Source organism: Hemicordylus capensis, chromosome 1 (assembly GCF_027244095.1).
Source record: "Hemicordylus capensis ecotype Gifberg chromosome 1, rHemCap1.1.pri, whole genome shotgun sequence".
NCBI classification, from domain to species: domain Eukaryota; kingdom Metazoa; phylum Chordata; class Lepidosauria; order Squamata; family Cordylidae; genus Hemicordylus; species Hemicordylus capensis.
In genome coordinates this window covers 86,850,504-86,994,682 of record NC_069657.1, presented here as the reverse complement: position 1 = coordinate 86,994,682, position 144,179 = coordinate 86,850,504, and the positions used below count along the sequence as shown (strand labels likewise).

At 42.9% G+C, this 144,179-nt stretch overlaps 2 protein-coding genes across 10 annotated transcripts; one reads left to right on the top strand and one right to left on the bottom strand.

Moving 5' to 3' along the window:
• The first annotated feature begins 24,045 nt into the window (after window positions 1-24,045).
• PRDM11 (PR/SET domain 11) lies at window positions 24,046-90,806 on the top strand. 8 transcript variants are annotated; one of them, XM_053257493.1, is made up of 9 exons: window positions 25,026-25,109; window positions 26,712-26,777; window positions 39,715-39,812; window positions 40,986-41,089; window positions 42,243-42,505; window positions 43,386-43,453; window positions 65,425-65,612; window positions 79,446-80,096; window positions 80,879-90,806. In XM_053257493.1, the coding sequence occupies exons 3-9, from the start codon at window positions 39,718-39,720 to the stop codon at window positions 83,038-83,040; spliced, it is 3,531 nt and encodes a 1,176-aa protein (XP_053113468.1). In that variant the 5' UTR covers window positions 25,026-25,109; window positions 26,712-26,777; window positions 39,715-39,717; the 3' UTR covers window positions 83,041-90,806. The 8 variants fall into 8 exon arrangements, with proteins under 8 accessions (XP_053113449.1, XP_053113481.1, XP_053113460.1 ...); XM_053257474.1 differs by lacking the exons at window positions 25,026-25,109; window positions 26,712-26,777 and adding an exon at window positions 24,046-24,523; XM_053257506.1 differs by lacking the exons at window positions 25,026-25,109; window positions 26,712-26,777 and adding an exon at window positions 24,590-24,719.
• Window positions 90,807-113,336: 22,530 nt separating this feature from the next.
• Window positions 113,337-143,897, bottom strand: SYT13 (synaptotagmin 13). 2 transcript variants are annotated; one of them, XM_053283938.1, is made up of 6 exons: window positions 143,416-143,897; window positions 135,544-135,766; window positions 130,933-131,067; window positions 130,186-130,499; window positions 116,392-116,521; window positions 113,337-114,406 (listed from the first exon to the last, which is right to left on the bottom strand). In XM_053283938.1, the coding sequence occupies exons 1-6, from the start codon at window positions 143,596-143,598 to the stop codon at window positions 114,102-114,104; spliced, it is 1,290 nt and encodes a 429-aa protein (XP_053139913.1). In that variant the 5' UTR covers window positions 143,599-143,897; the 3' UTR covers window positions 113,337-114,101. The 2 variants fall into 2 exon arrangements, with proteins under 2 accessions (XP_053139913.1, XP_053139914.1); XM_053283939.1 differs by lacking the exon at window positions 135,544-135,766.
• Between the last annotated feature and the right edge of the window lie 282 nt (window positions 143,898-144,179).

The following is a 144,179-nucleotide window of genomic DNA, read 5'->3' as shown; positions in this document are numbered from 1 at the left end:
ACACTTTTAAGTAAATATGATTCGAATCGAGGTATTAGGATGTTATTTTAAGAAATCACTTCTATATTTTCAGGGTTTTTTAATGCCCTAGCCCACCCTAAGTCACTGAGCTAGTATGGGATAAGGGATCCAGATGAATTAATTTGTAAACTGCCCAAACATTTTATACTACCTTAACCCACACAGACAGAGGTGCTCTTACCCCTGAACTTCAGAGCCTAAGTCCAGAGTCTCCACAGCCTCTGGGCCCCCCTAAATCCTCTTTAGTCTGCCCTGGGTGGTATGGTCACCCGGCGGAGCATGATGATGTTTAATTTGCAGGGGAGGGGGCCCTCCAAAGGCCTTTAGGTCCAAGCTTCAAAATTACCTATGTAGACCTCTGTGTGCAGAGCATTTGCGCGCTAGTATTTGATTGCTCCCCTCACCCCCTGCCACATCCCCCCTCATCTCAGAGATTTCTCTACTCTCACCTTAGCTGCATGCTTGCTCCTCCTCCTCCATCCCATTGCTTCCATCCCTCTCACCCCTCTTGGCCGCAGCTGCAGTGTTGCTGGTGCCTATTGGCCAAGCTGTAGCCCTCTATCCCCAGAGACCTCCCCACCCTCACTGAGCCCCACTCCTATTCCTCCCCACAGGAGCAGCAGCATCAGTAGTTGACTGGGCCATTCCTCACTGCCACCACCGCCATGTCCATTTGTTCCCCTCAGGCCACTGACAGACCTGAGCCCACCCCTTGCCTGCCTGCCTGCCTGCCTCCACCAATGGCCTTGGTAGCCCCAAACAGCAGCAGTGGTTGACTGGGCCCTTCCTTGCTGCCATTGCCTCCATGGCCACTCATTCCCCTCAGGCTGCTGACAGGCTTGAGCCCATCCCTCTCCCTTCCTTCTTTCTCTCTTCCCCTTCTCTTCTCTCTCTCTCTCTCCTCCACTCGCAATTCCTCTGTCTTTCTTTGCCTCCCTTCTCTCTCTCTCTCTCCCTCTCTTCCTGAGTTAACAGATCTTGTTCCCTCATCTAATTCACACAACAGCAGCCTCCTTCTCCTGAAGGGGCTCTTTCCTCCCTCACGACGCCTCTCTTCGCAGACCCCTGCCTATCTATCTATCTATCTATCTATCTATCTATCTATCTATCTATCTATCTATCTATTCCTCTCCTCTGCAATCAAGAACATCTTCCAACCAGTAACAGTTGCATTCCAACTGACCTTAACCATCACAGGCTCCTCCTCCCTATCTGCATATGGCATTCCCACTGCTCAATCACCATGGTGCTTCTGCTTGCAAACGCTCATGAGAGCTGCCACGCACGGGACTAGCCACGGGTGCACCTTAGGGAATTATATATATAGATGGGATGGTATAGAAATGTGATAGACAGATAGATGGATAGATAAAATGAAGAGAAGATGTGGATAGCTTGTAGTTGCTGGATGCTTGGCTATTTGATAAAGACAGGCAATATTCTTTATGTTTGACCGAAGGTGTTATCTGTGCAACTGCTGGTCTAAATTTGCCAGCCTGTGCACACTTATTTGGGAGCAAGTTGCATGGAACTCAATAAAGCTTCCTTCTGAGTTGACATGCATAGGGTTGTGCTGCATGAGTGGTTGGTAGCTACACCTCACAAGATGGGTTGCACTTCACAAGGACTGGGGAAATTTGTTTGGCAGTAGCCTGACTGAAGGGACAGCCATCTGTTGGGGATGCTCTAGCTCTGGATTTCCTGCCTCAAACAAGGGGTTGGACTAGATGGTCTACCATGATGACCCTTCCAACTCTATAAGTAATGTACTTATAGGGGATGGATATGTGGAGTAAGGCTTCATGATACTTTTGGCAATGGCATGAAATGAGGCACAGGGACCTGCAGGGGGAGGAGGAGAAACTGCAAGCAGAGCAGTGATTTCATTAGCAGTCCCCCTTGCGGATTCCAGATATTTCTCCTTCATGTGCCATGTTCCACAAGACTGAAGGTCTGGCCTTCAGGCACAGCTTGTGGGTCAAGGAAGCTTCATCAGCGAGTGGGAAGGTGTCTTGTTCTCATGCACATAGCACCGGCAATATTACTATAACTAGCTGGGCCGGGCACAGAGCATATGTGCCTCTAGTTCTCCCCCCCCCACTGTTTTCTTCGCCTGCCTGCTGCTACCCCCCCCCACACACACACACCGTTTTGTTTCCCACCTTGCCGGCAAGCCTGTCCACCCCACCAACGCTTTCCTCTCCCCCTGCCGGCAGCTCGCTCACAAACACTCGCGAAAGCTGACACACATGGGATTAACAACGGGTATGCCTTAGAGAAATACATATTCTATGACTTCCTCACTCTGTAGGGTAAGAATTGTACAAATTGCTCCTCTGTGTGGAATCAGGCATTCACAAAGAGCACCCAGCTCACATGTGACATTATATTAACAGATCATGCCTAGATTGACATGTTGTTATTACTGAGGTGCGCTGTTGTATTCAGAGTGTTGTCATTTGATTTGATTTTATTTGAACTGCTTTGAGTGCAATGTATTGTGGGAAAGTGCAATATATAAATAAATAGCCTATGACTATTAGTGTACTTTATTAAAATTAGCAGTAACTTAAGTAACTAAGCACATACGCAGGTATTCACAGATAAGGGAGTGCTACGGATTACTCAGTGCCTCATGACTGAACAATTTATAGGTGGGCTGCAGCAATGTAATTCACCAGGCACCCTGTACACTATTTTATTAGCTAGAAAAAGTCATCAGTATCATCATCATCATTATTAATAATAATCAAATTTGTACACCACCCCAAACTTTCATCTCTGGGCAGTTTACAATTACATACAACCAGTAAAAAACATATACAAAAACTTAAAAACAATTTAACAATTTAAAAATAAACCAGAGATTAAAACCCCAAAATATTAGGAAGCTGAGAAAGCCTGGGTGAAAAGATGGGTTTTCAGGTGTTTTTTTAAAAATTGCCAGAGATGGGGAGGATCGTATCTCAGCAGGGAGCGCATTCCACAATCCCAGGGCAGCGACCGAGAAGGCAGTAACTGGAGACGGACCTCCTCAGATGACCTCAATGGGCGGTGGGGCTTGTAATGAAGAAGACGCTCTTTTAAATACCCAGGGCCTACGCCGTTTAGGGCTTTGTAAGTTATAACCAACACTTTGTATTTTGTCCGGAAACCTATTGGCAGCCAGTGTAACTCCATCAGTAAAGGAATAACATGGTTTCTCCAAGATGACCCAGAGACCAACGTGCCGAGTTCTGAACCAACTGCAGTTTCCGGACTACGTACAAAGGCAGCCCCGTGTAGAGCGCTGCCTTTACAAAAGTCAAGTCTGGAGGTTACCAACAGATGTACCACTGTTTTGAGGTCGTCGATCTCAAGAAACGGGCGCAACTGGCGTACCAGCCGGAGCTGATAGAAAGCATCCCTGGCCACCTCCTCAACCTGAGAAACCAGAGAGGTGTGAATCCAGAAGTACTCCCAGACTGCGAACCTGTTCTTTTTGGGAAAGTGTGACTCCCATCTAGAACAGGCAGATCAAAATCGTCTCTAGAATTCTGACCCCACACAATAAGTACCTCTGTCTTATGTGGAAATAAAGAAATACTGTGCCAGATTCCAGTAGCGACAAATATTATAGAAGCATCTAATTAAACAGCGACAGAATCTATATTATTGCTATGGATAGCATTTCTCTTAACATAATTTTCTTTTTACTGAGTCTTTCTTGTTTTGTTAATGTGCTGCTTGTCTGGTTTAGATCTTTGTTCCAGAGGGAGCACACAACAAATGAAATTTTGACTTCTGATAATTTGTTTTGTTTGTGCTGAAGCAGAATCGCTAATGGCTGCAAGTGATGGCACTGAGTCATAGAGAGGGAATTGTTAGTGAAATTCAGCACACTGCATCAATTTAAAAATCTCTTTTTAATTTAGTTCTTCAATATGGCATGGCTAATTATTTGATGTTATTTTCATCATTAATTTATTGCTTGCTGAAGTTATTAAACCACGATTTTGGCTTATGTAATCACACAGGAATAGGGTCAAGAACCAGAGTATGATCAGAGACCACACTATTATTCCACAAACAAACAAATGTCAGAATCATTGGACTAGATAGGCCTTCTGCCTGATGCAGAAGGGCTCTCTTTATGTTCCTTTCTAAAAGCAGGCATCCGGGTGGTTGAGTGCAATCATAAAATGCAATCATTTCAATGCTCAGATGTTTCCAGTATGCCAGTATAGCAATCGGCCCTCCCTTACCCTAAAGAGTGAACCAGAAGTGAACCCTGTCCTGACTGACAGGCTAAGGAACATCCACTCAGCACTTGGTGGGCGGGACCTAGAGGGCCTTGCAGCAGGAAGAGAAGTGTGTTTTTGTTCTCAGGAGCTAGGAGGAGGATGAGAGAGGACAGGTGGAAGGCTTAGTGAGGAGGAGCAATGGAGCTTTTGCTGCCTCATGGTCAAAAGCTAGCCTGAAGAATTCTCTCATGGAAAGACATTTGCAGACCTTTGAGAGACAGGATTGCAGGAAGCTTGAATTCTCTCCTGGAATTCGGGGTGAGTTTCAAGGGGGAAGGAAGCCAGGGTTTTGGCTTCGGAAAGGCTTAGCCAGAGAATAGTTTGTAGTTAGAGAGTGCGTTAGATTGCTTTTCTTTTTGTGCTTTGCCAATCCTTACAATTGTTCTAAGTTTGTTTAACTGCAACATAAGAAATGCTGAACCTGTGCCCAAGTCCATCCAGTGCGCTGCAAACGTCTCTGAAGACTCTCAAAGGTGCTTTTTGTATTCTCTTACGTTTGTGTTCTTTGCAACTGGGGACCACCATTTTTGAAGTGTGCTGCCCCAATATCATCTGAGGATGCTTTTTGAAGTATTCTTGCAAGTACTGAGTGTTTCTGTTACCTGTAAATAAAAGCTGAGAAAGTCTCAGATGGAAGCAGTCTGTAGTATTTTGAATAAAGTTTCCCCCCCTCTTTTTGATCTTTGTATTTTACCTGCCTCTGAGTGGATTTTTAACTCAGGAAAAAGGTGCAAACACTGATTGCTCAGTGTTTGATTGCTCAGCAACACACTCCACCAAGTGTGCTCATCACATGTAGGCTACAAATGGAAGGGTTTTTGGACTTTTCCCCTAGAAAATAGAAGGAGGGTCTCCCTGGACATTCACCCAAATCCAGGAGGTGCAACCCTGTAATAATTAGGGTGTGGTGGCAGTGAATTAGCTACTGAGGAAGCAGTTTACGTTTTAAAAAGGAACAGCCTTTGTTGAGCAAACATGGAAGGAATGATTCAGCACTTTTCTCCCCCCCCCCCACATGCACTTGCTCTGAGACAAAGCCTGGGATTAAATCCGCCACAGCCAGATTCATGGAATCTAAGCCACACCCTGGTCAATCAGGACCTTTCCATGCTTCTGGAGTGCTTCAAGGAGGGAACTATCACCAAGCATTCATGTCACAGGCTTATGCTACGGACAGATTCTTTGTGTTCAGGACACTTGCCCCAGTCCTCTACATCAATGGTTTTAATTGTTTTTGAATTGTTTTTATATTGTTTTCAGCACTATGTTTTAATTGTGTGTTTTTATGTCTTTTAAAAGTTGTTGTACACCACCCAGAGCTTCTGGATGGGGCAGTTTATAAATGAAATAAATAAATAAATAAATAAATAACATCTATCTTTCAGGAAGAGACCTATTGGGACTTTTATTCTGGGTTAAATACTGAAGGCTTAAAAGCATCAACAAATCTACAAAATTTCTTACATGGAACATATACCCAGAAAGTATGCACACTGTACACACCCAAAGGAAAACTGAGTGGGAAGGTCCATGAAAAATATATCCAAAGGCCAATTTTAGTGCTAGCATAGCATAGTATTTATTTCAGTCTTTGACCAGCATAATTTTAGTGCTATGAAAGGCACAATTCTGCCTTTACCAGAATAAAAGTAGTTGGCAACTGACATATTCTGGTTGACAAGATTTATTAATTTTATCTATAAGATAACTTCCACCTTTCCAGCTCCACACTAGAGGTGCTCAAGAAGGCCTACAATCAGAAACCATAAAACAATAATAAAGTAAGACCAAACAATACACATAAAATGTGTAGCATTAAAAACTAGCATTTACCCAAACCAAGGAAATCCTACACATCAGTATAGATTAAATGCTCCATGGAAAGAAAGGTCTTCAAATGGCAAACAACACTGGCAAAGTGGAGGAGTACTACCCTGTTTCCCCGAAAGTTAGACCTAGCAGTAATTTCTGATGTACCGCTAATTGCCCTAGTGCATTTTTTGGGGCTAAAATTAATATAAGACACTGTCTTATTTTCGAGGAAACACGGTAAACCACCTGGGTAGTGGAGAGTCTTACATCTCGGTTGTTGCAACAGAAAAGACCCTCTCATGCATCCCCACTGACTGTATTTCAGAAGGTAAAGGGATCTGGAAACAGTCCATCAATACTTCTGAAGGTAAAGGTCCATGCAAGCTGATCTAAGAAAACAGACAAATTCAGATGGGGAGAAGCAGGCCTTTAGGCACTTGTGCATTTAAGCCAGAGGTTTGCAACCTTGGGTCCCTAGGCATTGTTGGATAATAACTCCCATCAGTCCTAGCGGCTGGGTAGGTGACTAGAACACAAGTGGAGGAGAACTCAGCTCAAATCTGACAGGACCCAGCATAGGACTCATTTGAAAGCTTATGCAGTTGCAGTGAGTGCAGAAATTTTTTTATTTTTATTTTTTGGTCTGCACACATTGCATCCACAGGTTCACGTTCAGCAGAGCTATCCTAGGTTGTGATGAGTTTAATTTCTGCTCCTTCTGCTTTAAATCAGTCCCTGGAAATGTTCTGCTGTGACGCTTTTACTGGGTTTTTTGCGGACAAAATCTCCTGTATTCAGGCCAACTTGGACTCCACTATTTCTGCAGGGTCGGTGAAGGAGGTGTCCAGGAATCCCTCTTGCAGTATTAGATTGGATCAGTTTTAATCTGTGACTCTTGAGGATGTAGACTAGCTGCTTGGGGTGGTGTGACCTACCACTTGTTCTCTGGATCCTTGCCCAACTTGGCTGCTTCTATCCAGCTGGGAGATTGTTGGAGGTGGCCTAGTTAATATCATAAATACATCACTTAGGGTGTTTAGGGAGCCTCCTTGTGGAAGCAAATGGTTAGTCTGCTTCTTAAGAAGCCTTCCCTTGACCCCTTAACAATGGATAGTTATAGGTCCATCTCCAATCTCCCTTGACTGGGCAAGGTGATTGAGAGGGTGGTGGCCGACCAGCTCCAGGCAGTTTTGGAGGAAACTGATTATCTAGATCCATTTCAAACTGGCTTTAGAGCTGGCTATGTGGTGAGACAGCCTTGGTTGGCCTGATGGATGACCTCTACCGGGGAATTGACAGAGGGAGTTTGACTCTTCTGGTTCTTCTGGGTCTTTTGGCAGTGTTCAATACCATCGACCATGGTATCCTTCTGGATCACCTGGGGGAGTTGGGGATAGGGGGCACTGCTTTGCAGTGGGTCTGCTCCTATCTCTGAGGTAGATTCCAGACAGTGAAGTTTGGTGAAAGCTGCTCCTCAGAACAGTAGTTGTTATAAGGAGTCCCTCAGGGCTCTGTTCTGTCACCAATGCTTTTTAATATCTACATGAAACCGCTGGGTGAGGTCATCAGGAATTTTGGTGCTGGGTGTTATCAGTATGCTGATGATACCCAAATCTACTTCTCCTTTTCATCATCATCATCATCAGGAAATAGCACTCATCCTCTAAATGCCTGCCTACAGGCAGTAATGGGCTCGATGACAGATAACAAACTGAAGTTGAATCCAAGCAAGACAGAGGTGCTCATTGTAGGGGCTCAGAATTTGAGGGATGAGTTAGAGCTCCCTGTGTTAGATGGGGTTACACTTCCCCAGAAGGAGCAGGTACACAGCTTGGGAGTACTCCTGGACCCAGGCCTCACCCTGGTATTTCAGGCGGAGGATATGGCCAGGAGTGCTTTCTATCAGCTTTGGCTGATTCAACAGTTGCGTCCATTCCTTGAAGATGATGATCTCAAAACAGTGGTGGTAACCTCCAGGTAACCTCAGGTGGTAACCTCCAAGTTTGACTATTGCAATGCGCTATGCATGGGGCTGCTTTTGTACATAGTTCAGAAACTTCAATTAGCTAAAATGGCGGCAGCCCGGAGAGACCATATTATGCCTGTTTTGAAACAGTTGCACTGGCTGCCGATTTCCCAAACAAAATACATAGTTCTGGTTATTACTTTTAAAACCCTGAACAGCTTAGGTCCGGGTTACCTTAGACAGTGCCTTCTTCTACATAATCCCCTCTGCACATTAAGGTCATCTGAGGAGGTCCGTCTCCAGTTACCACTGGTACGTCTAGTGGCGACTCAAAGACAGGCCTTCTCTGTAGCTGCTCCTGAACTGTAGGATGCACTCCCTGCGAAAATCCATAATTTGAATTCATTATTGGCCTTCAGGAGAGCCCTTAAGACCCATCTGTTTGGCCTGGCCTTCAAGAGCTTTTAAACTGTGTTTGCCTGGTTTTCCAGGGTTTTAAAACTGTTTTAAATGTTTTAATTGTTAATTGGTTTTATATTGCTTTTATGGTTTTTTATTTTAACTGTTAAATGATTTTAATTGTTTTTATTTTAATGTAAACTGCCTTGAGCCATTTTTGGAAGGGCAGTATAGAAATCAATCACTCAAATGAACAAACAAACAAACAAACAAACAAATAAAATACACCGTCTGTGACCTTTTGCCAGAACTGTACAGAAAAACCCTATTGTGCTTTGAACTCAATAGGTCCTGCTGCCAGATTATCAACCTTTCATTGCAACAGGCCACTGAAAATCTGGAGTGGATGAGAGAGAATGCTTTCATTCAGCCCAGAAACATAATCTAAAGAAGATAGGCTTGTTCATACAATCTTTTGCTTCCAGGCTTAATGTGGGTTACCAACATTAATGTGGTTGTGTGAACCCATGCTAAGGTGGGAATCTCAGCCATAAAGCGCCTTGGCGTGGGTTCACACAACCATTTCAGTGTCGGTAACCCACATTAAACCTAGATTCACATGTTTGTGTGGTCAAGCCTGATATTTGTGCTCTTGATCAATCTTGATCCAGCACTAGTGATTCAGCCTGCTCTGGATGGAGCAGAAGGATCAGGTGCACAGTCTAGGACCTAACTTGGTTCCTACAGGGACAGGTGGCAGTTATGCCCATGAGTGTGTTTGCTCACTTTCACTATGTGCCGGCTGCAACTGTTTCTGGAAAAGGCAGAGAGGTACAGCTGACAAGTGTGTAGGAAAAGTGTCCTACTCAGGTTTGGGAACAACCTGGATAGATTGTAAGCTTCCAGGTTTTGGATGTGTGGGAGCAAACAACTAGGTAGGAGGAGGAAGTGATTGTGTGGGAGACAGGAGCTGGGTAGGACAGTGTTGTCCTATCCAGCTTTCATACCTAGCATTCAAACAAGGAAGGAGGAAAAACTGTCCTACCCAGCTCCTGAGGCTGTTCTCACATGCAGCCTAATCCAGGTAGGGATGCCCAGCCTGTGTTAGGCTGAGCATGAGAATTGCCAGGATCAGCCCCAATCCCGGTGGAGCAGCACCGCCTAGCCCTGATTCTTAGCGCAGCCGTTAGCCAAGGTTAAGAGAGCGAGCGCTCCCTTAACTCAGGCTTTGGGCTTGTATGTGAGCCAGGCTACTACTAGCCCAGCTGCACATAGAGACGGGTGCCTAGAGTGCCAATCTCTTGGGGCAATCTCCCAGTGCATCACACGTCTTGTGTGGAGCATTGTGGGATTCATGGAGGCCAGGACAACAAGTCCCAGCCTCTGTTTACCAGCACTGCTAGGAGCAGTGTGGAGATTCAGCAGTGCTGGTCATGTGGTTGTGTGGCTTGTGAACCGCCAGGCTGTCAGTGGACATCTCGAGGGAGGGAGGTTGAACTCTGCCTCCCCCCCGCCCGCCTGCGAGGTCGTGTGAACAGACCCCCTGTCTCCCACACAGTCACTTCTCCCTCGGTGGTGTGACTACCCAGATTAAATGCTGTACTTGGAGCTGTCTCTGAGGAGTGTTTGGAAACTTCAGTGGGAACAGAACAGCTGCTGTCAGACTTGACCACTACTACTTATTAGAATAATGTAACTTCCTTGATGTATATCTGCATTGACTTCCAGTCAGTTCTGAGTCAATTCAAAGGGCTGGCTATTGCTTTCAAAGCCCTAAATGGCTTAGGAGTTATGATGGACACACTCTACCTTATGAGCCAGCCCACTTCCCTTTATGTGTCTCACAATGTTTATCTGAGATATGACTGGTGGGAACATGGGAGAAGGCCTTCTCTGCTGTCACACCATGCCCCAGAAAACGTGTTTGGACCCCCAAGAATGATATTTCATGCAGAATAACAATTTCCTTTTAATCCAGCAGGCTTTGACCAGACAAGTACATTTCCTTGACTTTGTAGTCTATGATTGTGTCTTATCTGCAGCTACAGTTCATTTTATTTGAGGTGTTTTCTTTTGTTGTTTGGCTTTATTTGTTATTATGGATATATTTTATTATTTATTCTTTTAATATTTTATTTTATATTTTATTAATTTTTAATTTTTATATTCCACTCTTCCTCCAAGGAGCCCAGAGCAGTGTACATAGTTAGGTTTCTCTTCACAACAACCCTGTGAAGTAGGTTAGGCTGAGAGAGAAGTGACTGGCCCAGAGTTACCCAGGAAGTATCAAGGCTGAATGGGGATTTGAACCCTGGTCTCCCTGGTCCTAGTCCAGCACTCTAACCACTATACCATGGATGTGAAATGCCCTAAGAATCCATACGCAGACAGAAGAGTGAGACAGAAATGATTTTAATTTAAAAGATGAACTGAAAAGACTTAACAAGATCAATAGGGTGCAATGCTTTATATAAATCTGCCATCAGATAATCTGAGATGTAAATACCAGCTCAGTGCCATGCCCAGGTTAATAGCTAGAAACTCTAGAGCATCTTCTTGAAAATGATACCAGATTATTGAGGGTGATGAAATGCAAAGCAAACTGTGACGAGCTCCAAGAGGGTATTGACAAATTGTGGGAACAGAGATTCAGTGTCATTAAGCACAAAGTGATATACATTGGAAAAACACACACACCACACATAAACCTCTGTAGCTATATATCAACAGCTAATTGCCCCTTTTGCTATATATCAATATGGTCTAATCTGGCTGAGACTATCCAGAAGAGAGTTGTGATTATGGCAAAAAGCTCACTGAAAATGTCACAACACAGTATGCTGCATCAGTGAAAAGGGCAAATTCAGTGCTGGGAATTACTAGAAATGGGTTTGAAAATAAACAGCAAATATCATAATACTGTTATATCAATCTGCAGTGCTATCACATTTCCAAATTTTGTATACTTCTCATTGCGCCTTCTTTTAAAAAAATAATATCAGAAAAGTGGGAAATGATATCAAAAAGGGCCACTAAGATTACAGTTGTATGCACACTTAAGTAAGTTCCACCTAATTTAGTGGAATTTAGTTCCAAGTAAACATCGTGGCAGTAACTTGCCCAGGGAGCAAGAGGTTGTTGGTTCGAATCCCCACTGGTATGTTTCCCAGATATGAGAAACACCCATATTGGGCAGCAGCAATACAGAAAGATGCTGAAAGGCATCATCTCACATTGCGCGGGTGATGGCAATGGTAAACCCCTCCTGTATTCTACCAAAGAAAACCACAGGGCTCTGTGGTCGCCAGGAGTCAACACTGACTTCACGGGCACAACTTTCAAACATGCATAGCTTTGGAGTGCTGCACAATGACTGACAAACTGGAGTAGCTAAAATATTCAGTTATTTTTGTCTTACTAAAGAGATGACAGCAGACAAGAACAATGTTTATGAAGTTATGAGGTGTGGGGACACAGTTTAGAGAGATAATTTACTCCCTCTTCCTTCATTCTAGAACCCAGGACTGTGCAATTAAGACTGTGATCATATGCACCTTACATGGTTTAAGTTTGCTCCATTCAACTCAGTTAAACTGAAAGCAGTTCTACACATTACACTGAATAAAGGGATCAGAAGTATACCTAGGTAATTTTGGAGCCTGGACCTAAAGGCCTTTGGAGGCCGCCCTGCTGCAAGTGAAGCATCATTTTTTTTACACATAGGTTCTTGAGGGCACAAACCACACCACCCAGGACAGACTAAAGAGGATTTAGTCCTCTTTAGAGGAGCCATCCTATTTATTTATTATTTCTCTGTGTAAACCTCCCTGAGCCATTTTTGGAAGGGTGGTATAGAAAATGAATTATTATTAATAATACTAATACTAATACTAATACTAATACTAATACTAATACTACTAATAATAGAAAAAGAAAAAGAATATTACCCCCAGTGAGGCACTACCTTGGCTTGGTTGTGGGGCTTGTGTGCTCTGAGGAAGGTGAGAGCTAGGCCAGAGGTCCAACCATACTGGACAGGTCTCACCAGAGGAGCCAGACAAAGAGTGCCTCTCCCAACAACAATATGGTGAGACGTAACTTTAATAAATTTATACCGGATCGGTCGTCACCCAGGTCAACAAGGACCACGCCAGGTGCTATAGTCCCAGGACATCTGGTGGCAAGTGGGCAACAGGACTCAGGATCTTCAGTTGAGCAGCCAGGGCTGAAGACAGCAAAGTTACTGGAAGAAACGTTGCTTAACCAAAAAAAATATAAGAAAAATGCCAACAAGGAAATAATGATGATCTGCTATTACAAGTCTAGTCCAACTAGAAGAGGTTATTTAAAAAGAATGTACCAAATTTGGAAAGAGAAGCATCCAGATACAGAAATAACAGAACAAAGGCTAGCAGACCAGAGAAGATTCATGATAAGAAATAAAGTATTCACAGGAGTTGAGCTGGAAGAACTGCAAAGAGCAACACAGGCTCATGATATGGAAGAAGAATTACCACCAACTGAAGAAGTTGCTCAGGCGCAGGTGGAGGAGGTGTTGGAAATCGAGGATGCCACTGTTACTGAACTGTTTCAAAATCAAAACCAGGCAACCTCCCCTTTGCCTTCACCTCAAAAACCCAAATGCCATTTAACAGAAAAGCAACAAGAACTAAAGCAAAAAATAACTAAGCACATGAACCAAACAACCACCAGAGTTCGACTTACAGCTCTAAAAACAGTTGCCAAAAAAACAACTTGCTCAGGCATTAAAAGATGTTAATGCTGCACTTGCAGAAATAACCACCAATAATTTGCAAGAAACAAACCAACTAATGTACAGTGCAGCAACAATAACAACACAAGAGCTCGGATATAAGATCAGTGGACCTGTAAAAAAAGAAAGCAGTACATCACCTAAATGGAAGATTAGATTAGAAAATAAAATCTCCAGGCTTAGATCAGATGCTAGTAAATTGAAAGATATGAAAGACAAGAAGCTGAAGAATGAAAACACCAAACAGTATCTGATCCAAAAATACCACCTAGATTCAAGGAAAATTAGAGAAGTCCTGGAAATAATAAAGCAGCAAATAACAGCAGTGTCAAAGAAGATTAGCAGGTATGAAGCCAGAATTACACAACACAGGCAGAATCTCCAATTCCAGTCGAATCAGAGACGTTTCTACCAAAGCACAGAAGGAGAAACTGCAAGAAACACAGGAACACCAAATAAAGAAGAAACAGTGCAATTCTGGGGAAATTATGGGACAATCCAATAGATTATAATAAAAAAGCAGGTTGGATGAAAGAGGTCAAAAAATGTAACCAACAAATGCAAGATCTAATAATAACACCAGAATTAATAAGTGAAAGAGCAAAGAAAATTAAAAATTGGACTGCACCAGGCGACGATGAACTGCATGGCTTTTGGCTTAAACACCTAGCAAGCCTTCATAAACAACTATCAAAACAGTTCAATCACATTTATCCCTGGCGATTCAAGCCAGAAGGTTATCAACGAAGAGCAACCTGGTCTTGGTTGTTCACATTCAGGTTGAATCTTTAATTTTTATCCTGGTAAATGTGTATATTCCCCCCCTACGCCATAAAGAAATAATAAATCAAACATGGGAGGACTTAGATCACTTGTTTGAGGATCTTCGTCGGCAGTTTCCAGGCGTTCCATTAATAGTTGCTGGAGATTTTAACGCCCGGATTGGTCAGGATGATAATAGCTTATATATTAAATTCCATCTCTACTCCCCTTTAATAGATCCCCCTGAAGGATTTATGAAGCGTTCCTTTAAGGATGGGGTGTCCTCCTATGCTGGTTTGAAAATGCTACAGACAATGTATGCACATAATTTCTATATTGTAAATGGTGCGATTAGGGGCGATTATCCAGTGGAGTATACTTTCTGGTCAGCTGCGGGGGCTTCAACTATTGATTATTTGTGGCTCAGTGTTGAACTTGTAAGTTTGATTGAAACCTTTATAGTCGCATCTAGACCAGTTAGTGATCATTTACCTCTTGAATTAACCCTGAGGCCCCAGTCAGAGATCCAAAGATACCCTTTCACTGAGTTTAACGACGAGTCCCTAGACGTACTCCCTGCCAGAGTGAGGTGGTCTCCAGAAGTGAGGGAACAGGTTACAGAATCTTTAAACTCTGATACTCTATTGAACCTGAAGGAACAAATTGTGAAGGGAACTGATGTAAAATGCGCTTTTCACCAGATAATCGGCCTTTTGCGCAATAATCTTTGCTATCCTCTTAAAGCCAATTTGGATACACACCTCTCCATACACAAACCTTGGTTTGATGAAGAGTGCCAAAATCTTAAAAAGAAGCTGCACCTAGAATATAATAAATATCGGTCAACTTCCAGTCAGCCCACAAGCACTCTTATTCATCTTAAGAGAGAATATAAAAGATTAATTAAGCGGAAAAAAGTTGAAGCTGACGCTGCGGACTGGGCACGATTGATTTCAGCTGCCCAATTAAAGAATCATTCTCTGTTCTGGCGTTTAATTACCAGATATCTGGGCAAGGACATTCCTAGAGTGGACTCCCAAATACCAGCACGGGTGTGGGAACAACACTTTTCTAAGCTATATGCAGCTTCTGGAAATTCTTATGAAATAACGGCTGATTTAGAGGGTGCTCCTCACTGGCCGCCTGTTTCAGAAGCCGAAATAGCCTCCCTGTTGAACCAGTCTAAGTCTGGTACAGCCCTGGGTCCAGATTATATCACCACAGAGTGTTTAAAGGAAAACAGTGATTGGTGGATACCGGTCCTGGCAGCCCTTTTTTCTCTTGTGAATCGAACAGCCCAAATCCCCGAAAATTGGGGACTTGCTATTGTTATCCCCATATATAAGAAGGGTCCCAAAGACCAACCAGCCAATTTTCGTCGAATTAGCCTTCTGAGTGCCATTGCAAAGCTGTATGCTAGGCACCTATTGGGTCACTTCATGGAATGGCTTGATGCCAATCAAATCCTGGCAGATGAGCAAAATGGGTTTAGGGCAGGTAGATCTACAACAGACTCGATAATTGTCCTTCAACATATGGCTGAAAAATATGCAGGGAAATCTCCAGGAGTACTTTTCTCTGCCTTTATTGATTTCAAACAAGCTTTCGATCAGATTTCCAGGAGCAAATTATGGGAGAGGCTCGCTCAAACAAATATCGACAGGAGACTTCTCCTGTTGATGGTTAAATTACATGAGAATACCTCCCTCAAAGTTAGGCTAAACAGGAAAGGTCAGGTGACCAATTCAATTTCAACTAGGTCTGGGGTTAGGCAAGGGTGTATTTTGGCCCCGGCATTATTTAATTTTTATATTAACCCCCTTGTGGAACGCATGAGGAAATTGGATTTTCATCCACCTAAATTAGCTCATAAACACATAAATGTCCTATTGTATGCTGATGACGCGGCGTTGATTTCTAGGACGAGAGTAGGACTTAAGCGAATTTTAAAGGAGTTGTCCAACTTTTGCAATGACCATGAACTGTCTTTGAACTATGATAAAACCAAAATCATGGTCTTTGCACCTAGACCTAGGATGTTTACATGGATGCTTGATGGGCATACTTTAGAGCAGACCACACAATTCAAATACCTTGGAGTTGTGTTACAGGCCAACAGAAGCACCTTTGCTCATAGGGATTATGTTGTTGCCAATGCCCAGAAAGCTGCTTCAGCAATTTGCTCATTGCATATAAAGAAACAAGCGCATTCGCTGCAAGTAGCTTTAGAGCTCTTTAAGGCCAAGGCTCTTGCCTTGCTCCTAGTGGGAGGCGCGCTAGGGAACAAAAATAATTATTCGAAGTTGGAGACAGTTCAATCTAAGTTTATTAGGTCTCTTCTTAGATTACCACGCTCATTTCCAAATGCTGCTATCAGGCTCGAAATTGGATGGCCACCTGTAGAGGCGAGACTCTGGAAGATGGTCTTTTCTTATTGGCTCAATTTGATTTTTACCCCTACGGGCATTGCTCCCTTAATACTAGAGGATGGTTTTATGTCCCGTTGGAAAAACAATATTAATGTAATGTTAGCGTCCTTGGGTTTTTCCCTGCCCCTAATTAGAGCCTTGGGCCATAGCAAGTCCAAAACTGCTATAACCCAACGTATTTGGGACATGATGAAGCAAGGGGATGTTGCCCAAATAGGTCCGGACCTATTCTTAGGAGACCAAATCAGCAATTATTTCCCTGCTGAATATTTACTTAGGATCTCTAACAGGGACCATCGTAGGGCTCTTTCAGCGGCCAGACTTAACGCCCTTCATACGGCAGTATTGGAAGGACGTTTTGGGAAGGTGCCCTACAATCAAAGATTATGTCCATGCCAGAATGGTGAAGTAGAGACCACAGAACACCTGATGCTGAGGTGTAGATTTTATATTGAATTAAGGGGAAAGCTTCTTTCCCCACTGTTAATTCATCTCAATTCTAATTGTTCCTCTGGTAGGGACAAGGTTCTTTTTTTGTTTGCTGCCAAGTCAGAGTATGTTTACAGGAGGGTAGCAAAATTCTTATTTATAGCAAGTAAGATCCGATTTAGAATGATGGAGGCACAAGATGCTGGGCTGTGCACTTTAGATTGACTGGCTTATTTGAATGGAATTGACTATATGTGCGGTATCGGGAGTCATTAATGTTTTATCCATTTTATGTTAAATGTATTTAATCTATTTTATGTATTTATTCTTGCTGTGTTTTTTTAATATGCTGGCCTTGGGCCGAAATAAACAAATAAACAGTAACAGTTCAATCACATTTTGCAAGGCGGTGATGTTGAACAATGGCTAACAACTGGGAAAACTCATCTCATAATGAAAGACCCAGCAAAAGGTGCAGTTCCAAGTAATTATAGACCGATAACCTGCCTGCCAACCATGCAACCGTGTTCAAATTATTAACTGGAATAATAACAGATGAAGTGATGCAACACTTATTAACTAACAAACAGCTTCCAGTTGAACAGAAAGGAAATTGCCCAAACACCAGAGGCACAAAAGACCAGCTGCTGATTGACAAAATGAGTTTAGAAAACTGCAAGAGACGAAAAACAAATCTAAGTGTTGCATGGATTGACTACAAGAAAGCCTTTGATTCATTGCCTCACACATGGATACTAAAATGTTTAGAAACAACTGGTGTCAGCAAAAACATTCAGATATTTATAAAAAAGGCAATGAGCATGTGGAGTACACAGTTAACAATCAATGGTGAGACACTTGGACAGGTTAGCATTAGAAGAGTCTTTTTCCAAGGGGACTCACTATCCCCTCTGTTGTTTGTAATCGCCATGACCCCACTTTCACAAATACGAAACAAAACAGGCCTCGGATACCAAACATCTAAAACATCAAGTAAAACCAACCATCTGCTGTACATGGACGATCTGAAGTTGTATGGGAAGTCCCAGTCAGAAATCGAATCACTGCTAAACACTGTCCGTATATTCAGTAGCGATATAGCAATGGAGTTTGGACTAGACAAGTGTGCTGCATTAATAATGAACAGAGGGAAAATAAGAAAAACAGAAGCAATAGAACTGCCGAATGGAAGCAAGATCAAGAACCTGAAAGAGAAAGAACATTACAAATACCTGGGCATTCTCCAGGCTGATAACATTGCACACACTGAAATTAAAAGAAAAATTGGAAGTGAATACATCAGGAGAGTTAGAAAAATCCTCAAGTCCAACTCAATGGCGGGAACACCATACAAGCCATAAACACCTGGGCTATACCTGTTATCAGATACACTGCAGGAATAATAGACTGGACCCAGGCAGAGCTAGAGATGCTAGATCGTAAGACCAGGAAAATAATGACCATCAATCATGCTCTACACCCACACAGTGATGTAGATAGGCTATACCTACCTCGCAGCTCAGGTGGAAGAGGAATGCTGCAAGTCCATCAAACAGTAGAGGAGGAGAAAAGAGGCCTTGAATATCAAGGACAGTGAAGAAGTTGCACTTCAAATGGTCAATAATGCAAAACTATTCAACACCAATGAAAGAAAGCAGGCCTACAAGAAAGAACAAGTCAAGAACCGAGCAGAAAAATGGAAAAAGAAGCCCCTGCATGGTCAATATTTACACAATATAAGTGGAAAATCGGACATCACCAAGACCTGGCAATGGCTTAAGAATGGTTGCTTGAAGAAAGAAACAGAGGGTTTAATACTGGCTGCACAAGAACAGGCACTAAGAACAAATGCAATAAGAGCAAAAGTCGAAAAATCCACAACAAACAGCAAGTGCCGCCTTTGTAAAGAAGCAGATGAAACCGTGGACCACCTAATCAGCTGTTGTAAAAAGATCACACAGACTGACTACAAACAAAGGCATGACAAGGTAGCAGGGATGATACACTGGAACATCTGAAAAAAATACAAGCTACCTGTAGCCAAAAATTGGTGGGACCATAAAACTGAAAAAATTGAAGAAAATGAAGATGTAAAAATATTATGGGACTTCCAACTACAAACAGACAAACATCTGCCACACAGTACACCAGATATAACTGTAGTCGAGAAGAAAGAAAAACAGAAAGTCAAAATAATTGACATAGCAATACCAGGGGATAGCAGAATAGAAGAAAAAGAAATAGAAAAAATCACCAAATACAAAGATCTACAAATTGAAATTGAAAGGCTGTGGCAGAAAAAGACCCAAATAATCCCAGTGGTAATTGGTGCCCTGGGTGCAGTTCCAAAAGACCTTGAAGAGCACCTCAACACCATAGGGACCACAGAAATCACCATCAGCCAATTACAAAAAGCAGCTTTACTGGGAACAGCCTATATTCTGTGATGATATCTATAATAACAGCAACAACATTGATAATAAAATTCAGCCATCCCAGGTCCTAGGGAAGGATTCGATGTCTGGATAAAACAAACCAGTCAATAGCGCCTGTCTGACTGTGTAAACAAGAAATAATTATTATTATTTTGGGGCCCCCAGCGAGTGTGGAAGCCCTGGACTTTGGCTTTGAAGTCCAGGGGTAAGAGTGCCTCTGAAAATGATAGACTGGAATGTTAGCATTCTGGACTGTACCATTTCAGGTTTCGTGGGAGGCCTGAAAAGTAAAATCATGGGAGTAATTTTTTTAAAAAAAGCTTCCCTGCATTAAAAAGAAACAAAAACCATGCCACCATGTGACTAAATATATAGCACACTAAATAATGCCACCATGTAAAATGAACCTTGTTGAGGGCAGCAGGGCGGAGTTTAGCATAGCTCTCACTCCAATATGCTAGTTTACTTTGTTCAGGGAAGTTTTTATATTGGGGGAGCACTGAAATTATCTCCCAACCTGCTGTCTAGGGTACAGCATGAAGTGGTATAGGCCATGATTCTATTGCCTCAGTCTCTGTACTGTGCAGAAGAGCTCTTCCTTTCAAGTAAATATTAATAGGATAAGGCTGCACAATATTTGGCAATAGATTAATTAAGGGAAATAGGAAATGATTATTATGAATATTTATATATTATATAATATATATTTATATTATTATGAATATTTATATTATATATCTCAACACGTCTTGCATAGTAAAAAGAATGACAAGATGGTTTCCTGACCCAAAGGGGCTCATAATCTAAAAAGTATATAAGTGAGACACCAGGAACAGTCAGCTTAATACTTCACACAATATGTATTTTTGAGGCTTGATCCCAACTAGTAGTTCTGATAATAGAAGACATTCTATTTTTGCAAGGGGGGAAAGGGGGAGATTAGTGTTGACCTCTCCCTACCTTTCCTATGCCCCACCAAGATCCGTAAGGAAAATTCAAAACCAGATTTGCAATGGGGGCAGGGGTAAGGGCAGCAGAGGAGGGAAGTTGGCAAAATCATCCTTACCCCTTGTGCAAATGGAACATCTTCCATTCACAGAATTACCCGTTGGAATCCAACCCAATATATGGAACTCACTCCCAAGACACGGTGACAACAGCCACTAATTTTTAGATAGCTTTAGAAGACACACCCATGGGCAGATCTCTCAAAAGCTGTTAGCCATACTCCCTAAAAGTCATACCACCTCAAACCTGGCGAGCACCAGATATGGAGAGGAGAGCTGGTTTTGTGGTAAAGATTAAGTGTGCCATCAAGTTGATTTTGACTCCTGGCGCCCACAGAGCCCTGTGGTTTTCTTGGGTAGAATACAGAAGGGGTTTACCATTGCCTCCTCCCACGCAGTATGAGCTGACGCCTTTCAGCATCTTCCTATATCACTGCTGCCTGGTATAGCACCAGGGGATTCAAACCAGCCACTTTCTGCTTGTTAGTCAAGCATTTCCCTGCTGCACCACTTAAGGAGACTGGTTTTGTCATAGCAAGCATGACTTGTCCGCTTAGAAAGGTCCGCCCTGGTTGCATTTGAATGGGAGACTACATGTGAGCCCTGTAAGCTATTCCCCTCAGGGGATGGAGCTGCTCTGGGAATCGCATCTAGGTTCCAAGTTCCCTCCCTGGCATCTCCAAGATAGGGCTGAGAGAGGCTCCCGCCTGCAACCTTGGAGAAGCTGCTGCCAGTCTGTGTAGATAATACTGAGCTAGACCAATGGTCTGACTCAGTATATGGCAGCTTCCTATGTTCTATGCTGGCTGTAAAATGGGGAATGGCCATTGCCACCAATGCCTTGTTTGTGAATTTCCAGAGGATCTGTTGTTGCAGACAGAGTGTTGAATCTCAATGGACCTTTCTTTAATCCAGCCAGGCAATGCTTTATGTTTTCAATCCACCTTTCCCCAGAAAAGTAAAATTTATTTTTGGGATATAAATATCCTGTGGCTGTGCCTTCTTCCACTAAATGTGTCATTGTTGGGTACATCCCTACTACTATGTAGCAGCAATGGACCCTTTTTGCTAATTATAATTCAGGAACCAGAAAGTATGGTCCCTTTTTTCCACAAGGCATTTCTTCTTGTAAATTCATTTCTTCTTGTAAACATAATTGTAAAGCATACAGAACAACAGGCCCTGCTGAGAGAGAACCAGCATGGCTTCTGCAAATGTAAATCTTGCCTCACAAAACTTTTTGAGTTCATTGAGAGTGTCAACAAGTGTGTGGATAAGGGTGATCCAGGTGACATAGTATACCTGGACTTCCAAAAAGCTTTTGACAAAGTTCCTCATCAAAGACTCTTGAGGAAACTTAGCAGTCATGGGATAAGGGGACAAATACATGTGTGGATTGCTAACTGGTTGAAAGACAGGAAACAGAGTAGGTATAAATGGAGAGTTTTCGCAATGGAGGGAAGTAAGAAGTGGGGTCCCCCAGGGATCTGTACTGGGACCAGTGCTTTTTAATTTATTCATAAATGATCTAGAAGTAGGGGTAAGCAGCAAGGTGGCCACATTTGCAGATGATACCAAACTCATTTGGGTAGTGAAATCCAAAAGGATCTCTCCAAACTGGGTGAGTGGACTACAAAGTGGAAAATGTGGTTCAGTGTTGGCAAGTGTAAAGTGATGCACTTTGGGATGAAAAACCTCAATTTCAAGTATACGTTGATGGGATCTGAGCTGTTGGTGACTGACCAGGAGAGGGATCTTGGGGTCATGGCGGACAGCTCCTTGAATGTGTCAACTCAATGTGTAGCAGCTGTGAAAAAGACCAATTCCATGCTTACAGATTATAAGGAAGGGGATTGAAAATAAAACTGCTAATATTATAATGCCCTTATACAAAACGATGATGTACTGCGTACAAAACCTGTGTACAAAACTTGGAGTACTGCATACAATTCTGATCACATCTAAAAAAGGACATTGTAGAACTGGAAAAAGTGCAGAAGAGGGCAACCAAGAAGATCAGGGGCCTAGAGCACCTTTCTTATGAGGCAAGGCTACAACACCTGGGGCTATTTCGTTTAGAAAAAAGATGACTGTGGGGGAGACATGATAGAGGTCTATAAAATCATGCATGGTGTGGAGAAAGTGGATAGAGAGAAATTCTTCTCCCCTCTCACATAATACTAGAACCAGGGGTCATCCCATGAAATTGATTACCAGGAAATTTAGGACCAACAAACAGAAGTGCTTTTTCACACAATGCTTAATCACCTTGTGGAGTTCTCTGCCACAAGATGTGGTGACAAGCAACAACCTGGATGGCTTTAAGAGGGGTTTGGATAACTTCATGGAGAAGAAGTCTATCAACAGCTACTAGTTGGAGGGCTATAGTCCACCTCCAGCCTCAAAGGCAGGATACCCCTGAGTACCAGTTGCAGGGGAGTAACAGCAGGAGAGAGGGCATGCCCTCAATTGCTGCCTGTAGGCTTCCAGCAGCGTATGGTGGTTCACTGTGTGAAACAGGATGCTGGACTAGATGGGTCTTGGGCCTGATCCAGCAGGGCTGTTCTTATGCTCTTGCTTAATATCTATTTAAAATAATAATGTACAGGCATTTTCACATTTAGCATGTATTACTAAATAGTTACTAAAGAAGTATGACCTTCCTGCAAATGCCTGAACATGCATTTGGATGCTGAAGATAATTTTTAAGGGAGATTCCTTGATACTGAAGTTTGGGGGGGATTAAACACAAGTAAACAAAAAATGGGTAGGCTACAGCTCTAAACATGCAAATGCAGCACCGTCATATGCACTTTTACTTGTAAGGCAGTCGTCTCACTATGTTCAACGGGACAGGACCTACTCCCATATAAGTGTGTACAGGATTGCATAGCATAGTTGTTAGAGTGTTGGATTAGGACTGGGAAGACCTGAGTTTGAATCCCCATTCAACCATGAAACTCACTGGGTGACTCTGGGCCAGTTGTGCATCTCTCAGCCCAAGCCCCCTCACAGGGTTGTTGTGAGGATAAAAATAGCCATGCACACTGCTCTGAGCCCCTCGGATGAAGAGTGGGATAAAAATGTAAAATAAATAAATAGAAATAAATTATTTGCAAGTTTTGTTGGGATTCATAGACTGGTTCTGATTAAGCATCTTTAGAATCCAGTTGTCAATATTTTAATCATTTTTCGTTATGGATTTCCACTGCCTACAGCTGAGCTTGCACAGGATGCCAACGCCTCACTTTGGAAAAATGTCACCGTGGGATTAGAACCAAACGAGGTACTATGGGGTCGGTGAGGGGGGCCCTGGTGAGTATGCAAAACTGGCAGATGCAAACTGGAATAGGGACAAAGCAAATAAAGCTGAGATCATATACACACAGTGAGGCCCATTCACTTCAATGAGACTTTCTTCGGCATAGGCACTCGTAGGATCGGGCAGCACCTCTGTGTATGCTTGACTTTGAATACAGCGGGACTTACTCCTTAGTAAACATGCATAGGATCGGGCTTTACGGAGCGACGATGGAAAGACAATCCCGTGCAAACCAGGCGGCTTTCAACTTTATTTGTATGGAGGACGGGTGGGTAGAAAAGAAAGAAAAAGGAATGCTAGAAATAACCGAAGCGACGTTAATGGGACAGGATTGGCTATGTTCGTCCTTCTGCTCCGGGGGCAGATTCCTGCGGCAGCGGCAGCAGTCAGGAGCATGGCGGGGAGAGGAGCGGGGGTGTTTGGCTGTCATGGGGTGGCTGGCGGGCAAGCGAGCTGCTGGCGCGGCGAGGAAGAGGAGAGCGGAGGAGGGTCCGAGGCGAGGGATCTGGGGAAGACTCCCCTCTAGCGCCGAGCCTGGGCCGCGAGGCCAGCCAGCCCGCGTCGCGTCCCTCCTCCTCCTCCCGGTTCGGGGGGTCCCCGGGCTCGGCCCCCGAACGCCCCTCTCTTCCGTTCGCCATGTCATTTCCTGTGCTAATAAGATGGTGGTCACGGCCGGGAGGGAGGGAGCCGCCGCAGCTGCCTCCTCCTCTTCCACCGAGCCCGGCCCGGCCCCGGGACTTGTCCTCGCCTGGGACTAGCGAGCCAGGCTGGGCTGGCCGGGCCGGCGCCGAAGAGGGAGGCGGGGGACGGGGGCGGCGGGACGGGGCACCGCGGGGAGAGCTGGGCTGCCCCCAGACGACGAGCCAGGGCCCCGCAGCGCCGAGGTGAGTCAGCCCTTCGGTAGCCAAGGTGGCCACGAAAATGGCTGCGGAGCGCGGGAGGAAGGGAAGCGCTGGCCTGGGGAGGCTGGTGCCGTGGAGGGGGCGGCAGCGAAGCCCTTGTTGGGACGGGGGGCTGCAGAAGGGGGCTCTTTCTGCAATCCTCGCCCAGCAGTGGCGGAGGGCGCGGCCAGGCAAGCAGGTAGGTAGCCGCTTCGCTCTCCCCTCCTCCGCCTCCCCCGCTGGGGCGAGCGCTGGGCTCTGCGCAGCCCAGCCTCTTCCTCCTCCTTCCCCGCTGCTGTCGCCTCCCCTCCTTCTCTCTTCTTCACGGCCGCTCCACTGTGTTGCTCTGCACCTCCCCCCCCCCGGTTGTTACACTACATCCGGTGAGTGACGCAGAGGCCAGCCAATGGGCGGCTGAGGCGGGCTAGCGTTCGGGAATGGAACGTAGGGGCGGGGTCGTGAAAGAAGTCGGGGGACTCTGGAAGTACCGCGCAAAAGAGAGCAGTCGGTGGCAGGCTGGGACTAGGCGCCGGGGCACATTAATGTGGGAATTAGCTTCGCTCAAGTCAGGAGGGGGTTTCCGTTCTGAGTAAGCGTGCACAGGGTTGGACTGCGAGGGAGAAGCCGCGGTCACCACTCGCCAGTGTTAGGGAGGCATTGCCAAGAGCTGCCGTGGGAACGGGGCGAACGAATGCTTTGGCTCAGGTTGAAGGCTGTGCAGTGCAGGCGATGTGTTCGTGCATGAATACTTCATCAGTACGGATGGGTGGACAGCGAGGTTGACCTCGCTCCGCCTGTGTATGCCCTGGTTAGCGTCCTGTTGTGACTGCCATGTTGGTACCTTTTTTGCGGCGGCGGGGAGGGGGGGAAGTAAAAGTTCTGTCTGCATGGACTTTTAAGGACTTTTGCATGTTACCTAGGCGACCCCCCCCCCTTTTAAAGTCCTCTAAACTTAGGTTTAGTTCCTATTTCTTACTGATAGAAGGGGAAAAGTTCTAGAAGTATATCTTGCTTATAGAACCAGAGGCTGGAAGTGCTCCTATCTTTTCCTGTGTACATTTTAGGAGCAATCGTTATGTCCTGTGGTTTAAACAAACGGACTGACTACTTGCGGAGTAAGCCCATTGAAATGTATGGGACTTACATGTATGGAAGTATTATTATGATTGGCATGTATATGCTGCCATTCATTTCTGAGTCATCAAAGCAGTTTGCAGCCAGCTGAAAGTACAAATCAATAAAGCAACCAAATGAGCAAACTATCTGATAGCATCAACAAAGCAATATAACAAACAATGGTGTTGGTTGTAGTATGCATAGGTTTGCAGCTCTGAAGGAGGAACTTCATTCTGAAGTCTTGGTCTGAGGGCACATGATGCAGCCACCTTAGCTAGGTCTTCTCAGTGCCTGGAGGAGTGACTGTCTAGGACAGATGGGAATCCCTGGTCTAGGAGCTGCATGTACACAGAGGCGCTCTTACCCCTGGACTTCTGGGTCCAAGTCCAGGGCCTCCACAGCCCCTGGAGGCCCCCAAATCCTCTTTAGTCTGTCCAAGATGGTGTGGTCGCCTGGCTGAGCATGATGATGCTTATTTTTCAAGGGGGAGGAGGTGGCCCTCCAAAGTCCATGCCCAGCTTTCTCCTCCCTGCCCCTGCACGCTTTTTCTTTTTTGCTTTGCTTAACATCCAGCTTAATGAAGAGTTCTGAAGAATTCAAAAACTTGTTTTTCTATAACTTTGGTTGGCCCTAATACAGGTATTAGTAGAATTATGGCTTTGGGAAAGAAACGGTTGCCTTTGTTCTGAATGGCAATTTGCCTGCTAAAAGCTGTTGGTTGCCTAATGTGCTGTTCTTAGCCTAAGGAACTGGGATGAACTATTGTGGCCTTCTGGCTACATGTTCTTTCACATCCTTATTATATTAAGATGAGTAGTGTTTGTGATTATATTAGGGCCTCCTACAGGTGCACACAGCTATTGTTCTGACATGTACATATTGTATAGTAGCTAAACGCAATACCTCTGCCCACATGCGCACACAGAATAATCTGGCAAGCTAATTGCCTGTAAAAACACTTATGTCCTGATTACTTACAGCCTGATCATATGAAAACCAATCACTTCAGCAGAACTGACTCCTGAGCAAGTGTGCCTAGGACTGGAGTTCTGACATTCCTCCTTTATTTACCTAGGCAAGTGGCTTGAGTGCAAGGCTGTGCTGTACTGGATTCAGGCTTAAAACCAATAAGACTTATAAGGTATATATTTATAAGATATAGTATAAAGGCAGGACCCAAGAATGAATTAATCATGTAACCCAATTGCAGGAATTTCCATTGTTGGGTCCCCAGGTGTTGAGCTACATCTTCATTCCCAAGATTGGAAACTTTTGCCTTAGCAGTTAAAGAATCATGTATGACTATGATGTGTGCATCAATTAGTTGTTGGTGTCACCAGTTGTAAGCTATGACACTGGAAGAGGAATATATACTCTTTTTACATTGCTCAAATTATGTTTTTTCAATATCATCAAAAGCTCTATTCAGATCTTGAACAAAAAAAGCACGGAACACAATTACTGTGCCCAAAGCAGGTCTGGAGTCTCGCTGTGATGCGTCACTCATATCATAGTCCTGGCTGCCAATCATGGAAACGCCCATCGTCATAGTTATGGCATTTCCCTCTGTAGGTGAATGCCACCGTAACCCTGAGCAGCGTGGGCAAGAGGGTGAGTGGTGCATCAGGGAGGGGCTTCTGGACTCGCTTTTGGTGCTACAAGTGTGTTCAGCACTTTTTAAAAAGTCAGAATAGGGTTAAAATGATCAAGAAAACATTTTCCCCCAAAGTTGCAGGAAAAAAATGCTTGTGGTAACGAATTTTCGAAACAAAAAATGAATATGTGTTAAACTTCTCTATAGTGGTTTTGAATGTTTGTTTTCCATCAAAACTCATGATTCTGATATTTTATATGCTAAAAACAGACCATCCTAACACTGAACAAGCAAATGTTTACTATCTTCTTGACACTGTTGAAACTGAACTCTGTAATTATGATGAGAACTTTTTTGGTTCTCATTTTAAGAAAGACAAATGATTATGCTATATTAGATTTCATACTTCTAAATACCACCATGAAGGGCAGTTGCAATGTCATATCAATAAATTACTATTTGGCATGAAATTGTTATTAAGTGAATTTTAATGGATTATATATTTAGTGTGTTTGGGGGGAGTTCTGTTCCTCTCCAGGAAGTTATAATGAATTAGGGATTTTGTAAAAAAAATTGGATTTGTATGTCTCTGCTTATTGACTCAAGAAATCAGATAATGGCTTTCATTCAGTGTTAATGCTGCAGTCCCAGGCACACTTACTTGGGGTTGTTAATTCTTTGTTCAGGATGAGTAAAATCTGTATTTATATACTTTTCTATATTAACAGATAGTCAGAGGACCATAAAATATTTTTTTAAAGCAATAAAACGGTTTGACAAATAATAGTTAAAATGATATTTTTAAGAGCAGTGAAAGAATCTCTGTAGGGTCAAAGTATGTTCTTTCATTGAAGGCCCATCTGTAGTTTGGGCAGAAGGATGCCAAAATGGGCTCACACCCAAATATATGATTCAAAAGGTATAACCCACTGAACAGCACTGGTTGCAGGGAGATATTCCCCCATCGCTGGAAAATGTATCAATGTCCTAGGCTTCACCCAACAGACATTCATTGTCAGCTCTAATGGCTCTCTGGCAACAGCAAACAGAGGTTGTGGGAGGGATTATGTGATTTTAAAAATGACCTTCTGCAGCCCTCTCACTGTTCCTGCTCCTGCAACCTACTTCAGTCATGGTGGGCTTCGGGAGATATCTCTTTTCTGGAAAAGTGTCACTATTCTGTATTATTGGGATATTTTACCGCTAGTGGGACAAATCTAGCCTAGCTGTATTCCCGCCCCACACACACACACACCACCACCACACACACACATCAGCCTTCTTCTGCATCATCTCCAACTTACTTTTGAGTGAATGATTATTGGTTGCCCTGTAATGAAAAGGCACATACCTAAACAGCCTCATCTTCTTTTTGATAGTTTGACTTTCAACCTGAACATGACACTGAGACTACCCTTGCAGCTTTGGTCAATGATTTCTGACTAGAGATTGATAAGGACAATTGCACCCTATTGATCTTGTTAATCTTTCAGTGGCCTTTGATCCTGTTGATCATGACAGTATTAGTGATGTGACTTTGGGATGTTGTGTGGGTTTGTGGAATGGTAAGGTCCTTTTTATAAGCATGCAAATCAAGTGACGATGTCTGATGGCTCATAGGCAGTTGTACTTTGTTGCAGAATAGCTCTTTAAATAAGAAAAGTTGAGAGGCCCCCTATTTTTGGCTAGTAATAAACTGATGTGTCCCTGTCTCACCTTTCGGTAGAAGAGATTGTGCAAGATCCAGTGTTTCTGGGTTGTCAAATTTATACAGGGCAGATGCTCCTGTGTCTTTCAAAGTTGGAGAGAATGGGAAGTTTTGCTTATTTAAATCTAGATAATCTTACACATTTTGCCATGATTTTCATTATTATTGTTGTTGTTGTTATTATTACATTTTATATCCCGCTCTTCCTCCAGGGAGCCCAAAGCGGTGTACTACATACTTAGGTTTCTCCTCACAACAACCCTGTGAAGTAAGTTAGGCTGAGAGAGACGTGACTGGCCCAGAGTCACCTAGCTAGTATCATGGCTGAATGGGGATTTGAACTCGGGTCTCCCCGGTCCTAGTCCAGCACTCTAACCACTACACCATGCTGGCTCTCTTGTGTTTTAACTTGTGGTGCTCCAGATGTTGATGACCTAAAACTCCCATTATCCCCAGCTACAATTTATTGTAGCTGGGGATTATGGGAGTTGTAGTTCAGCAACATCTGGAATACCACAAGTTGGGAACCCCTGATCTTAGCTCATGGGACATTGCTTTATTCAGCAGTATGCATGTAGCATATCCAAATGTGTTTTGTTTTCAGCAGACTTTTCCTCTTTCAACTGTTCTAATCCATCAGCTAAAAAGACTAGAAAGAGGATATGGGGGACCTGGGTATGCTAAACTGCAGGTCTGAGTTAGAAAGTGGAGCATAAGGCGAGAAGGGAGTGCAGGACAGCTTTTTAAAAGATGAAGAGCTGGTCTCAGCTGGAAATAGCTAGCATGTAGTAGCTTTAATGTGCTATTCTCAGGACTGAAAGAAAATATACATTAGAGATGCCACCTGGCCAGTTTTAAACCAGTCCAACTGCTTTTTTTGCCATTTTAGACGCTAATGTATGTTTAAGAGAAAGCAGAAGCCCAGACAAAGTGGTGTCTGTTTTAAAAATATGTATAATACTGCTCCCTTCCCCCAATCTTAACATGGGAGATGAGAACAGTAAAAAGATTTGATGTACAAATCACAGTGCCACTACTTCAAAACTCCTCTAAAGTACAATGAAATAAAAGAGAATGGGAGGATCTGTGATCAAAATGTCAAACTGGAACCTATGAAACTGCCTTATGCTGAGTCAGATCCTTGGCCTATCTAAATCAGTCTTGCTTGCGCTGACTGGCAGTGACTTTCCAAGTTCTCAGGCTGGGATCTTTCCCAGATCTATCTGGAGAGACCAGGAGGTGGACCTGGAAACTTCTGTATGCAAAGCTGATGCTCTTTCGTTGAGTTATGGCCCCATCCCCATTTTCTTTAGGCTTCATATTTACAAGCATTCTTTGACCACAGTTGCAATACTAGTGGTATGTCACTGGTTTTAGCTCCATTCAGGTGTGAATACATGATCAAAATCTCCAGTACTACTAACAGAAGTTATATTGCTAGTAGTAAAGAGATTAATATCGCCATACAGGCATACCTTGTTACTCATGGGGTTCAGTTTCTCACCTACCACAGTGAGTAACAAGCCATGAGTAAAACCGCGAGTAACAAGCCATTATGTCTATCGGGATGGGGTGGGGGTTAGATTCCTGCATGGGGGGAAAGGAACGTGAGTATTCCATGCTTCGTGGTCTCCATGTGCCTGTCCCAGCAGTGCCCCCACAACTGTCAATGTAGCTAATTTTCTGCAAAAAAAATTGCAGGAAAAAAACTGTTTTTTAAAAAAAGAGGACCCACAAAATGGCTCCTCATTATAAAATGGCGGCCGGAAATGACCTTCAAGGTGTATTCCGGCCAACTCTAAACTGCAGATAAGCGAAGTCAACCTCTTATTTGCCGAGTTTTTCTCACGTATGCTGAAGTCGGATGTCAGTCACCTGACCGTGGATATGCAAAACTGCAGACAGTGAATCCATGTTTAGTGAGGTCCACATGTATATGCGACCTAATGAGGCTGTTCACACGAGCAGCCAAACCCAGGCTTGGGCAGCCCTGCCTGGGTTTGGCTGCCCACGTGAAACACCAGGATTGAGGCTGATCCCACTGCTGCCTGCCCCACAAGCCTGAGTTTTTTGTTTTGTTTTTTGTTTTGCATATACTTTTTATTCAATTTTCACAACATCAAAAGACAAACACACTCATCCTTGGAACAAGTGTTGTTAACAATAACCAGGATCTTGGACACAAGCCTGAGTTTTTAACCCGAGTTTTAATGTGGGTTAAAGGGCACGAGTGCACCTTTTACCCTAGGTACGGGATCATGTGTGTGCTCAGGCTACACGCAGCCTAAGCACACACAGTCAGATGCCTATAGCACCTGACTCACAAGAGAATCCCGGAATGCACCATGCTGCTCATGTGGTGCATTTTGGGTTTCCTGGAGGCTGGGATTCGTTTTTCTAGCCTCCAATTATTTGTGCTGCTCCAAGCAGTGTGGACCGTGTGGGTGTGCAACAGGGTGCCAAAGAGGAGATAGTTGATCGTCTGTGGGGGTGGGTAGGTCCATTCCTGTCTCCCTCCCCACCACTCTCATAGTCTTGTGTATGACCTTAACATATCAATAGTGCAGCTTCTGGTATGCAGTCCTGCAATGTAGGAAAAAATGTGTCTGTCATCATCATGCAGCTATGCATTAGGCAGAGTTAGAAACTTTATTAATTTATTCTTCTGGAAATTTCATATGAAACCAGTACCAAAAATGTCACCATGGGTTATTCCTGTACTTCCAGTGGCTCCATTTCCCTGCTGTGTGTATAGAGTCTTTGTGCTCTTAGAAGCATTCTGGTGAAATCAGCCTCTCTGTGAGAAAAACCTGGTGGTAGAATTCTTTTGCCCATAAAATGTTCTCATTTGTGGAGGGTTAGTTTGTTTTTCAGGGGAAAGAAAGATGGAAATTTGTTTCTTCTATTGCTTTGAAGAAGCAACAACAAGATAATATGTGAAAAGCGTTTCCCAACTTCTTATAAAGGCTTGAGCCCTATGTGGGGATTTTTTTTAATCAGATGTGGTTTGAAGGCATATGATACAGCAAGTCTGCTGAACCCAAGCAAGTTTAGGTCAAGTGAGTAGGTCGGAAGACTGCCATGGAACTTAAAGTAAATTCCATGGAAGAAAGTTGGGATATAAATATAAGTAAATAAACAATATAGATATATGCAGAGGATGAATGTTTCAACAGGTAGTCCTAAGTAGAACTAATGGAGCATACTTTCTACTTCTTTTGACATGGTGAGTCTTAGCTAGTAGGTCACCCTTCCATAGGCTATGAATTTTGCTTACATCCAGCTGTCAGCATATGGGTTGCAAAGAGGTGTTTGTCCTTTGTGTGGCTATCATGAAGCAAGATGGCAGATTGCCCCCCCCCAAATAATCCTTGTTGGGGTCCTCTAAGGCTCCTTCCTATGTGCTGGGAATTTGGTTTGTATTGGATTGTAAATGCAAATGTTCTTGACAAGACACACACACACAGAGTCATTCAGACATCACCATGTCTTATAAGCCTACTTCCCCTCAGAAAGCAGGCCAAAATTAACTTTTGAGGGGAAGGGGCTTGTAGATGGTTGTCGTCTTGTACTGCTTTGAAGGAAAGGAAAGGTTGTGCCGTCAAGATGATGCCTTTCAGCACCTTCCTATATCATTGCTGCCCAATTTATGAGTTTCCCATATTCTGGGAAACACACCAGCAAGGATTTGAACTAACAGCCTCCTGCTCTCTAGGCAGGTTACTTCCCCACTGCACCATTTAATTGAGCTTAATATCAGAAGGATTTCTGCAAGTGACTTTGTTTTGCTAATATGCTCTACAGTGAATCTGTAATATGATGGAGCTTCTATAAATATGATTCCAAGTTATGAGGAACAGGTTTGGCACTGTACATAGTGCTTATGCCATCAGCATTGCTTTTCACCCTACTGTTATCCACTACCAATCCTTTGTTATTTTCTTCCTTAAAAGAGGAATTTTACTTTGGTTACCATACTGCATTACAAGTGTAGAATACTTGTTCTGTAGCTACTCTTACTATATTACTTCCAAAAATATTCTTACTTGATTGATATTTCCTTATACTTTCTGATGAGAAACATTTTAGTAAGGCTTGTAGGCTCATATGAAGGTGCTCACACAAAGTTGCAGGAAAAGAATTGCAGAATTCCCCCCCTCCCCCCGAGTCTCTACTTATTAAAACTGCTACGAGTAGCTTAGCTTCTCAGAACCCAAATAGGACAACATTTTATAAGTTTTAAAGCCAGCACCTTGAATTACAGCTTGAAATTTACAAACGGTACTGACTCCCTTTTGAGTGCGTGGCAGGATTCTAGGCAAGGTGCTCAGTTAAGCAAGCAAGAAGCTTTGATGGGGTTTACAATTGAATTAGCACCTGTCGTTGCAGAATCTCCTACCTGGGTCAGATGTATCTAATGCTGCTAGCTAGAGCTGAAGAGCACTCTTTGTTTATATAGCGCCTTCTGTGTACGTGACCCTTTATAATTACTGTGGCCTCTGTCCCAGTAGCCTCTCAATCTAGAATTTATACAAGAGAAACTACAGAGAAAGTGGAAACAGGGATAAACTGGGGAAGAAAAATCCGAAGAGTGAACTTGTTGGAGTTGCCTTCCTCTCAGATTTCAAAGGTCGCTCTTGATGCTCCTGCCTCACAGGTCTTCCTAGGGACTTGTACAGTTTTCTGAGGATGTGGATGTGCAGTTTATCAGTGGTTGCACATGCTACTTATCAACAATCTATGAAGAACTGTGGATCAGAGAAAGCATTTTGGTTTTTAGTTTCTGCTTGCTGTGAAAGCCGATATATGAATGATCAGATGGAATTAATATGTTTGTGAAAATTACGTTTCCCCCTCATGTAAATACTCCCTTTAAACCATGTCATTTGGTCACACCTACCAATTCTAACCATTTTTGGCAACATTAGCTATCTGAACAAAAAAGGAACCAACTTACAAGAGCTTCTGTGCCTTGTTACCTGTAGGCAGTTGGTACTATAGCTCTTTACAAACCAGTTGCTAATGATATAGATTACTCACGTTTTTGGTGCTGATGAGGGGGTTAAGAGAAAAGCGAAAAATATGTTCATTAATGTTCAAGGTAACTTAGATCTTATGCGCCACTGGTTTTAGATGTGTGCAAGGAAAAGGAATGTAGATACTATAGCATAAGTATCAAGGTTGACTCAGCCTTCCATCCTTCCGAGGTCGGTAAAATGAGTACCCAGAATGTTGGGGGCAATATGCTAAATCATTGTAAACCACTTAGAGAGCTCCGGCTATAGAGTGGTATATAAATGTAAGTGCTATTGCTATAAGTGGGCTAGGAGTGTGCATGAACCAGTTGGCGCAGTTTGGTCCAGATTCGGGCCGAACCGCTGTTTTGGTCAAACTAATCGGCTGGGCTGCTCAGTTCAACAAACCAGCCTGAACCAGTTCAGAGCAGTTTGTGATCGAACTGGCATGTTTCGCAGCGGTCTGGTTCGATCACGAACGAGTTCTGCACATCCCTGAAGTGGGCAAGCCATCAGCCCACTGTGTGCCCTAAAGGTGGCAGCAGCAGATTCAAAACTTCTGATTAAACCAAGAATAGAGGCAGAAGCATTGTAGGGAAGAGTGGAGAAAATGGTTAGTTTGTGAATTCCTTTTTTAAAATAGAAAACTTGTGCATGGATATATCATGTGTTCTGGAGAGTTTCAAAATGCCTTTTGGAAGAGTTACTTTTTCCACCTTGGATAAGCTTTGAATCCGTTGTGTCAAGGCTTGTCTGCAAAATGTTGCTGCTTGGAGTAGAAACCTCCAAAGGAAATGACTCCTTTAAGAGCAGTTGCATATACAGCATGCTTTTTTCCTTACATCATTTCTTCCTTGCATCGCTGCTGCACAGCATGATAAGAGCAGATTGGAGCATGAATTCTTTGGATTTTTGTCTTCATGTTGTGATACATTTTATTAAGGCTATTCACACATCGTGGTGGTGAGGAAGACAGGATGGAACCTACCCCCTTCCCTGATGATCATTGTTTCCCCCGCTTGACACACCACTGCATGCCCACATGATCTGTGCTGCACAGAATAGTGCAGATCTTTGGAGGCAGGGACTTGTTCCAGCCTCCAGGAATTGCAGAATGCACTGCACAATGAGCGTGGTGCATTGGGGGATACTCCCGTAAGATGGGCACTCTAGGCAGCCGTCTCTGTGTATGCGTGGGCTGCATATGCTTGGGCAGCCACAGAACCTGGTGCCTAGAGTGCTCGGCTTGTGGGGAAATGCCCCAATGTGGTGCACTGAGGGATTTCTGGAGGCAGGGCTGCATTCCCCTGGTCTCACGTCTCCCAGTAGTGTTGATCATTTTGGCATGTGAGTCTTGCAGTCAAAACAAGAACCATGATTGTCTGTGGGGCGAAGGTAGGTGTGATCCTGCCTGCCTACTTGTATTATAAGCTCCACATTTGAAGGTCATTCACACGACCTAGGGCCACCCTGCGAATGTCCTTCATATGTGGGGCTTATAATGCAAGTCCCGCAAGCAAAAATCTGTCTCATGAGGTTTGCTCTGTGCAGGCCTTCCATAACAGAGATCATCATTCGGTCAGAGAATGATTTATTATTTTATTTTATTTATTTTTGATTGATTGATTAATTGGTTTTTTTAATATACCGCCCTTCCAAAATGGCTCAGGGCAGTTTACAGTTGAAACAGAAACAAAACCAATAACAATTAAAACAGAAATATAAATATAAACATCAATTAACAATTAAAACATCATAAAAAACAATTAAACAATCAAAACAATTAAAACCCCGAAAACCAGGTTACAGTATTAAAACTATTAAAACTAATTAAAAGCCCTGGAAAGCCAGGCCAAACAGATAGGGTTTAAGGGCTCTCCTGAAGGACAACAAAGAGTTAAGATTGTGGATTTCTGCTAGGAGTGCATTCCACAGCCCAGGAGCAGCTATAGAGAGGGCCCGCCTCTGAGTCGCCACCAGACGAACCGGTGGTCACTGGAGACAGACCTCCTCAGATGACCTTAAAGTGCAGTGGGGATCATGTAGAAGAAGGTGTTCTCTGCAATAATTCAGACCCAAGCCGTTCAGGGCTTTAAAGGTAATAGCAATAGCAATAGCAATAGCACTTACATTTATATACCGCTCTATAGCTGAAGCTCTCTAAGCGGTTTACAATGATTTAGCATATTGCCCCCAACATTCTGGGTACTCATTTTACCGACCTCGGAAGGATGGAAGGCTGAGTCAACCTTGAGCCCCTGGTCAGGATCGAACTTGTAACCTTCTGGTTACAGGGCGGCAGTTTTACCACTGCACCACCAGGGGCTCCATATAGAGGATAATAACCAGCACTTTGTATTTTGCTCAGAAACATATCATCAGCCAGTGTAACTGTTTCAAAACAGGAAAAATGTGGTCTCTCCGGGTTGCCCCAGAGACCAATCTGGCTATCACATTCTGAACTAACTGAAGTTTCTGGACTACGTACAAAGGCAGCCCCACGTAGAATGCATTGCAATAGTCAAGCCGGGAGGTTACCAGCTGATGCAGCACTGTTTTGAGGTCATCCTTTTCAAGGAATGAGCGCAGCTGTCGAATCAGCTAAAGCTGATAGAAAGCACTCCTGGCCATGGCCTCCACCTGAGATACCAGGGTGAGGCCTGGGTCCAGGAGTACTCCAAGATGATCTCTGTTATGATGTAAAGTTTTTGTTCTGGCTGTTAGGATGTTAAAATATCTTTAAAAATACCCCCCCACACCCATTTTTCAGTTAATTATTTAACTGTGTGTATATCAGATTTCAACTTTATCCCTGGTGTGAAAGGACCTTAACTCTTTTGGGTATGCATCATGCTTCTGTCTTAAGTTGTGATGTACCAATGCCCCATGTCCACACCTTTGTAGTAAACAGGGTGTCTTGGACACCATATAGAGGATAGGTCTGTCATTGGCTACTAGCTGGAGGGCTATAGCCACCTCCAGCCTCAGAGGCAGGATGCCTCTGAATACCAGTTGCAGGGGAGTAACAGCAGGAGAGAGGGCATGCCCTCAACTCCTGCCTGTAGGCTCCCAGTGGCATCTGGTGGGCCACTGTGTGAAACAGGATGCTGGTCTAGATGGGCCTTAGGCCTGATCCAGCAGAGCTGTTCTTGTGTTCTTATATGTGCCCAATATATGTTACTAGTAACTATTAACCATTTAATACCTGGGTAATCAATCAGTGTATCTGACTTCTGGATCTCTATCCCAGAGTGACTAAAATCTGTGGATGATGCTTGCTTGGTGATTTTTGTTTTTTGTTTTGGTTTTTTTTAAAGAAGTGTGTGAACAGCAGTTGTTTTCTATGTGCTGTCACAAACATACTGGAAATAGCTGGTTCAGTTCACACCCCATCCCAAATTCAGTCTCTGAATAGTGTTCTACCTTGGATTTCTCTAATGAACATCAATACCTCATTAAATGTTCCTTCTGAAACCTGTACGAATACTTCAGCTTGTCTGTCTTCTTGGCTATCCACTAATCCTTAAGAGTCTTCACACAACTAGAGAGGGTGGGTGAGGAGGAAGGCTACACAAAGCATACCTTCTCCCCATACAATGTCCATGCCCTTCCTGCCACCTCTTAGCTTTGTGGCTTGGCTACACACATGAGTGGCTGTCCCAGGAGCTGTGCAGCTTTCCGGAGCATGGTGCGTTGGGTGATTCCCTCATGAAACGGGAGCTCAAAGTGTCTGTCACATGACCACAGAACCGGGATTAAGAGTGTGCTTGCACTGTTAACCCATAGCTCCTTTGGACTATGGAGCTGGGTTTGGCTATGCAGCAGCACCGGGATCCATGTGGCTTGGCTTTCCCCCCCAGCAAAATGGGCCTCAAATCACCCAAATCGATTCAGATTGAATTGAGGGTGATTCTCCTCGACCCCAAATTGGGCCCTCTGAGGGTGATTCGAGTTGTGGAATCAATTTGACCCAAATGGATTCGAGGGTGAATTGAATTTGGAGGAGAGCTGGTCTTGTGGTAGCAAGCATGACTTGTCCACTTAGCTAAGCAGGTTCTGCCCTGGTTGCATATGAATGGGAGACCACATGTGAGCACTGTAAGATATTCCCCTTAGGGGGATGGAGCCACTCTGGGAAGAGCAGAAGGTTTCAAGTTCTCTCCCTGGCTTCTCCAAGATAGGGCTGAGAGAGATTCCTGCCTGCAACCTTGGAGAAGCCACTGCCAGTCTGTGAAGACAATACTGAGCTAGATAGACCAATGGTCTGACTCAGTAAATGGCAGCTTCCTATGAATTGCACACCCCAATTATGCTCCTTCTTTGTCCCCTCCCCCACCGCCCCCTAGATGCCAGAGTTTTGCAGTTTGAGGAATTTTAAAATAAAATGGTGGGGAAGAGGTTGCTCTCAAGATGGGACTCTGCTCTTTTGATGAACAAAGGTCAAACTTCAAATAAAATAAGTGGTGTAATCTGTAAGAACATAAGCTATGTATAAAGCTGTCTTATACCAAGTTAGACCATCTGGAGTAGGGCCTCTTAGAAAGCAAGCAGGTTCATAAGGGAGCAGTTGGTCTTTATGACACCCATTCAGGAGCTGTAGATAGGCAGGGTTCACAATTCCACATGAACGCTATAAGACTTGGCTAGCATCCTCTAGTCTACCCCAAGACTCTTTGGCACTATGGAAGTGTTAACTGCAGCTCTGAGAAAAACTGAGAGATCCATATTTTATGTTCTGTGAAAATGGAAACACTTCAAAATGGAAGCAAAATTAGTCATTTTGCTGTTGAGCTATAACATGTGGCCCCAACCAACTAAAGTCCTGTTCCAGTCCAGCAGTTCCTGGATGGTACTCCATTTTGGTCATTGCAATACATTTATTCTATAAATTATCCTTGAGAGCACCTTTTTTTTTTGGTCAAGAACCCTGTCACCTATTACGCTCTTCTGGAGAGGTCAAATCATGGTTGCCACCGGCTCATTTGGTGACAGCTCGGGACTGGGCCTTCTCTGTAGCTGTCCCGGGTCTTTGGAACAAGTTCCCTGCTGAAATAAGAGCATCTCCTTCTCTGTTTCCTTTTAGAAAGACCCTCAATATGCACCTGTTTTTGCAGGCTTTTAACTGAAATCAATTTTATTTTTTTTATCAGACTGAATAAATTCTATTTTGTAAATTTATAACTGTTTACTCTGTTTTATATTGTGTGTTAAACTTTATACCACCTAGAAATGTACATATAAGGTGGTATAAAAATTATAGATAAATAAATAAATCCCTCAAGCTATAAATCTCCATTATAGTAGCTAGTTTCTGGGGATCCAGACATTTTCAAATACTAGTGACCTGTTCAGTATGAGGAGCAAAATGGCCATGTTGTCTGTTTTGCAGCGAATGTTAAGCATACTGAGAGGGGAAGGGAATCTGAATGATTGCTTGATGTGTACCCAGAAAAAGGAGACATATGAGGCCTCGTAGCCATGGCTCAGCATATTACTAGCAAGTCTGGCTCTCATCAGTTTCTGAATTAAGCTGTCACACTGCTGGAGGGTGGCCTTCTAAATGGCTTGCCATCTGAATGTGATTTGTTGGAGGAAAATGATATCTTGGCATGGGGAAGTAGTTGACTTTTCTGTTACTAGATTGCAAGCAGAAAAACTCCTATGACTTGTCTTATCAAGGAGTTAATCTAAGAGCTATTTTGGGGAGCAATATTTTGAACTAGGCTGTTTATCTTTCTTCCAATGTGGGGTTTTCTTTCAGAACATGAGTGAAAAACTGAATGACTGCTTGGGGGAGATGGTGACTATCAAGACAGAGCCCTGCTCTCCATGCCAGGAAGAAGAATATGGACAACTCTGGTAAGAGACTTATCTATAAGCCAGCCAGTTTCAAATTTCTAGCCTCTAAGAACACTTTGCACATTGGTTTGTTTGCTAAGGAACTCCTGCATGTCATGGCTGTACAATGTGTTGCAGAGAATTCTGAAATACAGAATATATAACAATGTTGGTCCAATAAATTGGTTTGTTAGATTGGGATGAGCAATGATTCCATGTGCTTCCTCCCCATTCCTCCCTCCCTTATGCTCTTGACTAAATTGAAAATATTCTTGTTTGTTAAGCCACTGTTTCCTGTGTGTCCAAACTGTGTGTTAAGCACACCCTACAAACCATGATCAATCCATAGCTGCATGTTCTAGGTTTTGATTTACATAGGGCTATATCCTTACCCTACCTTAAGTGGCACAGCGGGGAAATGCTTGACTAATAAGCAGAAGGTTGCCGGTTCAAATCCCCACTGGTACTATATCGGGCAGCAGTGATATAGGAAGATGCTGAAAGGCATCACTTCATACTGCGCAGGAGGAGGCAATGGTAAACCCCTCCTGTATTCTACCAAAGAAAACCACAGGGCTCTGTGGGTGCCAGGAGTTGAAATCAATCTGACGGCACACTTTACCTTTACCTTTATATCCTTACCACTTTTAAGTGCACTGATTGTAGGTGCAACAAATATGACATATGTCTAACCATGCAAATATTTTAAAATAATGTGCAAATTGCTTTAAAAAATTAAGCTTTACTGGACTTTAAATGTGGTAGTGAACATTTTGAAAATTTATTTTAACTTCTGTACCTTATCGCCACCAATCTCTTCTCTTCCTATAAAGTTCAGTGCATTCTCACTGTGCTTGTCTTGATCTGCTTACTTCTCCCTCATCCTGGTTTGGCCGTGGGTTAAGGAAGATAGTATGTGTCCTTAGGAAAAAGATGGATGGAATATCTTTACACACGAAATAGAGTAGGGTGTGTGAAAAGGTAGACTGCAGAAGATACTGGCATGTCTGTGAAGGGGAGAGGTCAATTTGAGGTGCATTGGAAAGATGGCAAACTGAATGGTAAGTTGACTGCCTGAGATGTTCGAGTGCTTTCTAAGTAACTTTCTCTCTCTCTCTTTGCACTTTCTTCATAATCTGGGCAGGATACCTACACGTTTACATTCCCTCTTTTGTTCTCTTGTTTTCTCTTCAGCTCAGGAAAGGTTGATTCCCAATCTGTGGACATTGCACCTAAGAAGCTGAAAGGAAAGCAGGATTTGATCATGTCTAAGAGCTTTCAGCAAGTGGATTTCTGGTGTAAGTATCTCATTACTGGACAAAATACTGATCTATCTAGACGTATTTAATTTAATTTTTTTGGGTATGCCATCCCAAACTCATGTCTGGGCAGTTTACAACAAATATAAAACAGATTACAACATAAATTAAAAAATTTAAAAACAGCTTAAAACCACGATTCTAGTAAAAAAAATCTTGGCTGAATCAAAGCGGCTTGAGAATCTTTTAAAAAGCTATCCGAGATGGGGAAGCTCTTATTTCAGCAGAGAATGGATTCCAAAGCCTTGAAGCAGCAACAGAGAAGGTCCATCCCTGTGTAGCCACTAGACAAGCTGGTGGCAACTGTAGATGGACCTCTCTGGGTGATCAGTAGGTGTTGGAGCTCTTAGTGAAGAAGGCAGTATCTTATATAACCTGGGCCTATGCTGTTTAGGGCTTTATGGGTTATAACCAGGACGGGAGCCCGGCGGCGGGGGCCCCCGGCCTGGCGGCGGAGGGCGGCGGGGGCCCAGCCTGGTGGTGGGGGCCCGGCCCGGCCCGGCGGCTGTGGCCCGGCCCGGCGGCGGAGGCCGGCGCCGGCCCGGCCAGAGACTGGGGCAGGGGGGAGAGGGGTAGCCGGCCCCCCAAAATGCGCAGATGCTCTGTGTGGGGGTCGGCTTGTTTGATACTATTTTGCATGAAATACATCTAAACAACAAGTATTTATATACCACTTTTCAACAAAAGTTTCTGAAGTGGTTTACATAGCGAGATAATAAATAAATAAAGATGGCTCCCTATGCCCAAAGGGCTCACAATCTAAAAAGAAACATAAGATAGACACCAGCAACAGTCACTGGAGGTACTGTACTGGGGAGGATAAAGTCAGTTACTCTTCCCCTGATTAAAGAGAATCACCATGTTAAAAACGTGCCTCTTTGCCCATTTAGCAGAAGCAGTATAGCTAAAGCACCTCAAGGTATTTGAACCAGTAACAAAACTACTTTTTAAAGCTTGTCTTGGGGTGTTAAAAGACTGATGAATCTGATCTGCAACTGTATACAAATGGTTAAGGATTTGACTCGCGGCTGGCAAGTTCCACCTTGTCAGAAGGACAAGTTTTGACATTAAAATGCATCTGTGTGAACATTAAGTGCCCGACGGTGATTTCTTTTTCCTCCTCCTCATACAGTCTGTGAGTCTTGCCAGGAGTATTTTGTGGATGAATGTCCAAACCACGGCCCACCCATGTTTGTGTCAGATGCTCCAGTACCCATTGGCATCCCTGACCGAGCTGCGCTGACAACCCCACCTGGCATGGAGGTCGTGGAAGAACCCAATGGGGAGCGGGATGTGCGCTGTGTGAATGAGGTTATCCCCAGAGGTCGTATCTTTGGACCATATGAAGGGAAGCTCTCCAGTCAGGACAAGTCAGCAGGATTCTTCTCTTGGCTGGTGAGTATCCTAGCAGTGGCTCACATTCAGACTAATTTACTCAGTAGTACCACTCAGGAGCTGCTCTAAAGCAGGGATTCTCAATGTTGGGTCCTCAGATGTTGTTGGACTTCAACTCCCATAGTCCCCAACCAAAGGCCGCTGGGGATTATGGGAGTTGAAGTCCAATTACATCTGGGGACCCAATATTGAGAATCCCTGCTCTGAAGGACTACATAATTTCAATAGGACCTCCATCAAGTAATTTAGTCAGGATGTCAGCCAGTGTCATGATGACTCTTAAAGAAAACCAGTGGAGTTAATTATTTGCATCTTTTGGTAAGAAAATGAATACCTGCAGCTTAGTCAGCAGTAAAGCTGTTAAGCAAGAAACATTATAAATTATGGGGGGGGGGTTGCGGGGGGGGGAGGCTGGATGTCTTGAGCAAGAATTTTGGCTGAGGCAGACTTCAACCCCTGCTAACTTGGCAAAGAGGCACCTTTGAAAGTGGTGATTCTCTTTAATTAGCAGGGGGAGAGTAACTGGCCCTATCCACCCCCAGCACAGTACCTCCAGTGACTGTTGCTGGTGTCTATCTTGTTTTTCTTTTTAGATTGTGAGCCCTTTGGGGAACGGGATCCATCTTATTTATTTATTATTTCTCTGTGTAAACCACCCTGAGCCATTTTTGGAAGGACGGTATAGAAATCTAAATAATAATAATAATATTGCCTAGAAGTAAACTGTTCTGTACATTGGCTAGTCATGTTGTCTAGAAGATACCTGAAAGTTGTACTCATCAACATGAAAAGTTATTTAATCAATTTACTTATTTTGGCTTTGCCTTTCTTCCCTGTAACTTGCCTTTTAATTGTTTGTGATTCTCCGCCCCCCCTTCAGATTGTTGATAAGAACAACCGCTATAAGTCTATAGATGGGACAGATGAAACTACATCAAACTGGATGAGGTGAGTCTGATTTTTTTCTGTCGCCATCTTCTTCGAAGAGGTTTATGGTTCAGTGGAGGAACAATACATATTATTTATCTCCTGTAGTTAACACTTCAGGGAATGATTATTGTCTGTTCAAAGCATTTGATTTCTAATTTATCATTCAGTATTTTTGTATGACACTTTACCCACCCCTCTTTCTCCTTTTTCTCCTCTGCTTCTGCATTGAATTGTAAAGTTTCACTGGGGCAAGGGAAGGACTCAGATAATCACTTGTGCATTAATGGTATTTTCCTTGGTTCTTTATTTTTTAGAGTACTTTCCAACGTTTTCAAACAACATCGTGTTCTTGTTTTTTAAAATCTATACTAATTTTATTGCTCTTGGCAGATGAAAAAAAATCTATGTGGTTTCTCTGTGTGTCTAAAAGGGAAAATTCCACTATAGTACTGTTCAGATTGTTTTGTTTCTGCACTAGTGTTGGCTGCATTGCTGGTTACAATGGTACAATTGGAGAAAGATAATTATTTAGTATATGTGATGCTTCTTCAAAGGAACATTCATGTTTTTCATTCTGGAAGTTCTCTTATTACCTCTTGCTGACTTTACAAAAGTTCCACGCACTTCCGGTTCAGTTAAATTCCTTGACCCCTCTACTTATGAAAAACAGAACAGATGGGCCAAAAGTATGATGTTGCTGCTTTCTTGTTGCACAAATTACAGCTTTCACAAAGGGAATCTTGCAGTATATGTGCAGCACAATCAAAGTTGACCCCATAGCAACAGAACTCAAACCACTTTGAAATACCAAGGGTGGTGCTAGTACTAGGAAGAAGTGGCTTGCTATCCTTGGATAAATCATTATTACATTTCTTGCAACCCGCTCTTCCTGAATGGCTGGCAAAAATTGTTATTTTATAAATACAGATATTAGATTATAATAAAGATGTTTCCATTTAAGGCATAGAGGAATTGTAATTGCTCAAATAGTGTGCTAGTAGCAAATGGAGTAAAGCTGTCTGATTTCACCTTAGTCAAATACCACCTTCTGTGGCAGCTTCTTTTGACATAGACTACAAACTATCCACACTTACCTGAGAGTATGCCCAATTTAGCTGAGTCTGACAATTCTTTGTAAATCTACATAGGCTCAGGCTATAAGGTTGATAACTCAGAGACAGAGCTTGCAGAACATTAGTCAGGTAGCAATGAAAAGAGTTCTGCTAAAATAAAGTAAGAATCTATGCATATATCGTATTTTTGTTTTCCGTCTCTTGTATTTAGTTTGTTATTTCATTGTTGAATGACTTGGTGTATATAAGAAATAATATAACTACGATATTGGCATTCATCTAATAAAACAGATGAATGAATTGATTATATACTTGCAGAAAAGCAAAGGGCAAACCATCTAGATAGTTCTCCATAGAGCCATTAAGAACGTAAAAACTGCCATGCCATATCATACCATGCCATAGGAACATAAAAAGCTGCTTTTGGTCCATATAGCTCAGTATTGTCTACACTGACAAGGTTTCAGGCAGAAATCTTTCCCAGTCCTATCTGGAGATGCCAAGGATTGAACCGGAGACCCTCTGCTTGCAAAGCAGATTCTCTGTCACTGAGCTATGGCCCCATACCAGGATCCTATTAGTCCAGCTGCTAGCCACTAACAAGCAGGACATGAAAGTGATGGCCGTCCCCTGTTGTGTCTTCCAGTATTCACTAGCTAACTGCTCCTGTATATGGAGCTTCTGCATATTACTGTTGCCAAACTTATTATCCATGCATTGGTCTAATCTGTTTTACACACATGCTTAAGCTCATTATAAGTTCATTATAATTAATTGCATAAGTCAGTTTTGTAATATGTGTCTTTCTTGTATGTCCTGGAATGTATTGCCAGTGAAATACCTTGCTTTTGAATGAACAAAGAACAAAACTGAAAATAGAGCATGGCTATAGTAAAGAACTTATACTATGAATTTTCTAATGGAATTAATTTTTAATATAGAATTCTACTCATCTAATTTGCAGATGACACAAAACAAGGATTTGTAAAAACTCATGAGTTAAAAATTATATTGGTAGATAGGAGAATTGAGAAAGATGGATTGAAAGGATTGAAAGATGGATTGAAAGAATTGAAAAATCCTAACTCAGTACAAGGTGGTGGTGAACTAAATTTAATATTTAAATCCATTCCAGTTCTTTGGATTCTGTGGTACCCTATTGTATGTGTTTTAGTTGCTTTTCAGTTAAAAATAAAGCTCTCAAGTAACTTACCAAAAAATGTACTATTTTTACGCTTGCAATAATTGACACTAGATTAACAGTATTACTGTTATAAATGGATTATTTTCACAATGGAGGGAAGTAAAAAGTGGGGTCCCCCGGGGATATGTGTTCAGACCAGTGCTTTTAAATTTTATTCATAAATGATCTAGAAGTTGGGGTAAGCAGTGAGGTGGCCACATTTGCAGATGACACCAAAATATTTAGGGTAGTGAAATCCAAAACCGATTGTGAGGAGCTCCAAAAGATCTCTCCAAGCTGGGTGAGTGGATGACAAAATGGCAAATGTGATTCAATGTTGGCAAAAGTAAAAGTGATGCACGTTGTGATGAAAAACCCCAACTTCATGTATATGCTGATAGGATCTGAGCGGTCAGTGACTGACCAGGAGAGGCATCTTGGGGTCATGGTGGACAGCTGATTGAAAGTGTCAACTCGTGTGGCAGAAAAAGGCCAATTCCATGCTAGGGATCATTAGGAAGGGGCTAAACTGTTAATATTCTAATGCCCTTATACAGAACTATGGTGCAGCCACACCTGGAGTACTGCGTACAATTCTTGTCACCATATCTAAAGAAGGACATTGTAGAACTGGAAAAAGTGCAGAAGAGGGCAACCAAGATGATCAGGGGCCTAGAACACCTTCCTTATGCAACAAGGCTACAACACCTGGGTCTTTTTAATTTAGAAAAAAGACTACGGGGAGACATGATAGAGGTCTATAAAATCATGCATGGTGTGGATAGAGAGAGATTGTTCTCCCTCTCACATAACCCTAAAACCAGGGGTCATCCCATGAAATTGATTGCCAGGAAATTTAGGACCAGCAAACGGAAGTTCTTTTTCACACAACACATAACTTGTGGAATTCTCTGCCACAAGATGTGGTGACAGCCAACAACCGGGTTGGCTTCAAGAGGGGTTTAGATAAATTCATGGAGGAGAGGTCTGAGGCTAGTAGTCGGTGCACTATAGGCCACCTCCAGCCTCAGAGGCAGGATGGTTCTGAATACCAGTTGCAGAGGAGTAACAACAGGACAGAGGGCATGCCCATCAGCTCTTGCCAGTGGGCTTCCCAGAGGCATCTGGTGGACCACTGTGTGAAACAAGATGCTGGACTAGATGGGCCTTGGGCCTGATCCAGCAGGGCTGTTCTTATGATCCTATGTACTGTTCAGCAGCCTTGGATGAAACCCTGATTGTTGAGCAGTCAGTGAGGTTTAAGTCCTCTTGACTTCTCTAGAAGACAGTAGAATTGCTAGGATCCAAGGTGGTGGTGCTCAGATTTCATTTTAGAAGAAGAAGAAAAACCTTTATTACAGTCAAAGACCAGCAAACTCAACATCATTAAGCATCATTTTATGGTTTGCACAACATATTGTTGTGAACAACTTTCTGCCTGTGCAATAAAAAGCACAGGACAAGTGAAAAATATTTTCTCTCTTACGTACTTGCTGTTTGACAAATTCGTGTTTGAAATTCCAAAAGAGAGCTTTTGAAATAAACTTTTTAAAAGATTAGGTGTTCACAGCTTTAAAATAATAATAATAATAATAATAATAATAATAATAATAATAATAATAATAATGTGTACATCCAAACTGTTAGCAGCCTGGCTGAGTTTAGTCTTCTTTAAAAGAAATGGTAATATGCAAAATTAGGTTTGATAGAATGCAGAAAAGCTAATTTTTAGACCAGAGCACAGAAAGTTAACCCAAATCCCCCCAGAGGCAAATAAATGATCGTGTGACTTGTTCACATGGGTTCATCATGTGATTATCTTGTGCAAGCTCCTTGCCGTTTCTGGAAAATACATGAGTACGTAAATGTTTAACTTGAGGGCTGGTTCACATATTATGATCTAGTAGGTACACCACAGTGCCCTACCTAACAGATGAGGGTCACTGGGGTTCCTTGCTATGTCTACTTTGAGCTTAATTAGCCCCTAAAAGAAAAAAGATCTGGAGGTACCTCACGCAGGGGTACTTCACACAGATCCCATGGGTACGTAGTACATACTAGAGATGTGCACGAATCATATTTTGCTATTCGATTCGAGCTCGAAGGGCCAAGCACAGCCCATATGACCAGGTTTAGAATGTGTGCCACACAACAGATGGACACAAATTGAACCTGCTTGTTTGCCTTAGTTAAATTGGCAGCATTACCTGTGTCCATGAACCCTTGGTAAGCCAAAGGTAACCCAGTTTTGGCTGCCTGCACAGCCATCCCCCCACCTGGCGATCCATGGCTGCCAATGGCTCATTTGCTGTGTGGTCAGTGCCGCCACATGCAGCACAGCCCACCTGTGCTTTGCTGCATGGGAGGCTGGCCATGCCACTAGTAGTAGATGTCTCCTCACTCTCCTGCCTCTACCAGTGCACCGTGAGGAAAGCAGCATGCCTTCCACGGACTGGTCCACAGATCCACAGTGAAGTGCATTCTGGCGTTTGGTTTGTTTGTTTAATTTATATACCGCCCTTCCAAAAAAGGCTCCAAACTAAATCAATTAAACAATTAAAATGGTTTAAATATTAAAATCATTTAAAACCAACATTAAAATTTAAAACCGTAGATCTAATTAAAAGCCTGGGTGAATAAATGTGCCTTCAGTGTCTTTTTTAAAGTTGCACGTAGTAGCCCTGACATGGGATCCCTGCAGGCCTGGTATAGGGAGGGCACTACCCGCCTGCTGAAGGTAGTACATAAGGAGATATTGTAGTCAGGGGAGAGCAGTAGGAGGAGCCGGCTGAAACCAACATTCTCTCCCACCTGGAATGGCTGGTTGTCCAAAGTTATCATCTCCTCATTAGCCCGGGTGATGAGATGAGGCTCTGAGAGACCAGACAGCTTGCCCACCACCCAGGCAACTTCACTTGTTTGGGAGCAGGAGCAGGTGCCTTGCTGCTTGGACAACAGCAGGCCTATTGCTGCCAGCAGGAGCGTGGACTTCCAGGTGATGCTGTTGCAGGTGCTGCAGCATCCCCCTTGCCATAAGATGCTTAGGGTCCTTCTCCCTGCTGACCTGTGTCCCGCAGTGGATGCAGGCAGATTAGTGTGGGTCACCATGGCAGAGCTCAAAGTGGTCTCACTCTAGGCTGCTGTTGGTCCTGGACCTTTTTGGTGACGGTGCTATTGGGGCTGCTGGTTCCTTCTGGGGGATGCCGCCACCACTTCCCTCCATCTGTGGCTGAGAAGGTCCAGGAAGCAGAAGTAGTTCCTGCTCCTCCTCAGTCTCAGCCAGGGGTGGGAGTGGGGTCACACTGTCAACAGGTATTGGGGAGGATGGAGAGAGCAATCTGGCTTGGCTAGCAGCCAACAACACCTCCTGCTCCACTGCCACAGGAAGAGTTTGTTCCCTGACAGAGGAGGACCCCCCTCCCGGTTCTACTTCAGCCACCACAGGCAACTGTGCTGTGGGACCAGGCTCTTCCAGAAAAGAGAGCCTGTGCACAACTACATCAGTGGTGTTGACTTGGAGAGTAGGCCCTTCTCACCATTGCCCACCATGACCAGCAGCATCACCCCTCCCTCTTGACTGCCACTCTGCTCCTGGTTCTGCCTCACACCCTCATGGGTATCTTGGGTTTTAAACAAATTAAGCCCTAACTTTGATGTGGTGGTGGTGGTGGGGAGAACCACCTTTAAGAGGGTGTGCGTCCGGGAGTGGTTTGTTTTATGCTGTGTGGTGTACACACAGAAGCTAGAAAAATTAAATCCCTCCAAATAAAGAAGTGGGCTTTATTTTTTTGGGTGGGGGGCTTTTTTTTTGGAGGGGATTGATTGCGAATAACAATGGGGCAAGCCAAAGGGAAGGTGTGTTCAGCTGGAATCTGCCAGGCGTTGCTCTCAGAGGCACTCTTGAACCGAGCAGACACTGGGACTCAACAACTAGGGGGATGGCACCACTCAGGCATCCAACCACCCGAACAATCAAAACACAAAAAAACCACCCATCCCCAAAAGGAAAATGGAGAGCCTGGCAGGCTGGGCACCAGGAAGAACACAGCAGCCTACACAATAATAATAATAATCCACCAGGCACACAGAAAGCGGCAGCAGCAAAGGTGCAGCATGGGGCAGCAAAAGGGAGGGGGGAGCACATTACCGCATCTATTAAAGCCACCAGGAAGAACACAGCAGCCTACACAATAATAATAATCCACCAGGCACACAGACAGCGGCAGCAGCAAAGGTGCAGCAAAGGTGCAGCATGGGGCAGCAAAAGGGAGGGGGGGAGCACATTACCGCATCTCTTAAAGCCACTGGGGGCTACAAGCAGGAAGAAGAAATGGAGGGAAAACATTCAAAGCAGCACCCAGTTAAAGTCACCGAGGGCTGCTGGTACAATTTTTTTTAAGGGGGGAGGGGGATCAGGCCTGCACCCCAGTTATTAAAACCACTGGGATCTGTTTACAAGCAAGAATAAGAAATCCAAAGGAAATTCAAAGCAGCACCCGATTAAAGCCACTGGGGCTGGTACAACTTTTTTAAAAAGTAGACAAAGAAAAGAAAAGAAGTTGTTGGAACTACAAATTAAAAGGAGAAAAAAGTTGCTCTGGTAAGAACTGACCTGCCAACTTTCCTTTCACTATCCCTACAACTAGACTAAATTTGGTCCAAGTCAGTTAAGCAGTTTACAAGTTAGCCAACTTGCGCATCAAACGCTCATGCATCTGCTATCTTGAATTGGGGTGGATGACATTATCACAAACTAGGCAGTTTATTATTGAGGTATCCCTACAACTGTACCCAATTTTCTTTATATTGGTCCAGTCATTGTGAAATTGATAGGGGGATACACACAAAGAATTCTGGGTGGTCTCGTCAGCTTACTTTCCTTAAGCAAAATAGGCTTTAAAGAGAGAGACAGATAAGCCCAGCAGGCACTCTCTGTGTGTCTCTCTATTCACTGGGCCAGGCAGGCCACCACCACCAGTCTGTGCTCTCAGTGCTGGAGCTGTTTCTCTTTGATTCTTCTTTCCTGAAGCACAAATGGGTCTCTGCCTCCAATCAGCCCCTTAAATACATCTTGAAAATCCTTCCTTTGGCCTCTTCCCTCCCTCTTCTCCCCCCTCTCCAGCCAATGGGGGCCCAGTTGCCCATGACAACACTTGATTTGAATAACAAGCCAACCAAGAAGCAAGGAGATCTCAAGCCAATTGGAAGGGGGGGACCCCAAATAGGATTCAAAATGGCAATTGAATCATTCAGATAATTTGAACTTGAATCAGGCTCTTTATTCTAGGGGTGATAAGATTTGAGTTTGCATCACTCAAATCATCCTGATTCAAGCTGTCAAATCAACAGATTTGCACATCTCTAGTGCATACTAGACCTGTACAATGTGAGGCAGTAGGTTTTGTGCACCAGGCCTATAGTAGCTTGGCTGCAAACCTCTTGTGCAAGAGCATGTCTGCAAGAATGTGTTTGGGGGCTTCAAGAGATGCTTTTACAAAGTGTTCTGTTGCTCCCCCCCACCCCGCCAGCCAAGCCTATGTTTTGAAAGGAACCCTGGTAGTCCTTGTCACCCCATCTTTTGTTTTCTAAATCCCTTTCTACATTTTTAGTTAGAATCAGCCTGTTATATCAGGTGGGTTTTAATTAAACTGTGCGAAAAAATAATATTTGGTAGTATATGAAAGCAACATAATTTAGTCGGGAATAACACATGGTACCCTGTAAACAAATATAAATATCTTCACAATAGTTTGACATTATTGACAGTTTTTAATAGTTTTAACCTATTAAAGTCCCTTGAATCAAAATTGAACATTAAATCTCTTCAGTGGTCAATATTTTACACAGACCGATCCATACAGTAGTAAATCTCTAGAACTTACTTTGTATTGGAGAGTATGTGCTGTAAATTTCTTGCAGAAAAATAGTTAAACATCTTAAGATGGGGGTGGAAGCCCGCAAATATAACTGCTACAAATAGCACCCAGTGTGGGAGTCGGGGTGTATGTGTGTCCGTCCCCACAATGAACCTTAATGACTGCCATTTTAGAAGTAAATCAGTCACCACTTTCTATGTTTAGGGGGAAATATGGAAAGTTTTGTGTGGGTAGTGAGAGGAAGCCCACCAAACTGGAAGTGAATGCACATCCAGCCATGTATCTTGCTTGTAGTAGTATGGGAACTTCACATTGATTTCCTTTTACCCATTTGTACTTTGTGGGATATTGAACCCAAGGAACATGACCGAACGAAAGAGGAAGCCCAAGTTCTCCAAGGAAGAACTGGACATTCTGGTCACTGAAGTGACCCGGAACGAAGCCAGACTGTTTGGAAGGGAGACAATACGTCTATCCCACGCAGACAGGGACAAGATCTGGGAAGGGATAGCCAGAAAAATCACTTCAGTGAGCCATGTCCCCAGGTCTGTAAAAGATGTTAAGCACAGATGGGATGACATGAAGAGAAGGACCAAAGACAAACTGGCGTTCATGCAGAGGTCCCTCTCCAGTCCTGGCAGCACGGGGAGGCCCTCGGCCATTGTCCTGACCGCCCACGAGAGAGCCATCGAGTCGACGCTCCATTCGTCACGCCAGATGAACGGCTTCCGGAGAGCGGATCTGGACGTGGTTGACAGCCCATCAACCAGCTGTAAGTATTGCCTTTCCTCCTCTGTCCCCTGCTGCACAGATCAATTCTGACAAAGATGTGTGTTCTGTAAAAGGTCATACTGCCCTGCCATGCTCTCTAATTAGAGTTTCCTCTTGTACTTCCTTCTTCCCAATCTGTTGCCTTCCTTAGTCCTCGTTTAGGAATAGATTGAGTGGTAGTATGGGGTTATGTTATGTTGGGAAGGTCAGCAAAAAGTGTAGATATTGTGTGACTGCTCCCCACCTACAGAGTGGCAAATGTGAGGACACTTGGAGTTCTTATATACACTCACATATATGCACTCATTTCGTGTGAGGAAGGATACCAAAAGTTTGAACCAAGTCTCCATCGTGAATGAATCCAATATATTATTATTATTAAAAAATATTTATACCTGCAGTTTTCTCAAAGCAATTTAACAAAAGTGGTGAAAAAATGGATCTCTGACCCAAAATAGCTCACAAACTCACCTTTGACTAAGGGTTAGTTCAAAGACTAATATATGTTCAAGCTGTATACACAGAGGAGTGGCTAGGTGGGCCCACTGCTGCTGCTATACACAGCAAGTATTGCGTGAATTGCTCATATTGGTGGCACCCCTGTTTTCCACTTTACCCATTGTAGAATCTACCAGTGATAAATATCCCATTTCACATGGTACCTTGGGGCAATGCAGGCATGCTCTAGCAAGAATTTCCACATTTTATGAGTGTGTGAACCAGCCCTAGCTCTTGCCTCTCCATGGCAAACTTTTGTGCTTGTATGTAAGCTAGTCAAAGCATCTTCTTATATTCAGGACAAGCATCAAAATGTATGGTAAGAACTGTTTTTCATTGCTCTTCTGGAAACAAGTTGGCTCTATGCTTTGGGTAGATTGCTTATAGCAGTGATCTGCAGCTGGTTTTTGTTATGGTGGACAACCCACTGTCCACTTGTTTTCTGCGAGTTTCCCTCATTCCTTTTACAACAGGCAATGCTTTACCCTAGGAATTTTAGCTCTGTTGGGATATGGATGGTATGGTATTAGAAAATAATTAAACAAGGTTGAGCGCTATGATCCATCACCTTGTAGTAGCTTTGGGCAGACTAGTAGCCATTCTAGATGCTGGGCACTACACAACTGTAATTGTCATAACGATTCCAGGGAAATTTAACTTTCCTTTTTAGTAATGACTGGTGTTACTCCTCTAGATTTTGAGCATATTGCTCTTGAGCTACTCTTTCTACCACCCTCACAGTAACTTGTACCATATGAAGTTCCCTTGTGTTGAGTTGGACCAGTGGTCCACCTAACTCAATAGTTGTCTACTCCAACTGACAGCAGTTCTCCAAGATTTCTGTCAGAGGTCTTTCCCATCCTCACTGCAGAAATCCTTTGTGTAGTAATACCTGGGATCTTCTGTTTGCAAAGCATTTATTTCTTTAGAGTAACTGATAACTCATTTTTCAGCTGGCAAGGCTCCCAGAGAAGCTCACCAAAAAAGACTGGTTTTGGAACCACAATATACAATAAAATGACTCTCGCACGCACACACATGCACACAGACTGCAGAGAGCAGATAAAACACCAGCCTTAAAACCAATTAAGACTAAAAGAGCTAAAAGGCCTGGGCAAATAAATAAGTCTTCACCTGATGCTGAAAAGAAGCTTAATTCCAAACATGGGGCACAACTACCCAAACTACCCTGTTTCAGATGGTGAGGGGACTGAGATGACCTTAACACTTAAGCAGGTATATATGGGAGAAGATGATCCTCAAAGTTCCCATGTTCTAACCTGTAAGAGTTAAATCCAGCACTTTTAATTGTGCTCGGAAACAGGTGCCAGTGTACCTGTTTTAACATTTGTGAAATATGATCCAATGACCAGTCCCAAAATGTAGGTAATATATGGTAAACTCGCTTTCGTTTCTGACATGTTTTCTGAACTGGCCCTATGTGCAATGGCTGTGCCCTTCAAATAAGCTATGGGCCTCATACAAGTGTTGCTGGAGATGGTTTAAGGGTACAGTTATACCCCCCTTGCATAGGAATTGCCACCCTATGCTCTGAGCCTGGAGGCTTCTGATGTATGATCAACATGTCATTAGACTATGTAAAGTCTCAGTCATTGTTACATTTTTGTATACATTTGTGAAGAGCATTCTTTCTACTGATATTTTATATCTCAAATAGCCATCACCAGTTAACCTGCTTCAAAGCAATAGTACTCCATATAATTTACTGTTACTCTGCAAAATATGTGCAATTTCAATAAGTAGGTGCTGTTGTTAAACTACTTTTCATTTAGGAAGCTGCCTTCCACTAACTCAGACCATTGGTTCAACTAGCTCAGTATTGTCTACACTGACAAGCAGCAGTTCTCCGGGGTTTCAGACAGGGATCTTTCTTAGCCTTACTTGAAAAAGCCAGGAATTGAATTTGGGGCCTTTTGTGTGCAAAGCATGCACTCTACCACTGAACTATGGCTCTTGCCTGAATTGAATAATTTTATTTATTTATTTATTTATTTATTTATTTTATTCTATTTCTATACCGCCCTTCCAAAAATGGCTCATGGCAGTTTACACAGAGAAATAATAAATAAATAAGATGGCTCCCTGTCCCCAAAGAGCTCACAATCTAAAAAGAAACATAAGATAGACACAAGCAACAGTCACTGGAGGTACTGTGCTGGGGGTGGCCAGTTACTCTCCCCCTGCTCAATAAAGAGCAAATAAATTGGAACTACATGCAAAATTGTTCAAGCTACATAACTGAACCACAGTAGACAACACAATAAGAATCACTTTTGGGCCATGGAGGGAGTAAATATTTATTTATTATCACACTAAACTCTGTATGAATACCAACAAATTCCAAAACTGTTACTAAGAATACAGGCATACCTGCAGTTGCCAACAGAGGGTATGCCCTCCCTCCTCCACCCCCCCTTCCATTCCTATGGCTAGTTGTTAGGCATATGTGCAGTGTATAGCATTTCAAAGGAGGCTGGCCACACTCAGAATATTCTATCAGTTTAGGCTGACCCAAGAAAAGATCAGTTGTACTAGAGGAGTGGAAAGGCCTGCACGGATTTTCTGTTTGCTTGCCTGCTTTGATTACTACCTGGATTCAATTGTCCAGGCCAGGAAAGAAGATTATTATTTGAGTGAAGTAAATATCTAAATTCCTTAAACTCCAGTAAACTCTTTTATTTGACCTATTTAACAACAAAAATAATTTTCAACTGGTGTGAAGTAGGGGGAGTAATTCAAAATAGTGATGCAATTAGTTCCAAGTAGGGATGTGCAGAATGTTCTATTGGTGGAACGTTCCAGATTGAAACTGGTCATTTCAAGTGTTCTGAGCTTGGAACAGAACATCCTTCAAATGAAGGACCTGTTCAGAGCTCACAACAGAATGATCCCGTTCCAAGTCAGAATGTTCCGAGTACCATTTTAGAGTCCAAAATGGCACTCGTGGCATCCATTTATGTGGTCACCATCACTCAAATGGCTTCCACATGTGTGCAGAGGCCACAAGTGCACCATTTTGGAATCCAAAGTGGTGCTCGGAACATTCCGACTCCGCTTCAAGGGTTGCTTTGACAGAATGTTCTGGGTATTTGTGTTCCATTTTGAGCTCAGAACGGAACGCAAATACCGTTCTGTGCATATCCCTAGTTCCAATTATTGCATACAGGTGGACCTCATTATCTGTGGGGGTTCAGTTCTCACAGATTACCGCATGTAACACAACCACAGATAATGGGTCATTGAAATCTAAGGGATCCGCGGGGGTTAGGTTCCCAATCTTCGAAAAACTGTGGGCAAATCACAAACCAAGTAAAGTGCCCTACCATGCTCCGCGGTTCTCCTGGTGTTCAGCAGTTGTACCCAAAAGTCCTAAATGGGTGAGGAATCATGGATATTTTCCTCTTTTTTTCATTTTTCTGACTAAACCACAAAATGGCAGCAGGAAATTACCTCCGTAGTCATTTCCAGCCTTCTAGGAACTGCGGATACATGTGTTTTAACCCTTTTGTATCCACAGATAATGAGGTAGGATATTTTTTTGTCAACCGTGAATACGTGAAACCATGATTAGCGGAGCCACGTATAGTGAGGTTCTCCTTTATTAAAACATAGTTAATTAATAGTTAAAACTAGTAGTTTTTAGGTAGGTAGTTCCCATTAGTGCATTATACTGTTCTAGTTGTATAACACACAAGGGACAATTCACACAATCATCATTAGGGTAAGAGAATCCTCCTACCCTAGTTCGGGAGCTCCTGATCTTTTATAGTGTGTTAGATAAAAGCATGGTCAGAGGCTAGGAGCTTGTCCATCAGTCAAACCCTAGCTGGGTAGGATGAGCGTGCCCTATGCAGATTCCATCCCCAACATCTGAACGAAGTAGTCAGGAAAATCATCCTACCCAGTCAGGGCTTGACTAACTCTCAAGCTCCCCACCTTTGACCTTGTCTTTATCGAACACATGATCAAAAATTGGGAATGCACCCAGCTCCCAAATTAGGTTAGGAGAACGATGATCATTGAACTGCCCTACCATCTGCACATCTCTAAGATACTTCTTAAAATGTTCAGCTTTGCCCGTCAGAGTATCTTTTGATGTTGGCTTTTAATAATATGGCTCAGTTATATAGCTGGGTGTTCTGATTGTACCCATGTTTATGTAATCCGTTCTGCCAGGTTGATTCTCTCATTATTAGTAGGCTGCCTCCTGTTTCTTAAATTGACATTGTTTTATGTTTAAAGGAATCAACCAAGTGTTCTAGAAAAGCTGTTGAGTTTTACCAAAATTCCAATAAAATGTTGGCTTTTCCTAAACTCTTAAAGTAGACATTGTCAAAGGAAAGTCGTCTTCTTGCAATAATCTGGTGTTTCTTTTCTGTTTGAAGCGGATGAAGGTGAGGAGGTTCCAGGCCCTTCGCAACAACATCACTTTTCATCGCTACAGAGGGATACAGAAGAAGCTGACCAGCTCTCTGTGTCATCTTTTCTTCACCCTTCATCTTTGTCAGATCACTTGGATATTAACCAGAGTCGGCAAATGAAGCACCCAAACCCATGTCCCCAGCCCTCCTGTAGGCCCCCTCGGCCATGTACCCAGAGCCCTCCACTTGCTGGCTTTGAGCATCAGCTCTTTGATTCCCACATCCAACAGACTGAACTATTCAGGCAGTTCTGTCAAGAGCTGGTGACAATCCACAGAGACATGGCCAATAACATGCATGTGATTAGCCAGAGGATGTCTGACTTGACTGGCCAAGTCAGCCAGATGTGCCAGACATTGACCAAAATCAAGGATGAACTCCAGACTTTGAATAAGGGTCCGGTATCTAGTGCTAGCCAGGGGATTAACTTGCAGACAACTGTATCAAAGATACCCTCTCAACCTAAGGCTGAGACTAACCAAAGTCACCCCAAGCAGACTCCCCTTGCTCCGACTACTAGGTCACGGAAGAGAAAGCACCACTTCTAGATTATTAAAAGAGTGGATGATGCTGAACTGGCACTTGTTCTTCAGCATGCTTATTGGGGAAGATCAATGGGATTTTCCTTTGACGAGTAGTATAAATTATGCCATCTTAGTAGTAGGCTTTGCATTGTGCCCTTGGAAGCATAGCATCTGGCTTCTAGAACATGCAAAAGGAGCCGTGGAATAACTTAAAATAAAAAAGGTGAAATGCCTGCTTTACATTGTCAAGGTGCACTTAGAGTTGCTTCCTTGACCTTTTGTGCTCAGGAAATGTTGTTTAGGCTTTGTATGTACATAATTGCACTTAAAATGAAACAATCCCCTTTTCTTCTCTTCTGCTTTTAAATATGACAGTATGAAATATGCTCTAAAAAACTGGAAGGCTCTCACAACTGTAAAAGGCTCACACAGATAGTCTGTCTGTTACGGGCTATTGTGGCTTTAGTTTTGTATGTTAAGGCTGGGTAAATGTGGCGAAGGAGTGGTAGCAAGCATGACTTGTCTCCTTAGCTAAGCAGGTTCCACCCTGGTTACATATGAAAGGGAGACTAGAAGTGTGAGCACTGTAAGATGCTCCCTTAGGGGATGGAGCCGCTCTAGGAAGAGCATCTAGGTTCCAAGTCCCTTCCCTGGCATCTCCAAGATAGGGCTGAGAGAGACTCCTGCCTGCAACCTTGGAGAAGCCGCTGCCAGTCTGTGTAGACAATACTGAGCGAGATGCACCTATGATCTGACTCAGTATATGGCAGCTTCCTATGTTCCTATGACATAGGAAAAAAGAATTGTTTTCCCCAAACTAGGGAGAAATATATCCAGTTACAAAGCTTGCAAACAGGCTGTATTGCTTCATCTACTTTTGTCTTGCTCTGAAATTAACACCCATTCTGGAAGGTGTTAACTACTTAATGTTTAGAGAGAATGGCTTGGCAGAATGTGGTAATACCATACGTAAAAATGAGTTCTAGAAGTAGAACTTGGAAGTAACTTGAAAGTAAGTTATACTGAAATCAGTTGGACTTAACTTGCAAGTGGCATGTTTTGGATAAGGGTTCAGTCTAACTGCATCATATGTCTACGTCTGAGAGGATCCCGCCCACCCCATAAAGGCCATGTACCTCCTCTTCTCCACCTTATGTGAGCTGGGAAAAATGGATTTTGCAGATATTTGGAGCATGCTCAAGTGCTGGCTTTGACACCAGTGTAATTATCTTGACTTCAACAGAAAGTCTGTAGACTACAGCAAGCAAGATGCCGTCTTTTAACCTCCTTGTTCTCTTGCTAGTGTTTGTTTTCTTATGCCAGCTTACTACTTAACATAGTGAAGGGCAAATTGAGACATATGCCTATCACATATTGCCTGAATAATATTACTTGACTTTTTAGTAGGTTAAAAAGAATGTAGTTTAGCCAGGTCTGTTAGGGCTCAGCTGTTGCTTTGGAGATGTTTCAGTTCTACTATCACATGACTATTGCAGAAGAATCTACACATCTTTAGTGTTATTGCCTAGCTACATGGGAGAAAAACCCATACCATAAAGATTGATATGTGGATCACTATTGCATGAATTAACACAATCCTATATATCTTTACTCAGAAGTAAGTTTTACTGACTTCAGTGGGACTCCGTTCCTTACTGCCTAACAGTGGGCATAGGACTGCAGCATACTTAGAAACAGATATTGCATCCGGATTGCAAATGTATGTGAAGGAAATAATATGCAGACTCTGGAATCTGATCCCTCAAAGTATTCCATCACTGAAGTAAATAGATCTTGCTCCATGCAAAGCAGTGTAGATTGTAAGCTCCTTGGGTAAGGGACCTGTCTTTTTTTGGTAGTTAACTCTGTAAAATACCATGTGCATCTATGGTACTCTATATGTTAAATAAATGAGAATGGCACTTACTTACTAATGGAAGTTGAAAACCAAATGTCTTGTGTATTTCCAGGCCTGTAAGACGACTAAGGTTGCTCAGCTTTTCTCTGCCAAACTTTTGTCAGATGATGCTGATAGAACTACAGGAACAGCACAGGACAATCACTGCTGGTGTCTGAGCCACGAAAATAAAAGTTAGCATTCTCAACTACCACTAACCTTTTATAAGAGGTCAAGATGCTCAGAGTTTCTAGGTTTTCAGAACTTGGATAACTGAGCTTTCTGGTGGATGATCGGGGCTATTTTCCTTTACAGCACGATAAGAAGTCTAAAACTTGAGACATGTTGAATACAAGTTGTTAATGTGTTTCTCTATACTAATCTGTGCTGATGAAGGCATATCCCACAATGTACTTTTTCTGTGGGAAATTAGCAACAAGGGATGAGTGCTCTGCTCTTTGAAATGCTTTTGATGTATCATCCAACGAGGGATGCTTCTTTGTGTGTGATTGTTTAAACCTGGCATGTTTTACGTGCCCCTGTTGGATCGTAATGATGTGCTTACCCATATTTCTTATATATGATGGAAAATTATATTTGACTATTTTTGTTAACAATAAATATATATATAACTTCAACTCAGACTCTTGTTTGGATCATTGGCTTTCCTTCTTCAATTGTATTTGAAGTTTGTGCTCAAGAGCTCTGAGGCATTTTATTCTGTATTAAGCACATAATAGTTTTGACATTCATATATCTCCATTGTCCATAATACCCACAAGCTGGTCAATGACCAAAATAAAAATATCTATCTTTCTATCATAATACCCACAAGTGGCACTCATCTGGAAAGGCATGATGTTCAGATCTTTTTTGCTATCTTGAAGATACTATTACTTTTTCATAACTACTCTACTAGGCTGCCATAGCAAGCCAGTTTTATGCCTCTTTCTCCTCCGAAAAAGGCAGTAGCTAGCTGGAAGGTGGTTGGCCTTGACTGTGTTAGCACTCGGTTCCTTACTCTTTCTCCCAGAAGCCCCTGGTGCCTGCCATTACCTATCATATGCCCTTTACTTCTATAGGTATGCAGATCAGTAGGCTCCTACTTGTACTAGCGCTAGTGAGGTTGATGGGAGATGATTTGATAATTTCTAAGAAAAATGTAATTTGGAGGGGGGAATTATAGCATTTTTCTTAGAGAAGGGATAATGCATATTTCAGAGATGCAGGGGAAACTTTATCCTACGTGTTATATTTCTGAAAGAAAAATGTGTATTTCCCATTAATGCTCTCATCCTAAGCTTGAGCAGGAGAGAACTGTGCACATGCATGAATTCTCTCTCTCTCTCTCTCTCTCTCTCTCTCTCTCTCTCTCTCTCTCACACACTCACACACACACACACACACACACACGCACACACACGCACGCGCGCCTCCCTTGTAGATAGCTGATAAAGAAAAACACTTTGGCTATGTAGAAAGTATCCTCAGTTCCTCCCCACCACACACACACACACACACACACACACACACACACACACACACACAACAATACCACAGAAGTTCAGCAATGGGGGTAGCTGTGAGGAGGGCAAATTATTTGTCTGGGGGAGTGATTGCCTGCCTCTGGTGCCATCTAGGAACATTTGCAAATAATTGGTTGTTTTCAAAGTATATAACTTGGCTATAGGCAACTGTAGTTTTTAATGTAGCTGTGCAGTATTGCCATTGATTTTTGTGTGTTATGTCCTTGTTATAATCTACTTATGAGAAAATTGTTGGGAAATCTGGATAAAAATATTCAAATGAATAAGACCTTTAAAGCCCTACACAGCTTGGGCCAAGGTACCTGTCATTCACCCATATGAATCTGCCAGGGCCCTCCGCTCATCTCAGGCCCTGCTTGTGACCCCGCCACTAACAGAGATCTGGTTGGTGGGGACTAGAGACAGGGCCCTTTTGATTGTGTCCCCTTGGCTTTGGAACGCCCTCCCTGAAGAGCTTCGCCATGCTCCCTCCCTCAGTGTTTTTAAAAACCATCTTAAAACACACCTTTTAAGGAGGCTTTTTAGTGCTCCATTTTTTATATCTGGTAGGTTCTTTAGCTCTTCATGATTTTCAGTTTTTTTTAAATAACCTTTGATGATTTGAACCTAATAATGGCTATGGTTTTTAATCAGACAACCTTTTTGTTTAATTTAGTTGATTTTATGACTTTTATTGTATCTTGAATTTTATGACTTTTATTGTATCTTGAATTGTTGTGAGCCGCCCTGAGCAGTAATGCACTGGAGGGGCGAGGTATAAGTATTTTAAATAAATAAATAAATGAATGAATAAATAAATAATAACCCCTGAACAATATCTTGGAATGTTCCCTAGGCTGCTGCAGCTAATATGTTGCTAATGATAGGATCCATTTCCTGTTCCAATAGGCTGCAGGGCATTAGGAGTGCCTTTGGCAAGCTTTGCTGGTAGCAAGAAGACGGCCAATGGCAGGTACATAGGAAGCTGCCATATACTGATTTAGACCATAGGTCCATCTAGCTCGGTATTGTCTTCACAGACTGGCAGCGGCTTCTCCAAGGTTGCAGGCAGGAATCTCTCTCAGCCCTATCTTGGAGAAGCCAGGGAGGGAACTTGGAACCTTCTGCTCTTCCCAGAGTGGCTCCATCCCCTGGGGGGAATATCTTAAAGTGCTCACACATCAAGGTAGCATAAAGATGCCCCCATTCTGAGAACAAGTGGCAAATCAAGATAGGGTGCAAAGCAACAGGGAGCCAAGACAGGTCTGGTTCTCAAGGAAGTGGTAAAATTATATCTAGTTGTGCTTGTTTTGGCAGTGCATATACTATATCTAGTCTATACCAATTTGGACTTCAGCTGGGCTTGCACGTGACTAAATGCTGCTCCACACTTACTCGTATTGCAACACAGAGCACTAGATGCTGGAGAGAAGGGTTGTAGCCTAGCTCTGTCTCTGCTAAATTTTTTCGTGTGTTAGGAACACCGTTCCTAGGGAGGAGCATTAACCACCTGCAGCTAAGCTGGGGCAGGCATCAAACTCAGGTTTACCACATCCTTGAGAACTAGGCCAGAGTTAGAAGCTGGACCAAAGAGAGCTCTGGGAAAGAAGGTGTTGCTCTAAGTGCAGACTTCAGCTTCAGCCTTATTTCCTAATGCAGTCCTTAATGACTGCCTAACCCCATCCCTTACTAGGTCAAATGACCAAGGGCCAAATTATATTTATGTTAAATGCATAATTTAATACTGTATGCTTTAGAAGCTTCCTTTGGGGATATGATTTTCTTTGGTGCTGTGACATAGCAGGAAAGTGTTTTTAAAATCCTCCTTGTTTGCTGACATTCCAATCCTGAGCAGGTCTTCATGGCTGCTATTTAATTTTTTAAAAAACACAAATGTCCGGACTCGATGCTGTGTAAAACTCATCGTTTGGTCTTGCATGCTTTTTAAGAAGGAGCATTGCTTTGGCCCAGAGAGCCTTGCACTCCCAGAAGTACTTAGTAGTCTCCTGGGGTGATTTTTGCTGTCTTGGGTGGAAATTCACGGGGCACCAGAGGTCTTGGACACTATGGATTCATTGGGAATCTTAGCATTTCCTTCAGATGGTCAGAATCACAGGCATTGTGGTCTGACACTGATCTTCCTCACAGGAGTCTGCAAGTCTTCAGGCATACAGACTATGTAGTATCTCTAGACCTGTGCTGCTAGGGACCAGGATCAAAATAGTCCCGGTACTCTTGACAATTTAAGGATTGCAAGCCCATCAAAACTGAACAAAGGAAGGATGTATATTTTGAAACGTTTAGTGTGGAAGTGCATACAGTATTTTCATGTTTGTAAGAACACATATTTTACAAGTACATATCATTGTTCTGTCACCCCCGCCACAAACAGAGTTTTTCAGATTGCATACCTGTAAGCTGCCTCATGAGATCAGTACCAGAGTTGGTAAATAGGGTCAATAGGTAAGTATTTGCTTAAGTGGCGCAGCGGGGAAATGCTTGACTAACAAGTAAAAGGTTGCCGGTTCAAATCTCCACGGGCATGTTTCCTAAAAACACAAGCAACGATCTTTTCAGAATAAGTCCAGGGCATCACCAGTCACCTTAGACATTAATCCAGGTAACTCTGAACAAGCACATGCAAACCCACTGTATCAGGCTGCAGAGGGGCGGCGGGAAGGACTGGATCTTGGGAGCTCTTTAGCTGGAATGGCAACCACAATTCACTCTGGTCTAGCAGTGAGGTGGATGGGAGGCTCATTGCCAAAAAGGACGCTGCCTGAATCTTCTTGATTGATCCTACAGTGCTCAGATATCTTCCTGAGTTTGTAAAGCCTGTAATAGTATCCTTGGCTCAGTGTTTGTGTCTCATTATCTCACTGGGGGAAAAACAGATGGAATGAGGCCTTTTTATTTGAATTTGTAAGGAGTTACCAGCTCACAAGTAGTATGCATATAGTCAATCAGTTAGCAATTAAACAGTAGATAATCCCTAAAACTGATGTGGTGAAATTAGTGCAGCTGCCTGTGTGTTTCAGAACTAATGCTGTTGCCACTGTTAAAGTAAAGAATTTCCAGGAACTGCTCTTCTTCAAGAAGAAATAAATTCAGCTTTAGCCTTCCATCTTATTTCACGATTGTTTCTTTATATTTCTATGTAAACCACATTGAGAACTGTTCAAAAGCTGTATATAAATATTTGTAGTATCAGAAATAGTGCCCCCCCCCTTTATTCAGCATTTTCCTGCTTCAGAGAACAGTGTGTATTGGGCCCGGGCCCGTAGGAGGACCTTCTCTGTGGCCACCTCTCTTCTTTGGAACACTTCCCTTCCGAGATTTATTCAGCCCCTTCCTTAGCTGTTTTTAAGGCCCTTCTTAAGACCTACCTGTTTGCCCTTCAATTATTTTTTTAAATTGGTATTGGTATTGTTGTCCACTGCCTAGAATCTTTGGAGGAGGCGGTATATAAGATTTTTCCTCTGAAAACAATTTTTTCACTGTCTGGCGTTAGTTTTGAACTGTTGCAGTGGAAGCAGCATGGTGGCTTGACAACAGCCTTACTCTTTGTACAACTCGTGTCACAGCTTGAGTATAGCACTCTAGAAATTCAGTCTCTGCTTGCCACAACTGTCCCCTTTTGGATGTCATAGTTAGATGGCACAAAGAAATAGAAATATTACCAAGGAAAGCAGTAGGGCTTGCAAAATTTTCAGACACACTGCAAGATGCTGCTCATCGTACGACTGCTGCATGGAGGCTGCTCTAAATTCTTGCCTTGTTGGCAGATGTTCCATGTAAGGGCTTCTTGTGAGGAGCAGTTCTTGGTTCCAGGAATGAGAGTGGCTTCTGAGGTGAAAAGAGAAGCTGTCATCCAAGGGACCAGTAACTGTAATTTAGAAAATCTGTAAGCACTTTACAAACATGTATACATTTCTAGGTGGTTAAACATTGTTGCGATATTAATGGTACAGTAATTAAGTCTCTCCCCCTGCAGAAACTGGTATACCGCTCTCAAGAAGCCATTTAATATTCCTTGGGTGTGCGTGTTATTTTCTTATAGCCCTGTCAGTTTGCATATCATTATTCATGCAATCCGATGCTTGCTCTGAAGGTCACCCCTGGCATGATTGTGGCTAAGGTTTGTTTAATTTTGATTAAGCCTGCTTGTAAGTCAAGACCTGCCCCGTCCTTCTCCTCAGGTACGTGGCCATATCCCGAGAAGAGAGGGAACAGAACCTGATGGCGTTCCAGCACAGTGAGAGGATTTACTTCCGGACTTGTCGGGACATCCGGCCAGGGGAGAGGCTGAGGGTCTGGTACAGTGAGGATTACATGAAGCGACTGCACAGCATGTCTCAGGAGACCATCAACAGAAACCTCACGAGAGGTGGGTGCTTTACCTGCTGTGCTTTCTCAGGTGTTAATGTATTACTTCTTTCTGAAATGTTTATTTCATGCTTGTCAGCCAAACGAGGGTCTCAAAGCAGCTACAAGCATCTATTAAATATTTCAATGCATACAGTAAGACCAACAGATAAAAATTCAACGCCCTAAAACGGTAGAGAGAAATGAGCAAAAAAATTCCTGTTGAAATGAATGTATCCAATATCAGTGTTCAAGGTAGGGGTGTGTGTGTGTGTGTGTGTGTGTGTGTGTGTGTGTGTGTGTGTAGAAGGTGATTTGCAATAGATTTCTCCAATAGGTTTCTGACTCCTAATTGTTTACAGTAGCAACAATAAAAAGCGCCGCATCACCTTTAGTTGCTGAATCAAGAAATGAGTAGATGCGTAAAAGTTCTGGTACTGAAAACAAGTTCGTAGCCTGAGGATGTGCTCAGAGACAGTCTGCTTCTTAATTCTCAGTTTATGTGGTCTGTCTGTCATCCTCAGCCCTTGTTTTATACCACCTGGTTCCTGTTGCCACATCTTGGAATTTTAGTAAAAACAAAATGGATCCTGAAAACATTTAATGTAGATCCTGTACATTCATTTAATGTACACATAGGAATCAGATGCATTGGATTGAAAGAATCCTTCTTTGCTTGAATGGGTTCTCTGGCAGTACATTTTTGTGGCACCTTTTTCCCTTTGCAAAATACCCAAGGATTGCTTTACATATTTGTGTATATGTGACAAAGGGCTGCAGTCAAGAATGCACAATTCAACACACTTGGGGGTATTTCCCAGAGGCAGTGAAGGGTTTTTGTCAGTGAAGCTTCTTCAGCTTGCGAAATAAATTGTTTAGGGGTGACTGGAACACACACACACACACACACCCGTGCATGTGCATTAGCTTTAGACTGTTAGGACAGGAATGTCCTGATTCTAAGGATAGTACTCACTGAGTCACCATTGACTCCTTCCTGCCTTGCTTGAAGAGCTGAAGCAGTCCTTCTGGCAAGGGAGAAAAGAGCCAATATGAAGGCATATTCTTGTAGTCCCAACTGGATCCAGCAGTGATGATATTTGTGTGGGGGAGGGTGTGGAAAAGGAAGAAAGAGAAATGCAAAGGAATGTAGTTGTGAGGTTCCTTTCTTCCCTCTGCCTCTATCATGTGGCTCTCCCTTGTATAAAATATTTTGCATGAAGTCACCTAATGGCACAGTGGGAAAGTAACTTGCCTAGGGAGCAAGAGGTTGCTGGTTCAAATCCCACTGATATGTTTCCCAGACTATGGGAAACACCTATATCAGACAGCAGCGATATAGGAAGATGCTGAAAGGCATCATCTTATACTGTACGGGAGAGGCACTGGTAAACTCCTCCTGTATTCTGCCAAAGAAAACCACTTGGCTCTGTGGTCACCAGGAGTCAGCACCGACTCGATGGCACAACTTTAATGTGTAAAGTGGCCCTGAAATGTGAAAATAGTTCTTGTAAAGCACATATCAGAACCTAACGAACATTCTGTTGGTGCCACACCGCTCTTGATGCTAGAAGTGTCTACTTACTTGTGCCCTGGTATGGTGCAGCTTGAGTTGGCCCTCCTTTGCCAGCCCTCAGCTGTGCTCCCCTCAAATCGCTTTCCCCAAGTTGTTGGTCCTACATGGTTCTGTGATACAGGCATGCGACAAAGGAAAAGGAAAATAATGATCCAAACAGTGGCACAGTTCAGTTAAAAGGAGTCGCCGGCTTATGTGTAATAGCTATCTTGGGAAGGGGTCACAGCTTAGTGGTAGGAGCAGCTGCTCTTCATCCTTAAGGTCCTTGATCCATTCCCTGAGCTCTCCCAATTAAGGATCTCAAGGCTGGGAAATTCCTGTGCCTGAGATCTCAAAGAGCTGTTGCTAGTCAATACTAAACTACGTGGTCTCTGGATAAGACAGCTCCTTATGCCTTACGGGGCATATTTGCATGGGGACCTAACTGCTGCTAAACCAAAGTGTAGGAAGCAAAATCTGTATGCAAAGATATAATATGGCTCAGGGTTGTCACTCTATACTCCTTCTACCAATTGCCCATCTGTGCAAAAGCCATAGTTCTCTGCATATCATGTGCAATTTGTAATGGTCATTGGCTACACAAATAAATTGACTGATGATGATATGGTGTGTAACAAAGTGGTGGAGAGGATATGCTATTCATAGGAAATCAGGTGTGCTGGATGTGACCAGCTGAAATCCTTAAAAACATAACAGCCTTGTATATAATTCTCCTGACAATGGCCAACATCTTGATTAATGCTGTGCATGTGCAGTGAAAAAAAGGCATGTGTGCAGCGCTGGCATCCCACTTCTGAAGGGTAGGTGCTCACACACGTCGGGGCGTGGGGTGATTTTAGCTGATCCCTCCTTCCCTTGGAAGCGCTCTGTGTGGCCTGAAAGTAGGTTCCTGAGGGTTGCTCAGGGACCTACTTCTGAATCTCACAGTGCTTCTAGGGGAATGGGGGCGGGGAGGGTTGGGTTATTGAAAATTTCTCACCACACACATGAGCATCTGTGCTTCAGAAGCAAGGGTGCTAGTGGTGAATTCATACCTTTTTAATGTGCACACACACAGCATCAGTCAGGATGTCAGTCTGTATTTTTTCACCTCTTCACAAAGCACACCAATAAATCCTGGACAAGCACTGGACTCCTCCATATTCTGTCATCTAGGCATACTGTAATTACTCCAGAAACTGTTAGCATTGATTTGATTAAGAGTATTATTATTATTATTATTATTATTATTTTACATTTATATCCCGCTCTTCCTCCAAGGAGCCCAGAGTGGTGTACTACATACTTGAGTTTCTCTTTCACAACAACCCTGTGAAGTAGGTTAGGCTGAGAGAGAAGTGACTGGCCCAGAGTCACCCAGCTAGTTTTATGACTGAATGGGGATTTGAACTCGGGTCTCCCCGGTCCTAGTCCAGCACTCTAACCACTACACCACGCTGCTGTGTGTTGTGCAATCCAATGTTCACAGTGCACAAGCATCAATGTTTTACTGAGCACAGCATTTAAAATCTGTGGAAATATCAGCTTCCATTTTATTAAGCTATTTTTTAACGTACCAAATGTATACACCTCTGACTAATGTGCACTTTTGTTTATATTTCTTAGTATTGTGACTTAGAAATGATAAGAAATTAAGTTCTAAGACAATATGAAAACTAACAGATCACCAGATATGGATGGCATACATCCAATTGTTCTTAGAGTATGAAGTTGCTCATCACACACACCCACCTCTGCAAAAGCAGGTTGTCACCAAAATTGACCCCCTGCACTGAAGGATTGGAAAGTGGTCTGCATGATGCCAGCTCTTAAAAAGGAATCTGGGAGAAGTCAAGAAATTAAAGGCCAGTTAGCCTAACATCTGTTCTCAATTAAAATCATAGAAAACATTATTAAAGATAGAATTATTAAGCATATAAAGAAAATGAATCAGCATAGCTTCTGCAAAGGGAAGTCTTGCCTCCCCAGTCTTTGGAGCTCTTTGAGAGTGTCAACAAGTGTGTGGATTGGGGTGATTATCAGGGCTCGGATACCCGTCACTGACGAGTCCAAAATGAAGGCGAACCAGTGTAGATGCAGCCAGAGAGGCACGAAGTGGGAAGGAGAAAGCAATAGAGGCAGTGGTTGCCGGTATTCACTGGGCTGGGGGTGGGGGAGAGCCCAGTAACTTATGGAGGCAGTCCTCCCTCCTCCTCTGCTTTCTTCTGTGGCTTAGATACAAACCGTCACGGAGGTATCCAATCTGTGGGAGAGGAAAGCAGAGGGAAAGGAGGGCTGCTTCCGTGACTGGACTCTGCCTAAGGAGGGAGCCCAGGTTGCCAAGCCAAGTACTCCCATACTGCTTTTCTCCTTGCGTCTAGCTGCCATGGTGGAAAGCAGGTCAGAGGCACTTTATTCCGTGACTGTGCTCTCCTCGTAGGCAGAACCCAGTCACGGAGTTAATCCCCCACCTCTGTTTTTTCCCATTGAGGCTTGGACCCAGGCTGTGGAAGAAGACAGGGGGGAGAGAAACTGCCTCCACAACTGTGCTCTGCTTACTGGGAGAACCCAGTCACGGAGGCAAGTGCATCTGACCACCTTTCCTCCATGGTGGCTACAGATAAAAGCAGTTTGCGGGGTGGGTGCTTGCCTTGGCGATTGGGCTTTCCCTATAAGCAGAGCCCAATCATGGAGACAGCCCCTCTCTTCCTTTGCTTTCCTCCATGGCTGTATCTGCACTTAAAAATAAGGGGGGGAGCTCCCCCCGAACCAACCACCACCAACAAAACACCATTGATTGGAGGACTGCTTCAAAGTGGGGTGTCTGTGTGTCTTGTTTACAGCAGATTCATTGACAACATAGTATTTAAATTACAGTACAATCTTGTTTATTTATTTATTCAATTTATATACCGCCTGACTCCAGAGGCTCCAGGCAGTTCACAAAAGCAAACAAGAACAGCTGTTAAAACAAGAATTAAAAATCTACCCTGTGTAACACATTCAAAAATTACAGCAATTATAAAATCTAAACAATTAAAAATTTCAAACTGAGAAGTGAGTCCCATTGAATTCAGTGGGGCTTTCTCCCATGTAAGCAGATATGATTGTGTTTATGCAATGTTGCAGGCTGGTGTAGCTGCTTCCCAACAGCACACATGTACCAACATAGCTTGAGGAACCATCTGACCAGTAAGATTTTTGTCCAGCTGGTGAACTGGGTTAACATTTCTTGACCCCGGTGATTATATTCTTGGATGTTCAAAGAGCTTTTGACAAAATCAGTCACCAAAGGCTCCCAAGTAAACAGCAGTCATGTATTAAGACAACCGGTCCTCTGATAGATCAGTAACTGGCTAAACAACAGGAAGAGAGGGTTGAGACCTTTCCTGTACTGGAAAGATGGGATCCCTTTAGGGTGGAACAATGCTATTTATCTTGTTCATATGTTTCCTGGAGTTGAGGGTGGTGAGTAGAGAGGTGACCATATTTTCAATTTATATCAAGTTGTTCGACAGTGAAAAACCAAGCAGAGTGCCAAGAGCTTTAGAATGATCTCTCCAACTGGGTGGGCACAAGTGGCAACAAAGTGGCAAATAAGGTTCAGTGTGCAAAGAGATCTTAGGATCATGAGATCTCAGTGGAAACTTCAGTTCATTGTATGGTGGTGGTAAAGAAGGCAGATTCAGTGTTTTTAGGAAATGGACTGAAAATAAGACAGCAGATTTCATAATATGCTTACATTCATCTATGATGCAGCTACATTTGGAATACTGGCCGACATGCCACATAGCTTATAGTGGGTTGTTTTGCACCACCCATTGCTGTTGGTGTCTTAAAACAATGAATGCATAAAAGAAGATCAAAGCTACAGTATATAAAACATATAATATATTTATTACTTAATAATAATAATAATAATCTAGAAACCTCAATCACTAAAAGAAATGCTCAGTGATTATCCAATAGAGGGCAGTACTTAGTCTCTTGTGCATGGGCTATCACAAGTATGCTAAGCCAGTGCCATCCCATCTATATAACTGAATTCCATAGTTTATATTTATAAAATAACTCCAGCCATATTAGACTAATGTCAAGCAAATACTCAGAGGGTGCGGAACGTACACACTAACCTCCTAATATACATTGAAGTTAAGACATAAACTATGGAACTGAATTACGTAGATGGGGCAGCACTGATTAAGCATACCTGTGATAGCTCATGCACAAGATACTACTGCCTTTTTAAGAAAAGGACATCAAGATCATGTTAGACAGTTAGAGAACAGGTGGATACGTCTTAGAAAAAGTATGAAAGTTGTGAAATTTCAAGCTGTTGTAGCAAAGTGGTAGGCCATTCACTTCTCAGCAGCTATAGATCCCACTTGGTAAGCTGATACCTTACAAGCTATATATTTAATTCTCCTAGGCATACCCGTTGCTATTCCCATGCATGGCAGCTCTTGCGAGAATTCGGGATAGTGATGGGAGGGCCAGGAGGGTGGGGGAAATGGCAGCGGCGGCTGGCAGGGAAACAAAATACTAGTGAGCGGTGGCACAGCCAGCAGGTGGGCAGAAGAGGGTGGGTGGGAGGAAAATGGCAGCAACGGCAGCAGGTGGGCGGGCGAAGCAGTGGGGGGGGGGACGGCTGTGGAGGCTGGCCTGGAGGGGAAACAGCAGTGGAGGCGGGCGGGGAAGAAAGGCGGCCGTGAACTAGATGGCAGCGAATAGTTAGTGGTTGAAACTGAGGATTTTTGGAAGTGGCGGAGAGGAGAAGCTTGGCCGCGGAGGGAGAACAAACTGGGAGGGTGGGGGGTGGGAATGAACTGGGGTGGGAAAATGGAGAATGAAATGGGGCTAAAGGGGGGGGAGAGTCAGGGAGAACTTGAGGCGCAGATGCTCTGCATCAAGTCAGCTAGTTTTGTTTTAAATTGTCTAGGATTTTTCAAATGAATGAATGTCTAGGATAAGCCCTATTACAAATATAATGTCAAGATTGTTTTTTATAGAGGAGTGGCAGCATTAAGCTCCCAGACAACAAGAATATTTATTGGTTCGCAGGAGGGGTGAGTTAAGAACAGATGGCAGATTATATTTCTAAGGAAGGCTTTATAATAAATGGAGTTCTGAATAAGGCCCAGGGGCAGAGCTGTAGTAGGGCACATGGGTTCCAAGAATCCATGCCTCCGGGGTTGTCTTGCCCATTTCTGGGGCCACCTTGCTGGCCCCTTCTCTGCCCCACAGCAGTAGGCAGCAGGCTCCCTGACCCAGAAGCCTGTGGGGTGAAGAAAGGGGCCAGTGAGGCAGCCCCGGAAATGAGCAAGACAGCCCTGGAAGTGGGGGCTAACAATACATTATGTATATATTTGTTAACTTTACTAAAATGGATCTTGTCTACAGCTCTTTGTAGTAATGATAAGCTGGTAAAAGGAAGCCATTGAAGAAGACTTTTGAGTTGAAACAAGTTTGGCGAAAATCAGTTCTATGGCATATCCTATAAAGATAAAAGATTCACAAGTTAATCAGAGTGTATGGCCACATACACTTCAAATCATGAAGAGATTTTATTAAAATAAGTGATTATATATTGTAAATAATAGTTTTTGATTCTGTATTGAATAATCATTGAGCATATCTCAATGATTATGAGATCTGATTTCCCCTGCTAACTTGGCAAAGAGGCACCTTTTAAACATGGAGATCCTCTTTATTTATCAGGGGGAGAGCAACTGGCCCTATCCACCTCCAACACAGTACCTCCAGTGACTGTTGCTGGTGTGTATGTTATGTTTCTTTTTAGATTGTGAGCCCTTTGGGGACAGGGAGCCATCTTATTTATTCATTATTTCTCTGTATAAACCGCCCTGAGCCATTTTTGGAATATTTTGGTATAGAAATTGAATGAATGAATGAATAAATAAAATATCTTTTACTGATTGAGGTTTCTAGATTATTATATTAATATTAAATAATAAATACATGTTTTGTATACTGTACCTTTGATCTTCTTTTATGCATTCAGCCTTTGTTTAAGATTAGGTACATACCTTGTTATATGCCTGGTGTCTAAAACAATACCAGCACTGTGTGCAAGAGTGCTCTTGCACTAATACATAAAATTGTGCAGTTGTGCTTGTGTAATGTTATGGCCATTGGAAACAAGAGTTGTTGTCCCACACAAATGTGATTGTGTGGCTTGTGTACAACTTTGGTTGCTGATTGCATTTACAAGACCCAGAAAATATGTGAGTAAATTACGTAGGCCTCTGATCTCTACGTAGAACTAACACAGATTGTAGGTACAGAGAACAGCTCCTAAAGGGTCTTTGTTGCCCATGTATCATTAATATGCATACATATCATTGGCTACGAAAACACATTGGGCAACCAGAAAAATAAGGAGCTTAAGTAAATTGTTAAAGGATAGCAATCAGTCTTGAAATTTTTCACAGCAGACAAGGTATTTTGTGCAGTGGTGAGAGGTCCCATGTTCTGTACAGCTATGAGGGGTCCCAGGTTTGTACCGGGCTCAGGGAAATGATGCTGGGGCAATTATTGCATCTGATCAGCTATACAATGTTATGACCTAAGAAGCATCAAGGACTCTTTTGTTATAGTACAACCAGAAATAGCCATGTTGTATACGAGGCAGCTTATCAAAGTTGGAAGTTCGCAATTAATATCTAGCATCATCATTTATAGCTGCTGTCTTGATGCTTTGACTTGGTAAAAGATGGTCCTATCTAAACTGTGACCTTCTGGAAGATGGACTTGTTCTCAGGCTCACTCTTGTGCATGGAACATATGATCAAGACAATAGGTCTGTACTGTAAATTATGACTTGGGCACAAAATTCATTTTCTCTACAGAGCTATCAAAGTTCATGCACTTTGAAATTTCAAATACTTTCAAAATAAAGAAAATGTGGTGTAGAGGTTTAAGGTGTATCCGCTGCAGAATAAGGGATGTGTCACATATGGAATGTTTGCTCTAATGACCCCTCCTTCGTGGTTCAGGTTTGGGGCTATACAGGCCTATGGAGATGCCCGGCGTGAAGTGGCTTATGAATGGAGCAGAAATACCAGGTTGTTGAAAGCAAATTCTGCAATAGTTAGGCAATTGGATACATTGTCCCAGCAAAGACTACCGATGAGCTGAGCCCTTAGGAACATGGGAAGCTGAGTCAGACCATTGGTCCATTTAGCTCAGTAAGTATTGTCTACTCTGATTGGCAGCGGTTCTCCAAGGTTTCAGGCAGGAGGCTTTCCAAGACCTACTTGAAGATGCCAGGGATTGAACCTGGGACCTTCTGCATACAACGCAGATTCTCTTCCACTGAGCTACAAACCTCATCCTTAAGGGTTACTGCTGTTATAACCTCTAGTTCTACCCCAAATCTAGTGGGAGAGAACTTAAAGGGGCAGGGCCTGGTTTGCAGCCTCACATCCCACCATCACTATATAACCTCCTGCTTCAGGCAGAGATAACTTCAAAACCCTTCATAGGAATTGAAGGATTATGGAAGGGCTAAGGATAAGGCCTCAGGATCGCTGCTGCACTCACATTCATTTCCTCTTGGGTGCAAAGCTATCTTCCACATTTTCTGTTTCAGGGAGTCTTGAGGTCTGTTCCCTTTGGACTCTGATGTTGTTGAGCTCAGAGACCCAATGAAATCTGGAACAACTCCCTCCTGATTCTCATATCTAAAGGACTCCTCCAAGTCACTGTCTTGAGATCTGGGTTCTCTAGACCACATACACATATACCTTGTGCATAATCAGAAACACAAATGTGGATTTAAGGTGTGGTCTAGAGGTGTACTATCTATACCGCCCTTCCAAAATGGCTCAGGGCGATTCACAACATAGTTGTGAACATAGTATTTGACATAGTTGAACATAGTTTTGAACATAGTTTCTATGGGATTGGGAGAGTAACACCCCTATACATTATATAGCAATAGCACTTACATTTATATACTGCTCTATAGCTGGAAGCTCTCTAAGCAGTTTACAATGATTTAGCATATTGCCCCCCAACATTCTGGGTACTCATTTTACCGGCCTCGGAAGGATGGAAGGCTGAGTCAACCTTGAGCCCTTGGTCAGGATCGAACTTGCAACCTTCTGGTTACAGGGCAGCAGTTTTACCACTGCGCCACCAGGGGCTCCATATGGACTAAGTCCCACCTTCTTGCACATACTGGCCATGATTGTGAAGTTTTTCTTGCTTCATGATTATCAAAGGAAAATGCTTGGTTCAAGCATTATGAAATATCTGTGCAGTAATAAAAATGTCCATTGGAAACAATAAAAGTAGTGGTTTGTGACTGCCCAGAAGCAATGTTAGGACATTCAACAGCAGCTCCATCATGCAACACTATCGCACTGCCTTTCAAATTGTGCAGTAGCCCTGTTAGGTCTCTAGCGTCAATGTAGGGCTGCCTGTTATGTCAACCAGTGTGTTCAAGAATGAGTTATAAGGCACTGAGCAATGGAGAAATGGCCTTGCCTTTTGCCCCCACACCCACAAAGACGTGAGGCAGAAATAGGAAGAAAAGGATCACAACTTTATTGAATGAGTAATACAACATTGCAATGGCGCTCCACCCCTAGCAGCATGGGTCCACACTAAGGTAAAGCCCCTCTGGTCCTCTTGCTTAAATCTATTGGGCAAATGCACCGGGGCTCAGAGTGATGCCCCAGTCCTAAGATCCGTTGTCCTAGCCAATCAAGCAATGACAAGGTGCAGGCTGTGGAAACCTTGCCAACCCCAAGCTGCAAAGCCTTTGAGGCCGGCAATGGTTCCAAGTTAAGAAACCCCCAGAAAGGACTCCCTGAGCCCACGAAGCCTCTAGGGCTGGCCTTGGAGTCTTTGGTACGCAGGCACGTATTTGTCATACATACCTGCTGGTGCTCACCTGTCTAACCAAAGTTTCAAGAGACCCATGCTGCTCCTGACAGTTGTGACCAAGAAAAGCAAATCAACTAAGACTAGCAGTGTGAGATAAGCACAAATAAAATAAAAATCCCTGAACGTGCCAGTCCATGAGGACCCAAAAGTCCCTACCCAGCCCCCAAAAAGATAACCAACAAAGCCACATCCACTCTAGGGTGAGTGGGAGGCATGCCACCAAAGCTGAATGTCAGCTGGAGTGGAGCTGGTGCAGTGTGTGCTGCTCAGCTCTGCCTCCTTGCCACCTCCCAGCCAATTGTGGTTGTCCTTTTCCCACCCTGCACTTGAGGAGGTGCGGGGAGAATCCACCACACACAGAATGGATTGCCACAGAATGGCCAGACAATCAGCAGCATTCTCTCACCCACAGGGAATCCCTCTTTCAAGATGGTACCTGCTGCAAAATGTCCTTGTATCATCCAAAACTAAAGGGTGACTTAAGACAGTCAGCTAAGGCAGCCATGGTTTAAACTAGTAGGTTCAGACTATGATCTAAAGCACAGAGTATATTATCATAAATGAGTATGGCAGTGCCACAGCCCCACTCCCCTCCCCTATCCTCATATTTTGTTCATCATAGGAGAAGGTTTCACTTTTTCACTTTAATTTTAAACTAACTGCAACTCCATCTTATTTATTTATTTTTATCTGTAAATCACTTTGAGAACTTCTGTTGAAAAGTGGTATATAAATAGTAGTTGTAGTCATCTGTCTAGGAGGTTAAAAATTATTACGGGAAAGGACAGGCAGAAATATGGGAAATGTCATCTGAACTTGTGGAACTGTGGTTAGTCTTAACTATGTAACTGTGGGTTCAGATCCTGATTTGTGAGCAAACCACAGTTGAAATTAACCACAGTTTCCAAGTTCAGATAATGTGGAGCTGTGGTGAGTTTAAGATTAAAAGGAGGTACTTATCAACACAGTCCTCTGTGCAAAAAAGAAAGAGAAGGGAGGGTGAAACAAGCCCACAACTCTTCTGGGCTCATTCACAATCATCTAAGTTATGGTTTACTCAAAGAACCTACTCAGAAAAGCAACCCCTTTTTCTTCAGAAGTTTCCATTCACTTGGTTTCTGCTCATCATAGAGAAAAATGAGAGCCCTATGTGTTGCTGAAACCATTCCCACAGCTGCTAGAAATGTTATTGTGGCTCCTGATCTAGCTTCTGTCACTTCCTCAAGCAGTGCTATACACCTCCAAATCTTTTTTTGTGCCCATGGTGGCTAGAAGCTTAATCTTTATTTAAAACCAGTAGGTGAGGCCTGTCTTTGACCGGGCAAAGGCATTTTGCATAGATTACGCATATAAAGAAGTTCAAGAAGTTAAATATACTAGCTGGGCCGGGTGCAGAGCATCTGTGCCTCTAGTTCACACACCACAGCTTTCTCCTCTCACACCCTGCTGGCCGCCACCATTCGCCACTGTTTTGTTTGCCTGCTGGCCAGCTGGCCACCACCACCATTTCTCCCCCATCCCCATCCTTATCCGGGCAGCTGCTTGTGAACTCTCACAAGAGCAGCCATGCATGGGATTAGCGACAGGTATGCCTTAGAGAAATATAAAGAAGATGTAATAGAATTTTTTATTGCAAAAAGGAGGTAAAAGAACAGCTTGAAATTGTAGGCTTTCAGCTTCAAACAATATTCATTTTATTGCATAAAGACCATAAATGGTACATTTAAATCATAGTAAATCTGAATCTGAGAAAGATCTTCTGCTTTTCTTAGGCATGACATTTTGGAATTATTGAATGTTAAAAATCTGTTGAGAACAATAACAAGTAAAACCTGATGATTATTTTAAGAATTTCTTCTTTAAAAATAATTTTTTAAAAAAATATTAGCTAAATACACTACTTTTTACACCAAAATATGGGGAATATTTTTTTAAAAAAATATTTTTAAGATTATTTTTTAAATTTTTAAAAATTTAAGTGCCAGGATTCTGTATGCAAAAGTTGATACCTGTAGGTAAACTGGAAGTTATCTTAAGAATTCCATGCAAAAAAACCCAACTATACAAAAATTATTTAAATTTTCACAAAGCATATTCTGGTGTAAAAAGTGGTGCATTCAGCTAATTTCAGTGGCAGGATTGTGTATGCAAAATTTGATACCTGTAGGTCATCGGGATGTATGACTTTATTTTGCACATACATACAAACAAATTCTTCAAAATATATAATACATGAAAGCTAAGATTTTCAGGATGGAATTCTAAACCTAATACAAAATTACACACTTGCATGGAATCACAGAATACAAAAGTGTGAGCTAATGTATCAAGTCATACAAGAATAAGCTATAATTGAAAAGTCTGCTGCGTCTGCTCTGGTCATACCCTAATTCTTGCATATTTTCTCCATTCCTATCCCATTTCCAAACTATGCTGTGCTGATGCTTATATGGGGTTGTGCAGCTTTACCAGTGCAGTGTCACAAATCCCAGAACAGCATTGCTCTCATAGCATGGCAGGCAGATAACACTGTTACAATTGTGGTGCCAGTGTTTGGAACGCCACACTTAACCTATAGGTGTTATGGAAGCATAAATACAGTGCATATTTGTAAATGAAATATATATATCGGTATAAAGCAACACCTTGTTTGGGAAGCAACCATGTGTCTTGATGCTTGGAGTTATTTACAAGATAGAAGAAAGATGGAGACTGAACCAAACTCCTCATCTTTTGAATTTCCAGGTAAGGATATCTGGCTCTTCCCTTTGTTCTAAATAATTGCAATATGCATAATATCCCTGCTTTTTGGTGAAGTCTGGATAGTGGCCATACATTTAGAAACCTGTTGGAGCCAGCTGTAGCTCCAGCCTTTGTCATTCTCCAGGTTCCAGCTCAGCTTGGTTATAAGCATTGTGGGAAATGAGATGGTAATTCCCTTTTGCTCTCATGTCTCTGGAAAGGAATGGAAAGCGCCTTCAAGTTTTTTTGTTTTACATGGAACTCTCTTCCTCTCAAACTTCATGTGTTATTTACTTGATACCTTTTACCAAGTCAAAGCTATCACTCAAAAAACCCACAGACTCAGCATTATAGTCTCATTCCAACACAGGTTGGCTACCTGTGATATTAAGCCAGCTGCCTATATTTGTTTTCTCTTAAATGTGTCTGAGGCCTACTTCTGTATGGCCACCTAGGTATTGGTTTTTTGTTTTTGTTTTTTAAACTCTCAAATATCAGGGCTCCTGATCCTTTGTTTCAAAGGCTTACCTTTCCTTAATACAATATCTGAAAATATAGAAGTTTGTTCTTTTTTGTTTTAGCTTTTGACTGAGGAATGTTGCACAGTTCCCAGTGATAATCCCAATTCCTGATTTTTCTTTCTAGGAGATAAAAAATTACTAAGGGAAAGGTCAGGCAGAAATATGGAAAATCAAGAGGATATGAACTATCCCCTCGAGCTCACGACATCAAAGCAAGGGAAGAGCCCATACAAGCGGAGCTTTGAAGAAGGGATATCTCAACCCCAAACCAAGAAAAAGAAAATAGATCTGATTTTCAAAGATGTCCTAGAAGCTTCTCTAGAGTCAACAAAGATGGAAGAGCATAAGTTAACAAAAAATGCTACTCCTTCCACTAGAAAGTCTGCCAGATTCCAAGTTCAAGATGTCTCAGAAAGTTGTGGAACTGATATTCTGCACAGCTCTCCAAACCACAGCAGAGGCAGAAATGAGGGTGAGTGGAAGATCCCCCATGGCTCCTCTTTCACCATGTCCAAAGAAATTGGCCTGCTGGAAGATGAAAGTGAAGAACCCTTGTCATTTAAAGTGAATAGCCCCACTGATCTCTCTTTGGCATCAACTCAAGATGATGCCCTAGAGATACCAACAACTTCTTTGTGTCCTAACTGCATACGGTTGAAGAAGAAGATTCGTGAGTTGCAGGCTGAACTAAACATGCTAAGATCTGGCAAGTTAGCTGAGCCACCTTTATTACCTCCTCAGGTACCTGAATACCAAGCGTTTTCATACCCCACAGGTAAGTCATGCACAACAAAAGTGTTCCTCAAACACTGTGTAAGGAGAGTTCTTAGTACCATTCAGGTCTAAACTTGTTCCAGCCTTGTGTTCTGAAAAGCATCTTACTGAGTGAGGCTTCATGGTTGGGTTTTATGAAGCAGGAACCTAGACTTCTGAGCAAATGGTCTTGGGATTGTGTCTGTAATAATGAAACACCGTTTTTCTTTTTACTGTAATTCATGCACTTTCAATAAAAAAAATAATTCCATTGCAGCGAATTTGTTTGCTGTATTCTTGATGCATTCCCTTTACAGAAGAAAGAATAGCATGTTGTTTTAAGTTCTATCCAGAGAGTACGATTGGTTTTCAGCGTGGAGTGTGAAATACGCAGCTTCATGGCATGTTTGAAGTATGTAATGTATCCTTTCCCTTTTCCTCACCTCTGAAGGACTTTGCTTCTTACTCCGTAGACTTAATGCAAGTGTGTGTGTTTCTTTTTTTTAAAAAGCTCTTTAACTTCCTTTCAGATCATGCTCTCTCATTAATTCTTTTGTGAATGTGAACATAATCAATAACTGGGGTTTGTTGCCCAAATTAACTCTGTCTATTAGAAATTTATTATTTGAAAATGAAGGGATCTCAACATGTTAATAAACCAAATTTTACTTTAGTGATGTGTGTTCAGTTTTGCTGCACACCAAGTATGTGTGCTGCCATGTGTGGGTTGTGGGATAGTTGGTTTTTCTGGCTGTTTATGTTATTTCTGAGAACTCTGTCTTAAACTCTCTAATATTTTTGCAGCTTCAGAAGGCATCATGTCCGTTCCCACCATCATGGAGGATGATGACCAAGAGGTGGATTCAGCAGATGAATCAGTCTCAAATGACATGATGATAGCCACAGATGAGCCCTCCAAGATGTCTGCTGTCACCAGGAGGATTCGGCGCTTCAAGCAAGAGTGGCTGAAGAAATTTTGGTTTCTGCGGTACTCCCCTACACTGAATGAAATGTGGTGCCATGTCTGCCGGCAGTATACAGTGCAATCCTCTCGGACTTCCGCCTTCATCATTGGCTCTAAGCAATTTAAGATACACACTATAAAACTTCATAGCCAGAGCAACCTCCACAAGAAGTGCCTGCAGCTTTACAGGCTCAGGATGCACCCAGAGAAGACAGAAGAGATGTGCCGAAACATGACTTTGCTCTTCAACACGGCCTACCATTTAGCTATGGAAGGCCGGCCCTATTGTGACTTTAGGCCTCTTGCAGAACTACTGAGAAAGTGTGAACTCAAAGTGGTGGATCAGTATATGAATGAGGGAGACTGTCAAATCTTAATTCATCATATCGCTCGAGCTCTTAGAGAGGATCTAGTTGAACGGGTCAGGCAATCTCCTTTCCTCAGCATCATTTTGGATGGGCAGAGCGATGACTTGCTTGCTGACACAGTTGCAGTTTATGTACAGTACATCAGCAGTGATGGGCCTCCAGCCACTGAATTCCTCTCTCTCCAAGAGTTGGGCTTTTCCACAACAGATAGTTATGTCCAGGCATTAGATAGGGCTTTTTCCTCCCTGGGAATAAGGCTGCAGGATGAAAAGCCAAGTGTTGGTTTGGGAGTAGATGGTGCTAACATTACTGCCAGCCTTAGAGCCAACATGTACATGACAATCAGAAAGACTCTGCCTTGGTTGCTCTGCTTACCCCTTATGGTACACAAGCCACACTTGGAAATATTGGATGCAATTAGTGGGAAAGAGCTTCCATGCCTGGAAGAGTTAGAGAACAACCTGAAGCAACTGCTCAGCTTTTATCGTTACTCCCCCAGGCTGATGTGTGAGCTTAGGGTCACCGCTGCTACTCTCTGTGAGGAGACTGAATTCCTGGGAGATATTAGAGCAGTGAAATGGATCATTGGAGAGCAAAATGTTCTCAACGCTCTGATCAAGGATTATCTGGAAGTGGTGGCCCATCTCAAAGATGTCAGTGGCCAAACCCAAAGGGCAGATGCATCTGCCATCGCCTTGGCTCTCCTGCAGTTCCTTATGGATTACCAGTCAATTAAGCTGATATATTTTTTGCTGGACGTCATTGCTGTACTTTCACGCCTTGCCTTTGTCTTCCAAGGTGAATATCTCCTTGTGTCGCAAGTTGATGACAAAATAGAGGAGGCCATCCAAGAGATCAGCAGGCTGGCAGATTCTCCTGGCGAATATCTACAGGAATTTGAGGAGAACTTCCGTGAAAGCTTTAATGGTGTTGCTGTGAAAAACCTACGGGTGGCTGAAGCCAAATTCCAGTCAATTCGAGAAAAAATATGCCAGAAGACCCAGGTGATTCTAGCTCAAAGGTTTGAGCCCCGCAGCCGAGCGTTTGTGAAAGCATGCCAGGTGTTTGACCTTGCAGCTTGGCCAAGAAGCGCAGAGGAGCTCATGAGCTATGGCAGGGAAGACATGGTGCAAATCTTTGAGCATCTGGAAGCTGTTCCGTCCTTTTCCACAGAAGTCAGCAGGGAGGGCATGGACACCAGAGGGAGTTTGCTCATGGAATGGCGAGAACTCAAGGTGGATTATTATACCAAAAATGGTTTTAAAGATTTAATCAGTCACATTTGTAAATACAGGCAGCGATTTCCTCTTTTAAATAAAATAATCCAGATCCTCAAAGTCCTTCCCACCTCCACAGCCTGCTGTGAAAAGGGGCGCAATGCTCTTCAGAGGGTGCGCAAAAACAATCGTTCTCGGCTCACTCTGGAACAGCTCAGTGATCTTTTGACAATTGCTGTTAATGGACCACCTATTGCCAACTTTGAAGCCAAGAGGGCACTAGATAGTTGGTTTGAGGAGAAATCTAGCAATAGTTATGCACTGTCTGCAGAAATGCTAAGCAGGATGTCCTCTCTGGATCAGAAACCAGTGCTACAGAGCATGGACCACGGATCAGAATTTTACCCTGATATTTAGCAAGGAATGCCTCTCATTTAGAAAGCTGTTGAATTTTTTTTAAATCAATACTCTAAGCTTTGATATATTATATTATATGTAAACCCCACACTGAAAATTATCTGATGGAAGCTAGGAGGAATTTTTAAGAATGAGACCACACTTAACATTTACTGACATCTTCAACCGTGGCAGCTGCAGTGTAGGTGGCAACATTTCATTCTTCAGAAACATGTGCTGGGGCCATAGTCTGCATTTTCAAACTGAATCAATGTATAAGCTAGACATGGCAGGCTGTCGTCATCCTACTTCTCACTTTGCTTTCATTTATGTATCTGTTTTCTCCCTCTGCCATTTTCCCTTCGTTTGTCAAGTGTTGAGCCATTTCAGCTCCTTACTAATGATCACCAGGTTTTTCTGAGCCCTGTGTGTACATCTTGGAATTCTTTTCCAACTCCCCAGTTTCATCTAGGTTAGAATGGATTCTTACACACCTTCTGATATCTGGTAAACTTCTTTGTTTCTGTCAATTAACCCGTGATGGCCCTTTCTCGGTCTTACACACCAATGGGCATTTTGCATATAAGGCAAATGATTCTGCTACTCCTGTGAAAGTTCTACTAACAAGTCATGTATCTGACAATATGATAGCATGTGCAGATTAAAATAGCATAATGCAGAAGTTGGGGAGGGGTTTTGTTGGGTTTTTTTGCATTTATATTTTTATATCATAGGGGATAAGGAAAAAAATTAAACTTTACTGAAAACCCGGGCTGCTGTGGAAGCTAGATAGCCAATGAGTCAAGTCCCATAATAGGGTGGAGACTCCAGGGCTTAAAATATATGTATGTTAATTTTATGTTATTTATACTCTGTCTTTATAATCATAAATGGGTTGTGTCTTCTGTTTGTTTGGTTTTTTAATAAGTGAAAGAAATGCCTGCTATATTTCTGTGGCAGGGGATATCAATGCAAGCTCCATCTTTGGCTGTTATCACATGACAATGTTCTTTGAGAAGTTCACATATCCTCCTTTGACTAAGATTTTAAAATTCCATTGTGTGGCAAAAGAAAATGGAATGTTGTGCTTATTTCTGTGAACTGTTCCTTTTGAAGGGTGCAGAGTCTGACAGAAGTATGAAAATTGGGATTTGCAGTTGAAACTATAAACACATTTGTGGAGATCCTTTTTTTTAACCCAAACAGGTCAGGTTAAATAAGCCAAAACAAGCACAAAATCTCCACTAGTGTTTGTGCCATGCACTGCTAATATGATATAGGGCTGCATCATGACTGTATTGGATAATCACAGGAATAAGAAGGAACTCTTTTGCCCAGAACTACTACTAGGATGGCATGTTTCCAGAGGGACTAACCTCATGCCAGTCTGCATTGTTTTTGATATATAGCAATGATGTCAGTTACACTGAACCTTTCCTTATCCCCCACCCTCTCCCCACCCCTCTTTTTCCTACCCCTTCCCATTGGTCTTGGTGCTAAGGTATCTCTGGAACCGTTGCTGCTAGATTATAGCTTTTCATTTATATAAATATATTATTTTATTTTAAAACAGTATGTTTTCAATGGTAATGTAGCATGCTATTAAAGCAGTTTTTCTCTTAAGGTATATCTGCACCGGGGTCCCCTGCTGCATCCCCCACCCCCCGATTTCAGTTCGTCCCTCATTGTCCCAGAAATAATCCTAGCATTTTTCTCATGCAGATGTGCTTCTTACTGTCAGGACTCTAGGCTTATTTTTTAGACAGTATCTTTGTTGTGATGTCCAAAGAAAAGTGGGGATGAAGGCAAGGCTTTTTGCTGTCTGTCCTTGGTATTGTAAAGTAACTGGAGTTGTCCAAGATATTCCTCTCCATCTGCAGATAAAAAGACAACAAGAAGAAAAAAATTCATTAGTTGTTTATAACAAATGCATAATATTAGTATAATTATTCTTTTTAAAAAGAAAAGAGGTATTGAGGTAAAGGAAAACAGATGGAGGTAGGTAGGATATCATTAAAAATTGTCCAATATAATTGTGCAAAAATTGCTACATAATGCGATGCTGATTTTCGTGTGTGAGGACAGACGAAAGTGAAGGATTAATCAGGGACAATCAGGGATAGGAAACGGGATGAAGTGCAGGCTACATCAACTCCTTTTGCGGAAAGAACTGGTGCAAATATACCTTCGGTCATTTCCACTGCCAAGGTTCGTGCACTGCCTTCTCACTCCACCCCACCCCTGGCTGAAAAAGAAGCACAGAGATCGGTGGCTTGTTTGCTTTCCAGTAGTCTCTCTCTCTTTTAACCTCACAAGTAATGTTTATACTGGGATTCAAAAAATTGTGTGGGCTCTCTCTCTCTCGATCTATCTATCTCTATCTGTATATATGCCTTTGACCTTGGGGTGAAGGTGAGAATGATGGGCAGATGAAGATTCTTTCACCAATATTAAGTCCATATAGCTTTGACAATTTTTGCCAGTAATTACACCATCAATATTAACATACCCTGACATTTGTCCACCAGTGTTCTTAGTTCCAGAATAGCTGTTACTCCTCGCTAGCAATAGACAGAATAGTTTGTTTACACAACCAAAAAATATAGATGAATACTTTCTTCCATTCTTTACTGCCAGTGGTTTTTGGTCACATTTATGGGCCATGGAATATCCCAGCCACCTCTGGGATTTTCACTGGCTGTTTTTGAAGGAGTTAAAATCAATAGAGCACCTGGATCCAAATAGTGGCATGCATTGATAAAGATAATTTGCAGGATGTAGTTGATGGTTTGTGCTTTGCAGCACTCATTCCTTTCTATAGTGTTACAGCAGAGTGAGTAGACTAGGTAGTGTCTCTAGAGTGAATCCAAACCATGATTTGCATTAAGAAACAGAAATTGAACAAAAATGTCTGTATGATTTAATGTACAGTAGAATGTCACTGCAACATGCCCTCCCAAGTGTCAACAAATTGCTAGGACTAGTTAATCTGTTTTCCATGTTATCTTTCATACTTTTTCATTATCAGTTTGAACAAGGAAGATTTTGGTAGCATACAAAGTTGACCTCAGCCCTCTGTCAGAAGAGCAAGATGCTTTTCGTTTAATGGACTATTCCCCTTCCATAGTTGTTATGAACTTTTGCTAAGCAAGAAAAGTCATGACACCTCTTCCTGTGCTCCATTTATGCCCAAGTCTTGATGGGCTGTAGTGTTCTGTATGTAAATGGACAATAAAATGAAAAATTTGTAACAATCAGAATGCTAAGTGTAGAAAAGGTACATGGCATAAGCTTCCATGAAAGCTTCCTCTTCTAGTTTTAGGACGTTCAGAACAATCCAAGCATGTGTTTAAAAATCAGGGTACGTTCAATCCAACCAAAAGTAATCGTTTTTTTTAAGTCCACTTGGTTTTAGTAGGGGACGAAAGCATGCACTTAACTCATTTGTATTAAAATCAATGGAGCTTCAAAGTGCGTACATTTTACTGGATCAAGGGGTTGGGTTTTTTTGCATTTGGAAGATTTCAGGTTATCAGTTCATGTAAATAGTTAATCCAACTTGGTCAAACGCGACTGATGATCTCTAGGAGTCAAGTTACATTTGCAGCCTTAGCTATGATACTACAAAAACTGTCTTTCTATTTAAAATATGATGGGTTTCCACAGCTGTGCTCCAAAGTGGCAAAACTTCTTGTCTTTTTGTTATCAAATATGATCTATTCAGAATCCAAGTTCTCAGTCTGATGGAAATGTATGCCGTGTTCCATCTCTAAAACTTCTTCCAAATTCACCAGCAAAATATGCCATTATCATTACACTTGAGTGGTGTAACATGTTTCATCACACACACACACACATCCCTTTTGTGATGGAGTTGCTTATTTTAGTTAAAGGACAGAGATGCCTAGAATAAAATCCTGGCTCCTCTGAGATCAGTTCCACTTCAGTGAAGTCATAAGTCAAACCTAGGATTCAGTTGTGCAGTAGTTAGTAGTAGTTCTGGCCAGTTGCCAACAAGTCAACCTGTTACACTATGCAAATGGTACTAATTTTTGGCATGCTGTGAATAAAAATCTGTTTGCTAAATGTTTTAGTGGTAATGATAACATAAAGACATGGTGTGTGATCCAATCTGATCTCATCTGTAGCCCTTGTTGAATGTCCGTAGCCAGGTATATAATAACTGCAGGATGAGGACTACATTAAAAATGTGTATTGGAGGGTAAAACAGCTTTTTATTGCCACTCTGTATCCCTAGGAGGGTTTTGAGCAATTGTATTCAACTGATACTTGTCTAAGCTCACTTGTTACACTTGAGCTGTCTGATCACAGTCTCAATCAGGCGAACTAAAGAAAGGCTGAATGCTGTGAAAATAAGACACTAGAGGGCGTCAGCTGATAGCCGTTTGTGGGCAAAAAAGCACAAGGGAAGAGCTATTTGGTGTATATCGGAAAGTCTCTATTTGAAACACTTTATACTGGTTTCTCATGGAATGAGGAGGGGATAAAAGATGTCAGCTCAAAATATACCTCTTGGGAAACCAAATGGGATCAGGCATCCTGTTCTGTTCTTTCAATAGTTTATTGTTATGAATGTGTGATCTCTTAGAATACAAAAATGTTTGAAGGACAAAAAGGTGATGGTTTGTAATCAAATATTTCCTTTATAGCATCTGATGGATTAAACTGTGCACTTCTTACTTTCAGAGTCCTGACTCAAATGGGGTTAGATTTCCCACCTACCTTTTTAACTCAGGCTCTTCTTACAGATGTATGCTTCTGTTTGGCAGAAGCATACTAAGCACATATTCCTGTGGTCATCAAGCCAAATGGAACAGGGATGATGGTAATGGAACAGGATACCAAAGTTCTTCCTACATTAGCAAAAGCACAGTGAGAACGAGTGTAGACATTGCAAGTACATGCTCTTACAGAGGGCTGGTTCTGGCACACTTTTTTGCATTAAAATGGGGTTTTTGTGTGTGCGTGTGTTGCTTGTGCCTGTTGCTTGCACTTTTGCTGGAATGGACTCTCAAACATCTTGGTCCCGCAGCACAAACACAGCTACTAGGGAGTCTTTCAGGTTAAACTGGGGCTGACATCTACAAAAAAATAACATCCCTTTAGAGACTCCTGTCTTAAAATAAAATAAAGGTTTCTTGAACAGTACATACCTGTACTCTGCTTTTCAGTCACTCCAGTAATATCTATGCAATTCCCACCTCCCTTGGAGACATGTAAAATGCATATGCATGAAACCTGCTGTATGTGCTCAGTGCACATGCATGTAAGGTACAATCCAAGAAAGGACTTGTGCCCTGAAAATCCCATTGTTTTCAATGGTATATCTCTGGATTGCATTCACTGGGCCTGATCCAACCAAAGCCAAACACTTTTAGGTCACATTGATTTCAGTAGCAAAGAGCTGAGCCCGTGCTTAATTTCCTCTTTGAAATCAGTGGGACAGAGCTGTCGACCTTTGACTAGGGCATGATCATAGCCTATATATGATAAGCCAAGTACCAATGCATATACAAACACACCATGTAATGAACTAATTCACATGCCTATGTATCACTATATAAATAAAGTACTATATATTTATATATTTCTATGTTTCCAATAGATAGATATATACAAGACATTTAGAAATAACCGACTGTTGTGGTGCAAAGGATGGCTTTGTTGAGAGGCATACTGCACTGAAGACTAAAGTCCTCAGTGTTTTAGAAAGGCTATAACGATAGCAGGTAGCCTTGCCCTAAGGTCTGCCTACATGTATAAAGCGATGAAGTGAAAAAGATTTTGCTGTGAGGAAGAATTCTTCTATTGGCATGGAAGACAAGATGCCAGATGAAGCCTGTGTTGGGACCTTCTTGTCAGCAATGACAAGTAAACACTTCCCCATTGGTGTTGATTATACTATAGATACTCACTTTGGCTGATATACATCTTATCCACATATGCACTTTCCCACCTCTGAGTGTATTGATTTTAATGAATCCAAATCCCAGTATATTGAATATAGCTTGCATCCCCTGCCCCGCCCCCAGCTGGTATTATTTGATGGCTGACAAAACAAAATGGTGTGATAAACTTAGGAGTGAAATCCAGGCATCATTTGTGTGTGGGAAAGCCCCATTGATTTCAGTGGCATTCATTCCCAAGCAATTAGGTGTAAGATTGCATTAGGATTGTATGTGGAACACAAGTCAGAGCAAGGTCAAAAAAGGGAGAGAATGGAAGATGGAGCAGAGCATAAGAATAGAGCTATGGGTACAATGGTAAATAGGTGGATGGATTTAGTTGGGGAGCCATGCCAGTGGCTTTCCCTATCCATGCATTTGTCTTGCTGTTCCTCAGCTATGTTTCTCATCCTGTCTGGTTACATTTCAAAGAGCAGCTACTTTTTAATTGTGAACTGAGCAAACAGGTTGACTGTCAAAATGGCTTTCAGGATGGACAATAGTAAGACAGATCTGAAAGCTGCATTGATTTCAGAAGTGTTGATTTGCGGCATTATGACTGAACCACTCCAGCGAAATAACTTGTAATGTGATTATACTCTTTGTAATATGAATGGCAGATTTGTGCATTCGTTGCAGACCCAAGCTGCAATTTTCATTTATCATCCTTTGTGAAATATATGTCAAAGTCTTTGAGCTGGACAGCTTCTTTCCCTTCTCCCTTTCACTACACACATGCTCTGATTTGGAGAAAGCCATTCAAATTATGCAGTTGGGAATTATTTTCTGTTTGCTTAAATCTGTAAGGCAGGTACCTAGGATAGCAAGACTCTTTTAATTCAGTGCTAGCAATTTTCACTGGTTCAGTTGTTTCATCCCGTGAAGTGGGGGAAATGTTAGATTTGAACTTCCAGTTATCCAATCACTATGTAATGCCTTATGCAAGTTTTTAAAAAATGTTTTTGGGGGGCTGGTGAGGGAAATGTAGTAATCGTTACTTTTTCCTCAACCACAGAGCTATCTATCTACATGCACTGGTGTTGCACAGTGCCGCAAGCTTGTGCCGCACCCCTCTGGTGAGTTTGTTATCGTTTGTTATTTGTCTGGGCTTTGCCACCACACAACTCTGGAAACCCACCTCAGTTACAAACCTGGCCTACCTGAAACCCCGCAAGCTGCTGGACTGTAGAATACGAGAACAGCTACCTAGAAAACATACTCCTCAGGACTGAAACTCATGGAAAGTTACCCTCTTGTGGCTACTGGGTCGGCTCTCCAGCCTGCATGCTGCCAACAAAGCACCCTCACTCTGTACAGAAATCCCCTCAAGCACTGCACCTCATGTATAGAAATCTCCCCAGCCCATGCTGGGGAGGCACATCACACAAACTGTAATTATATAAATACCACAGGAGAAGTTGGGTTTCTTCTATTCAGGCATCCCCACAGACTCACTTTACAAGAATCAAAGGGAGAGAAGATACCCCCCTCATGTTTGCTTCTCCCCCTTCCCATTTCAAGCTCAGTTTCAAACTGTTAGTTCAATGATGCACACACACAAATGAGGGGAGGGGGATAAGCAATCTAGAAGTCTATTATTACATATGTATTAAAATGTTAATATCACACTTTTTTTCTGACGTTTAAAATGTTATTACTTTGCAGACTATGCTTTATAGTACCTGTGTGAAAGGGCCTAGGACACTGGATACGAATAGAGCTATGTTGATATATCATAGTATGTACACAAAAACTTTCATTTTGTCATACATTATACTTGTAATGTAAAATGATTATTAATAAAAAAAACACTTCAGTTTATCAAGGTGAGTGAAATGTGTCTTTATAACAGATATATTAATTGAACCCTCATGTTCATTAAGAGGGAAGTGGCTAAATATTCCGGGAATAGTTTACGAAGAGCTTTGACAGAGTAACGTAGCAGAAGACATCCATAATTTTCCTTCCATAGAGTACACTGATTTTTTTCCTGTACCATACCACAGACAGAATCCATACATACACAGGCCAAACAGCAGATCCATCTAAAGCTTTTGGTGCAGGAGACATTTCTTCCCCTCCCCTTGACTAACATTTGTGGTGGCAACAGCCTCAGTTTTCACTTGCTTGGTTCATTTTTGCTGCTCCTCAAAGTGACAAGCATTTTGTTCGCTCACCCTCTCCATGGTGTTCTTCAGCCCTTTTCTATTTCTTCTCATTTGTTCTCATTGGCTGGCTGGGAAGAGTAAGCATAAGAGGCTTTTGAGCCTTTTTATGGTACAGCAAGACTGTTAGAACTTTCTATAAAGTAAAGGTTGCCTGCCCAATTAGAAAAACCACTGACAGGGCCTGGTTTCCCTGGGGGTGGGCCTTCATGTTGTTGTGGGGGATCTATGTCAGGGATTGAGAGGCCCTCTGGAATAGGATGGTATGTGGCACAGAAAAGGAAGATCCACAAAAATAAGAACTGTTCTCATAAGAGCACCTTGAGATCCAAGCCAGCCCCAACAGTTAAAGATGTGCACAGACCACAGTTTGAACTGTGGTTTGAGCACATTTCGGGACCGGGGCCTGGGAGCTTAAGAAAGAGGAGAGCAGGTCCTGCTCTCCACCACCCCATGTAGCTTTCTGCTGGGGCAGCACGCATCCCAAGAAGCCCCTCACGGTGTGAGCACACACACGGCATCTGCACATGCATGGGTGCCATTTGTGTGGTCAGCATGGTATTGTAAGGACTTGGTCTCCTCTTTTGTAAAGCTCTCAGGCCCTGCTGCTGAAATGTGCTCGAACCGTAGTCCGTGCACATCCCTACCAACAGTATCCTATACATTCATGCTTCAGCCCTCTGATCTCTTCTTTGGTAGTGAGAGGAAGAGTGCTTTCTGACAGGGGCCCAAGATTTGCCAGTTTCATCAACATGCTTCATGTTCGAGATGGGGAACTCACTGCAGTCACAAGATGGTCATTGTTCAATGGCCCATCAGAGAATCTCTTCACATCAGCTCCCTGCAATTTCAGTGGGACCTTGGAGAATCTGTATATCCATTGTAATGAACAGTTGTTCAGTTGCTACAGACAAGCCACTGCAACATTTTATATAAAAAAGCAAGAAATTATAGGTTCAAGGACTTTATGTGGAGAGAAGCTTTCCTCATCAGTGCTGGTGCATAGCCCACAATATATTAAAACCGTGTTACAAGATGGTTGGTAGGCAAAAGAACAATCGCCCTACAGCTGTCCTCGGCACAGATCATAATATGTAACTGGTCCCTAAAGGACTTGGTGGTTCACTGGCTTTTCAAGCATCTGGGAGACTCTGCTGTGAAACTTTGGGTAATAAGAGCAAACAGAAAGTGCCCCATATTCTGCAGGAGGTCCATTTAGAAACCTCAGTCCATGGGGAATACTCCTCAGATTTGCATGGACAGAGGTAGTGCCCAGTGCTTTTCCACCATTGCCCTTGATGGCAATAAAATGGGGGGGGGGATTGACAAGGAAAACATTCAATATTACTAATAGCCCCATTCTGGCTGGAACACCTGGTACCCAAACAAAAATATTTCTTAGCCTTTTTTTTTGGTCTTGTCCAAGTTCCTGTCCATTAGTGGTGTCTCCTTCATTCTTACTACTCTGATGAACATGTCATTTAAAATGATAGCTTGTTATTATTTAGACTGTCTCTCAAGGTTGATTTTCTGGCAGCCTTTACTTCAGGAAAGAGAGTAAGTGAACTCAGCGCTATTACATAAAATGCACCGTTCTTGAACATGCTTAAGAAAATAGTTGTCTTATGTCAGAGTCTGTTGTTTCTCCATTGTTCAAAGCTTGGCTCTGCCTTTCAAAGTGACTAGGACATAATAACTTGCTTCAAGTAACAATGCACACACAGTGCTAGCCCTCACACTAGTCCCTATGTTTCCAAGGCACAGGGCTATAACCCTGTGCACACACTGTCATTTGAAGCATGCATGCAGCATTGGGATGTCAGCAAGTGTTATCTGTGGTATTTCATAGGTCTATTATTGACAAAGAGTGTGCTGAACTCTCTGGTTGTACAAAGAGCACTAAATTTCTACTTGCACAGGATTTCTGAGACGATTATGATTATTTATTTATATATTTATTTAATTTAAAAATATTTGAATCTTGAATTATATCAACAATTCACCCTTATCATTCTTTGAGTGGTCAGTGTTGCCCATTAACGGTTCTTGCTCATTGATTAGCATACAGGCATCTTTGGTACTTCTGCACAAAGGTACCTTAGTAGCAAATATTGGCAAAGGAGCAATTGAGCCTTCACCACATCATAGCACTACAATGGGAGCCAGTGTGGACAAAGCAATGCAGCAGACTACCTTTTCATGACATGACCTTAAAAAAAAAAAGAAAAAAAAAACTAGTTGGGGAGAGGTGGGAGTACCTCATGCTCCAAAAGCTTTAGAAGGACCCACTACTGGGTCTGCAGATGTTCAGACAGCCTATGCACAACTACAAAGAGCCAGTCAAAGGACAGTAGGTACGGGTACATGTAAATATTGTTCACTGATGGGATCTTTCTTTTAAAGAAAAAAGGAAGGGGGGGGAGACTTCCTGGCAAAAGCATTTTTTTGTCCCTTAAATACCCAGTTAGTTGCTTTTTAATGAAGATCAGCATGTGGACATTTGCACAAACCTTATGGGGAAATGGCTTCTTGCCAAGCCAGAGGTTGTTGGTTCAAATCCCTGCTGGTATGTTTCCCAGACAATGGGGAACACTTATATCGGGCAGTAGCGCTATAGGAAGATGCTGAAAGGCATCATCTCATACTGTGCGGGAGATGGCAATGGTAAACCCCTCCTGTATTCTACCAAAGACAACCACATGGCTCTGTGGTCGCCAGGAGTCGACACCGAATCAACGGCACATTTTAAGTTGCCCACCCTTCAAGACTTGCTTAGGTCACCATCAGAAAAACTGAATGCTTTTCCAGTCACTTCACTGCAAGGAGAAGGCTTCTGCTGATGAAGATGGGCCAGGAAGCACAAAGTTGCCGGCTTTATAGAATACTTTTGCTTGCTTAGGGGAGAGGGCTTTTGCTTTACTCCCTCCCTTTGCTGTCTATTAAAAGGCCATTTGTCTCTATGCTTCCAATTGTAAGAGAGTGCCTTCTTTGTCATGATCCCTGCCACATGTAACGATCTTCTGAAGAAGTCTGGTTACAGTTGCCACCGGCTCGTCTGGTGGCGACCCGGGACCAGGCTTTCTCTGTGGCTGCCCCAGGCCTTTGGAATATGCTCCCCACTGAAATAAGAGCATCTCCTTCTCTGTTTGTTTTCAGGAAGACCCTCAAGACTCGCATGTTCTCACATGCTTTTAATTAGAATTAATTTTAATAATTTGTTTTAATAATTGTTGCATGTGATTGTTTTAATTGTGTTTTGTGGATTTTAATCAGTGACTGTTTATATTGTGTTAAACTAGGCGGTGTACTATTGTGTACACTGCCTAGAGATGTACATATCAGGGGCTATAAAAATATGATAAATAAATTTCCATACAGTATTGGCATGTGTAGGTATGAGATTTTAGAAAACTGCACATCCCTAGGAGTGTCCCTAGGAGAGGAGAGCTGGTCTTATGGTAGCAAGCATGACTTGTCCCCATAGCTATGCAGGGTCTGCCCTGGTTGCATATGAATGGGAGACTTGATGTGTGAGCACTGCAAGATATTCCCCTCAGGGGATGAAACCGCTCTGGGAAGAGCAGAAGTTTTCAAGTTCCCTCCCTGGCTTCTCCAAGACAGGGCTGAGAGAGATTCCTGCCTGCAACCTTGGAGCAGCTGCTGCCAGTCTGTGAAGACAATACTGAGCTAGATAGACCAATGGTCTGACTCAGTATATGGCAGTTTCCTATGTTCTTATGTTCCTATGTCTCTAATATGCACATTTCTTTATCTTGCACATAAGCATGGATGCAAGCACAGCACTGCTAACCGGGCAGTGAGGCACTGATTGACGTGGGGAGCCTCTTTATGTTTAGGAGAGAGTAACCATGCCTATCCAACCATAGCACAGTGTCCATCCATGGGCTGTTGCTGTGTCTACCTTGTGTTTCTTTTTAGATTGCCCTTTGGGAAGATTCCTTGGGGACTCTTCTCATTCTTTTTCTATATAAATCTCTTGAACTTTATTACTAAAAAGCAGTACGCTGTTAATAATAAATCATTATTAATAGTACAAGTAGTAGTAGTAGTTTCAAACCTTAGCCTTTTGTTCTATGGGCAATTGAGCCATCAGGATATGCAGTGTATCACCAGCAGAGGGCTTGTTTTCCCTTTCTCTTTGGTTATTTCTCCCCAAGACCCTTCAAAGTGGACACTGCTGCCTATGCTGGAGAAAAAATACAAAAGAACCTTATCTGCCTGGTCTCTTCCTGTCACTTTTCACAAATGCACTGTATTTTCTTACCTTCCATGTGTGGTAAAGACTGCCCATTATATAGAAACTGATTTTTTAATTGCATGGTGCTACATCTTCTAGCACCCTCTAATTGTGAGCAAATTGCTTGGAATTAAACTACATTGAAAGGCCCTGTTCTAGGGAAGAAGAAGGGAAAAAACTCTGCCTCTTCAAAGTGCCATTATGTCTGCCTGAGGTAAAAAGGCTTAATAGAAAGGAAGCTTGTATTTGAAGGTAGCCATGTTAGACCTGCAGCTTTTCTCCTAATCCGATTATCTGTTTCAATGCCAAATTGCCCGCAGAGTCCAGCTGTTAAGAGAAATGTATATGCCTGTAAAAATGAAGTGAGTATTCCTCTTTCTTTAATAAATGGATTTTTCTCATTCACTCTTTTTGTGAAACCCTTGGATATGTGACTTTGATTCCCTTGGTATGTGAAACAATACAAAGAAACCTTGCAACAATCCCTTAGCTGAGAGACTATGGGGAGTTTCAATTCATGTTTCCAAAGGAGGCTGAGGAAAAAATGATTCCATGGTATGAATTTTCTGTTAATGAAGCTGGTTTCTATGGAGATATTTTCTATCTTACTCATCTCCGCCTCCTTTCCTTAAATCCTAGATAGATCAGTGAGACAACAGCAGAAGTGAAGTGGATGCATCAAGCTAACTATGCATCCTTATACGCTGAGTTGTGTGTGGACTTAGCAATCAGATCCTTCCCCTCAGGGCAGTATCAAGAATATCAGGCAGCCTTCAGTGATTGTGCTACTTATCTGTCTCCTTGTGAGAATCTAAGGAAGTGATGAGTATGAGGAACAGATGGCCAGGCTATGCAAGCAAAAGGTGCCTGCTACACAAACTGTATTGCTGTTCTGTTTACAAGGGCCTCTAAAAATAGCAAAGGTATCAATATAAACATGAGGCTGCAGCAGAACTGAGGGAGAAAAGCAGTTCAGATGATACTTGTGAACAGTCCTGCCCACCATGCAATCAAGGATATGAATGCACATGACCCTCTTCCTTTCCTGGCATGCTCGGTCACAATTGTGCAGGGGGGAAAGGAACAATTTCTTTGAGCAAACCCCCAATGGAAAGTGGAATAGGAGAGGAGAGCTGGTCTTGTGGTAGCAAGCATGACTTGTCCCCTTAGCTAAGCAGGGTCTGCCCTGGTTGCATATGAAAGGGAGACTAGAAGTGTGAGCACTGTAAGATATTCCCCTCAGGAGATGGAGGTGCTCTGGGAAGAGCAGAAGCTTCCAAGTTCCCTCCCTAGCTTCTCCAAGATAGGGCTGAGAGAGATTCCTGCCTGCAACCTTGGAGAAGCCGCTGCCAGTCTGTGAAGAGAATACTGAGCTAGATAGACCAATGGTCTGACTCAGTATATGGCAGCTTCCTATGTTCCACCAGTGGGTGAGTGAGAAGTGCACTTTCACAACCCCTAATTGCAGTTGGACATTCCAAACTGGCCCTTAGCTAAATTAACCCACTCTGGGATAAATAGGGTAGGGGCAGGAGAGATGCTAAATGATATGACAGAGGCACATACAGGCCATACTGTTCCCAATTCTGGTGTCTTTGCACAAAGATCCAAACGACACCTTACATTACATGTGTTGTTTGGCCCTACATATTTACTTATTTGAAAAAATAGTTTGTTTATTTAAAATATTACTATACCACCCAAAACTTCTGTCTCTGGGCAGTTTACAATTAAAATCATCCTAAACACTGAAACAATTAACAAATTAAAATCATTTATAAGATTAAAAACATTTAAAGCCCAGTAGTAAAATTATTTAAATCTATAAATCTAATTAAAAGCTTGGGTGAATAAATGTGTCTTCAGTGCCTTTTTTAAAATTTCCAGAGACAGGGAGGCTCTTATTTCAACAGAGATCCCATTCCAAAGTCCAGGGACTGCAACAGAAAAGGCCCGTTCCCAAATAGCCGCCAGTCAAGTTGGCGGCAGCCGCAGATGAATCTTTCCCGATGATCTTAGCAGGCAGTGGAGCTAATGGCAAAAAAGATCTTATCTTAAATAGTCAGGGCCTAAGCTGTTTAGGGCTTTATAGGTAATGACCAGCACCTGGAATTTTGCCTGGAAACATATTGGTAGCCAGTGCAATTCCTTCAAGACAGGAGTAATATGGTCTCTCCAATACCCAGTAATATACCCAGAGACCAACCTGGCCCCCACCTTCTGAAGCAACTGCAGTTTCCGGGCTATGTACAAAGGCAGCCCCACATAGATTGCATTGCAGTAGTCCAACCTAGAAGTTACCAGCAGATGTACCACTGTTTTGACGTCATCCATTTCAAGAAACAGACACAGCTGGTGTATCAGCCAAAGCTGGCACCTCTGGCCACCACCTCAAGCTGGGACAACAGAGAGAGGTTCAGATCCAGAAGCACCCTCAGACTGCGCACCTGTTCCTTCCAGGGAAGCGTGACCCCATCCAGAACTGGCAGATCACAATCATCTCCCGAGTTTCGAACCCGCACAATAAGTACCTCCGTCTTATCTTGATTCAGCCTCCGTTTGTTATCCCTCATCCATCCCGTCACTGCCTTCGGGCAGGTGTTTAGGGAGGTTATGCCTTCTCCTAATGATTTTGACATGGAGAAATAGATTCAGCATATTGATAGCACCCTGCACCAAATCCCATAATGATCTCTCCCAGCGGTTTCATGTAGATGTTAACATCGGAGACAATACAGAGCCCTGAGGGACACCATATGATAGTTCAGATTTTGAAAAACAACAGTCTCCAAGAGATACCATCTGGAATCTCCAGTGAGGTAGGAGCGGAACCACTACAAAGCAGTGCCTCCCACCCCCAATCCCCTCAGATGCTGCAGAAGGATACTATGGTCAATAGTATCAAAAGCTGCAGAGAGATCCAAAAGGATCAACAGAGTCACACTCACTCTGTCAGTTCACAGTTGGAGATCATCTGTCAGGCCAACCAAGGTAGTCTCCACCCAACAGCTTGCCCAGAACAGTTTGAAAGGGGTCTAGATATTTATATACTAAACAATTGCATCTCTGGGAGAATTTTATTATTACTGTATTATTACTTATTGCAAACAGCAGCTGGAAGGGAGATGATCTGGAGCAAAAGTTCCAATTGCAGCTTCTCTCCTAGAGGAAAGAGCAGCTTGGGAGTTGATTTTGTTGATACAATGGCACAAAGCGAAGCCCCACGCACCATGGTCCCAATCCTGATAGCACACACACAGCTGCTATGCACAACGGCAGACAGAATGAAGAGAATTACTCAAAGTAGACCTATTGAAATTAAAAGGACAATTAGGCAATGCCTAACTTGTCCTTTTAAATTTCAATGGGATTATTTTGAGCAATTTTCTCATCCTGTCTGGCAATTCATAAAATGCAGGTCCAAACTTAAGTATGTAATGTTAACATGTATGTTGTCCCCAATACAGCTATATACAAAGACATAGGAAGCTGCCATATACTGAGTCCGATCATTGGTCTATCTAACTCAGTATTGTCTTCACAGACTGGCAGTGGCTTCTCCAAGTTTGCAAGCAGGAATCTCTCTCAGCCCTATCCTGGAAAAGCCAGGGAGGGAACTTGAAACCATCTGATCTTCCCAGAGCGGCTCCATCCCCTGAGGGGATTATCCTACAGTGCTCACACTTCTAGTCTCCCATCTATATGCAACCAGGGCAGACCCTGCTTAGTGAAGGGGACAAATTATGCCTGCTACCACAAGATCAGCTCTCCAAGACAGACACTGCTTGATTGAACATCATAATATTGTAAACAATCGTGCTGGGAAGAGGCCATAGTTTAATGGTGAAGCACATTATTTCCTTGTAGAGGGTTTAGGTTCAGTATCTGGCATCTCTAGTTAAATGGATCTTTAGTGGATAAGTGGGAATAATCAGTTCCTGAAACGTGTCATTCCTGTTTAGTAGCCATGGCTACTGGAAGTGGACACTACTGGGCTAGATGGACTTTAAGCCTAACTCTGTTCAGCTGTTCTTTCACATAGAAGTGAATACATAAAAAGGGAATATGGGGGTCATACTTTCTGATCCCTCCTCCAACCTTGCCACATGTTCAAGAGTCCCATTTGCACAGATCCAAAAGTGAATGCACTGACTCACATTGTGGCTACTAACATTTGCACATAAAAAGGGACTGCAGGGAAGCGACTATGCCCCATACACACAACCCCAGTTTCTCTGCACACGTGCTGCTGTGTGTATGTGGGGGGGGGGGATTTCCCTGTTCTATCCTTGTTCCAGGCACTTGGGAAGAGAGGAAACATGTCACTGAGGGTCAGGATGAGAGCCAGTGTTTTTATATATGATCTGTACCCTCAGTTTTTCCAAGCCACAAATTATGTTTGGAAGCTCCCTTTGCACCTTTGAGTGTATATCTGGAGGCTCTGGGCAAATGGGACCCTTGAACATGTGGAGGTTGGGGATGGGGGCCAGCAGGTATGCAAATGAATGCCCAAATAGGACAAGTATTGGACAACTTCATATGCTAATATATTTATCCTACTTTTCACTCTGCAGGCTACCAGGTTTTAAAAATGTATTTTCAGTGGTGAATGTAGCCATTGTTTACTGCACCATCAAGTTGCCACCAATTCATGTTTAAGGGTTATTCATATTTCAGGAGATCTGGCTGTAACAAATACGACATTTCTTATGAAAGAATCTGTGTTAAGCACTTCAAAATCCCATTGATCTCAAATGGAAAAGGCTTACATGCCTTATTTTCAAATCAATGGGACCCGAAGCTGCATAACTTGAATTATGCCCCCTGGGTAGAATTGGTCTGTATTTTATGTGAAGGCACAATTGTGTGAACAAACCAGTAAATCCTCCTTTCACCTTTGAAAATATGTGTTTGGGGAAAAGGGCTCCTGAGGGAAGCCAAAAGCAATAGCAAATATGCGTAAAAACCTGTGGTCAGACAGAGTAATTTGTTCTGTAGAAATATACTGTGATAACAACTAACAAAAAATAACAGCATGTTGTTTTTTGAGTGTCCAAAGTGCTACCCATACATGATCTCTGTAATCCTTTCAGCATCCTAGTAAGTTAAATTAGTCTTGTTAGGCACATGTTGCAGAGTGGCTGGGGCACAGATAAGGCCAACAGGTGAGCCTGTGTGTGTGTGTGTGTGTGTGTGTGTGTGTGTGTGTGTGTGTGTGTGTGTGAAATTTGTACTGGAGACTTCACAGCTCATCCTTTAATTTTAGCTCATCCTTCTAGCCACACTAAGCCAGCTCTCAGAATAAACTCTGTTATTTTGCACATCATGCTTATCATAGGCTTTGATTACCTATTTACCCATTTTGATATTTAATAAGGGAAATGATGTAAAATGGAGAGGTAAAATACTGATCAATGGGCTGTTATGGGATCTCAGGTAATTATGTTAAAGACTTCAACATAAGAACAGCCCTGCTGGATCAGGACCAAGGCCCATCTAGTCCAGCATCCTGTTTCACACAGTGACCCACCAGATGCCTCTGGGGAACCTACAGGCAAGAGGCATCCCCTCTCTCCTGTGGTTGCTCCCCTGCAACTGATATTGAGACGCATTGTGCCTCTGAGGCTGGAGATGGCCCACAGCCACCAGACTAGGAGCCATTGATAGACCTGTCCTCCATTAATTTGTCATCTTTTTACAGCCATCCAAGCTAATGGCCATCACCACACCCCATGGCAAGGAATTCTATAGATTAATTATGTGCTGTGAAAAAATACTTCCTCTTGTCAGTCCTAAATCTCCTGACCTTCAGTTTCATGGGATGATCCTTGTTCTAGTGTTGTAAGAGAGGGCAAAAAATTTATCTCTGCCCACTCTCTCCACTTCATGCATAATTTTATACATGTCTCCCCTTAGTCACTTCTTTTCCAAGGTAAATAGCCCCAGATGCTGTAACCTTGCTTCATAATGAAGGTGCTCCAGGCCCCTGATCATCTTGGTTGCCCTCTTCTCCACCTTTTCCAGTTCTACAATATTTTCCCTGACAGAATGTTTTCTATCAGTGTATACAATACAGAGATGATTGGACTCTTGGGTCTGATTCAGAGCTGATCCACACTGTACGGCAGACCTATCTGTCATTATACATTGGTGCTTGTCACAGTGATTATCATTAGGAGAGAGAGAGAGAGAGTAAGTTTTCTTATATACTGCTTCCTCTAAAGACAACAGTGGACAACAACAGTGGACAACAACAATATCAATAACAATTTAAAAAAATTAAAGAGCAAACACCTGGTGAAACAGGTAAGTCTTAAGAAGGGCCTTAAAAGCACCTAGGGTGGAAGGAGGCTGAACAAATCTGGGATGGGAGGAGAGTGTTCCAAAGAAGAAGGGCAGCCACAGAGAAGACCCTCCTATGGGCCCAGGCACCATGCACTACACCAGGGCCCAGGACACTAAGGAGGGCCAGCTGAGAAGACCTCACAGAATGGGATACAACTGGCCGAGAGAGGCAATCCCAGAGATATACAGGTGCTAAGCCCATAAGGGTTTTGTAGGTGAGAACCAGCACTTTGAGTTAGACTCGGAAGGAAACAGGCAACTAGTGCAGTGAGCATTTATTTGTCAAATTTGTACTCCACCCCAAACTTTTGTCTCTGGGCAGTGAGCATAAAAGAAGTGTGACACTATCAAATCTACGGCCACCCATGAGCAGAGGCGTAACTATAGGGGGGGCAGGGGGGGCACGTGCCCCGGGCGCCATCTTTTCTGGTCACATGGGGGGCGCCGCCATGACCACTTTTTTTTTTAATTTTTAAATTTCTGTTAATACAAATGTTTCCTGCTCAGTGCAGCAGCGCTGCAGCAGTCAAGGGAGCGCGTCGGTGCCCCCTTCCCCACGAGCGGTCCCATCCGCGCCGCCTGCGCCCCCCCCCCATTGCTTTGCTGGTGCCTGGCGGCCAGTCAGTGGCCTGGCTTGGTGGCGGCGGCGGGCGCTTGTGAGGAAAAACCTAAGTATAATGTAGTATGTTGGGGGGGTGATGGGGGGCGCAGTGGGGGGGGGGCGCCATTTCAGTGCTTGCCCCGGGCGCCGTTTTCCCTAGTTACGCCTCTGCCCATGAGGAGGCGGTCTGCTGCATTCTGGACTAGTTGAAGCTTCCGAATCACAAAGGCATGAGTTACTGTTGCCAGGGCCTGCCAGTTGAGAAAAGGCCATAACTGGTGAACCAGCTGAAGCTGGGCAAAGACACCCCTAGCCACGACCTCCACCTGCTGTTCAAGCAGGATCTGCGAGACCAGAAGGACCCCTAAATCATGAACTATCTCTTTCAAGGGAAGCGCAACCCTGTCAAGAGATAAGCTCACACACAGCAATTGGCCAGATCGCAAACTGAACAAGAGCAACTTAGTCTTGGAGGGATTAAGCCTGAGCTTGTTTTGGCCCATCCAGGTCCTGACAGCCTCTAGGCACTGAGCCAGCACATGGACAGCATCACCTGTTTGACCAGGGGTAGAGATATAAAACTGAGAGCCAGCACTTTGCTTCTCAGCATTTTATATAACATTATATAATGTTATATAAATACACAGTGCATACACACTATGGGCCCACAGTTAGATATGGCTCCTGACAAATAGTTTAGTCATCTCTGAATCTGAAATACAGACGAGAACTAATTTCCAAATCCATTAGTCCAGTTTAATAGCACTGTTTTTAGATGTGAACAAAAAATCCAGTCAAGTGTCTTTGTCTATGGTGCAACAGTCTGGCACTATTCTCTTCCACCTAAACATAATCTGTTGTATCAAGGTCTCACAGTTGCTCAGAAGGTCTTTGCCAAAGCAGCTCCAATTCAACAACAGGGGTTAACTGTGAGGGGCTTCATTTGTTAATATTGCTTCATGAGGCCTTTCATGGATTACATATTTGGATGTTGTGTTATCAATGTAATGTCCTTGGGTTATATTGTAAATACTGTAGATAGCCATGATCTTCAACCATTCATTGAATGTAGTCTTTCTGATGTATGAGTAGGGTGGTGTGGAGATTGTTAGGAGGCCATGCAAATAAACCAGACTACTCATTGATTCAAAGTGGGTATCATTTATTCACGTGTGAATTTTTTGTACTGTAAAATTATATACTGAATCTCATGCTCTTATTCTGTGCTTTGGAAAGTGAGTACAAGAACAACAACCAACACTTGCTTCTATACAATAAAGACGCCATTCAGAAGGGGGGATCAGTATGATCTTTCTCATGAGCCCACCTATTCCATTTTATTCTGGAATTTGCTATTTTCTTTCTTTGAGATTGTATCATACAAGTGCTAAGGATTAGGTGCTATTTACAATTAGTTCTTCACATTGTGATGGAACAAGCTTTTGAAGCAGTTGGTGTGTGCCCCCTGAATTCTGAAATTAGACATATTCAGATATCTTCCCGGCTGACCTTCAAAATCACATGTACAACAAGGCAAAACCATAATTCCCTTATTGTCTTTGTAAAGGTGAGGTATGACAGCAAATATCACCACCCACGTGGCCTTTATTCTTTGCCTGATGTTGGCTGTTCCCCATATTTCCTTTGCTACTGCATTGTAATCTACATTGTGCACATATTTTACTTTTTACAGATGACAAATTTAACTTGTTGCAACAGGACACTGAACCAACAGGCCATGACATTACAAAGCAGAGATTAATACTAGTGAGCCAAGTACCGTATGTGCAAGTGACCTGTTCAGCTAGATCTAATGAGAACCACACCATGATGCTGGCTATAATTCTGACCATCATCAGTGATCTATAAAACAAGCAGTTAATACAAAGGAAAGAGCTCAGCCAGGTCATTCCTAAAACATTCAAAATACTGGGCTTCTCATACAAGAAGGTCACACACTCATCTAGCAAAATGGTTTCCAAACGTCTTTTCCCATGACCAGTTGAAGGCAATCATTTATCCCACAATCCAAAAGAACAGACTCATTCATGTGACCCCCAGCAGGGTAGGAGAACTACTCATCCTGGGTAGGAGAGTTAGATGCACTCCAAATTGGCAGTTGTGTGAACGCCAATCGTTAAGTTAGGAGGCAGGAATCACAATGATGTGTGAGGCAGCAGCTGGGTAAGACAGCTTTACCTCCTGCTTCAGTAAAATGCTGGGGACAGAATCTGGGTAGGGCAGGCCTGCTCAGCTTAGCCCCCCCAGCTGTTTTTGGACTACAATTTCCATAATCCCCAGCCACAGTGGCCAATACCCAAGGATTATGGGAGTTGTAGGCCACCACCTGCAGGAGGGCCGAAGTTGAGCAGCCCTGGCGTAGGGCATGCTCATCCTACTAAGCTGTCGCCTCGCACAGTATCACACTCCCTGACTCCTACCTTAATGTTTGGTGTTCACATGACGGTCAGTCAGGAGCACACCTCGCTCTTCTACCCAGAATGGGTGCTACCCTGCTTGTGGTTGTGTGAATAAGTCTAATAATTTACTTAACCTTTAACTGATGTGTTTAAAAGAGCATAAAGATTATAATTACCAAGGGATCCAGGGCCATGACCTAGTACTGTGTTGCAACCCATGTTTTGACAACCACTGATTTAGAGGATGCCTGCATTTAGTCTAGAATCAGAAAACATGTCTGAAAACAATAGTGATGAAATTCACTGAATGTTGCTTTCCCCCACTTCCTTCATCCGCTGCATAGCACATTTCGTCATAGAACTGCCAAGTGCATGCATAACTTTGTGCTTCAGCCATACTGCCATCGGTCTGGTTGGGCCAGACAGGGTTTTATGCAAAAAAAGGGTTTTATGCATAATTGAATCAGCCTGTGAATGATGTGAGATGGTTTCAGTACATGCACTGGGTTGATTGGATAAAGGGAGCAGAAAATGGCAGTATCCACAGCTTTGGAAGTTTAAGTCAGTCCAGGCTCCAACGTTTATCTCACACTCATAGGCTCCTTCCAACGCAGTGATCAGGTAAAAGCAGAAAAACAAAGTAGGCTTTATATTGTTAAAGCAAAAGATAAATTTAAATGCTGCACTAGGCTGAAAGTCAATTGAAGGCAAACTGAGTGTTTTATCTAGTGTCGGAGGGCATTGTACCCCTCAAAAGCTGATTCCCATTGTCTGGTGGTATATAGGGGCGTAACTATAATAGGGCATGGGGAGACAGTTGTCTGGGGGCCCACTGCCTTGAGGAGCACCCCAGAGGCAAGTCATATGACTGACTCCCCCAGCTGCGCACCTGCCCAGGCTTCCTTCAGTTGCATTCATCCTCCGAAATTGATGTGAGTGTTAAGACCTGAAACTACCAGAACAGCATGTCTTTCTCTAGTACCATGAAATGACTTGCATTGTCCACAGTTTACAAAACCAGGGGGCATTTTAAAATCTTGTCTCTGGGCCCCTGGTTCATTCTCCTCAGTTCAAAAGCCTGTCTCTTGGATGACATTCTTGAAATCACAAAATTGTATGTGGCTATGTTAGTCTATTAGAAGAATGTTTTATCCCTCATTGGTTTGCTTAACAGATGTGCCTGTTAAATCCCTCTTTAAGGCAATTAAAATGCATTTTAAAAGCTCGAGCTTCGTTTTGTACCTGCCTTTTAAGGGAATGTCTCTAGCAACTGGGTTTCTACAGCAGTTTTTTATATAGATATATATAAAAATAAGCTAGCAGAATGGCTCCAATTAGCCTCCCATTTTAATGCTCCCAGCTAAAGCTACATTTTTTAAAAGACAGATGGTCTTAATATGCAAACGTTTATATGAAGAAGGATGAAGGCAGCATCAAGGTCTCACTGGAGCAGTCCAGATGTGCTGGATGGCATGTCAAACCATAACTCATACCAGATAAGCCAGATCAAGACTCCATAAGCCTCATCAAACATAAGCAGCTTTATGCTATGTCAGACCCTTGGCCCATCTAACTCAGGCTTGTCTGCTCTGGCTGTGTTCTTTTCTAGCCCTCCCTGGAAATGGCAGGGATGGAACCTGGGATGGAATGCATGCAACATATATACTCTACCACTGTGCAACAGCCATTCACCTAAACAAACAAACATATACAATACAATTTAAAAATGGGTTTCCAATCTTAGCAGTCTGAGGCTTGCCACCCAAATAGCTTCCAGTTTTCCCTTTCCACTGCTCAGCTATAGCCATTTTCATTTCATTTTCATTATCTTCAGTGGGCTTCACCCTGTTGGAGATGAACTTCCAGTGCATCGACCTTTTGGACCAACTGTCCCAATGACCACTAGGGGCATTGGGAGTAGAGACAGTGAGTAAGGGTCTCCCTATCTGTCCCTACTCTGCAGCACTTCCTGTGCTGAGTCACAATCCTTCCTTTCCTCCTAGAGAGCAGATGGAAACATCTCTCTCTCTCTCCTTACATATCCATTATATAGTCCTTTAGATTAGATATAGGTCTTTGCTATCTAAGTGTATTTAACCAATAAATATTTAGTGTCTAGTCATACAAGGATCTCCATGTGTTTTCTCTAAATAGCTGCAATATCCAAACCATTCTCTGCTACCTGCTCTGTAACTGGAGTGTATGCTCATTCCTTAGGGCTCTGCTGTTTTATCTATTGTGGGTAAAAATCAACAACCTCTAACACACCCCACTCCTCAGATTCCCATAACTACTGCTCTCTTTTCCCCAGATAGCTTACTGTGACACATGCAGCTGATTACTTTAATTGAATTTGTCATTTTCAGTGCAATTATATACACAAGTTCTGTTTTTAAATAAAAACATAGAGCTGAAGAAACAAAGCCACAGATACAACAGACATGCATCTGACAGATTGTTGTCCATGAACGCTACAATGAATGTGTCAGTCTTGAACGTGCCATTAGACTTTTGTTGCTCTTGCTGCTACAGATCAACATGCTTAGTCGGCTATCTCTCTGAAAACAGATGTGCTTCGCTATTACTGGTTAGACAACTGGAACATGATGTGGTGACTGTTATTCTTGCTAGAATTTTTTTGCTTATAATCAGTTTTTTGGTGTGGCAGTGGCAAGTTTTTACTTATAATAAAATATATTTCTAGACTACTGCAGGGAAATGTGGTTGTTGCCCCCCAAATGACATGCCAATGTCTCCACTCCCAGAGGTCGCCTAATGGTTATATCAATATAATAATATACAGGGTGATCCAAAAGTGTATGCAAGGCATGTGAACACAGCATTTGCTGTGATATAATTTGCTCTGGGGATGTTATAAAAGGATAAGGCTGAAACCCGTATGCTTTAGAGCAGGCTTGCTCAATTTAGGGCCCCCAGCTGTTTTTGGATTACAACTTCCATAATCCCCAGCCACAGCGGCAATAGCCAGGGATATGGAAGTTGTAGGCCAATATCTGCAGGAGGGCCAAAGTTGAGCAGCCCTGCTTTAGAGATACCCTTGGGAATCTTTCCCTGCTTCATACCACTGTTCACAAGTTCTTTCTTTCTTTCTTTCTTTCTTTCTTTCTTTCTTTCTTTCTTTCTTTCTTTCTTTCTTTCTTTCTTTCTTTCAATGGACCCCAACCCCTCCAGCTGGTGTGGGTGAAAACACTCCCACATTTGCTTACTGCAGCTGCAGGTCCTGATTGTCACAGGCCATCCCATCATTATGGGCTTGGTGGCTGGTGAAAGAATCGCCTCTATGAATTAGGGTGGATAGTGCTGTGGTAGTAGCCATACTAATGTATGGTATGTGTTGGGTCCTCCTTCTATTAAACTATAAGCTATTTAGTTTTCTGTTTAGAAGAATTTTTGCATTGTCTTATGGTTTATAAGAAGCCACATTTGGAGACAGAATGACAAGGTTTAAATATATAAAACAGGCAAAGAAAAATGGCCAAGGGTGATCGTTCCACTTTCATCAGTCCCCATTAGTTACCCTTCTCGCCCTGTGCCCTTGTGGGTGTATCCCAGGTGTCTGTGCAGGATGGGGAAGAACAGTGAAGACTGTTCACTTCTTCACAGTGGTGGAGTCATTGTACAATTTGTACTTCATGTATGCTGTACTTCATGTATGCTGCTTAGGGATGTGTGAACAGTTTCAGTACTGAACCCATTTGACACCGAACAGGACCAGTTCAGTGGTTCAGTACCGAACCACAACTGAACCGGCCGCTATTTGGCCTGATCACAGACTGAACAACCCCCCGGTTCAGGTTTGGGGGTTCATTGTTTGTTTGTTTTTTAACTTTTAAAGAAAAGTAATATAACTCACCATCACCACTCCGGGGCTTCCCCACAGCCATGGAGGGGGGCCTCCATTTATTCACAAATAGCCCAGTTTGGGAGGTATTTGGCCCATTCCAGGCCTCACCTCCATGGCGGTTAGCCATTTTGGAGGCCACTGCACATGCTCAATGGGCCTCTGTGTGGCTCAATGGGCTATTTGTGAATAAATCAAGGCCATCAGGGGTAGGGGGAACCTCTGGAGACCCCCACCCCGCCGGCCTCAGAGAAGTCCCTGGAGCAGCAGTGGTGAGTTATATTTATTTGGGGGAGGTTTGTTTGTTTTTAATTATGAACCCCTCAAACTCAAACCAAACTGAAGCCCCCCCCCCCGGTCAGGGGTGCACACAAACCAACAAGCCCAATCCAGTTCTAATCTGGTCCAGACTTGAACTGGGCAACCTGGTTTTGTGCACACCCCTAATGTTGCTGCTCTGAGCATTCCAGATCAACAGCTAGAGATACATGCAATAAGGAAACAAAACAAATCCAATTTAAAAGAGGGCTGTGCTATGGAGCCTGTGTCCAGGAGTGGGGGGGGGTCTTCCATGAGGCAATGTGAGGTGGTCACCTCCAGCATGGGTGTAATGCACTCCCCCACCACTATCATAGGCACAAGTATGTGAAGATGGGGGCTGTGCTATTGTCCTTTGCCTCAGGCAGAATTGTGTGGCTCTATCTTTGACCCAGCTCTAAACTTTACAGTTACTAGCCCTGAAGACAGATATTCAACAAGCAAGCCTTGTTCAAAACACTGCCCCCACACAGAGGACAGCGTGAAGGAGGCCACAATCAGGGCATTCCTTGTCTCCTTTCCTCTCTTGAACAGCTCTTATCTAACAGTATTTGGAGGCTATGCTTTGCCTGCCCTTTGCCTAATTTCACTCTGCCTCCAGGGAATAATGTAAAAGAAGACATGGTTTTTGATCCTGAACGACTACATCTCATTGATGTAGAACTTTCATTTATTGAAAGCTGATGGAACAATTGAAAAATAAAAGGGAAAGGCAAGGTTTTTCATATCTAGATTTTTAAAAAATAACTCAAATATTTATATTTGTGTCTTAAAATTAGAAAGTTCTGCAGGGACTGTTCTTTGTTTTGCTGAGCCCTGATGCAGAAAAATATACGTAAAGACCTTTGTCTGACCTGAAATGTTTGACGACATTCACACTTGGGCAAAAATACTTTCCTTCCAACTGTTCATTCAGGTGTTCCAATCCAAAATGTGTTTGTAAGCACTAAAAGGCCTTAAACAATGACTAAAATGCTCATTAAATTATTCTACCAGATTTATTTATAGCTTCAATCAGCCCATAACACACGCCTATGCATGCTTACTCAGAAGTAAGTCCCACTGAAATTTATGAGGCTTGCTTCCAAGTAACTGCATCCAATTGCAGTCTTAGAATCTTCCAGGGGAAAGCTGAACAATTGAAGCCAAGACTATAACACCTTTTGGGGGAAAATTTTAGATTTTTATATCCTGCTAATGATGGTAAAGATAGACATGGCCACATTTCTGGCCACATTTAGAAACAGAGTACTGAACCAAAGACACCTTTGGCAAGCCAATTCTTAATGGATTGATCAAAATGGCTAGTCCATTTCTTTTTGAAATATAGAAAATATATTTCCTTTTGAAATATAGGAAGCTGCCTTATACCAAGTCAGACCATTGGTCCATCTAGCTCAGTACTGTCTACATTAGAGGTGTGCATGAGTCATTTTTTACTATTTGATTTGACCTCTAATTGAATTTTTAAAAACTGAATCAATTTATCAAACCAATGGCCATTGCCAGCTGGTTCAATGAATCAAATCAAAAATTCACGAGCAAAAAATAAAATAAAATAAAATAAATCTCAATTCACCCATAGGGAAAAATGAGGAACTCATATCACCCCATTGTTCCCCCTGTCCTAAGGACACCAAAGTGGGTTGGGTGGTAGAGCATAATGGGTGCTACCTACCACCCAACCCACAAAAGAAACAGGAAAGTGGGTTATTTTTAAAGAATTGTTAAACTCCATAGGATCCTATGGGGATTTAGGTTATTTTTAAAAATTGCCCACTTGCCCATTTTTTTGTGTGGGTTGGGTGGTAGGTAGCACCCATTATGCCATACCACCCAATCCACTTTGGTGTCCCTAGGATCTACCCATGGAGAACAATGAGGTGATTCAACTTCCCCATCTTTCCCTGTGGGAGACACAAGCAGAGTGCAGTGCACAAATTTTGCAACCCTGCCTTGAACAGCAACACTGCAGAACAGAAGCAGCACACACACAGTCCCTCCCAACAAAGAACAAGACATTTTGCCAAACACACTATCCAAAAATTGCCAAAAGAGAATCAGTGACTCAGAATTCACTGCCAGCCACAGTCTCTGCACTGCAGTAATGTCACTGGCACAAATTTCTCTCTCACACACAGTTATGACTCCAACCTTACTTGCAATAGTTGCCACAGCACAATAGCACCCTTAGCAGCCAGCAAGTATAGCCATAAGCTCAATCAGAACAACATCTTCAGCCACATTTTGACTGAGTACACCTTGCAATGCAGAATACAGATTGCAGAGCAGTAAGTGAATCACATGTTAGACAATGCCAGACATGGAGCTAATCACAGCAAATCACCAAGAAATATTATGCACAGACATACAGAGCTGAGCTGCCACTGTCCATTTCTTGCCACAACACCATCTCACAAACAGATCAAACCATAGCTCAGGGCAGACAGGCACTCAAGTTCTGCCTTTGTCAATCTGAGATCCAGAAAAACCAGATAGTTATAGCAGCAAGCAATAACACCGCATTATACTCAGTGCTGAGAAAAGAAAACCACAACATCAAACCTTCCTTGATTCCTTCCTCCTCTCCTGATGTAAGGCTCGCTCTACTTCCCAGTCCCTTTGAATATATTTTGAAATTGTTTCCCCTTTGTCAATCCGAGATCCAGCAAAACAGTTTTAGCAGCAATATACTCAGCACTGAGAAAAGAAAACCACAAAATCAAACCTTCCTTCTTCCGGTCCTGATGTATCCTCTTCTTCCTAAGGGCTCTCTCTCTGTCTCCCTCCCTGTCTCTTTGAAAACATTTTGAAATTCCTTCAAGAAGTGTCCCCGCCTCCCTCCCCCCCAGCCAATGGGGGCACAGTTCCCCATGCCAACATTTGATTTGAATGACAAGCCAACCAGGAAGTAAGGTGATATCAAGCCAATCAGAAGTCAGTGCCAGAAAGCCAATCAGAAAGGGGGGGAAGTCCGCCAAAATGGCTGCACAAATCATGCAAATTGATTCATGCCAAATTGGGACTGATTTGATTCAACTTTGAATCAGCTCCTTCATTTAAGGGGCAAATTGATTCATGGTCAAATGTGCAAATCGCCCCCAATTTGGTGTGAATTGATTCTCACATGAATCGAATTCCACATCCCTACTCTACACTAACTGACAGCAGCTTTCCAAGATTTCAGAGAGGATTCTTTCCTCAGCTCTACCTGGAGATTAGAGCCACCTAATGGTGCAGCAGGGAAATGACTTGATTATCAAGCCAGAGATTGCTGATTCGAATCCCTGCTGGTATGTTTCCCAGACCACGGGAAACACCTATATCAGGCAGCAACGATATAGGAAGATGCTGAAAGGCATCATCTCATACCAGAGGCAATGGTAAACCCCACCTGCATTCTACTAAAGACAACCACAGGGCTCTGTGGTTGCCAGGAGTAAAAACTGACTTGATGGCACACTTTACCTTACCTTTACTTGGAGATGCCAGGGACTGAACCTGAGACCTTCTGCATGGAAAGCAGATGCTCTACCACTGAGCTGTAATCCCATCCCCAATTAAACAAGTGTTTGAAGGAGAATTTTCAATTGTCCAAATTGAATCTCTTCAAATGAGTGTTTCAAACTTCAAACACGAGAGTTTGAAGGACAATTTTATCACTTTCTATCATAGGCCTTTGCACTGCAGGCTTTTTCTTTTTAAATTATTATTGATTAACATATTGTGAAAAGCAAGATGAAAGAGAAAGCATAGAAATGTCTGATTCAAGACACTGGGCAGCATCCAGACAAGTAAATCATCACTGAAATTAATGGGCCTGAAGTTAGTCATAATTTACTTGTCTGGATGCTGGCCAATGTCTTGAAACAGGTGACTTTTCCTTTCATCTTGCCTTTCAAATTATGTTAATTAGTAATAAGATATTTAAGAAGAAAAACCCTGCAGTGCAATTTGATTTACCCATGAATCAATCTGGGTCGAATCAGGGTTGATGCAATGATTCTACCCCTTTTTGAATCATCCTAAAAACAAAGGGCCAGATTTGGGGTAGAATAGAATCACCCCCAATTTGACCCAAATCTATTCGGGCAATTCAGATGGCATTTTGAGACCTGTTTTGCTGGGGAAGCAGGCCTCAGAATGGTGCTTCTTTCCAGGGAGAGCTGTTTACCAATTGGGATCAGCAGGTAGACCAGCCCCCCGAGGCAGGCTAATGCACTTAGTCCAGAGCAGAGGGTTGGTCTACCTGCCAGTACCAACTGGTAGACCAGCTCTCTTCAGAAAACCAGGGGAGCTGGTCTACCAATTGGGATTGGTGGGTAGACCAACCCTCTGCTCTGGACTAAGTGCATTAGCCTGCCTTGGAGGGCTGGTCTACCTGCTGATCTCAATTGGTAGACGAGTTCTCCATTTTGAAGCCCGTTTTTCCAGCAAAACAAATACAAATATGACAGATATGTATATACTTCTTTTCATCAAAAGTTCCAAAAACAGTTTATGCGCGCGCGCGCGCACACACACACACACACACACACACACACACACACCCCATAAATAAATAATTAAATTAAATAAAATGGCTCCCTGTCCCCAAAGGGCTCACAATCTAAAAAAGAAACCCAAGATAGACACCAGCAACAGCCACTGGAGGGCTGCTGTGCTGGGGATGGATAGGGCCAGTTGCTCTTCCCCTGCTAAATTAAGAGAATCACCACTTTGAAAAGGTGCCTCTTTGTTCAGTTAGCAGCGCCACAAAATGGTGCCTGAATCTCTTGAATCAATTCATGTTGAATCAGGGGTGATTCATCAAGGCAGCTGGTCAAGCCAGCTACTTTTGACAAATCAATTTGGGGGTCTGCATTTTGATTTGAGGTCAATTCGAATTGCAGAATTTGATTCATGCACACCCCTAAGTGCAAAAGCCTGTGATTGAGATCAACCCATTTGATCGATTTTGATCAATCCATTTCTAGAATGTATTTCTTTTAGAAGACAACAATTAAGGACAATATCAATAAAATAAGAGTTGTGCTTGAGCATGTGGATGGATCCAGTTCAGGTTTCTACAGGATGCTGAAACTGATCTCATCTTTCTGTTTCTGAGACCACAGACATGGGGCTGATCACCATGTCTGCCTTCGTAGCTACATGTGAAGCTGGTGCCACATAGCAATCTGCCTCCTGGGGTTCCTCAGCATCTCCTCCCAGTGGTTCCTCTCTGTGCCAGTGGCATGCAAGCCAAGGCTGCACTTGCCCAATAAGCGGTTCTGCCCATCACCATCCCGGCTGAGCATTTCCAGCTCTACACTGGAAGCACAAAGCAGATCATGAGGCACCTCAAACATGATCATCTCATTCCAGACCGGGTTGATCTTGTGTTTTGCATGCTTTGTCTGCTTCTTTTTCAGCTTCAGGGACTGGTGCTTCAGTGTCACTTTGACAGATATATCTGCAGAAACAGGGATGAAATGTGGGCTATTAAAGAAGGTTGGCCTTCAGATGTTGGCATTCTCTGGCATTTCCTCCTAGCTTTCTAAAGCTTAACAATTACTGCTAAGTGACAGCACCCATTGAGCACCAATCTAGATGTGATTCAAGTAGACCCATGGTTCTTCTCCTCTGCCCCTTCCGCATTTAAAGCAGTGGATGGGGCTCTCACATGAACAATAAAAGGGGCAAGTGGAGAGGGACCCTCTCTCCTCCCAATGCATTATTTCCCTTCAGTCCATTGCTCCACCCCTTTTTCTCTATTCCCAGCTCACTTACAATACGAGAACCAGAAATACAGAAAGTGCCTGGAATCACTGGTGGTGGGAGATAAGACACTGGAGAGAGGAGGGTTCAGTGCTCCTTTCTTTTTCATATTAACTTAAGAACTTCCCCTCTCCTTCTGCTTTATATAGGAATGGGGCAGAAATATAAAGACAACCCCATCATCTCTAATTTGGCACTAAGTTTTGGAATACACAAACACACCAGTAAATGGCTGACATGATGGGCAGCCTCAATCACTGAAAGGCGGGAAGATTGCAGTGTCTGTGTGCTGAAGGCTTCTTTGCACACTGAACCAGGTGTGAAGGAGAGCAGTTTTGACATCTCTCCCCTCCCTCTTTCCAGTTGTAGAAATCTGTTCCTGTGGGATGTGCAATCTTCAGGATCAGATTTATACAACTAGACAATGACTTTTGGAGTGAAAATCGCTCTCCGTCTGCTTTCCAGACTGCTGGGGGAAGTGGTGTAGAATCCTACAGTTAACCCTAATGTTTTGAAGCCAGTTAGAGTTAGTCGCGTCAGATTTACACCACTGAGGCTTTGAGGGGAGAAAGCAGAAAGGAGGAGGAGAAGCAGCAATCCCCCTACCCTGGATCTGCACACAGGGCAGTGAGAGAGCGAGAGAGGGGTGGGGATGTGGAGGGGGCCAAGGCGGGGGGCAGGGTTGAGAAAAAAAGCAAGAGGAAAAGGAGATTTAAGAATGGAATTGGTGGCGGGGTTATTCCCAGCCAGAAATAAAGAGTTAATTTCACCTGTAGAGGTGAAGAGATAAGGGGGGAATCATACGTAAATGGATTCTCTGCCTGCCTGTGTTTGTGTCAGGCAAGCACAGAGGCAAACTGTTCTCAAACTGCAGAAAATCAGCTACTTTTTAATGATGAACATAAAGTGTTGTAAGCCTGTATTGTCAAGATAAGATCTGATGCTGTGTGAACAGCACCTTATGCAAGGTAGTGTCCAAACCCAGATCCTATGAACGTGCACCAAGCCTATACATTGTGAAGCAATTTTAAGAAGCTGTCTGGAAACAACTCAGGTAAGCTGCACAAAGAAGACTTCAGCACACAGATGCCGAAGTCTCCATGTGAACCTGCAGCCCTCCTCTCAGTGATGGAGACTGTGCATTGTATCAGCCATTTACTGTTGTCTGGTGTGTGTGTGTGTGTGTGGCGGGGGGGGGATCCATGCATTCATACAACTTCCTGCCCCACCCACCAAACTCCAACTCACACTTGGAATTTCTGCTTTTGAAGTTTGCCACTCCATGTGCTACAAAACGCACTGTGTTCCACAACCAATTTACTCATTTACCCAAAGGTATCAGGACAGTGCTTTTGTAGCTATTGTTGCAAGCAAGCTACAGGGCATGCATGTATGGATGAACATGCATTTACATTAACTTTGGATACTTTAATTAGGGATATTAGATGCAAAACACTTAGCATTTTTAGTGCTTCAGAGTATTTAAAGTGCTTCAGATACATTCCATCAGTAACACTTATAGTAACTCTGTAAGACACAGACCAGTATGATTAGCCCCATTTTGCAGAGAGGTGTTTAGGCTTCAAGGTAGTGGCTTGCCTAAGGTCACCTAGTCAGTTTTTAGCTGAAAGGCTGCTCTGAGCTGCATCCCATGAACATGTACTGCTGTTTCCTACTCACCCTTTCCAAGGAGCTCTTTCAGTTGTTTAGAATGAAGATTCTTGGCTTTTATGAGTACCACCAGCAGACGGTTTGCTGCCGGCAAGTAGCTGATGGAAAGGAGAACTTCGCCATAGCCTCCATCAGGCTCCTGCAGTTTAATGAGACAAATACAAAAGTAATAGAGAGTGTATTTTCTACTTTTCTCCATGTAAAGGAAACAAGTGAGAAATGGTGGAGCTCAGCAGGCACTGGGCAAAGAAGGCTCAAATGGATCAGACAAGAAGAGCAAGTCAGTATTGATTCCTCCCCTCCTCAAAATCAATTTGCTGCCGACATTCCTTGCCAGCCCTATAAAATGAAGGCTTCTTCTTTCTCCTGCCACACTGTAAGAGCATTCGTTTTGACTATTCATGCCGGGGCTAAGGAGGGCCATGGGGAAGACAGGACACTACCTACCATCCCCCACATGATGCTCACCGCTCCTGGGCTCGCTTGTCTCCGTGCACCCACACAAACGGCGCATGAGTGATCTTGGAGCAGCAAGGGGCTTCGGGGGGGTGGGTAGGCTGCATCCTCCCATATCCCACAATGCACTGCACAAGGAGCACAGTGCTTTGAGGGGTTTCCCATTGCTGAGCCACTCCTTCCCCCATTTCTACGGAAGCTCAGGCTGCTCTCAGCCCAAGCTTCCACATGATAGGGCGATGAGGTAGGAGGTGCATGCATGTCCTCCTATCTCACCTTTAGCACAGGTTTAAATCCTGGGATACCCAGCAGAGGAGCACTGGGATCGAGAGTGATCCAGGTGGTTTTCACAACCAGCCCTACCCAGGCTACAGCTCCCCTATCCAGGTAAGGCTGATCATGAGAACAACCTCTGTGTGTTTTTAAAACCAGTCACATAATGAGTTCCATATAGATTTTATTTAGAGCTGAAACAAAATATTGCAGAAAGTCCCGAGCTAGCAATTTCAGAATTCTTACTTTTCAAAATGTTCAGATTTTGTTTTGATATATAATGGCATACCGGCAAAGGAAAATCAAAGGAAAATTATATCATGCATATCGGCAAAGGAAAATCAACCATGAATGGGATAACCTAAAGTTTGGGTTAAAAGAAAGCTCCTAGATTTTTTCAGTGGTTCTGTTCTATTTTTTTGTACCAGTTTGTAGGGCAAGGGAGGCCCAGCCCCTCCCCTGGGGTGTAAGCATGCAGTCTTGGCCATACCTCATGAGCAGGACTATCCAACAGGACAAAAGGGACATGCTTGAAAGCCCCGTGTGATGATAAATCATGCAATAGTTGGAAGTTCCCATCTCCCAAGGACCACTCTCTCATGAGAGTTCCTAGTCATGGAGACTCACATGTGAGCCAGAGAGCTATTTCCGCCCAGCCCGGTTGCTAGTTCCATGCAAGTCCCAGGGAAGGTTACCCCAGCAACACCTTTCCTGGTCCCAGCAACTACCACGAACCAGGAGTCCCTCTGACAGAACCCCCTCTGACAGTCTGATCTCCCCACAACACATATCCATGGGGATTTTTGCCCCACACAGCCACATGGGTGCCCTGCCCCAGGATGCCCTGTGCCGGTCAATTTACATATGCTGCAATGCTGGTCCCAGCACAGCCCATTTGACTGTGAACGTAGGCTCCATCCCTTTCCCAACTCTGCCCACCCAAAACTCCTTGGAAGTCTGGAAGGGCTGAGTGGAGAGAGGTAGGTTTGGAGCATGAGTTCTATTACTACCTAGAGGTACCAGGAGCCCCACATCAGCAGGGCCCCCTATAGTTGGATAGCCTACCTCCTGAGAGTGCAGTCCAACAGAGACCCAAAGCACATGGTGCCTTTGGTTCTCCCCAGTGTACTGGCTGTCTCATGAGAGGACTAATCCCCGGCTAGCAAGCCAACGCAGGGGCTGGAGAGTGTTGGGGCTTCCTGGACTGCTTGGCCCAGATCTATGTGCCCAATAGCATCCTTTGTCACAGTGGGCCAAGCCCCAGGATCCTTTGCCTGCCCTGATATACATATTCCCTCTTAGGAAGTCATCATGACCCCTTCCCGTAGTAGTGGAAAACTAGTGCCCCTCACTATTCCCCAGTATCAGTCATTGTGCTTGTGCAAGACTCTATGGCTGCAGGGCTCTTGCAAGGGCAGTGGTGCAAGTGGTGTGAGGAAAGGGCTAAAATGTCTTTTCCCTGCCAAGGGGAGGTAAGGTAATCCATGTGGGCCATTCATGACAAAAAGGCACAATTGCACTGGGCATGTCCCTCGTTGATTGTGGCCAATGGTTTCCACTTTACTGATGTCCTGAGGCCTGGCAATATGTGCAGTATGGAGCTTGCTGGGATGCAGCTTTGGCGGACCCGGAAGAGGGAAAGGTTTGCCAAGACGCAGTTGAACAATAGTCTGCTGGGTGATTCCTGGCTTTACAGATTAACCACAGGTTTGTCTACCTGAAGTTTCATGCTATGTCTGAATGCACCCTGAAAGCTCTTCTAGAGCCAACTTGGTGGTAATCCCCTTCATTTGCTTCCCTTTCGAGCCCTCTGTGCCTGCCTCTCTGCTCCCCAGTTCCAGCCTGCCATCCATCTGCCTCCTGTCCAAACCCACTTCAACCTCAGTCTCCAAATCAGACCCATGTCCTGAACTCTGCACTATACATTTCAGCCAATAAGAACAAACAGATTGCTGGAAATAATGCCAAACGAGAAGAACAAGAATAGGAATTTTTGCAAGCAAGTTTGACTTAAGAAAATTTCTTTAGGAAATCCCTTGCACTGCTCCCATCTATCCCATCTCCGAATTATGACAACTTTAAAGTAAAGTGTACAGGCTGGAAACACGGTGTCACTACAAATTGACCACATAGTAATATAATAAGGGGGAGCTAAAAGTTCCTCTGAAAAGATTCTTAATGTATCTGTTTATGGCTGCCAACTCTCCAGATTAGCCTGGAATCTCCAGGAACTAGCCTCAGTATTTCTGGGCAACTACTGAAAGCAATCTGGGAGATTTTAATGGCTTGCTATTTTGAAAAAGAACAAGCCTTTTTGTTGTTGTAAACCACCCAGAGTTTGGGGCACTCTACAAATTTGAGTGTGTATGTGTGTGTATTGGGGAAAGTCTCCAGAAATAGCTTCAGTTAGAGTTGGCAACCCTGTTTCAACTATGGAAGATGTTATTGTTTGTTAAAACAATGAACTTTTACTGATTGGTTGTTATATTTATATACCACCTTTCATAAAATCAAAAGCCAAGGCAGTGCAAAAGAAAAACAGTTAGCATTAAAAAGCTACAAGACAATCATTAAAACAATAACACACAATAATAAAAACATATTGAAATACAATCCATTAGTCAACAGCAGTACACAAAGCAGCATGACCTCCTAAGGGCCATGTGCTTGGGAAAACAAAACTGACCTTACCTGACTTCTGAAGGCACTATAGGAGGGTAATGAAAAAGTATCCCCCAGAAGGGCATTCTAGAGTTTGAGGGCAACAACCGAGAAGGCCCTTTCCTGTATACACACCAGCTTTAAAAGTTAAAACCAACACCTTGAATTACACCCAGAAACAAATTGGCAGCCACTTTTTAAATGTGGGCGTAACATGCTCCCAATGGGCAGATCTGGAAATGACCTGGACTGCCATGTTGTGCACTAGCCAATGTTTCTGGATATCTTTTCAAGGGCAGCCCAACATATAACATGTTGCAGCAATCCAGATGCAATGCAACGGAAGCAGAAGATCTGTCTTTTCAAGATAAGGGTGCAGCTGGTGCCCAAGCCAAACCCATGGAAAAGTGCCCCTGATCACAGCCACCATCTGGAGCAAAGCTGAGTCTAGCAGTATCTTCAAACTGTACACCTGTTATTTCATAAGGCGTGCATCCCTGTTTAGAACAGATTGAATCCCATCACTCTGATTGGCTCTCCTACAGATCAATAGCACAAGCCCTCTTCAGACATTACCTGACTCACCTGACTTATTAAATAGCCTATACATGCTTACAAGTGCAAAAGTGGGACAGAAGCCACACCCTGGCTTTTACTCACCTTGCTTCACTGCATCACTCATGGATACTACAGCAGGTACCTGAAGAGGCAAATAGCATATCTGTGATGGGTGAGCTCAGGGGCATATCTGTGGTGGGGCAGGCAGGGCACGTGCCCTGGGCACAACTCTAAGGGGGTGTGCCATTTTAAAAAATTAAAACATTTTTTAAAATGGCCACCAAAAACAAAATGGCCACCGTGCATGCTCAAATGGCCTCTGTGAGGTCCTAGGCCATGCCAGGCCTCACAGAAGCCATTTGAGCATGTGCTGTGGCCATTTTGTTTTTAGTGGCCATTTTTTAAAAAATATATATTTTTAAAAATGGCCACTGCACATACTCAAATGGTCCCTGAAAGGCCCTAGAGGCCAGTGGGGGGGAACCTTTGCAGACCCCCCCACAGCCTTTAGGAAGCTCCTCAAGGAGGCTATAGGTAATCTTTAAAAATATATATTATATAAGTCAGTATACACATATTTAGTTTGGCACTATGTACAGAGAATCAGGGCTTGTGAATACTGAGCTGAAGCTTATGAGCTAGGATGGTATTTTTTTGCTATTACTTTGCTTCTTGTGATAAGTGAGTTAAATGTGATGTCTTAATAATATGGCTATTAATGATGAGTTTGTCTTTGAATCAGTGTGAAATCCTTAGTATTAAGGCCCACTGGGAGTTTCTTGCTCTCTTTCTCTCATTTTAACTGTCTTTCTGAAATACTAGAATATATTCCAAGCAGTGACACAGTTTTCTCTGCATATCCTTTAATTATTTTCAGAGTATCTGGGAAAAGTCAAATTCTCCATTTATTTTTACAACTTATGTAATAGTGATGCTACAATGCATAGTAGAGAATTAGACAGGCACTTCTGTTTAGTTTTCCAAGTACACCTCCACATAGTTTTTGGGTATTTCATGAGCCCCAGCATACTGAAATTTGTAGTTTCCCAGCATTTTTTGTTCTGGCTGCATCCACTGCTAAATAGTTTTTGAAATATTAAAAGATTAACGAGCTTGCCTTGTATTTTTCAGCTAATATTATGGTAAAGTTATCTGAAAAATGGGTGTCAGATGTTTGGACAATGGGCACAATTTCAGTCTTTGCCCTAGGTGCTATTTTCCCTAGATACGCCTCTGGGTGAACTTCCATGATCAGAAGACTTGCATACCCAAGTCTCCCAATCACAGAAGCTCACCTTCTCACAGATACAGATGAAGAACGGGGGTGAATGATAAACGGGGGTGAGACTTCCAGCCCACTTTTGTGCTTGTAATGTGAGTACAGGCTATTTTGTTATAATGTCTGAAGATTGCTTAAGTCATGTTTGGATTAAGACTCGGTTTGCTAGTCCATATACAGCCTGTCATCACCTCCAAACCCTCCTTCAGGACAGTCAATGTCTCCCTAGGATCAGATGACAAAGTGAGCTAGAGCTGCTTATTGGTGACACCTCAGCCCAATTCTCTGGACAATTTCTCTCCCAGTTTCCTTAGCATGGGAGGCAAGACTGAACCCTGTGGGATTCCACAGGCCAAAGGGCAAGGGGGCAAACAACAGTCTCCTAGCACCACCTTCTGGACCCAGCAGATCCAACAGGAATGCACTCCCCTTCACTAGTTCTCAGTGTAGGTGATCCACCAGAGTAACCAAGGCAGTTTCAGTTCCACAAGCCAGGCAGTTTACACTGATTATAGTGCCATTTAAATGCCAGCAATGTTCAGAAGAACAATGTTCTTCACTGTTACTGTTTTTAACAGCAAAGTGGGAAGAAATACATATACCATTCTGAGCAGGATGAAACATATTTCAAAATATAGCATTCCCTTTCAGTTAAATGTTGTCCTCTGCTGCCTCACTACACTGCCTCACTGGGCGCGATGTAGCAGTGACAGCCCTATTAATTTTATTTTTATTAATTTTATTTATTTATTCAATTTTTATACCGCCCTTTCGAGCTGGCTCAGGGCAGTTTACAATTAAAAAACAGAAATCATTAAAAACAATTAAAACAGAAATACAAATATAAACACCAATTTAAAAACATCTAAAAAACAATTAAACTATCAAAACAATTAAAACACTGAAAACCAGGTTAACATTAAAACAATTAAAACTAATTAAAAACCCTGAAAGGCCAGGCCAAACAGATGGGTTTGAAGGCCTCTCTTGAAGGTCAGTAAAGAATTAAGATTACGAATTTCTGCTGGGAGTGCATTCCACAGCCTAGGAGCAGCTACAGAGAAGGCCCGCCTCTGAGTCACCACCAAACGAACCAGTGGTAACTGGAGATGGACCTGAAAGCCTAACTCCTTCCCTCTCACCAGCACTATAGCAGCATCGTGACAACAATTTAAAGCACCCATAATATGCTCTCTAGCACAGAGACCAAGGGAGAGAAGGAGGGCTTCCTGGCAAGTAGGCCAGGCTCAGGTTGTGTTTGGGTACATACGTACTACTGAAGCTTAGGCTGATTCACAGGATCAGGTGGTATACATTTTGAAGAATTTGTTTGCTTCTTGATGACCTACAGTTACCAAATTTTGCTTACACAAATTAGCTGAATGCACTACTTTTTACACTGGAAAATTCTTGGTGAAAATTTAAATGAAATTTTTTTGGAGTTTTAAAAACAAATTCATAATATAATCATCAGATTTTAATTGTTATTGTTCTCAACAAATGTTTAACACTCAATAATCAGATCAATAATTCCAAAATGACATTATGCCCAAGCGAAGCAGAATACCTTTTTCAGATTCAAATTTGCTATGATTTATATGTACCATATATGGTCTTTATTCAAGAAGCTGAAATCCTACACATTTCAAACTGTTCTTTTACTTCCCTTTTGCGACACGTTCATAAAAAAAATCTATTACAAATATTTAATTTCTTGAACTTTTCGATACGTGTAATCTACCAAAAAAATAAATAAATAAGACTTTGCCCAATCAACAACGGGCCTCACCTACTCACAGTTAATATTTCTTGTTTAAAACCAGCTCTTTGTATTTGGCAACTGAATCTAAATTTAATCATTGGTCCACATTAATAAAGGAGAAACTTGATATAGCATAAACAAACTAGACATAAGCACTCAGCCTATTATTTTTTAAAAACAGAACCATTAATTTATGTTCTTTGCTCTAAGTTCTTTCCAGGAAATATCGTTGAGCAATTTCTTCAACTTCTTAGAGCTACAGCTTCTTTAAGACAGCTTTGGAATGATCACATTTTCACATCATCATGCTTTTGGCTTTTTGAAAATGCCCCTGTGCTCCTTAGTGATTGACCTTGTAGACGTCTGACCTCTCTGGCATAGCGTCCCTCAGTCTCTGTCATTTTGTCTGACTCCCTACATGTATCCCTGAAAGCAAAATAATCATGCTTGACAACTGATGGATTTTCCTTTGAAAGCAATACAGTGTCCTGATAGGGAGGCGCTGGTGGAAGCAAAGGAGAAAATGAGAGGGTGTATGTGTGTGTTAAAAAGGAGCAGAGAGAAACAGAAAATGGAAAGGAATGGGGGAAGCAGAATTATTCTCTCAGTAATTTAACCCTTTTGCAGAAACCCAGTTTTACTATGAACTGAATACATTCCTTGCTACACCAGAAAAGGTCACTGGAAGCTGATGTTCACCAAAGAAACTTTTACTTTAAAAGGACAACAAGAGGACAGTACTCCTCTGTGTATTATTCCCTCATAGGAATAAGAGAAATCCCAAGGTAGGTTTTTTTTTTTAACAAAAGCAGAACCAGACATGAAAAACACAGCACTGCTGCTAAAAACAGCATCTACATGTGTAATTTCCCCTCAACGTCTGCAACGTCTAATAAAACCCTCCATGTGACAGGATGTCATTACACTGAGAGTGCCATCTCTCTTACAGAGTTACATCTGTAATGTAATCAGCTCTTAAGGGGACAATGTACTATTCTCACACCACCATGCCTTCTCTACTGCCAGCAGTAGCAGCAGCAGCAGTCAATACGCCAGTTTGGACAATATGGAGCAGGGTGTGAAATCTCCTCCCATCATATTTGGCAACCCATCTTGCCACTCCTTAATCACACAGGGGAACAATTTGTCTGAAACCCTCCCCCCCCACACACACACACACCTCAAAAGGAGTAGATGGACATGATCAGGAGGCGGTGAAGCAGCATGTCACCAATGGAGAAAGACATATGTTTCCCCCATATGTTTGAAAGGGCCAGCGGACACATAATCCAAATCAGCCCACTAGTGACTGCTGCTGGCAGCAAGGAAACCTACTGCATGCCAGTATCCCATCACACTTCACATTTCATCAAACAATACAAGGAGAGGAGAAAGTAGTCATGGAGATGCTGTTCTCAGCCTCAGGCCTGTGTCTTCCACAATATCAAGTGTCATCCTAGGTTCTTCAGACTGAAGACTACAATACATGATTCAGTTCAACAACATTTTTATTAAGTAAACTAACTTCTAAGGCAAGTTCAGTTATCTGGCTTTTCATTCCAACTGCCCCCATGCCAATGGTCTAGTTCAGGCCTGCACAACATAAGGCCTGAGGGCCAGATCCGGCCCATGGGGCCTTTTTTGCTGGCCCACAGGTAGGAATATCCTGCCACACCAGCAGGAGCCATGAAGAAGTTGTCTGCTTGAGACCAGATGTCCTCTGCCTCTTGGCCAGGGCCTACTGACACCATCCCTCTTCCCCCAGTATTTCCCCCCAACTCCAAGTCCCCCTTTACTTTCACTAATATTTTTTAATAATTAATTTTAAAATAATAATGTGCTGAAAATTGACCTCGGCCCTTACACAACAAGTAATGTTTGGTTCTGGCCCACCAGGGTATTTGAGTTGTGCATCCCTAGTCTATTTAAAGTGTAGGTCAATGACTAAATTTTAACCTTTAAAAATTAAAGATCACAACTTGCCATCTATGTACAGTAAGCTATAAATATTTCAAGGCAAATTTGATTTTGCTCAGCTGGATGGTACAAATGGAGACAAAGGCAAGTTTCTGCCAGTGAGAGTAAATGTGCTCTCTGTACAAGATTACCTGCCACAGTTCATGTTTGGATAACTCACAGTTCAGGCAGATTTTTCTTTTTTTAAAGTTTAGCTAGAGAGCTATCTCTAAGAAAACGAAATATGAAAAATCCATGTTGAGGCTTTTCATGTCTCAACTAGACAATTGAGTGCCATTAACACATTCCTCTTCCCCAAACTTATAATAATTACCAAATTTCACCTCTAGGCATTGTTCAGGGCAGGTTTCTCAACTTTGGGTCCCTAGATGTTGTTGGACTAGGCCATTGGGACTGAGGATGTAGTTTAACAACATATGGGGAACCAATGTTGGGAATGGGAAGGAAACCCCTGCTTTGGAGCATTTTGAGCTTTGTAGGGATCAGTGCTTTTGTTATAGCAGGAGAAGCAAATGGCTTCTCATTGTTGAGTTATTGCATGTTTGGCCATTATTGGTGTTTTAGAAAGGGTTGAAGAAAGTAAAGACACCTTGGTTTTATATTAACAAGAGAAAGCTGTGGGTAATGGATCCCAGTAGCAGTAGAAAAGAATGAAGCAGAATGAATGGATGAGCGGTAGCAATTTATCGATTCCTGAGGCCCAGAAGATCCCATCAGAGAACAGTTAGGTGGCATAAATATAGAAATTGGATGGGCTAGATGCCCCTGTAGGACTTAATAAATCACAGATAAAGTGAGATAGATGAGAAAGGGCCATTGAGCATCAGCTTCAAAAGGGAGATGCCCCAGTGGTGCTGTTCTATTTTAATATTTTTGCCTACAGTAGCAAAATGCCACAGGTTGAACTTGTCTAAGTCAAACTATTTGCAAGGGAAATGGCAGAGATTTTGCCACCCATCCAACTCTGTGCTTCAGCTTCCATCAGTGCTATGGAAATAAGGAAGACTCTCTACTGCACTCAGACCTGAGGAAACTATGACCAGCTATTATTCCATGGCTGAGCCAAGAGATTCTGGTGCCTGAGATGGAAAGCGCAAATGAACCTCTCCCCTCCTTACATCAATTAGCCTGATGTAAGGTGCCGAGGTCTCAAGCCAGGGACTCTGCTAGCAGAATTACCAGCTGTGCTGCTAGCTGCTTTTCCATCGCTTCCAGCTAGAGGAAGTTATTTGCCTGCTCTCTGCACCATTCATACAACAACCAGAAACAGTACTGCAAGTCGTCATCCCAGGTAACCCAAGGAACCTATAGGACCTTGGCTGGACCCAAATTATGGTTGCTCCAGGCTTGGTCCCTCTGTCTCAGCAATGCCTCTTGATAATGCAACAATCTTGTCTTACCTTGCCTGGCCTGGCTTATTCCACTCAGCAGTCAGCCCCCAAACAGCTTCTGGCTTTCCTGTCCTACATAGAGGTGAGACAAGGCAAGGCAAGTCTGCGGGACCTTGGAGAACTCTAGGGGGGAGGGAGTTGACACCAGTCAAAGGCAGACTCGGCCCTTATGAACCATTGAGTTCAGACTGCCCCTCTGCCTGGAGAGTGGAAGCCTTAAAAGGGCAGCCTTCTGGAGTCTGACTGTCCTCTGCTCTGTCTGCTCCTGCTGAGCTTGCTGTCTGTGCTGGCATACAGATACCAGGGGGTGTGATGATGTGGGAGAGTCCTGACTATGCAAGCTTGGGTTCCCGGGGAGCTGCCCCAGGGAGTCCAGGTCCTGAGCGAGCTTCCTCAGGGGATGTTAGTCCAAGGATTCTGGTCTGATGTCATGATCCAGGGCTGAGGCTCATACTGGTTCTGCTTCTTCAGTGTCAGTGACTTAGAATTGCTATTATGAGCAGAGGCTGCAACAGGCTTGGCCATGACCATGTTTCTGGCTCTTCTGGTCCTTGTTTACCTGATCCAGCCTGCAACTCCAGCCTGCTTTTCATCACATCTTCTACCTTTGGCACTTACAAGCCTTGTCTGCCTGCTTCACAATTAACTGCCTCTCCCTCAGCTGCAGCCTGGCTTGGGGCAAGCCACAGCCTGAACCTATGCACAAAACACCAGAAAATTCAAGCCCCCTTGAAGTAGCACACTTCTGTGCAACACTTATTAATTCCAATGGAATTTGTGCAGGATAACTTTCTAATGGAAAGTCAGGTCAGTCTATTCCTCCACTCTGCTGATTTTCATGAAAAGACTCTAACTATCCCATTTACCAGAGACAGTTCTTATTTTCTGGAATTTGTCTCTGGTCAACCACTGTCTGTGTTCTTGCATCTTGTTCAGTGTCTTTTCATATGAACCAGTTTGACCAGTTCGAGCTCAAACTGGACCCCCCCCCCCAAAAAGTGGGAGAAGTCTGAACCAAAATGGGCCTGGTTTGGATTGAACCAGTCCGACCTGGTCCGAGGGGCTATATACTTGTAAGGGGAATCCAGTGAGGATTCCCCTTTACAAGCAAATGGGATTCCTATCTCTAAAGGGATTAAAATGGTAGGGGGGGGGGCAGGTGAGAGGGCACCATCCTGGTGGTAAGAACATAAGAAAACAGGATGTTTTACTAGATAAGCCTTGGGCCTGGACCAGCAGGGATGTTCTTTTGTTCTTATGAGTTACTAAAATTATCACTCTTCAGGATTTAGCTCCCTCTCCAGAGTCTGGAGAAATTAAATCTCCAAATGAGTGGGTAGATGCAACTGCATGTAAATCTGCAGGTAGAATCTACAGCAAAGTGTGATCGTTGGGGTGGGGAGGGCTTGGACACTAATTCTTGGAATGAGAATTAGTTGTGACAAGTTATCCCTATTTACATAGCTGCAAAATGTTGGAGGGTGTGCCTGATGTCGCCCAACCTCTGTTGGCTAAAGCAGCTGCTTCTTCAGGTCTCCTTGTTTTCTTCAGCTCTCCTTGGCCTCGGTGGAGCCTCCTCTAGTATGTAATTGCAGATCAAAGAATGAGTCTACAACTGTGTGCATGATCAGTGAGCCATCCTTGTAGTCAGTGGAAAATGCAGTTTGATGTGATGGCACAATACTGTTCTATTATTAATAAACCAGCAAGAAGGAATGCAGTCTTATGCATCTCTGTGATGCTTGCCAGTTTTCATAATCTGGCAAATATTATTTTGAACCAAAAATCGCCTTACTGGGCAAACAATGAGCTCACTTCTACACTCATCTAGCAAAGCTATGCTTATTCATAAAGGGAAAAGGACTGACATGTTTTTTGGGCACACTGTTGCAAGGACATGTCAGGCATTAAACAAATCCTAACAAGCTCGTTCTTGAAAATGTACTGAAAACAACAGCTTCTCTCTTCCTCTGATCATATCCCTCTCACTCTCCCCTACCCTAGCTCTTGATTAATGATTTAGGACTTATGTTTAAGCTCTCTGTGTAATGGCTGACTCTTCCAGGTCCCCGATGACGCAAGCCCAGCTTTCTTTGCATATCTTCCACGGCAAAATCTGGGGCACAACTCAGTGCCTGTTAACCTGCTCCTTTCAGGTTTGAATAAAAATTTCAGTCTTCTTGTGGTTGCGTGGGTGGCTATGAGGAAGGCCAAGTGCACAAGGAAAACCTTTACTGACAGCCTTTAGATATAATTGGATCTTATCTGCTGTACTAACTACGCACAACAGATCCTTGGCATTCTTGGTATGATATGTTCCTAGAGACCATCTGCTAAATCAACAGAGGCCGTCTATTTCAGAGGTGCAATTTGCCACCTGCTAGTTCTCTCCCAAGGTGAATAGCAATCGCCCCAGGATAAACAGGCAAGTGGCAGCCCCTTGTCCCAGCAAAAGCCAATATTGTTGCAGGCTGGAAAGAGCAACCTTGAACATGGAGTCTTGCTGCTTTAAGCTTCTGATGGACAGGAATGGCCAACCCAGTTATGATGCTGTTTTTCATAGCAGAGAAAACCCTGGCTGCCTCCCCAAGCCCTCGTTCTCTGCTAGCAAAGAGCACAGTAGCAGGGAAGAAGAGAAAGGCATGAGCAAGTGAGCAGATAGTGCTAGGAATGGAAATATAGAGGTTAGTTCAGCAGACAGGTGTATTTAAAGAATTATCTGCACAGCCAATCTCTTTGTTTCTTGATCTCTCTGCCTCAGATGCCAATCAGAAGAGACATTTTAATCACAGTGTAGCTACTCTTTTACACATGTGAGTTACACCTTTTCATTTAAGTATAGTGGATCAATAGTGGATCCCCCTGCCCCCATAGTTCCAAACAGCATTAAAAGAATGGAGCGAATGGTAATGAACCAAGGTGAAAACCTCTCATGAGTGATTACAATCAGCCAGTGTTTAAGCTTTCCTCATTAAAAACTGTTAAGTGCTCAACTCTCTCTTTCACCATGTTTGGGTTCTCACAACCAGTGCAATGCCAAGGAAATGGAAGATTTGTGAGGTGTACATGCTCCCAGCTTCTGATCATAAGAACCCAGAAATTTCAGGAATCTGGGGTTGGCACCAAGCCAGCCCAACATTTTGCAGAGATTGGCAACCTTAGATCAATTCCAAGATCTCCATTAAATGTCAGGTTAGTTTCTGGGCATTGTGTGGGTCATGAGGACCCACCCAATTTTGCCCAATGAAAATACCTCTGGTAATTACATCCTTCCCAAAGGGTCTAATTTAGGAATCCAAGAACAATCCTGCAATTGTGGATTATAACAGGTTCAGGACTCAAAGAAACTCAAATGGAATCCCACTGACTTCATTTTTATTCTGGGTCACCTCTGCACCACTAATCCCCCCCCCCATTAATCCAAAGAGTATAACTTTATAGGTTACCTTATCAAGTGTTTTCAACTTATCCCACTGTGCTGTTCCATAAGGCTCCCCTACATTAGCCAGACTCCGTTTCAGTTCTCCAACAATGCTGTGCCTAGAAAACTTGTCACAGTTTCTCAACGTGAGTGTTAGCACCCCCTCTGGTAGCTCTTCCTCCTTTAATGGAAACAGCAGTGCTTCCTCCCAGATGACATGGGGCTGCTTCTTCTTCAGTACTGTCTGGGCTTCCACAGTGCCTGACCTGCTCACCAGAGTGCCCAGGATGTAGCTGTCACCACCATTGTTCTGGTCTCCTGCTGTCATCCCATACTTTGCTGTAGCACCAGAAGGAGAGAGACAGATTTCACTTAAAACCAATACCAAAATACTGTCAGGAGACCATTGCTATTTTCTATTTCAACATTTTGATCAAAATAAAAATCTTCAGCTTTGCCCTTATGCAAGCATAGTGGTTATTTTGGAAATTGCTAGTTGTAATTGCTAACACTTGGTGCTATTTACATCTCTGAGGTGTTATGGTTGTTTGGAAATTTCATTACTAGTTTGAAAGAAGGAAGGAGAGCGAGAGCAAGAAGCGAGAACGAGAGAGAGAGTTTTGACTTGAACAATGAAACTGGGAAAGATGAGCTTTTGGACTGAGGCTGCCATCTGTAAGATGAAAACATTAAAGATGTACCTTACAAGGTCTTTATGTGTGATATTAGGATCATAAAGAAATGCAGCATGTGGAAGTTAAAGGCTCCTTACCTTCAAGGAAAGCAACACACAACACATCTTTCTGTTGGTTATAGCCAAGAGAATAACGAAGTTCTGGGACTTGGTTGCAGGCAGCATCTTTCTCAGGATTCAGACGCTCAGTGACACACACATCCTTCATTCCACCTGAAACTCAGACCATTGAGTTAATGAGAGGGTACCTCTCCCACTCCAGCCAAATGCAGTGTTTAGCGTTACTGTTCTATTTTTCCTCTTTGATACCATTATATAGCAATCCCTTGGTGCCCCATCCCTAATACAGACAAGGTCACTTCTTGTCTCTGCCCAAATAATTTCTATTTATTTGTTACGGGTACAAGGATCTCTATCTTGAATCCATTTAAGACTTTAAGCTGCATAGAAAACTTAAGCCTGTAATTCAGGTTTTTAAAAAACCCTCACTATTCCCTAACCATCAGAGGAATGTTTGATGGAGTACTTTGACAATTCATCAAAGTTCTGACAGTCATTCAAAGCAAAGTTGGCATCATTTGACTTTTTTCTCCATCCTTGCTATGAAAAAGGCAGTTCTCTTGTTCTCAAGCCACCTTCTATCAAGTTTACACCAACTTTCTCATCAGCAGAATTAAGAACTTGGGCTATTTAAACTGCAGCAGTGATGTTTCACTCCACTCCAGTTTCCCTACTCATTGTCAGTTATGTAGTATCCACCAGTCACATTAATCATACTCTGTGCCATGGCCAATACTATTGCAATATACAACAATATCACTACATATTGGCACCATGGTAAGTTTTTGGTCAAAACAGGTAAAGTGCCCAAGCTTTCAAATGAATAGCAATCCTATAAAAAATTTCACTATAAATGCAGTCTTAACACAGGTTTATTGTTTACCCACTGATTATTATTAATTATTAAATTTTATTATGTATTATTTATTATTTACACACAGTATACCAGATGTTATTGACTGGATTTGGTACTTTAATTTCTGGCCCTTTCCAAGGGTCTAGGGTAACTAATAAAAAATATTATTATTATTTCTTGTTTGCATAGTCAAACAGGTGTTATTGACTGGTTTGTTTTATCCAGATACCAAGTCCTTCCCAAGGACCTAGGATGCCAGAATTTTGTTATCAATGTTGTTGTTGTTGTTATTTCTTGTTTACACAGTCAGACAGGTGTTATTGACTAGTTTGTTTTATCCAGACATTGAGTCCTTCCCAAGGACCTGGGGTGGCTGACTTTTATCATCAATACTGTTGGTTATTATAGATATCATTATTAAACATCTATGGAGCCATGTATGTCACTGTAAAAGCAGATGTGAAGACAGATATGAGGAACAGATATGAGGACAGGGCTGTACAAGTTCACACAAGAGATCCTTCTGTGGGCGGAAGGGAGAAGAAGCTTGAGATCACAGAGCAGTTGTGAGCAGTTAGTATACAAGCCTACATTCTTTAAAAGCCTGAATTCTGATAGCAGAACACAGAAGATAAATGGCCTACATTTATACCATTGTTGTGCTAATGTAATGTAATTGTGCTAATGCAAGAATGTTTGTCCCAGATCATGGACTAAGGGCAGACAATATAGCCACCTAGCTGAAACTAAGCAAGTCCTGGTGAGGTCAGTGCCAGAATGGGAGACTCATGTTTGCCACCTTTGAGGGTGGAGCCCTAGCTCAGTGGTAAAGCATCTGCTTTGCATGCAGGAGAGACCCTAGGTTCAACCCTGGCATCTCCAGTTAGGACTAGGAAAGACTCCTGCCAGAAACCTTGGAGAAGCTGCTGCCAATAGACAATACTGAGCTAGATGGGCCAAGGGTCTAACTTGGAATAAGACAGCTTCTAACCTGAGGTATAAGATGAGCAAAGAAAGGAACATCTGTTCCAAATTAGTTCTTGCATTGACAGAAGATGTTCACGGGTTGGTGTTACACAACATATTGCACCACATGTTGTACATCAGGTTGCACAATTCTGTAGCACAACTTTATATGTGACCTGAAGAAAGTCTTACACTAGTGACCATGCAACATCATGGAGCACCACAACTTCACACAGCTCCACAAACTTCTTAAGTGCATGCAACTTGTCTTGCTATACGAGCACAACACTCATCTGGATGTCAGCCAATATATTGTTTAATTTGCACATGGAGAATTTGGAACTCCTTGAAACAAAACTTGGATTTTTTAAAACTGATAAAACTTACATGTGTAAAGGATGTTCTAAGCATTCATTCCAGCATATGGAACCATCTACAGCCCTTATACAGATAAGAACCTGGTGCTCTTGTTTTCCCTAGATTGAGGTCCCAACTTTGGGCTCCCAGTTATTGTTGGACTACAACTCTTATACTTCCAAGTCCCAATAACCAAAGGGAGTTGATGATAAGAGTTGTAGTCCAACAACATCTGGAGACCCAAGGTTGGGAACCTCTGTTCTAGACTGCTATCCAAATTTGATCTTTTCAAAGCTTTCCCTGAAACACATACTGTTCTCTTTATTGTTTCATCACTGAGTCAGTGCAAAAGCTGGAGTAGTGGCAGCATGCCCTAGAAAAGCTAGTGCCAAATGATTTTTCAGGTTAAAAATAAATTTCTCGATAAACAATGTTTCACTATGCCTGCTGAAAAATACCCAGGAAGACTGAATGATTGGTACTGTCACTAGAATAAATTGTACTGTTAAAAGGATGGGTGTAGGGAGGGGAAAACCAATAGCGGTGCTGAAACATCAGGCTCAGATGTTGCCAAATGTGAACAATTACACAGAGAATTTGCTTGAAGTTATAATAATTGAGATTTGAGACACTTTAAAGCTTGATAACAGTTTAACACCTTCACATTGGAGCTTTATACTAGAGATGTCAAACTGGTTCGATGTTAACATTGAACCAGTTCAGTTCGACAAAGCCCCCCGGTTTGACTCAACATTGGACCAACCCACCCCCCGCCCCCGGGCTGTTCAGGGGGGTTTGTGTGCTTTTTTGTTTTACAAAAATGATTTTTACTTACCCTCTCAGGGGAGCTTCTCTGAGGCCGTGTGGGGTATCTGGAGGTTCTCCCTTCCCTCTGTGGGCCTCAATTATGGCTCAAATCGCCCTGTTCAGGAGGTCTTTGGCCTGTTCCGGGCCTCACTTCCATCGCAGCAGCCATTTTGGAGACTGTCATACATGCCCAATGGGCCTCTGCATGGCCTGGGTCATGACCTGGCCATGCAGAGGCCCATTGGGCATGTGTGGTGGCCTCCAAAATGGCTGCTTCAAAATGGCCTCCAAAATGGCCATCGTGATGGGGATGAGGCCTGGAACGGGCCAAAGACTGCCTGAACAGGGCAATTGGAGCCATAATGGAGGCCCGTGGGGGGGATCCTCTGGAGACCCCCATGTTCTCAGAGAAGCCCCCTGGAGGGGGTAAGTAACATTGAAAAATAATAATAATGAAAAGGCTATTATCTTTCAAATAATGAAAGAATTATTTTCATTATTATATTAAAATAATAATTAAATCCTCCCCCAAACCGAACCCGGGGTGGGGTGGGGTTCGAGGGGGTGCCAGACCAAACTGGCCCGTTCAAGTTCAGGTCCTGTTCAGACTCAAATCGAACCAGGCCAGTTGATTTTATTAACACCCCTACTTTATACCTCAGTTAAATCCCTACAAAAGCTGAGTTTTAACTAACTAAGGGTATGCATGAAACAAAAACTGCAATTCAATTCAAATTTGGATCAAAACATGTTGCTTCAATTCAAATTTGAATCCAATCACCCCCCAAAAAGGTTGATTCTATTTGGAATCAATTTGATTTGAATCTGAATCGATTTGACCTGAGTTAAAGCCTGGGTGGAGGGAGGAGGGAGGGGAGGAGACCCTCCTTTTTAAAAGACAGAAAGAGGTGCTGAGTGGTGCCAGGACCTCACTTTTCAAGAGCAGAGAGTGCAGCGGGGGGGGACCCCCACCTTCCCCCAGTGACCAACTTCCACAAGAGCATCACACTATTCATTCTAATGACCTCTGTGTCTGCACAGAGGTCAGGTGAGCAGCTAGCAGGCTGCTGGGGATGGTGAGTCAGGCCACCACCTCCCCACCCACTGCACACACTGCAATCCATTTCTCAGTGCTAGAGGCACCACCGAGGAGCAGTTCAAAGGCACCTCTGCGCCTCTTTCTTTTTGAAATGAGCGGGGCCACCAGGGGATGGCAGTTTGGGTCGCCAACAATCCCCTGCTGCACTCTGCTCTTGAAAGGGGAGGTCCTGATGCCTCAGCACCTCTTCCTGTCTTTTTAAATGGAGCCTCTCCTCCCGTCCTCCTCCCTCCTCCTAGGATTCGATTTAATTTTAAAAACAGGTCAAATCTATTCACATTGATTTGAATTGAATTGGCTAGATTCAATTCAATTCCAAATTGAACCATCCCCTAGGGGTGAATTCAACTCATTTATATCAGCCAGATTCAAGTCAAATCAATTAGAATTGTAATCAATTCACACATCCCTATAACTAACTTCCTAATTGATCAGAGTTCTGCTACAATCAGTAATAAGAAAGAGGAAGTTCAGTGTGGTCGTTAATTTGAATAGGAAACAATTGTACATGGTTTGACAACAACCCTGCTCCTTTGAAGCCTACCGTTTTGAGGGAGCACAAATAATTCCTCATTGACTCGTATGTTAATCCGTTTCTCATCCAGTGCTGCAGGTTTCCCCTTGGTTGGTTCTTCTATGGTCTTCAAGGTGTAATCTGCATAGTTAACAATTTCTGAGGAAGTCACTACTGGTTTTGGGCCATAGATATGGGGGAACTTTAGGATTGTCCTGGGTTGCACTGGTTCTGCTGTCTTCTCAATGTTGAACTGAAACAAAAGAACCCCATCCATTATTCCTGCTATGTTAAATTAGACTTTCTAAGAAGGAAAGTTGTGTTTCTTCAACAGAAAAACATGCTTAAGCATGGGCAAAATATGCTACTTTTCAGCAATCAAGGATGTTTGATTCATTAACAGCCTATTGCTAATTAGTTCTTCCATAGTCCAAATCCTTGCTATCCTCCCACCTCCAGTACTCACTCTAAATTCTGTGAGTGATCAAACCTTCTCAGAAATAAGTATGGGTATAATCACAGTTTACACATTTAAATAAAGATAGATTAGTCAGGTCATCACTGCCTCCCTGCAGGGGCTGCTGCCAGTTCTGCAGAGCACCTCAGCACCTCTTCTTTGGCAAACGGGGATGGTGGGTTGGGTCACCGCCTCCTTCCTCCCCACACTGTGGGCCCTGCACATTACAGGTGATTTTGGGGCAGTCTGGCATCTCTTTGTTTTTCTTTTTTAAATACTAAATGAGGCTCCCCCCACCACACACAGAGAGTACAGGTCGAGTTGATTCGGATTTGCTTATAATATAATCAAGTCCAAACTGAATCAACTTTGTTTTGAACAGAGTGCATTCGTGTTTGAATCAAAACAGCAGGTTTTGATCCGAATGCAAAACAAATCACAATTTTCTCTTCGAGCACATCCCTACATGAGGAAGAAGAGGTGAAAGGAAAATCACAAGAGCTACATTCACATGTAATGTGGAACTGTGCATCCAATGGACCCGCAGTTCTGCTCCCCCCCCACCTCTTTCCTGTCGAAATTTGGATGTAATGGAGAGCTCCTTCTCTCAGTCAGCGAGACTGCAGAGAGGAGGGGGGGACAGGCTGTGAGGGCTTCCTTCTTTCATGAAGGATAGCCTGCATAGCCAGTGACAGCCAGGTTGAGAGTGGAGCTTCCTCCCTCAGTTCTGGCTGGAGTAAATGCAGCCTATGTTTCCACATTCTCACGTAACACAGGCTGCGTTAAACCTTCGGTTGGAGTGGCAAAACCCACTACAATCCAAGGGTACAAACTGCAATTTGAAGAGTGGAACCTCGGGTCGCTCTCCAAAAGAACCAGAGTTCTGGGGGCCAGGCCTGCTTTCAGACACCAGGGTGAGGTCTGGGTCCAGAAGCACTGCCAAGCTACATACTTGTTCCTTTAGGGGGAGTGCAACCCCATCCAGAACAGGATGTTCTATCATATCCCTCAAATTTTTACCCCTCGCCATTAGTACCTCCATCATGTTTGGATTCCATTTCAATTTATTATCCCTCATCCATCCCATTACTGCCTGAAGGCAGGCACTTAGGAGAACTATGCCATTTCCTGAAGATGACATCATGAAGAAATAGATTTGGGTGTCGTCAGCATATTGATAACACCCTGCTCCAAATCCCCTGATGATCTCACCCAGTGGTTTCATGTATATGTTAAAATGCATTGGGGATAGGATGGAAGCCTCAGGGTCACCATGCAATAGCTCTCATTTCACAGAGCAACTATCCCTGAGTGACACCATCTGAAACCTGCCTGAGAGGTAGGCTCCATTATGGCTTCATAATACTCCCCTGGGGCTGCTGTGGACCCGGAAAGCAGCCCCAATGTTTTCATTTGGAGTCTCAACAGCATAATATATGCATATTCACTCAGATGCAAGTTCCACTAAGTTCATTGGGGCTTGCTCCCAGGAAAGTGTGCAGAAGATTGCAGCCAAGTTATAAAAGGGCAAACCATCAGGTAATTGAAAAAAAGAACAAATGAATAGGATTTCAGAAAGTGATTTAGTAAGTGATCAGAAAAAGAACATCCAGAGAACCAGGAAACACTTAAAATTCTATCAGATGTTGTTTCTTCTTTTCCAAAGTTGATGGGAGTTTCAAAAGAAGTGTGAGGAGTGGAAAAATGCATCAGAAGTTCAGTAAGCTGGGAGTGCACTAAACTGGAAGTACACTGAAACAGAGACATGCAAACTAGTTTTATTATTATTATTATTATTATTATTATTATTATTATTATTAATTCGATTTCTATACCGCCCTTCCAAAAATGGCTCAGGGCGGTTTACAAAGAGAAATAAAACAAATAAGATGGCTCCCTGTCCCCAAAGGGCTCACATTCTAAAAAGAAACATAAGATAGACACCAGCAACAGTCACTGGAGGTACTGTGCTGGGGTAGATAGGGCCATTTACTCTCCCCCTGCTAAATAAAGAGAATCACCACGGTAAAAGGTGCCTCTTTGCCCAGTTAGCAGGGGCATCGAGTTGATGGCTCAATATCAAGCTAACACCCCTGATCTGTTTGGGGGGCAGTTCTGAATTAATTAAAAAAATAATAACTTACCCTGGGGGGCACTGCCATGGCCATTGGGGGTCTCCAGAGGTTCCCCCTCCCCCCACCAGCCTCCATTACAGCCCCAAATCACCTGGTTCGGCCCATTCTGGGCCTTCCTCCATCGCGGTGGCTATTTTGGAGACCACCGCACATGCCCAATCGGCCTCTGCATGGCCGAGTGATGACCAGTAAGTTAATTTTTAAAAATTGTTTTAATTTTATGACCACCCCCCCGACAAACCGAACCCCGGGAGGGGGGATGTTTCACAAGGGTGCAAAACCAAACAGGCCTGACCCAGGCCAACCAACTTTGTGCACACCGCTACACTAAACTGGTAGTGCACAATATAATTTTTAAAAAGAAACTCTTGGTAGGGCAATGGGAGAGTGGGAAGTATAGACAAGCAACTAGCAACATGCTGTTTCATAGTGTGAATGGAAAGTAGTGCCCTCGTACCAAAAGAAACCAGCAACAACTGCTCCATGCCTAAGCTCAGTCTCTCCATGGCACGCAATTTGGTTTGGATTCGGAAAGCCACAGAAGTAAGCACAATAAAGGATCCTTCTTTTGGAAATATCCCAAAACTGATCACACAAATTCACCCCAAGTTAGAGCAGGAACTTCTACTGCCTTTCCTCAATTTGTTCAAATGTTTTCAAAGCAATCGACATGACATGCCAGAAATGTGGACACTTTTATTATGATCATGCGATGATTACTCTGATCCAACTGGGCCAGTACAATAATACAAACATGTAGTTTGTGTGTGTGTGTGTGTTTTAGCCCTCTAAAGGCTAAATGCTTAGAATATGAGAAAAACTGGGAGTATGAGAACAGTTTCCCAGCTGTAATTAATGGTTTTTATTAGCTTCTTTTTGTCTTGTTAATAATACATGTGGACTGTGCCCTGGTGGAAGCGTTCACTGGAGCTAGGTCATTTGGGTGCCAAACTGCCATGTCTACTGGGAATACTCTTGATCCCCAAGGCACTGCCTGGAGTCCTGCCAGATGAACTCCACAGTATCTTTATTCATTGCCATGCTGCCTCTTGCAAGACTCCCAGATGGAGCGTTCCCCAGCATCGGTAATGCAACAGACAACATTATACCATCCACCTTCCCAGGAGATCTAATGTAGGACTGGAGAAGGGCAGTCCATCTGCTGGTAGGTTTCACACTTTTTTCTGCCTGTAAGCTTATGACCTAAACCTAGGAGCCATTGCATTGAGATAAGAGGTCACAAGCTCACATGTAACTTTCCCCTTTCCCCAAGTCCTTATGTGTGAAAGTATGCTCTCAGGTTGATGGCTAATCAAATAGCATGATCTGCAAGGTTTAATAATAGTCACAGTTGTCCACAGACAATGAATGGTCTGTGGACAATTCTGTACTTAACATGAACATAGGTCCATCTGATTCTGTACTGAACATGAACATAGTTAATGTTCTGTACTTAACATGAACATAGGTCCATCTGATCAGAAAAGGCCAGGTGTTTGTTTTTTTTTAAATTAAAAACGCTTTTTGTATCCAATTGTCTTATTTGTTTTTTAAATGGACCATTTTCTGGCTATTGCTGCTGCTAAAACATTTAATAAAATATCACTTTGTTTAAAAGTGCCTTCTCATTTGTTTAAGATTTGAAAGCGGAGAGATTGATAGAAATGAACTTGTCTATATTATTGTGCCTGAACAAATATCCTTAACAATGCCCAAAGGCATGCTTTTGACCACAGCACAAGTCAATGCAGTGCTGTATAGCTGTGTTGTATCTTTTCTCTCATGTAAGTAACACTGAGATCATTTGGAACTGAAAGGCACTCTGCAAATTTCAACTATTATTATTGCCACCATTTCTTGCCAAAAGCCAGACACTCCACCAGGCAACCCATCATCACATAACAACTGACAGTCCCCATGGGAGCCATACGTAAGCACTGCGGGGACCAATCCACCTCTTCTCCAGCTGCATCTGCTTCTGTTTATTTATTGTGCATGCTGCAAACTCTGCTTCCCAAACTGTGGCTGTTGATGACTTAAGAGAGAGCCTCCCCTTTGCAAGTGGAAATGCAACCAGAGTATCTTAAATACAACAATCTCTACAGAAAGTATGAAATATGAAAAACCTTGACAAGCTTTGGGGCTTTAGTAACCCTTCAGCTTTCTGGTCTGGTAAAAAAATTCAGTAGATTGGTTGCTAGGTTGAACAAACATCAACTGGTTTAGAGGAGAACATTCCCACTGTAAGCCAAACCCATTTCAAATTACAAATACAAAAATCAATGTTTGCTAGGCAGACAGATTTTTATATGTAGGCAAATTGAATCCATGACATTGTGTTCTGTGCAGAAAGGCAAGAATGTCATTATCCTTAAAAACACACTTTAGTTTCCGCTCACTTGACACAGTCTGAGATATTGAAAAGCTTCAGTATGTGTGTTCTCAACACTGAGATACCGTTATTTTTCCACTGATAGAAAATAAGTATAATAGAGTGTATGTGCTAAGCAATTGATAGAAATGAAGATGGATGCAATACACTTCCCACACAAACAAGCCAGTCTGAGATTCAGATCTGGAACATATGCACTACTTCTAAAACAGACATTTGTTCCTGGCAAGAGAAATCTTTTTGTTTTTTGAAGGCAGAAGCAAAATCACAACTATACAGGCAAGTTATCTAAGGACATTTTCCATCTTCAATAACAGATTGCAATTTTAATCATGGCATTACAGGACTGATTCACACATGCATGTTCACCATTTGTTGACTGTAATATTAAGTAGAGATGTAAATATTGGAAACAGCCACACCAGATCTAATGTCACAGATCTCTTTCAAGCCACCTTATGTCACCCCAAACACAAGGCCAAGGATTAAAATCAGGATAGAATATGTGAATATAGCAAAGTTAGTTTAATGTGTGGCAGTTTATGAGAAATGATGGATATACTTTGGTCTGATCTAGCTGTTGTGCAACCTTATGGGAGTAAGAAGTTCCACTTAACTGTGTAAAATTTGCTTCTGAAAAAACCATGCCTACCAATAGGATTGGCTGAACATTATTTAGTTAAAAGGAGTCGGGGGTTTGAGACAAATTCCACTTAAAACTAGAATGGCTAATGGAATTTTGATGAATAATCTCCAAATCATCTCCATCACAGTGTTGTGATGAAGTGAATCTAATGAGGATTGCAAAGCACATTGCATATGAATTGTATGTGATGTCTGACACCTTGTACACAGTAAAACTGCTTAAATCTCATTAAATCAGTGGGATGGACATGTAAGGTGGTTTTATACTGACTCCAATTACTGATCAATTGAGTCAGTACTGTCTACTCTGATTGGCAGCTGTTCTCAAAGTTCATAGTCAGAGTTATTTCCCAGCCCTCCTCCTTGCCTGCATAGGTCTGCCATTCTGACAGCCTCGTATGAACAGATTCCAATTAGGTTAATCTTATACAAATATAATACTGTTGCTATAATTGCCCCGATATGTGGTGAGCTGACACCATACTCTTCTTATTCTACATTCAGGTGAAAATAAAACATTGGAAAGAACAAATAAGTTGTATCAGATTCTCATGAACAGCAATGGCTTACATACCGTGTTGCACTCCACCAATGGAAGAGTGGGGTGTGCACACTACCTCTGTGTGATTCCAAACTGTGTCCCCGCTACTACCAAGCTTGCAGAGTCTCCATGGCTACTAAAAATTGTGTCACCATTGTAGTGATGCCGCTCCGGTTATTCTTAATGGGAGCAGTGTCACTACAGCGATGACACAATTCTTAGGAGCCACAGAAGCTTTGCAAGCTTGGTAGCAGCATGCACATGGTCTAGAATTACATGGAGCCAGTGCATGCACCCTGCTCTTCCATCACTAGGGCACTACATGGTATGTAAACCAGCATAACCAGCAGGAATGCCTATATATATACACATCTGTCTCCCTATGGAAATTCCTTACCTTAGACTGGTCCACTCTCTGGTCATCAGCTGGTCAAGACCTACCTTTTCTCTCCTTGTCTAGTGTCCTTCCTGTTGCTGATTTCCAATGATATGTTTCTTGTTTGCTTTATATATTGACTTATATGTTGTACATTTTGCTTGTTGAATGTTGAGGGGTTTTTTTTAAAGTAGGGTATATATTAGATAGATAGATAGATAGATAGATAGATAGATAGATAGATAGATGATATAAAGCTTTATGTCTCACAACAGGATACATTCAGACATTCTATTATTGTTGTGGAAATGACTTTTTGACTCCACTTCTACTGCAGTTTCTTACAACTCTATTATAAGAGCTCCCCATTCTTGAGCCAAAAAACCCTATGAATAATTATTCTTGTTATTGACATAAAACATTACACAGGTAGTGAGACAGACCATGAATAATATCTGTTTTCAAGATCAGCAACCAAGGCCAAGAGAGAATTGTTTGCCCATAGTTATTATGTAAGTCAATGGCTGGGGATGAAAACTGAACCCACTCGGTTCAATTCTGAACACTCTGTCTAATGGGTCACCCTCATTCCCGGTCGCAGCTGATACAGTCATATTGATCCTGCTTATCTTTCAGTCAAGCATGAACACTTAAATTATCTGGCAATAGCTAAAACTTGTTATTATCAGGATTCACCCTAAGTTCACATTACAGTGCAACAGTAGACTCTCCACAGTTGTCATTACATCTGTCATCATTAGATTTGTATGATTAGCCCAATGTTGCTGCCTCATCTTAAATGTTCCAGAAACAATTCTCAATAAACCTGATGTCTTCCTAACATTTACCTTTCAACTGAGTGATCTACTTAAATAGAATGTGCTGTTTGTTTAAACCAAAGGATTTTCCTTATGCAGCAGAAGCATAAACTACACATACATGCATGCAGATGGAAAGATCAATGGGCAGTAATAACATACAGGGACGTTTACTGTTTATTCCAGTCTACTGGAGTCCAGGCTTCAGTTCTATGCAAACTAATTTGATCGAAACACCCAGACTAATTGTGAGGTCCCTGTATTGTGGCCATCCCTGCCTTTCTCTTTAGTACAACAAAAGCTGGCTGCTGCCTTGCGAATCCCACATGCCACCTGAGCCCCATCCTCCCCTCTGTCCTCCTCCCTGCTCTAAAGTCACGCTGCACCCTGAAACCTAGAGGATTGCCATCAATCACCAACACAGACAATTACTATAAATCCCAGTATCACACACGGGGCAACCTTGCTCAAAATGTACATCTCTAGAGCCTGTGCATATACGGAAGAATAGCAGAGTGAAATCAATATGGTGCTTTACCTGCTGGACTGTCTGAAGCACACTGGGTTTGGCATTTTCTGCCTCCAGGTCTTGCTCCTTGTCGGAGGCTCCTTTTCCAGGTCGTTTGCATTTGCACAAGCAGGTGAGACCGCATAAGGCAAGGATGCTGGTAGCAGTCCCCAAGGTAGCTCCCAGGGCAATCACTGGGACAGACAAAACCATTGTCTCAGACTACGAGTCCACAACTTTCCTCAACCAGCACAATCCTCATTCATCTCTTTGCAGAATTCAGTCTGGTCACAGCCTCTTTGGAGAGTGCAAGAGATGCTCTCTAGCAGTTGAGAGAGAAAAGTGATTCACAAGAGCCTAATGAATCAATCCTGATTTGCTAGATGATCAGATAGCCTCTCCATCCTGGTTTAATACTCCTGGGGAAGCAAGCAGTTGCAGAGGAAGTAGCAGTTCTTGTGCCTGCAGTCCCTTTCAGACTGCAAGCAGGCAGCTTTCATTGAAGCTCATTCTCCAGCTCCACTGGGAAAAGTCTGATGTGCGATAGAGGAGTCAGACGTCAGCACAAAGGGGGTGGGCTGTGCTGGCCAACTCACAGAAAGTGAATCCAAGCCTGAGAGTGACCCTTTGTAGGGGCTTGCTGCACCCTGCCTTCAAAAATATCAAGCAGGGCTTTTTTGTTCCAAATTAAAATTGCATCAATGATTTTTAAAATACTGCTAAAGTGTCAAAATGATACCTGGATACAGATTACCTTCTTTTAGAAAAAGGAAGTTACAACAGGTGCTTTCACA

Coding starts and splice junctions, on each gene's coding strand:
- PRDM11 (XM_053257471.1), top strand. CDS start 25,321: ATGCCCTGGTTAGCGTCCTGTTGTGACTGCCAT. Junction 41,090..42,242: donor TCAGCAAGTGGATTTCTGGT/GTAAGTATCTCA, acceptor CTCCTCATACAG/TCTGTGAGTCTTGCCAGGAG. Junction 42,506..43,385: donor CAGGATTCTTCTCTTGGCTG/GTGAGTATCCTA, acceptor CCCCCCCTTCAG/ATTGTTGATAAGAACAACCG.
- SYT13 (XM_053283938.1), bottom strand. CDS start 143,598: ATGGTTTTGTCTGTCCCAGTGATTGCCCTGGGAGCTACCTTGGGGACT. Junction 116,522..130,185: donor AGTTGAAAACACTTGATAAG/GTAACCTATAAA, acceptor ATTAAACTGCAG/GAGCCTGATGGAGGCTATGG. Junction 114,407..116,391: donor GAAAGAGCTCCTTGGAAAGG/GTGAGTAGGAAA, acceptor CTGTTTCTGCAG/ATATATCTGTCAAAGTGACA.